Source organism: Camelus ferus, chromosome 26 (genome assembly GCF_009834535.1).
Source record: "Camelus ferus isolate YT-003-E chromosome 26, BCGSAC_Cfer_1.0, whole genome shotgun sequence".
In the NCBI taxonomy this organism is placed as follows: Eukaryota; Metazoa; Chordata; class Mammalia; order Artiodactyla; family Camelidae; genus Camelus; species Camelus ferus.
In genome coordinates, this window is record NC_045721.1 from 5,588,209 (window position 1) to 5,730,213 (window position 142,005).

The window sequence follows — 142,005 nt, forward strand, 5'->3', positions numbered from 1 at the left end:
TTACTGATTCCAGATAAAATGATCCAAGGTGCACAGCAGAGGCTTTGCAGGGGCAGGAAGGTGTGGGGAACATACCAGATGATGAGATGTCCCGAACAGGAAGAGAACCAGAGTGGAGACAGCAGTAAAGAGAAGAGGGTCCAGATGGTACCCAAATAAGCAGGGAAGCAGGGCATTGTGGGATTATCTTGGATGCTCTCCTAGAGGAAAGGGAACACTTATTTCCACCTATAGTCCCAAGAAATTAACTAAATGATGTGGAGTGATTGTTCTCTGCAAACCTAGCTGTTTGTGTAACAGTCTCGACAGAGGCTAGGATTGATGGAGGGAGAGAGGACTGGGAGACTATCTTCCTCTCATACTGTGAGGAATTCCCCAAGTATTAAAAGGAGATTCAGATAATCATCAGAAAGAAGGAGTTATCACTGCCATATACCCTCTTTTGTTGTCTGATACCAAGACAGACCCTGGGCTCCTCTGGTTTCAAGATTTTAATGTTTCAGGAGAATAGTGCTTCCCCTTAAAGACTCAACAATGGTTCCATTAAATCTGATGCTGTAACACACACCTGGCTATCCTGAGCTTTTCCAGCAATCGATTAAACAAAACGAAAGGAGATCTGTGATATTGGAATATTGGTCAAAAACAATGATGTTTATTAATATGCTGCACAAGATGAAATTTTGTGAGATGGTTATTATGTGTGTAAAAATAGAAGGGAATCCTTTCACTTTGACCTCATGGACCCGCACCTGTGCATTCAGGGATAAAGCACTCCATCTGGTTGCTGGTGTACAGTGAATTCCAGTTACACGTACAACATCCCTGTCTTGTTTGGTGTTTTCCCCTGGTTAACACTGTGCCTTAATGAGGCATTCTACTGATTTACAGGGCTAGCTGCTCCTAATTGGTAAGATCAGTGAATCCCATGGGCTTAGAGTCACTGTAAAGTGAATCCACTGGAAAGTGATTTCCTTGGCCAAAAAAAAAAAAAAAGTTCTGTGGACTATCACTCTGTTTTCTAACATTTATTTGGAGTGTTTCAGTTTGACAGTGAGGTGTGTGTGCATATCTAAATTAACATTGATCTAGACTACAGAGACGGTCACATAACATGTAAAGTACACTATTTGGTAACTTACATTTCAGAACATATCAGAAGTGGTTGGTTAGAATCTGAAAACCTTATTGCACGGTCCACACTCCCCAGAGAGGGCTATGGAAAGTGCTTCACAGAGCAGTCTGATTTGGCACCGAAGGGTTTATTAATTAACATAAAAGCAGTATTAAATCATGTCACTGGAGAAATGAATAGTGTCAATATATGTCAGGCAGAAAGATTTGCACAGAAAAGTCTACCCTTGCATGATTAACACTGCCAATCCCAGCAGGCTAATATTTTTTGAGTAGTCCTCTAGGTCTAGAACTCCATGTATTCCTGAGTTCCCTACTTTATAGGGAATTCTTTGCTCGAATCAAACTAGAAACGTTGTTGTTTCTGCCGCCAGAATACTTGTTGTGGCCAGATGAGCCTTTAGTGCAGGGGCTTGTGGAGAGGACAGAGAGGGAAGGATGGAGAGGGGGCACTTGCCCTGATTTCCAAGACCTCAGTATTCGCATGTCTTGGTGCCCACTCACTAGTCAATGATGGTACTTGGGGCAATATTGATGGTACTTGTGACAATACTGATGATACTTGTGGTACTAGCAATATTGGTACTTAGGTATGGTTTTTCCTTTCCTTAAAACAACATCTGGCAACGACATTGCAATCTCTGTCCATAGTTATCTTTTTTATTTATTTTGTGTGGTTGCATAATAATTCAATGTATGGATGCATCATATCTTATTCAATCACTTCCTTATTGGGGAATATTTTGTTTTTTTTTCCCCCCAGGTTTTTATTAATACAAATAATGCAGCAATAAAAACCTTGTGGCTAATATTTTGGGCTTGTGCTAGTAGATTTTCAAAGTAAATTATTATGAGCCAAATTGTTAGTTCAAAGCAGCACGAACGCATCTGTAATTTAGCAAACTTCATAGTACCTCTTGTCTAATGCCTGCTGCCGCCTCCACATTAGCAGTGCAAAACGCAGGGGTGATGCACGGACTCTGAAGTCATACTGGCCTAGGTTTGAATCCTGATTTTGTAACTTACTAATAAACTATGTGACTTTGGAGGTTAATAATACCTACTTCAAAGGGTTGCTAAGATAAAAAGAAATGATGTGTTTAAAGCATCTATTACCTGCCCTTGCATCAGATGTGCGCCCCCAACATGAGTTCCCTTTTCATTCCCTCGGATCAATAAAACCTAAATGACTTTGGCTCTGGGTATTTTCAGAATTCTAGATTCCTTGCTTTTGATTCTGTTGTGACATCGCTTATGAACCTTCACATCGACTTACTTTAGCAATGGAGTATTTAGAGTTTTCTCCAGAAATCTCTAGCCTTTTTCATGTTAGCTCAGGGTGCCTGTTGCTGAACGCATACTTATGAACTGTAGGACACCCTTTCTCTCTGCCTCAGAGGTAGCCCTCGCTTTTCAATAACCTGTTTTGCTGGGTAACCCATGGAATGAAGGGCTCGTCAGTCCACACGGGACATCCTCTGCCTCATCTATTCTTAGCAATCTAGACTTGAAATCTACATGATTGATTTCCACCTGAAAATAGCTCACCATTGAGAATCCTGAAGATTTTCTGAGCTTTAGGCTATCAAATGCCCTCTGTTCTTCTACTGTTAATTGTCAGAACAATTCTCAGGAATCCTGACTGAGCCCAGACTGCCTAGTTCTGGGACTGTAAGATATTTTTTTAAGCGATTGGATCATACCGGCTCAGCAACACTCATGTGTATAGGCATAAGTCTCCATCAAACATTGAATCAAACATTGACTAACTTGCTGAAATACTGTTTCTAATTTGAGAAAGCAATCCCTTTTGGATTATTCCAATGACTTACATGATTCAATACAGTAAGATCCTTGGCTTGTGAAAACCTATTTGATATTGTAGGGCACATGAATTTTGTTTTTTAAATAGTTAATGCTTTAAGCTTTAAATAAAGAACATCTTAATGCAAATTCCCTCTTTTTTTTTTTTTTTCTGGGAAAATGTATGTATTTTAAATGAAGAGTTAGTTGTTTTGGCCATGAATGGGGGGGGGATTCTAACTCTTCTAAGCAATTGTATAATCTTGATTATATGGGGAAATTTAAAAACATTGAACTCACAGAAACAGACTAGAACGATGATTGCCAGGGGTTGAGGAGTTGGAGAAATGGGGAGATATTGGTCAGAGGGTGCAAACTTTCCATTATAAAATAAATGAGACCCAGGGATCTATGGTGCAGCATGGTGACTGTAGTTAACAATACTGTATTGCATATTTGAATGTTGCTATGAGAGTAGAGCTTTAACGATCTCACCACAACACAATAACAACAAGATGGTAACCGTATGAGGCAAAGCTTGTTAATGAACCTTACTGTGGTAAGCATTTAGCAATATATACCTGTATCAAATCACCACAAGGTACCCCTTAAATTTACACAATGTCCTATGTCAATAATATCTCAATAAAGGTAGAAAAAAAGAATTCAGGAAACTCAAGGAAGATGTAAAAATAATTATTAATTTGGTCTATATTCAGGGACACTGCATTATAAAAGCTAAAGACAAAGGGACTCAAAGTCCTGAGTATTATTTCTTTAATAAAGAAGCAATCATTCTATTCAGTCCCCTCTTCACCCTGCAAAACACAAGGATCACCTCCCAGTAGGGGCTGCCCATGTTCTGAGGAACAGAAAATCTATATACCCAGGGTCTGTTGATCCTGCCTGCCTGGTTACTCTACAAATTTGATTAAAATCCAAATGAATTCTGAATCTGGATTAAAGGCACGCTCAGAAAACGTCAGGTTACGGGAAGACTCACAGCTGGCTTCCAGGTTGGCAACTGTTCTGGACTCTGATTTCTTCTGGATTGGGCGACACCCTGAATCAACCCCAAATCCTATTTTATGCAAGAAGCTAAGCGTCTACCGTGGTCTTCCAGGTCCTTTGCTTTGCAGCTAAGAGTCAGGAGACAAATGAGGGGGATTAAATCTATTCAAAGCATAGGGAGAGAAGAGACTCTTTTTCTCCCGGTGCATTTTTTTAAAAAGAGGATGAGACATATTAAGAGAGATTTACATTCTGTCAGATTTAATTGAGAGAGTGATATTCAATATTTCAAACCACTTTTGCTACCATTTTTGAAGAGAAAGAATCGTTCCCCTTTTAACATAGTGAACCAATCTCTTTGGTTTAAAATCTTACGGTGATGCCACAGACATCCAATGGAATCTTAGACTAAATTAAACAAAGGAAGGAACCATTTCTTAAACAGGATTATATACAGTGTTGTGACTGAATATATATTATTTTACTATTTAAACTTTAATTCATGCTTCTTCTATGCCACACAAATTTTCTTCCTACCCATGCAGTCTTGAATTACAACCTGGAACACAGAACAGATCTCCTGGAATCCAGGAGGCTGAATTTGAAGCTATGAATAGTTCTCCTAATTATAAAAGCCTCTTCCTTCCCATTCTCAGCCCCTGGTCTTTGGGGTGCTGAGATAATCCAGTGGAGCATCTGAAAAAGGAATGCTCCATGCATTTCCTTCAAGTTGGACGGGCATCTGGGGGAGCCCCTGAGTCCTCCCAGGGGACCAGGTTCATCCTGCCGGAGTCTCGAGGGAGTGACCTGAAATCCCACAGCCCTATCCATTTTCTCCATGACATTTTATTCACCCGCAAGGGTTACCTCCGGCTTAAGAAGTTTCTTTTTCAGGTTTTCTCATTAAATTTAACATCTCTCATAAGAATTAATTACAGCAACTCAATACAGCAAGTCACTAATGAATGACAAAACTGTTTTCTTGGAAATTATAGAACAGAGATGAAGGGAAAACGAGAGCAATAGATTCTGAGTGGAGGAAGCATGCATCACTGTCTCAGGAGTGCCCTGGTACCAGTGACCCGCACGCTGACAGCATCCGGAGGCAGAGATGAACAAGGCAGAGAGGAGAGATGGAAACTCTCCAAAGACAAATTGGGCAGTTGTTGCCCTCTCTATGGGGCTGTATGCTGCAGTCACCTTATGTATATGCAAAGTGGAGTCCGGTGCACAGTGACTTTTTCCTACCATCCATAAATCAGGGTGAGAAGCCATCAGCCTAGGAGAGGAAAGTGGCCGACACCTCTGGAGCAGAGGAAGAGACAGTCGCAACCCTCGGCCTGCCCTCTGGGCCCATGGTGGCAGCGGCAGCTCTCCTGACCTCTGAACTGCCTCCAGGGTCATGCTTCCCTTTTCTTGAAGGATAATAACATGCTTGCAGGTGCACAGCTCTAATGGCCCATCCTATAGAATCCATCAGTTCTGACAGCGCTCCTTCATTTCATCCCACCTCTGTCTCCTTCAATCCAAGCTAGTATAAAATTATACTAGTATAAAATATACCAGTATAAAATTCTCAAAAAAACACCTTGTTGCCTCCCATGTAATTCACAGGTCCAAACCATCAAAAAAGAGAGCCCTCCAGAGATGCATCCTGGAAAATCCCACCTCTATTCCTGGCTTCTGCTGGGATGGCCAAGTGGATCCACAGTCACATCTCCATAATCTCTTTAGCAAGTGGTGGTCCAGCCAGCCTCCTGGTGTGCTCTCCAGGACACACTTTCTCACTGTCTACAATACCGGTAGTCTGAGAATTTCCCAAATCTCAAGTTCAAGTTCCTTTTAGCTTAAAATGTTCTCTTTCTCTTCTTGCATTAAGCAGCAAAGAGAAAACAGACCTTGCTTTCAACACTTCACTTGGAAGTCTCCTTTTGACTATCCAAGTCTATCACTGATAAATTTCCAATAAACATTCGAATACAATGCACCCAAGTTCTTTGCCACTTTGTAATAAGAATTGCCCTTCCTCCAGTTTCTAATCACTTGAACTCCTCCTTTCTGTCTGAGATGTTACCAGAAGCACATTTAAGGCTTATATTTCCACAAACAGTCTTTTCCAGGCCATCTAGGCTTTTTCTAGCACACGATCCTTCCTCTGAGTGAGTCCGTGTCCTAATCATCTCCTCTTCTCACAAGGACACAAGTCAGATTGAATTAGCGCCCCTCCCCCATAGGACCTCACTTTACCTTCATCGCTTCTTTAAAGGTTCTATTTTCAAACATAGTCATATTCTGCAACACTGGGGGTTAAAACTTAAACATGAACTTGGGGGCCACAATCCAGCCATAGCATCCCTTAAATAATATTTATTAAAATCAATATATTTAGTTCTCCTCATTCTCCAAATTCTCTCCAGAGATAATAAAAATCAAGGACATGTCTTTTGGGACCAAGTTAAATATCAATCAATGAGCAAATATTACTCACTTAATACAAATGTCACATGTAATTTTAATAAATATGTACTACATGCTAGACAATGTACACATATTAACTATTTTTTAAAATTCAAGCCTTTATCAAGGAAATTTTCCACTTAAGGTAGTGTTTCCTAGGAGATACCAAATTTCACTGTTGTGTTTCATAATCACTGACTCTAAGAGCGGAAGCAGATAGAAGACATGACTTTGAATGATCCATTACTCTAGACCCTCATTAGGCTTAACTGTCCAAAATGATGAGTATCGGAGCTTATTTCTACTAATCATGCTGGACCCATGGACCATTCTGTTCTGCCCATAATGCTAGTCTGTGCTTAACAATTACCTAGCATCGCCACCATTGACTCTGACTCTCCAGCACTAAAAATGCCTTATTTCTTCTTCTACCCAGGCAACAACTAAGTGAATTTTTTCACTGTTGTATGTTCCTTTTTTGGCAAGTTAATAGACTCAGATTTGCAATTTTTTAAGAAGATAAGAGTGGGGTTTTTTTCTGTTATTCTTTTATTCTTTGGTACCTGAAATAAACCGAGGTCTATCAGATGCCCAACCCCAAGCTTTTGCATTGAACCTGAACTGCTCTGTGTGCCCTGCTTCCCTGGGCTGTGACCAGTGCACCTGTTTATGAAACACAGATCCCTCAAGAGGCTCTTCGTCTGTTGAAGTAAATAATAGAGAGGAAAATAATCACATGAACAATATTTCAAGAAAACAAAAAATTTAATTACTGAAGAATGGAAGAGACCAAAAGCACCAGGGCCTTTGAGGCAGAAAAAACAGGGTGAAGAAAGAGATTTCGGGTGGGGATGTAGAAAGTATGTAACACTGAGCATGCCGATGGTCCTGTATCACAGGGCAATCAGGCTGAACAGGAAGTCGTGGGGTCAGGTGTGGTTGAAGTCAGTGTAAGGGGTTTGTATTTTACCCTCTACCCTGATACAGCAGGGCAATGTGACCTACTCCTCTCGATAACAGAAGCCAAATAACAGTGGTCCTCAGAAAAGAGTGGGATAGGAGCGGAGGTTAAAAACTGACCACAGATGCACTGCTCTAAGCCATGGGGATCTACTGGGGACTCTGGAACAGGGAGTGACAAGCACTGACAGTAGAGTTTTTAAGAAATTAATAAGAGTGGAAGAGGAACAGTAGGAAGAGCGATGAAAAAATGACTACATACTCCAATCAAACTCACAATTTGTTCTGAGTTGCTCATACCATGTAAAGAATTAGAGGATGGAATTCAGAGGGCTGAAGTTAACTGAAAGAAAGAAGTCCTCTGAAGGAACGTGAGCTCCACGGTGCAGAGCTGGGGCTGTCCTATTCGTAGCTGTGTCCGAAGAGCCTGGGTCAGTGCCTGGCACACCATTAACATACAATCAACATTGTTTTTAAATAAATGAAAGTTAAATGATTGAATTAAAACAATGCTGGGGAACTTCTGGGCTGGGTTTGTCATCTGAGGATTTGGCAAATCCAGGGAAGTTTAAATTATCCTACGCTGGGCTTCCTTTGATGCTGGGGTCACTAGATATTTGAGTGGGAACTAAATTTGAGGAAAGCAGAGTCTGAATTTTTAGTTGTCTCTTACCCTGATTCTGAGGCTTTATTTTAATGTAGTTAGGAAGTGTTTTAACAACTACAGCTAATAGTTTCAGCAAAAGTGAGGTTCATGAGTCATCAGATAAAGTTACTGTGTTTAGATTGAGACTATTCATTCAGAAATAAAAAGCCATTTAACATTCAGGATCTGATCCTCGATCAGATCAGCATGATCCAACCACTGACCTAAAACCTTTTCCTTTCATAATAAGCGCAATTAACTCACTGGTATTCAAATTTGCACCAAAGAATCACCTGGGGAATGCTTCAAAGACCCATGCCTGCAGCCACCCTCAGATATCCAGGTATAAGTTGGTCTGGAAGTGGGGCCTGGACATCAGCATTCTTTGAAAGTTGACTGGTGATTCTAATATGCAGTCAGAGTTGAGGACCATCTCCTTTTATCGTCATCTCCTGACAGCCCACCTTCCTACGTGCACACACTGACTGCACCACATTCATTTTCTTCTGAAGCTACCAAGCCCTTTTTACATTCTTGTGCCATTGCTCAGGCTGTCCTTTGTCACTCTTCCTTCATCCAGTGAATGCATGTTTATTGTCTTTGTGATCCAGATTAAATCCATCTCCTCTGGGACTTCTACTCTCTTCACATGATCAACCCTAGCATAATCCATTCCTCTCTATTTGATGTTTCCACAGCTCCCTGTTGACTTGTTTATCATTGTTCATTTTAATTTCCCCACTGAATTGTGAGCTTGCTGAAGGCAAGAAACATAGTCCATTTCTTGTAGTATCTTGATAGCTTATCACATGGTAAACAATTAATAAAGGTGTATTTGATGGAATCAAAATTATTTGAGAATATAATACAAAGTATTTTTCCAAGTTACATTGAAGTCCCATCAAAGTATTAAAAAATTCTTTATATGTATTTTATATATCAGGATGCAGAATGAAAGCTGAGAGTCCTATTTTCTGGTCTGGCCAGTCCTTTGATTTTCCCGAACTCCAGTTTCCTCATCTTTCAAATGAGACAAATGTCCGAGATGATTTCTACGTTCTCGCCAACTGTGACAGCAATTCAGAGCTCACAGAATATAAAATTGTCAAAGAGGCTAATGGGGTGGTAAGAGAACAGGCAACTTCCTGTTTGTCAACTACTTATATGCTAAATGCATCTTAACCTTCTGAAATCATATCTTCATGGACTGGAACATTCTCTGAAGCACAGAAAATCAAGAAGTTTGCTGATCTGTTAATCCTTTAATAAGCATCAATCAATCACTTAATGGATGCCTACCAAATGCCTGGAGACTCACAGCTGGGATGGTACTGTAGGTGTTTGCTTCATTATTGATCATTACTTATCATTAACCTGCAATAGTGTTAACATAGCTGCATTCGTGCTGACAGTGTTTGTTTGACAAGCAACATTGATCCACCCTTCGTTACTCTACAGAGATGAGCGTTAAGTGAAAACTGAATGAAAGAAGAGGAAATTGGCTCTCTTCTTAATGGAGATGGAAGGGGTCTTGGTCTGTTTTGGGGTATTTAATCACATTTTTCATAAGTAGGTAAAACTACACTGTTTAGAAGTGCAATTCTCCTTGTAAAACACCTCTAACATAAAAAAAAAATCAAAACATGGCTATGATAAATGTCAAGATATTGGTTACTTCTAGAAAAAAGAGAAGAGACTGTGATGGGAAGGGCACATCATTGGCTTCTAAGATGCTGGTAAAATCTCACGGCTTGGCCCAGAAAGTAGCACCTGGGCTGTTCACCTTCCTTAAATAGGATATAAACACTTAATGCTCCTTTCTGTGTGTGTGATGCATCTGAAATTTTTTAAATGTACAAATTTAAAAAATTCCTACCAGAAACAACAGATTTCTAATTAAAAACAAAAAAGTAAACTGACAGTAGTTTTCTCAGCAGTAATAAATAGCAGAAGACAATGAAGTAGTATCTTTATAGTTTGAAGGAAACATGATCGACAACTTCGAATTCTATACCCACCTAAACTATCATTTGAAAAATAAGGGGTAGAATGAAGACATTTTCAAATAGACAAAGATTAAGAAAGTTAACCATTCATACACAAACTCCCTGCAAGATAATTTAAGAGTAATACTTCATAGTTAAGAAAATTGTGTTGTATACTTGAAATTTGCTACGAGGGTCCACCTTAAGTGTCCTCACCACATTCAAGAAAAGATGACTATCTGAGGTGATGGATATGTTGATCAACTTGACTGTGGTGATTATTTCACAATATATGTATATATCCAATTATCAAGTTGTATGTCTTAATTATATACAATTTTTAATTGTCAGCTACACCTCAGTGAAGCTAAGGTGATAACCATAAAAAATAAATTTAAAAAAGTAATACTTCAACATGAAGAAAATGGAATGCTGAGGGAAATGCAAGACTGCAAGAAATGACAATAATAGAGACATTAAAATAGAATCATTAATTTAGTTATCTGGTAAAAAATTACCATTTTTATTAAAAATTAGCAATACAACCTCCAAACAACTAGCAAGACACAGACGGGAGAGGTATTTGATTTAAATGTAAATAAGGTGTGTCCAAGTTTTTGGCTTTTCAGAAGTTGGCTAGAGATACTCAATAAATTTAGACTTTTCTAGGAAAATTATAGTTAATTATGTATTTTAAAGTAATAAATATTCATTATAGAAAAGTTGGAAAAATAATGAAATAGATGAAGATAGAAATGAAAATCTCATATAACCTTGTCACCCAGACTGACGACCAGTATGAATATTTGATATAATTCCTTAACATATAGATGTAATTTCTTTACATATGTATGTAATTCCTTCACATATATACATACATACAAAGGATTTATATATGTGTGTATATATATTAACAGTGTACAACTCTGTGGAGATATATATATATATATATAGATAGATAGATAGATAGATATAGATATAGATATAGATATAGATATTTCTACTGAACACAGGTAGTCCAAATGTTAGCTGCATCCGCCCTATCATCACTCATACATCTGTGAAGCTGTGCCTAGATTCCAGAAGCAGGGCTGACTGTCATTCAAAGTCCTCTGATATTTCTGTGCTTTTCCCAAAGTTTCCTATGTCTCTCTCTTTCTCTCTCTCTCCACTCCTGAGCTCTACCTTTTTTTTTTAACCTCTAATCTTTGTAAAATTTGGCAACTCCTCGCAGGCAAAACCTAGTTCATTACCTGATTTTATTGAGAAACATCTATCAAAATTTGTGAGCTTTTACTGAAGATTGGGGTAAGAGGTGGTGGTCACAAGACAATGTGATAACACAGAACACCAGGCCTTCTCTCTCTCTCTCCCCCCCTCAATGTCACTATCACTCAAATTTCTTTAGGATTGATCTTTTTAATGTTGACAACTTCAAAGTATATTTTTCAAGTAAAAGCACTGACTTTCCTAATATAATATATTCTCACTTCCTTACATTTTTTCGTATCTCTCCCAGCACCCATTTTTTAACCTAATATGCTAGTTAGAATAATAGTTGAAATTATGATTTTTGTTATTGGCCATACAATATTAAGCAAAGATGCCAGTTTGCTCATAGCCCTCAACAGTCTGCATACATCTTACTGGTTCCTTAGGACATATTCATTCTGTCCTTCGAAGAGACATTAAGAATTTCACATTCTCTCACCCAGTGACCTCATTTCTAAGGCTTCTGTCATGTATCCAATATTTTCCTTTTTCAAATAAGGATTCATAAGCATCTAATTTAGCAGTGAGTAAACTCTTAAATATACATCTCCATTTCTTAAAAGCAGTTAGCCCCATGATAAAAATGAGTAGCTCTCTAAAAGTCAGGCCATGCACCTGAGGAATTCATGTAGATGAAGTATTAAAGGATAATTAATAAAATCTCCTATGTCCACTTAAAAAGGTAGTGTTGACTTCAAGGAGGCGTTCTGTTATCATCCCGTAAGTTTTAAAATCCCCCAGTACATCATTGTCAATACACACCTTCGAACTCACCTAAACTTATGTGCTATACTACGTTTATAAGAAATACGGACCTGTCTCTGAGCAGTTTAATATAAAGAATAAATCTGAAGTAGATTTATCCAGAACCTCACAACTAGTGTGTCTACTCCTAGGGGAAAAAAAAATAGGCATAAGTTAGTTTTTATGAGCCTTGTGGCCAAAATTTCATTTTATGTTTCATCCAAAAGGGATGATGAACAATCTTGTCAACAAGTTAGTACTTGTTAGTCCTTCAGGAACTTTACGTAAACTCCCATTACATAATGTTGGCAAAGCTTAAAAAGAAATTATTCATTCCAAGAAGCATTTGGCTTATTACTAATAAGCAGATTGGCTTCCCATACAGAAGACAAACACTAGAGTTGATTAACTGCTGCCTGGGTTTGTTCACTCCTAAACCTTCCCCTCCACGGTCAGATTACCATGGAACTTGCAAGAAAATTTGTGGCTGGTGCTTCGTTCACATTTCAGTATTATTTTATTAGCACTCAAGCCAGTGAATAGAAAACAAATTTACATCATGATAAGAGCCCGGGCAGATGCTATTCATAATGTTAACTACTTGTCATACACGGAGATGGATTTTTCTCTCCCTTGGGAATAGGATTTCTCATTTCTCCTTACTGTATGGCAGTAACATTTATTGTCTCGGCAAAAGCTACAAGGCATTCATTGGATGATGTGTCTTCTCAGAATAGAATTTTTCAGTTTATAGTTTCTCTCACTGACCTCGTCTCTGTCTTTAGACTTTGTGACAGAGATTCTGGCTGGTAAGGAGCATGGGTGGTAAAGAGAGGTTAAACCATGCAGCTCCAGTCTCCTCTAAGAGACTGTAAGAGTAGTACACTTTAGTTGAAAGAATTCTGGATGAAAAAGAGAAATTCTGGATTGAAATCCTGCTGTGTGGACGACAATGAAAATACAACATTCCATAACTTGTGGAATGAAACTAAAGATGTTCTTAGAGTGTAATTCATAGTATATATACATTTTTTTTTAAAAAAGAAAGGCTAGCTATTTTTCAAAATCTATTAAAGTTAATTACTTTGTGAGCCTGGGGAAAAAAAGCCTAAAAATTAATTATCTGAGACTCAAAATCAAGGTGTTAGGAAAAAGACAGTGTGATAAACCTGAAGAAAGTTGAAAAAAATGAGACAAGATAAAAGTAGAAATTAATTAAATTAAAAAATATACAATAGAGAAAAAAATCAACAAACAAAATGTTGTTTCTTTAAAAAGGCTAATAGAATTTCTAAAGTTTTAGCAAAGCAGATCAAGAAAAAAGAAAGAAAGCGCATATTACCAATATCAAGATTAAAAAAAGGGAAATCACTATAAATCCTATAGATATTAAAAAATAATGATGTCTTTTTAAGAATGTAATGCAGACTTTAAAAAAATTTAGATGAAAGGGATAAATAGCTTTAAAAGCACTAAACTTATACCTATCCTTTCAGAGAACAGAAAACAAAGGAAAAACTCATATGAAACTTGAATAATTTTGTTACAAAAATCTTGGTACAAAATTATTGTAACAAGCACACCACAGGAAAAGAAAATTATAAATCAGCAAATCATGAACATGGATGGAAAATCTTAGTTAAAATATCAGCCAGTTGTATCTAACTATATGTAAGTTTTTTTTATAACACAGCCTAATTGGATTTATTTTATGATTGTATGTTTTGTTTAACATGAAAATTCAGTCAATGGAATTCACTACATAAATAGAAGAAAGAAAGAATGTATTCCTTGCAAAGATACAGCAAATGTATTTGATAAAATCGAACAGCCATTCATAATGAGAACTCTTAGCGAATTAATAATAGAAGCAAACATTCTTAATCTGATAAAATCAGAACTTATCAAAAAATAACCTAAAGAAATAAAATACTTAACAGTGTCTTACTAACAAACAAAAAGTAAAAGTGAGGTAAAGATTTATGCTGTTTCAATTTCTATTCTATTCAACATGTAATAAAATCTTAGACAATGCACAAAAGTCAGAAAATAAAAACCTGAAAGGAAGTAAACTGTCATTATTTATACATGGCCTTAGCCATGGAACACAGGAAATACAAATAAATACACAGAAAACTAAAAGAAATGATTTAATGAGGTCACTGGATTCAAGTCAACATATAAAATCAATTGTATTTTCTGTGTATTACTTAAATTTTTTTTGAAATTTATGAACAATACCGTTCCTACTAACATAAATAATATCAACTGTTTAGGAATAAATCTGATGAAATATGGAGAGGAGTTCTGCACTGAAAACTACTTGTTGAGATAAATTTTGAAAGCTCAAATAAATGAAAGGAATTATTATGCCCATGAATCAGAAGGCTTAATATTTCAAGATGTGAATTCTACCACAAATCGGTTATCTAAATTCAAAGCCAGGGGGCTGGGGGGGATAAGACAGGGGTTGAGGAATAAGAGGCACAAACTACTATGCATAAAATAAATACAAGGATGTAATGTATAGCACAGGGAAATATAATAATAATATGATATATTATATTACCTACAACTTTAAATATTTAATATTTATGTATACAATATAATTACTTTAAATGGAGTATATTCTATAAAGTGTTGAATCACTGTGTTATACACCTGAAACTAACAGAATATTGTAAATCAACTAAACTTCAATTAAAATCACCTGTACTTCAAATAAAAACAAATTTATCTCAGTCAAAATCCCAGAAAGATTTTTGTTTTGTTTTTGGAAACTAAGAATTTGATTCTAAAATTTATATAGAAAGTGTAAGGCCCAAGAAAAACCAAGACAAACTTAAAAAAAAAGGTAAAGGAATTTCCCCAACAGATATTAAGACTTACACAATGCTACATAATTAAAATTGTGTGGTTTTAGTGCAAGGAAAGACAAGCAGGCTGATGGAATAAATTAAAAAGTCCCAAAAGAGACCCACAGATACCTACTCATTTGATATATGATGAAATTGCCACTGCAGAGAAATGGGGGAAAGGTGGGGGTTTTTTTCCCTTAATTTTATTTTCAGGAAGTGGTATAAGGTCAATTGTATATTTAGATGGAGAAAGTGCATCTTAGCTCCTACTATACACTGAATCAGTTTTTTAGATGGATTGTAGATCTGAGTGTAAAAGACCAAGTGATTAACCTCTTTGGAGGAAACATAGGAGAATGATTTCATGATCTTAGAGTAGACGAAGTTTTCTTAAATAGCACAAAAAAAGTACTAACCATAAAATAATTGATGTATAAAAGAAAATCTATTAAAATTAAGAACTTTTATTTGTCAAATATATATTTGAAAATAAAAAGGCAAGCCACAGGGTGGAGAGAGATATTTGCAATACATAATTTCATCAAAGGATTCACATCCAGAATATATGAAGATCCTAGACAAACCAATAAGAAAGTTCAATAGAAAAAACTGGCAACAGTCTTGAAGATGGAATTCACAAAAGGTTATCAATATGGCTAATAAATATATCTAAAGGTAGTCAACTTCATTGTCAATGGACATTTAGGCTGTTTCCATGTCTTGGCTATTGTACATAGTGCTGCTATGAACATTGGGGTGCATGCATCTTTTTGAATTGATATATAGAAGCTGTGGGTTATTTATGCAATAGAATACTACTCAGCCATAAAAAAGAATAAAATAATGCCATTTGCAGCAACATGGATAGACATGGAGATCATCATTCTGAGTGAAGTAAGCCAGAAAGAGAAAGAAAAATACCATATGCTAGCACTCACAGGTGGAATCTAAAAAAGAAAAAAGAAGACACTAATGAACTTATCTACAAAACAGAAACAGACTCACAGACATAATAAACAAGCTTATGGTTACCAGAGGGGAAAAGGGGTGGAAAGGGATAAATTGGGAGTTCAAGATTTGAAAATATTAACTACTATATATATGAAATAGATTAAAAATTTTCTTCTGTATAGCACAGAGGACTATATTCAGTATCTTGCAGTAACCTATAATGAAAAAGAATATGAAAATGAATATATGTATGTATATGAATGACTGAAACATTATGTTGTACACCAGAAATCGACATGTTATAACTGACTATACCTCAACAAAAAAATTTTTTAAAAAACCAAAAATCAAAAAACAAATGAAAAGAATTGTTTCTTTAATACCTGGGCAATTGGTGCAATGGCCAAAGCCTGTGGATTCTGTTTACCCTGAGAGTGGGGCTAGCTTCTCTTCCAGTTCCCCAAGAAACAGTGAAATATTCAGAAACTTCTGAGTCTCATTCAGCATTCAGGGTGGGTGAAAAGGAAAGAGGTTTGGGGAGAAAACTTAAACTCTTGAACTCAGTGTTGCTAAATTATCTAAATTATTGTGGCTCATTAGGACTTATCAAAAGCCTTCTTTAGTAGAAACAATTTAACTTCACACAGAACAGAATATAATTAGAAAAATACAATCTGTTATACTCTCACATTGTGAACTGCAGACATGAGAAAACGTCTTTTGATCACAGAGAGTCTTAATGATTTGCCTCAGATTTTGTCACCTCTGTCATGGTTGAGCAGTGACATAGGAAGGCAACTGCTACAGAAAAGAGAAAGGAGATCTTTGCAGATTATATTTAACACCAGCAATGACTGCAAGATCCCTCTTGATAACAATGAAAGTAACAGTAGTAAGATCTTAACATGCATTGAATGCTTACAATGTGTCTAAGTTTTCATGTCTGAAATCACTTTTCTTCACAATATGCCTATATGATGTACTTTAAAAAAGTTTATTGTAGTATAATTGACATACAGCATGCTGCGCATACTTCAAGGGTACAATTTAATAAGTTCTGATATATGTGTACACCCACGAAACCATCACCCATCATGATAAAAAAAGCATATCACCTCCAAAAGTTTTTTCATGTTCTTTTGTAATTCCTCCTCCCTAATTTCCCCACTTCATATCCCTTTCCAATAACTGGTGTTTCTGTCACTGTAGATCAGTTTGAATTTTCTAGAATTTCACATAAATTAAGTCATATAGTTTTGGAGCGGAGAGTCTGGCTGATTTCACGCAGTATAAATATTCTGAGATTCATCCATGTTGTTTTGTGTATCCGATATCCATTCATTTTTATCACTGAGTGCTGTCCCATCGTATGGATACACAACACTATCTACATAAGTCTGATGGATAATCGAGTTGTCCAGTTTTGCTCCACAGAACAGGTCCCAGGCTTGAACTCATTTCAAGAATTCATTACAAATAAGGCTTCTCTGAACATCTGTATGTAAATATTTTTGTAGACATATATTTTAATTTTATTGTGTAAATATCTAATAGTCAAAAATTGGGGTCATGTGGTTTGTCTACCACTTTAAAAAGCTGTCAAACTCTTGCGAAATGGTTGTACAATTTAGGTTATAGGATTTTACCTGGCATCCGTGTACAAGAGTTCCAGTTCCTCTACACACTTGTGAACATTTGTTATTGTCTCTTCTTTGTCTGCTTCAGCTGTTCTAATGTGGGCTGTAGTAGCTCACTGCAGTTTTAATTTGCATTTCCCTAATACGAGCGATGTTGGGTGTCTTTTCATGTGCTTATTTGCCATCTGCTAATCTTTGGTGAACTCTCTGCTCCGATCTTTTGCCCACTTTGTTGTGGGGGGAGTTATTTGTTGTGTATTTGTAGAATGTAAGGTACATAGATGGCTCTGGAAAATAAGCAAACCTTAGTCATGAACACCTAATGCCAGAGATGTCTAGCACTGGCTTCCTTTATTCAGGTTAATGTGGTCTTACTTAACCCCTTTCTTCTCCAAGTGCATTTAACACTGAATAGATTTCATAATACACTTGACATTGGTACTTTGTTGGTCTTTCCTTGAGATGAGTTCAAGCACGGGACCTTTTCTGTGGAACAATGTTGAGTAGAGAGAAAAGCTTCTGTTGTGCAGGACACAGTTTTCAGGTGGCTTCTATTACGTGCCAGTTGCATCAGGGGGCAAATTACTTATGTCTCTGTTTCTATCTGGACAGCTGGGGGTCCACGTGGGGTGATGGTATCCCCTTTACAGAGCTGTCGTGATGATCAGAAGGGGCTAAGGATAGAGAAGCATCCAAGACTGTGCTGAACTAGTGTTGTTTTCAATTTCTTTGTCTTTTTTATTTCCCTTTGTAACTTGAGAGGGGGACAAGCAGAGATGTGTGTAGAGCTTGAGAAAACAAGTCCTTGATATTTTGGGGGGGTACTCTTTTAAACACTCTTTAACTAGATGCCTTTATAATTATACACAGAAGAGTAAAAGTTCTGCCACCTAGAACTGTAGGATGTTAGTGAGCAAAAGGTACCGGGTACCATGTGCCAGACTTTGTATATATCAGCACAGAGAACACGTAAGATGGAGTATCTTCTTTGAAGTATCTGAAGCCTCACTAGGGACCCAGACTATATCCCCGTAAGTCTTCCCTGTTATTATTTCAAGTTATATGAAATGTTTACTAGGAAGCAGAGGGGACCTCCTCTGGCTAATGCTGAGTGATGTTGACATTTTTATGAAAAAAGGAGATGGTATCGTTTGCTACCGTCAGGTGGGGAGTAGGTTGGGAAACTGGGATTTGAGGATCCTCGATAGTGCTAAATATTTTTAACGCATTTAAATCTGATCCAAAGTACCTTGTGGTCGACTGTGTTATTTGTTCACAGGTATTTATTCATTCCTCAGGTTTGGTTTCCCTTGATGAGAATACACTTCTGTAGGCATTCTCTAACACTAAACATGTCATTTTAAGCCTCCAATTCTTCAACACTGACTGCGTGTCCAACAATTCAGTTCAATTCTTATCCTAATTACCCACAGTTAGTGCAGACCCCATGGGCTAAGGGGTCAGTCCCACAAAACTGCCCCCACTTCAGATGTCCCCCACCAATGGGGCCCCTAGGTGATCCACACTTTTGCCCGCTGACCACCAATTCAGGGGTCCCAACAACACCCTAGCTCAAGTTCAGTAATTTGCACAGGACTCAAGAAAGCACTTCACTTATGTTACTGGCTTCTTATGAAGGGTGCAACTCAGGAACAGCAAAATGGAAGAGATGCCGAGGGCGAGGTGGGAGCGGGCAGGCACAGAACTTCCTCGCCCTCTCCAGGCACACCGCCATCCAGCCCATCAATGTTTCCACCAACCACGAAGCTCCCTGAACCCCATCAGAGGAGTTTTATGGCAGTTTCATCACACAGGCACAAATGATTAAATCCGTAGATATTGGTGACTGAATTCAATTGCCAGCCCCTTGTCCCTCCCTGGGGGGCTGGTAGGGCTGACGGTTCTTCTGCTAGATTCACATGGCTGGTTTTTCAGGTGACCAGTCCCCATCCTAAAGCTACCTCGGGCTTCCTTTCCTGTGATTCACCTTATTAGCATACACACACACACACACACACACACACACACACAAACATACACACAAGAACCCAGTAAATTCCAAGAGTTTTAGGAGCTCTGTGCCAGGAACCATGAACAAGGACAAAATTTTTTTTTCATTAGACCACGCCTTCCATGCTCCATTGACTTTGTGTTTGGTTATGTGACTTGCTTGGAACAATGAATTGTGGGCAGCTTTGACACTGTGTTGGCTCGAAGCGAAGGATTTAAGAGGAATTCCATGTTTTTGCTTATCCTCTTGAGCTTCTGCACTCTGTCACCAGAACAGCAGGCCCCAGAGAGTGGCTGTCCCTTGAGTCTGATTCCCAGAATAAGGATTGGTAGAACAGACCTGAACCCAAACTGTAACACTGAGCCAAGTCCATCCAAGCCCAGCTGAGCCCAGCAGAGCCATCCCCAATCCACAGATCCAGGAAGAAGAAAGACATTCTTGTGTTACAAACTGCTGAGATCTTGAGTTTGCTTGCTGCCACAGCAAAAGCTGACGAATATATACATCAACATGTATTATTTCGTGTCTACCCTTTGCTTACCGCTGGATTTTAAACACCGTTGTACGTGTTGGCAATAAATCATGTTTCACGAAGTTCAGAATTGCCATCCATTTAGATTTCTCTTTGCATCCTGGGTTTTAAGCTGAACTTTAAAAGGCTTCATTGTCAATTGCTCCGATGGATTCAGGCCCTTTAAATCCACAAAGGCCTGGAAATTAAAGGAATAAATAAGTAGGATACCTGTGGGGCGAAATCCGATGCGGGCGTTGCAAAATCCAATATGTCTGAAAAATGTGTTCCTTGAGCCGCTCAGTCCAAATGCCACTGGCTTCCTCCATCCCTGGTTGATAGTACATTATGTTCAGGACTTATCAAAAATGCAGCCAGCTTGCAATTCAAAACCGCTCGCACAGAGGCAAGGTTCCCAGTGGGAGATGCTCACAGAACTTAGTTATCTCTTGACCCAGAATGGTGAGTTAAGAATGAAGCTCTAAGAAGGAAAATGGGTTTAGGGGTGAAGTGCATACTGAAGAAATACAGATGAGAAAGCAGCAAGAAGACAAGGGGAAAAAAAATCTTAGAGAAAAAAAAAATAACTGAAGTTTGCCCCTTAGAAATTCAACTTTGTGTTTGTATGTGTGTGTGTGTGTTCAGTAAAATACTTCAAAGTCCAGAGAATCAAAGCAGAGAAGGTGTGAGCCTACAGTGAGAGATGAACACACAACCCGCACCACCTCCTTGTTGGGCAGGTGTTGGCTTGGACTGAGGAAGGAGAGAGAATTAACTAGAGCTGCTTCTGAAAGCCTTCCTTGGCGTCGGCTGTTTACGCTTTTGTGGGTTTTTTCCCCCCTTGTTCTCGGTGTTTTTCCAGCCACCGGGCTACTGCAAACTCAGGGCTTGAAGGCAAAGCTGAATCCAGTCTACAGGAAAATGAGCACAGCCATGTTTATCCTTTTGATTTGTGCTCTCTCTGCCGTGGACCCATTTTTTCCTTTTTTCCCCTACAACCCAAAGACTCATAATGGTTAATGAACAGCCCATCATATCAACAACATGAAATAAATTTCCCTCCTGAATTATCCTTGACTGTGGTTTCTACAAACTCATTTGGGGATGGCTCGGTCCAGACCTTCGAGTTGTGGGAGGAGCTGCTTACCGTCCAAGGCAAGTGTGAAGCTACTGACAAGCTCAGGGGACTTCTGTCTATAAATCACCCGCTTTCAATATTCTCAGCCTGAGTCTTCTCTTTGAAACCCATTTTGTCCTTTAATGCGATGTGACATTTTAGTCTGTCCTACATTTAGTCATCTTTGTGGGTGTTTGGCAAATTTAAATTTCCAACCAGTTGCAACCAGAGCCATCACCATTAATTTTTCCCCCCAATTTTGGAGTTTGAGTCACTGAAATAATTACTGGAGCTTAGTAGGTTTAGATGAATTGATTTCCATGATCTACTACGTATCTACTCCAATGTACCTGATTGTGACTGGATGGAGAGACATACTGTTTTTACTGTCGTTTGCCTTTCTGGACAAGTTTTAAAAACGCTTGAGCAAAGCCAGGAGTACTTATCAATGGTGTTGCACCCATACATTAGCGAAAACTCTTTAATTATTGGGGATAAATTAAAGGAGTTTTCTTCTTAAAGGTGGAGGTGCTCTGTGTAGACAGTTCATCACTGGAATCCTGGGATCCTGCCTACTGTCCTTTAGTTTCAAGAACCTTCCTCTCAGAAGTGAGATTCAGTGGAAGCAGAATCCAGGAGATTGTGAATCCTGCTGAAGACACACTACTCACAAAACATCACCCGTCCACGGACCACCTAGGAGTACCTGCATCCTGCAAAACAAGCTCTCTGCTCACAGGCACGTGCCTCTTCGAGGTTAATTTCACTGACGTTCCTAAACTGAACTCATGCATTGGAGTAAGCAGTGGGGAAGCGTTGGCCTGTCTGCGGAGGAGTAGGATATATAACAGATTTTCACACCGCCTGACATTTCCAAACTTGAGAGAAGGATGATTGTGGAAAAGGGGCACTTGTCAGGCTACCACGCAGCCAAGAGAAAAGCAATGAAAAGAAATTGGAAGCTTTCCCTGGGCGCTACCAAACGCAGCTTCCAGCCCCTTCCTCCTGTCCTCCCGTGGCAAGCACAGATCATTAACATGGGTAATGTCCTCACTAAATCTGCCTGGAGAAAGTGACAAGTCTAATTTGTTACTGACAGACCGACGGCTGGGAGTATGTTTAAAATGCATCGCTCTTGCTCCTGGACCCTCTGAATGGCTGTGCGGTGTCTGTCAGGTAGGCTTGGTGTTTGGTTAAAGACTATCTGTGATTCCATCAATCTCCTCCGAGGCCTCCCAGAGGAGAGGCCTGCTGCTTCCGCTCCCTCCCTCCCTCTTTCTTCTGTCCCAGTAATAGCCTCTGCCAACAAGCCTGGAGATGCTGTGCTTTGAAATACAGAACCTGGGGAGGGATTCCTCAAGCAAGGAATTATCATTAATAATCAATAGTGCTCAGGCTGACAAATATTTGTGACAGATCTGGATAAGATTACATTTGTTCTTGGAGACATATGGATGTGGCAATGACCCCGGTTTTCGTTAACTAGAAGACATGTTTGGGGTCCCATTTTTTTTTTTAAGCTCTGATAAAATTTTCTTTAATTATCTTATCAGGCAAATAGATTCAATTTTCTTGTGCATAAGTGAACCACTCTCTGCTCATTTAAGTCTTCACCATCTTTCTTTTTTTTTTCTGTCTTTTTATTGTGACTGAAGTATAGTTGATTTACAATGTTGTGTTAGTTTCAGGTGGACAGCAAAGTGATTCAGTTATACATATGTACGTATTCTTTTTCTGATTCTTTTCCATTATAGGATATTACAAGATATTGAAATATCCCATTTTAATCAGCTTTGAGAGTGATTTTAAGTTAAACTGGGTAGAGGTTAAAAGCGTGATGCGAATGGGGCCTCCGGGGAATGGAGGCGAGTTAGCCTCATGAAGGAAAAGCTTAAATCATGAACTATGACTGAAATATAATCAAGTGAATTGATCATATGTGATATGAAATATTTAACTATACATTGGGCAGACCTTCTCCCCACGATGCAGATATTTTAGCTTGTGCAAGAAGCCACAGGGGAAAATGGATCAAGAGTAAGCCAGCTATTTACCTCTATACTACGTGCCTCACTTCTGGTTAGAACTAAAGGTGCTGAGTCTTTGAAAGGCATCCGTGGAATGTTGGAGCCGGAAGTGAGCTCCCCCAAATGTCAAGAAGCCACTCTCTTCCATGATACATGTGGGTCACGAGTTAAAGCAAAAATTCACGTTCTTTGATTTTACACTTATTCTCCTTTTAGTTTAATGTCAGTGGTTTCCTGGTTTATTTTAGAAGTGTAGTCTTTTAAAAGCATAGACACCACAAAAACGGAATATAAACCAATCATAATCTAGCCCCTGTTACTATATCAGGCACATTGCTAAGCCCTGTACATGGATCATTCATTTAATTCTCGAAACCTATGAGATACTTACATCTTTGCCTCAATTTTAGATAAAGAAACTGAAGCTCTAAGGATCACACAGATTTGGAATTTCAAGAATTTGGTAATAAAATAACTGGAAGATAGTATAGGAAAATTATAGCCACATAAAAGCAAAGTCCAGTGAAAGACTGTTTCAGACAGCCCTGATCTGGAGATTGATACAGCAGGGTATTCATTATTCAGTCTAAATATCAAGGACACAAAGATAAATAAGAAATAGCCCCCATCATCGAGACTTGAACGTAGTGGGACAGCTGGGGGAGGGCATGTTCCCAAAGGGGAGAACCTCTGAGCTGGGTCAAGGTTGTGGATGGGCACATGCCTCATCAATTCCAGGGGAGAAGCTAGACGTCAATTCCAGGCAAAGGGAGGGGATAGCTCGGCATAGAGGGCCGAGGGCCGAAGAGCCTGATGCTTGTGCAAAGGTGAGAAGTACCATGTGGCCGGAACATAGATGGTGTCGGTTTGGTGAAGGAGTGGTGAGTAAGGCAAGGGAGGGGCCTAAATGGCAGCAAATGATGCTGGGAAGTTAGGTTGGAGCTGGATGCTTAAGGAGGCTGGTATGTTGCTACAAAGCTCCAAATCCCCCTGGAATAGCGTGACTTTAGCAACAGTCTTTACTTTCACCTTTGAGGTGGTCCAACCAGAGTTGTTTCTTTCATCTTTAAGAGTCTGGAAAACTGCTTTTGTCAAGTGCAGAAGCTCACCGGTGGCTCATCTACTTCCCACACTAGAGAAATCATTTCTGGGCTTCAGTATCCTGGTTAGTATCCTTTTTTTTTTTTTTAACAGCTCTTTCTTCTTAGTTTTCTCTTGATGTCCAGAAGTACATACATATTGCCAGTGGGCCCACCATTATCCTATGCTGCAGGTACACTGGGAAAAGCTGGACTTCCGCCCCTCCTCTCCCGCTACTGCTGACAGCCCCACTGATACCTGGTTTGGAAGACAGAGGTGCTTTTGTACAGAGAATCCCCCTTCACCCAGGTAGACGCAGTCACCTGCGGGGCACAAGTCTGCCATACGTGGGTTGCTACTCTCATTCCCCAGCAGGACATCACAGACCTCAAAATGCTGATGCAACCAAACTTTGTAGCCCTGATCACCAATTTCCATACGAACAGCACAATTTGATGAATCACACTGTTTCAGAATATAGCTAGCTTTTGCTACTGCCGGTTCTAGGACAAAGGCTAAATCATCCTCGCCTCTTAGTAGTATTGCGGGTAGGACTTCTGTGATGCGGAGAACGTTGGGATCCTCTCAGATCCTTCTTGATCCAGAAATTCTGCCCCTGCCTTCTGACTGTTACCGGGTAGGTGGCCTGCTACCACTGATTGAAGGCCTGGGAGTATATGAAGCTGGGTGGGAACAGCTCTTGGAGCAGATGGAAAGAACAGATTTCTTAATTGTAATTGGTCCCTTGGATATCCATGCTCATTTTCTGCTTCATTTTTTGGTAGTCAGTGTGTCAGTATTAAAAAAATTTTTTTCCGGTATGAATTATTTTGTAGCCTCAGGTACTGACTTTCAGTCGACCGTCCTCATCTCCCACTTTGTCTCCAAATATCAAACGTGTAGAGGCAGAGAATTCAGAGGTGCCGATGGGGTCTAGGATTTGCCATTAACTAACTGTGCGATCCTAAGTTAGTCACACTGCCTTTTTTTGGACTCAGATTGCACATCTGCAAAATGAAAGTAACTGAGGAAAATGCCCCGAGTTTCCAGGTCCTGTTTCCTACTACATTGTGAGGACAGGCATGAGCCCCGCTCCCCTGCTTGCTAAAGATATCGCCCTACAGGAGACTGGATCACAACACCGCTCGTAAATTCCCCTTTTTCCTCCTTTCCCGCTGAGGAAGCTAGCATGCTGATGCTCTGGCCACTTAGCCCTTATCCCAGTAAGTGACACATCCAGCAGCGAAAAGGAAGCTCTGCCCTAAAAGGTTATTTAAATTGCTATTGCTTTGCTCTGATTTAAAACTAAAACTAAAAATCAGTTACAGCCCTCCGGAGGTTTTAATAGAGACTCATTCAAATCATTTGTTTCTCCAACTATTACACATTAGCTTTCGCACACTGCCCTGCGAAATAACGTGGCAAGATGCTTCCCGTTCAGTGGACTTCACTGCAGAGAACGCCCATCAGTCATGTTGCTACATGCTAAACACTGGCTCCATCACATATGCATCTTTTCTAGCACATCCGGAAGCTCAGTATCCTGCTACAGATGGTACACGTCACTCCCGCTAAGTCAATTGACGTTTATTTTAGGGAGTAAATATAAATGTAGGTGCGCTACGTGGAGAGCGCATTGATATTCATGGGGCACATTTGTGTGACTATGCATATTAATTACAACATTATTCAAGTGCTTCTTGCGGAGATGGGGACGTACGCTGTAGGCAAGTCATTTAAAGTTCATTTGGGTGGGAAATACTTGGATAAACTAAAAGCAGAATCCTAGTAAATGCCATGTTGATTCTTAAATTATTCTAGTATTTACTTTCTGATCTTGGTAGTGTTCTACACGAAAACTGTATTGTAAGTTGCTAAGCGAGAGAAGTTGAACAAAAGACACCTTCGATTTGCATGGACAAGAATCAGCATTAGACGCTCAACTTTGGGTTTTGTAAGTGAGGTAATAAGGGTAAGAGTGGGGCAAGAGGTTGCAAGTCGGTGCCAATACTAGCTTCCTCTTCTCCACAAAGAAGCATGGCGCCTGTATTGGACTAGGAAAGCTTGACCCACTCCAGCGTCTAGACCTGCTGCTTTGAATCTTCTTTCTGATTCTTACTTTTAAATAATCACTGGGTGGCTATATCCCATTAGAAATTTTTCTGCTTTAATTGAGAGTCAAATTATTTGTGGAATACAGGAAGTCTCCTATCTGTAGAGTAACAGGGGGTTGTTTGGGACAAAGAATAGAGCTGAGATTAGAACAGTATGTACCAAACAAGAAGATCAGACTTTAAGATGTGGGATTTGAGGCGAGTCATTGAGCTTTGATTTCCTCACTAGTAGAACCAGTAGAAGATCCTTAGGGAAAAACATATCTAATGTCAGGGCTAGTATGTGCTCTAAGTCCTTCCCAGTGATGTCTTTAAGTTGAATGAGCTTCTGTTGGTGAAGAGAGGCTATACTTCTGGAATTGAAGGCAAGTTTTTTGGTAAGAGTGGGAGAAAGGCTACAACCCCAGAGGGGCTGAGAGGGTGAAGGTTTGCTAGTACTGGAACTCAGTTACTGGACCTTGAGACCAAAAGGGGGCAAAGAGGCTAATTCAGGTTTTTTTTTTTTTTTTCTTAACTCTTAACCTAGAATTCTTTAAATTCTCCCTAATGGGAGGAGGGTATGTCCTAGTGTCTACATGGAGCTGAAGCCTCCAGATGGGGTCAGGGCAAGGACTGAGCTGTCACTCTCCAGCTTTCATCCTAGCAATTTGTGTGGGATCGGTTCCCATGAACTAAATACTTAGAGACATCAATTGGTAAGAATTTTAGGGAGTCAGAAAAATATCCATACAGTTCACAAAGACGTGAAAATGCTATAAGCCCAGAACCGGTGAATATTCTGAATCATACGTTTTACAAATGCCTCAGATTCAATGCCTTTGAAAACTCTCTCTAGTCAAGAGCACTTAAAGTAAGAGTTGTATCCTAGCTTTTCAAACTAGAGAATTAAATCATCTCTAATTGCAATTTAAATATAAAGCAGGCTGGGCCAAGATAATGAGCAATAACAGCACTGAGAATCTTATGTTGCACCCAGGCTTCCCAGATACATAATTAAAAATTTAAAAAATAAGAATACCAAGATGTAAAATAAAAGTAAGAAAGTCCAATAAAATTCTAATATTCCCCCCAAAGATTTCTCATGTCATGCTTTTCTTAGGAAATATCATTATTAAACAAGGCTCTTTCAGACATCTTTTCGGTGCTCCTACTTTGCAGAGTGCGCTAGGCATGCGCGTTCTCTGCCTGGTGGGAAACTCAGAACTGACTGAACACAGCATGGTATGTCCCCAGAGTGACAGCATCTCTCTTGTACTCTGAATTGTGGCGGGGGGTGGGGGGGAATGAAGGCTCAGATTCAACAAACACCTGGGGCAAGAGAATGGGGGTGGAACAGCTAGAGAGGAAGGGGTTAATCAGGGACTGAGTGTTGGTCTCCCGGTATCTCTGAGTAAGAAAGCCATGGAGCGTGTCTCTGGAAATTCTGGGGTGCACAACCACTGAGCAGTGCTTCAGCAGGTAACTGACAGGATCAGCGGTGTTTCTTTCTTCAAAGATGGTGGCAATGGAAGAACAGATGTGTTTCTGCTCAGTGATTAAGTGCGAAGCGTCAGCAGCAAGAATGAAATGAACGAAATTGATAGTATGCTTCTAGCCTTTCATGGGAACAAATACAGAGATCAAATCTGGAAGCCTGGCCTTTTGTTCCCCCTTGTCGTTCTTGGCTGTGGCAGCGGGCTGGCTGGAAAAGCCCGCCCGGCGTCTGCTTCAGGGTGGAGTAGGCATATATCACTTAGACGTCTTATCATCTAACTCCTTTCTTTAGTCTCAAGACCGCAAGTTACAAAGGGTCTGTTGCTGCTGGGATTCTTGGGGGTGAGCGGCCCTGGAAAGAAATGGGGACAAGATTGTGCACGAGGCATAAAAACGGTAGACAGGTCTGAAGAATAGAGACCAGGGTAAAAATATAAATTATGACAATAAAGTAGAAAAACAGATGTCATATACAAGTTGAGTATCTATAAAATATCATGTGTATCTCAAAACACTCGACTGCGGTTTGATGGCTGCATATTGCTGCATCTTTTTCTTCTATTGTCTCGTAACCTTTTGGAGAGAGAGATTTAATGGGATTTGAAATATGCAAGCTGTCTAAATAAGATGCAATCAAATAAAGTACGGTTAAGTTGTGTTTGCAAAAAAAAAAAAAGTTATAGTCTGAATTGTTTCCCCTCCAATTCATATGTTGAAGTCTCAACCCCTAGTAGCTCAGAACATGACTGTGTTTGGAGACAAGGCACTGAAAGTGATGATATAGGTAAAAAGAGGTCACATGGCTGGGCCCTAACCCAGTGTATCTGGTCTCCTTATAAGAATAGAAGACTAGGACACAGACTCACAAAGCAGGAAGGACCATTTGAAGATACAGACACTTGCCATATATAGCCAAGTAGAGAGGCCTCAGAAGAAACCAACCCTGCTGGCATCTTGGTCTCGAACTTCTAGCCTCCAGGACTGAGAGAAAATAGGGTTCTGCTGGTCAAGCCACCCAGACTGTCAGAACCCAAAAATAAATAAAGTAAAATCCTTCAAGGAGAAATACAGAAGAAGAATAGAGATTAGTAGCAGGTAGCTAGAAATCTACAAGAAACTGAGATGGAAATAAATGAATATTAGGATGCAATTGAGAAAGGAAGGAAGAAAAGGGCGGGCGTCAAAGGCTATGGTGGCATTTCTTACTGAATTTCTGGGGAAAGGAGGAAATGAGACCTCCAAGGACTAACAGCGCAGAATAAACAAACACAACAAGAGAAAGTACACATTAGGTTTTACGCGTGCACGATTGAGGTGAAATTGGAATGTTCAGTTGACCTTCCTCACTTTCTGAAACACCGACCTCAGGCAAAGCCTTGTCCCTTCTTTCCAGGAAAACTCAGCTTATTTGGGAAAATCAATAGGTGAGTGATACAATCTTGATTGTATATAAGAATAGTTTCAAATGAAGAATCACAGTGGGGAAAATGCCACAAGATTATTTCTGAAACAGCCTGATCCATAGGTTGAGCAGGTAATTAAGAATTCTGTTAATGACGACTGGTAATCGACTCATTTTCTGTTCCTACGGGCACTCTGCAGAAGCGCTTCTGATGGTTTGCCCAATAATATGTCACAGAGACCACGGGGGAATGTCTGATGCAGAGACGCTTGGAAGTCAAGTGCTGAGAAGGGGAAAAAAATATGTTACAGATTTTTTGCAGCTGTTCTCAGATCAAATTATGGTGTTGAAAAATTGTAGAGTGTGTTCAGCAGAGCATCCAAGATGAAAAGACAGTTCAGTGGCTTTGTAATCTGGATAAAAAAAGAATCAGTGGAGCTGTGCTTCCGTAGGGTGTACTTCTCAAGTTCAGAACTGTCAGTGATGGAGGTAATGGCAAGGAAGCTACAGCATTTGACTTTCGGAATAACTTCCACATAAATTTACATATAAAAACCTGGATAATAGATCTGCCTGCTTCCTGATTTTCTATACCTATTGAGTAAGCACTTCGGTTTTCTATTTTGTCCATATCTATTTATCAACCAGTGCATGTTCTATATACATGAAATGCTTAAAGCATTGGAGAGATGGAAGCAAATATCCTAAGAATTTCAGAGTCTGAAATGGAATCAAGCATCATTTAGTTTATGTCCTTTAATTTGCATTCCCGTAAAACTGAGGTTCTGAGATCTAAGTGATCTGAACAAAGTCAATCTGCTGGAGACGATGGTAGATCAGGACCAGGATACAAACTGTGCAACACTCAGGTTTCTGGACTTTTGAGGTCTTTGGAAAACATGCTGGATGTTCCAACCAACATTTTCCTTATTGTTTTGAAAAGAAAATAAACTCCTTAGTAGACTGTATCCCAGAGAAGAAGTTATATTTATATACAACTCCGGGACATTATAGGATAATGCCAGAAGTGTTACAAACCTATATTTGGGAGCTATCATTCCCTCACTTGTTCAACAAATCCTTACTGAGCATCCACTACGGGCCAGGCACTGACTTAGGAACCAGGGATACAGCTGTGAGCAAAAGTCAAAACCCTCTGCCCTTATGGAATTTATATTTTCATTTGGGGAGACACTAAAAACAAGGAAAATATATGGGAAGTCAGATGTAATAGTGCTGTTGAGAAGAATAAATTGGAAAAGAAAGAGAGAGCACAGGCGTAGGCTAAAATTGTCTGATCAGAGTGGGCCTCCCAGAGGCGGTGACGTTTATGCAAAGGTTTGAAAGAGAAAAGGGATTGGAGCATTTCCGCTAGAAGGAGCAGTTCTGTGGAGCTGTGGAAGTATTCCCAGATTTTTATCGTTCTGGAGGTTACATAATCAAGATCGATTGCCGATATTTATCACATTAGGGAGTTAATAAGGGTTAATGCCACTTGTCCGTTTCACTGTGTAAGGTGAAAATATTCTTAGGGGCCAAATGATCTTTCAGACTATCCTGACGTATAGGATCTGAAGGTGGTGAAGGTGTAGCCGGTGGGAAGCAACCTTTGCCGAATCCAGTCAATGGCTGGCTTCTCTTTCATGTCAGCTTCTGTTTGCAGACACAGTATGATTGGGTTAAGACATCTAAATTGGGATACTATTTTCTGCCAAAAGTATGACGGATTTATTCACTGTGTCACAGCCGGAAGCATAACCCTTCTGAGGAAATGAACAATGGTGAATTTCTAGGTCACAGGAGACTGTGAATTTCACCCTCTGAAGGCAACATTTTTTTAATATACCCAGAAGTAAGACTCACAATGAGACTGATACCAAGAAATGGTTTTCCTTCAGACAAGGCAGTAACCTAGATCCGTAAGCATTTTCTCTGTGTGCTTAAGAAAGAACTTCAGTCTCAGATCCAGAGGTGTCTTGGGTAGAGACAGTACGGAGTAGCAAGCTCTGATCTCAGATACAGGGATTCAGATCGTAAACTCTCGTATTTACGCATGACGTTGACCTCTCTGTCCATTTGTCCTCCTGTGCTTCCCCTGAGGGTTGCTGTAAACTGACACATAAAAGTGCTTCGAACGGTGTTTGGTCCAGTGGAAAGGCTCACATACATTAAGTTATCATTATGTTTCAGTGGTTCCTGGAATTAAAAAATTGGAAATTGGAAATACGGGAACAGACTCTCACTTGTTGCTTAAGATTCACTTTGTAAAGCACAGGCTTTCCAGTGAGACCGGGCTTCTAACCCCACCTCCACCTCTTAGCAGACGGTGTAATGGAGTAAATTCTTCATCTTCTTTCAGCTCCGGTTTCCTCAGCTGTAAAGTCAAGGCGCTGAGGCCGTCCTTACAGGGGTGCGACAAAGTGACGAGAACTAAATGCCAATGCTCAGTAAGGACTGACGTCCCTTATATTTATCTTATGGGTGTTTAATGTCATATCAGGTTTTTATTGTATGTAGTTATGATATCAAGAGCCAAATCATATCTTCTATTGCATATCAGGGTCTATGAAACATTTTTTATTTAACTTTTTAGTTGGAAAGAATTTCAGATGTACAGAAAAATTTCATAAATGAAAACAGCACAAAGGACACCTGTATATCCTTTACCCAGATTCACCCATTGTTAGCATTTTACCCCACTTGCTTTGTGCAGGCCGTGTGTGTGTGTGTGTGTGTGTGTGTGTGTGTGTGTGTGTGTGTGTTATTTTATACCCGACCACCTGAGGGGAGTTACAGACACCGTAACGCTTTACCCCTAAACGCAGCCTGTGTTTCCTAAGAACAGGTGTATTCTCTTATACAACCACAGTATGGCTGTCAACTTCAGGAACTTTAGTGTTAACATAATGCTTTTCTATCATCTACCAAGATCTCTAAAACATTTTTTAAAGCATAAAAATTTTAAAAATACATGAGATTGGTTAGCAGCAAAGACCTTGGAAATAATCTAGTTCCATCTTTTTACTTTATAAGTCAATGAACTCAAACCAAGAAAAGGCACGTGTGTCGTTTCTGAAGTCACGTGGTTAGTTTGTAGCAGATCTAAGACCAGGTGTCTCTGACTAACAGACCAGAGCTGTTACAGGTTTCTCCCACAGCTATACCCCAACGAGGCTTCTAATGCAGAGAAGCTTTACTGCAATTGCCTCTCATTTAATCTAAATGGTGAAGATCCTGTACTTTCAATTGCAAATATTTTCACACTTCGTTTCTTCACCTCCAGTGGCTATAGATTTAAGAACATGAGATTTGCTTTACGACACACATTTATGTTTTCAGGCAAATGCTTTAGGGATACATCTCCACGTGTCCCCTGCTTGGTTAGGGGGAGGGTGTGGTAAGAGAGATGTGAGAAAGGGTATGATAGATTGGGAGCATTTGGAAAATGAAATCTTGAGCAGTGTCCATTTCCCTTTGGCAGAATTGAGGATCAATGTCTCACTTATCACATGGCAAATATCATGAGATTTTAAAAATATCTTAGCATTAACTATAATTATCTCTCAATTTCCAGAGCCAAAATGAGAGAATGGGTTATAAATTGCAGCCTGAGGTATTTGCATTAAATACATAGATCCTGGCGCTGAAATAGTAAAGGGATGGGGTAACGTATTCAGTCCATCAACTGGCTATATAGCATGTTTATTTAAACAATAAGTTTGTATCTGAGACCAATAACTTCTCAATTCAATCAATTCAGTGAAAAAAAAAAAAAGAGAGAGAGACCAGATTTGTTTGTTTGATAATTTCCATCACCCCTCCTCCCTCCGTGGCCTGATTTTATTTTAAAATTTCTCACCCAGTAGACCTTGGTATATTTCAGTTAAAATAATTTTTGAGTGGTAATCAAAATTCCTGGTGTGAATGTTAGTTAATTTATACCCTATGATTTATGAATCTATATATCTCAGAGGTGCACTAAAGAACTGTGTATCTGAACCCATGGATTTTATAAAGCATGGTGAATATTCAAAGTGGTAGTATATTTTCCCCTATTCTTGGTCTAACAGTGCAAAGATGAGCCAAGCATACCACAATCACATGTTACTGAAAAAAATTATCTTAAACCTCCACTTAACAAAAATTTACTAAATGCTTACCAATGTGCCAAGCACCGTGTAATATACTGTTTTAAGTGGCAGGGGTATTCACAAATGTAATTTTTATCAAAAGAGGGAGAAGAGAGAGGAGGAAGTTCATGGAGGCGTTATTCAGCTATTCAATTTTTAAGAAATACGTAAGCAAATATTTACTGTGAATCAGTTTTCTTCAGTCCTGCTTCAAGATAGGGAAGGAAGTTGGGTGACAGGCAGAGAGGAGTTACTCCCAGGGTTCATACTCTGGGTTCATAGTGTAGGTTTTTTTTTTTTTTGCTCCTGACTATTACCTAGCCTAAGGTGAATTAAGTGTCTCTTCAAATGAGTATATAAACTAGATACCAGAAATAAACTTCTCATCAGAGAAATTTGTCAAGCTGTAGAATCATTGTTTGTGGAAAACATTAGAAGCCCCATTTCTGGAGTCCTTTAAAGAGAACAATGGACAGGGTGACGGCGCATTATTGTAAGCAACTCAGGCTCTGACTTGGTCCGGCTCTTCGTTCCATAAAGAGACAAGTGCATTTTGGGGGCTTAATAAATTCTGAATTATAAGTAGCATTCTTACATAGACTCTGGGGATGTGCTCCAAGTCCTAGTAAGACTTTTCCAGCTCTAATTTTCATGATTTGCTGCTGTGTAGGTAACAGTCATGAATTCAACAAGATCTATAAATGCAAAGTACTTTGTAGTCTCAATATGCCAAAGATAAGATTTCCTTGAAAGTAGCATTCTAATGAACACTATTGAGTACCTCTAAAATGTGGATCTAAGGACGATCTATAGAATTCCATATAGGGTGAGCATCACATGATGCTCTAGCCCAGGTTAATTTTAAGGTGAGATTGATTGGGAAATAAGATGAAACAGAAATGAGAAGAAAGATCATTATCCTCCAAAATGAAAGCTGCTGGAAGATTTACGGCGGCACAAAAGCAGAAAGGACCAGAATGAGTGAATTAGGTAAAAGTTCGGTATATATCAAACTGCTCGTTTTGGTACTAATACATTCCTGAAATCATCCTGCTTTAGACAATATATGAAAGAACACAATGTGTATATATGGTGGAGAGATGTGAGGTACCTGCGTGTGTAGGGGGAGTGGTGGTGAGGATTCAGAGAAATTGAAGTAGAGGTGAGGTTCATGCATCTTTGGATTAATGTAGTCATAATGTAACGGATGCAAAGAGAGAGTAGGTCATACATCGCTTCAAGGGAATCGGAGGGCAATAGGGGGCCTGGGAAGACTCTGAATAATAGTTTCAGAGCATCTGCTGTGCAATATGGTGAGAACCTTTTGAAGCCCCATTGTATAACTCACTTGTCACTTGGCTTGAAGAAGAGATGACAGATCTGCCAGAAACACACAGGAACACTCTTTTTTTTTTTTTCAGGGAAAGGAGCAAGCCAGCTGTTCTGGTTGTATTGATATTTTAGCAAATGCATTGATCTTAGCATTCTGAATTTACCTGGGATTTTACTATTTCATATATAATATGTTGAGGGAAAAAACCGCCCAGGCACCTAGGAGGGTGCTTCGAAGAGACAAGATGAAATCTGGCCATTGGATATACTCAGCACGCAGTCACTTTACAGATGAAAAAAAAAAATACCTCATGTTAGTTCCTGTGATATGCTTCATTATCTTTTCTCTGAGCTGCCCTTCACCTCATGACGTTAATTCTGAAATCTGACCTTCTCAAACTGTGTGGAAGAATAAGATCGCTAAGGCACCACTTGTAGGCAAATCCAGGATTTGGAGAAGTAGACTGTGCCTCAGGCACTCCTTCGATATACCCACCTGTCGCACACACAGCCACCTCCCACCCCCGCGACACACTCCACCATCTCCGTGAGTGAGCCATTCATGTTTAAAGTAGCCTGAAGACCCTTGCAGTTGCCTTAGCACTCGCCTGAGTGTCGCTTCTTCTAATTTCTCCATTTTCCAATCAATTGGAGAGATTTTCTAAAAATTACATCTAGTTACGTCATTAATTCCCTTTAAAAAGTTGGTGTCTACTCCATGCCTTTAGTCAGCTGAATATGGGGGGTCACAGTCTGAGTTTTACCGGCCTTTCCACCCCATCACCCTGCACCATCCTCCATGAACTCTGCAGCTGGTTTCATGAGTCCGCTTGCCATCCCTGAACGCGCCATGCTTTTTCCTAACAATTCTTGCCTCAGATTGCTGCCTTTTCTGCCCAGAATTTCCTAAAGTTCCCCTTTCTCTCTTCTCTGTTAGATTAAACCCAACTCCTTTGTTCTTCGTGGCTTAATTCAATTGTCATCTCTTCTGGGAAGTCTCCCTGAAAAGTAGAGTTACTGGTTTCCCTCTATGCAATTACAATTTTTCTTCATTCTGGCTTTTTTGCTTATCAGTTCAGTGCAGTGATTCTCTTGTTGTTTGTGGTGGTTTTTCTCTCAATGTCATGAACTCATTAAAAGAAATATGGGCTTACTCGTTCCTGAGTCCTTGGGACCTAGTATAGTGCTTGCTTATGGAAGATGCTTGTTGAGTAGTTACTGATTGAGCACGGTCCCCCACCAAAGGCTTAGGAGCCTCTGTTTCAGGTTTACCCTTCCTAACATTTATTCCCCCATATCAGCCCCAGATGTACAGTTAAGAAAATCTAGCCTGGTTTCACATCTGTGTGCTCAATTCCAGAACTCCTTAAATCATGCATAACTTGTCTTACATGACTTACAGAGTTTATACTTCAAATGATGTTAAATGATTCTTTTCATGCTGGAACCATATTCCCCACTGTTTGCCTATTTTTAATTTCTTCATTTTCTGTATCTCAAATGCCAACTATCTCGACTCCCTGATAAGACACTTTCTCCTTTGTTCTTTAGAGGCCATTCATTTGTTCTTTAATGGGGGATTCTTCACTGAACGCCAAGCACACTGCTAAGTACTACAGAATGCAACATTTTCTGTCTTCCTTAGCTTTAGGATCTGGATGGATGACAGCAAAGGTAAACAGACAATGGCAATACAAGGGGATAAGTGCTTATATACAGAAAAGAAGGGTGGCCACAGCAGCACGTTGGTAGGAAATCTACCAAGGCTTAGGGAAGTAATAAACACTTCTTGCGGGAAGTAGTGTGTACCCTGAGATTTGAAGACTAAGTCATGGTTAATTAAGCAAAGAACTGGAAGAAGATCATTCCAGCTAAAGGCAGGAGCAACACGTGGAAATGTCATAGAACAAGGAGCAGGTATAATTCACATTTTGATGGGATACTAAGAGAAGAGGCTTTAGAGGTAAGCTAGCGTAATTGTATACTTTGTCTTATTAGCCACGTTAAAATTGTCTGAGTATATCAAAGAAACGTGAGAAACGACTGAAGGATGTTAAAGCAAAGATCTAATTAAATTTCTGTTTTAGAAAGGTCAGTTCGCCTGGAGTATAGGGAATGAGTAGAAGATGCAACTAAATGCTGGAAGACCAGCTAGGAGGTCCCTGCTGCCTTTTTGATGACAGATGAGAACTGAAAGGGGGGAAGAAGAAAAGCAGAAAGATATGAGAAACACTTAGGAATCAACATGGTGCCCCCATAATTAATTAAATATGAAGGAAGAGAAGAGGGAAGGTCAAGCTGAAGATTCTGGAGTCAAGGATGATGTCTAGGGATGAGTCAAGATTTCTGGCTTGGACAACTATGCAGAAGATGGCAGTGATGAGCATGCTAAAAAAAATTTAAGGCTAGGTTACAGGGAAGATGATGAGATAAGACTTTGAACATTTTGAAATTGAGGCGCCCTTGGGAAGTACAAGAGTTGTGAATCTACCACTCAGGATTGGAAGAAACATTTAAGAATTGTTAGCACTTGGATATCAGAGGAGTGAATGAGTTCACTGAAGGACACTGAGACCGGAGAACCAAGGACAGGACTGATAGGGAGGGAGAAAAAAAAGGAATCCTCAGGGAAGATGCATGAGGGCAGAAGGACAACCAGAAGCATTTGAGACCATGGAGTCTAATGGATCAGCATGGTTTCAAGAAGAAGGAAGTGGCCATAGGTGTCAATGCTGCTGAGGCATCAAGTGAGATAAGGACTGAATAATGTTCATTTCACTTAATTACAAGGAAGACTTTGGCTTTAGTGAAGTGATGAGGGTGGAAGTCAGGCAAGACTGGATTAAACTGTGAATGAGAGGGGCAGAAGAGAAGATAGTGGGGAACACAGTGTCTTTTTTACTGAAGTATAATTGATTTACATAGTCTTGTTTTAGTTTCTGGAGTGATTCAGCAAAGCGATTCAGTTATATATATACATGCACACATATTCTTTTTTATATTCTTTTCCGTTATGATTTATTACAGGATATTTAATGTGGTTCCCTGTGCTATACAGTAGAACTTCATTGTTTATCTATTTTATATATAGTAGTTTGTATCCGTTAATCTCCAAATCCCAATTTATCCCTTTCTATCTCCTTTCCTCTTTGGTAACCATAAATTTGTTTTCTCTGTGAGTCTATTTCTGTTTTGCAAATAAGCTCATTTGTGTCATATTTTAGATTCCACATACAAGTGAGATCACATGGCATTTGTCTTTCTCTGCCTGACTTACTTCACTTAGTATGAGAATCTCTACGTTCATCCATGTTTCTGCAAATGGCGTTATTTCATTCTTTTTTACGGTTGAGTGATATTCCACAGGTAACACAGTATTATTGTAAAGAAAAAGACAGTAATTGTTGATTTTCACAAGTTTTCTGGTTCAGGGATCCTTCCAAGCTTTGACCACTTTAATTCTTCCCCCTGAACATCCTTCACATTTTTGTAGCTATTTAAGTCATTGGTTTTCAAAAACCACAAGTTCATCCTGTCTAGGGTGGGACTGAAGGTTTCCACATAAAGCCCCAGAGGCACCATTTCAAATGTGTTCAAGTGTCTTTTTAGTAATACAACTGTTTTCTAAAAAAATCTCATGAATAATTTTAATATATTAAAAATAGATGGACTCTGAGCTGCTCTGATTTAAGTGGGTAAAGAGAGCCTGGAGGCCTACACTCAGTCCCCTTCCCTGGTTTTCCAAGATGGCCCCTTGCAGGCATTTCTCAAGAACCCTACAGATCCAGAGAACTCACATTTAAAATCACTCCTTAATTCATAGGTTACTTGGACTGAAGGAGACTGACTATCAGCCTCCTTGTTCTGAAGTTTTTCCCCACGTATTTCTCTGGGACAGTTACTGAGAAATGCCACTTGCTGTCAGCACATATCTTGGGACAGAACAAAATAATAGATTTTTAAGATAACAGAGACCCTAGTAAAATTTAAATTCAGCCAAACACTGGTTAAATGGCATCCCAGAATCAAAAAACCTCATCTTGAAAAGCAATTCCCTTTCTTCCCATATTTCTCTGCTCTGTTCTGTCTCTCCTGGCTGTTACGCCATAGAACTGTGGGAGATCAGGGCAGGAAATGGGAGACTGATGAAGGTGACGGAGCCGCCCAGCCTTCTGTGGACGGCTTGGTACACTGCCTCCCAGCTCCTCCAAGGATGCCAACGCATGTCAGCAGATGAAATCTGAACGGTGTCCCTGTGCTGACAGAGTATAAGCTATGTGAGGTCTTACAGAAGTGACAGCAGCATAAATAATAAAAAACAATAGATATTTGTGCATCATAGAGTATATGAAAGACCTTCCCAAACTGGCTGGAGCTAAGTATGCAGGACTTCTTTATGTTTGTAACTGCAGGCTGGCAGCAGAGAAAAATCAGTCTACTGGCTGACTGAATGCAGTCATGAATAAATAGAAAGGGAGAGAAACCACCTTGTACTGGAATAATAGCATATATGATGTTCTTAAATAGCTTACACCCTTCCTGACACATGGAAAAGCCCAGAAGGAAAAAGAGGAGAAGATAAATCCGGTTACCCTTCATCAACTCTTCTGTGTAGATATTGCTGTCTTCATCTTATAGAGGAGAAAACTAGGGTTCAAAGAAATTGAGTGTCATATCCTAAGTCACAGAGCTGGTAAGGAGAGAAGCCAGGAGGCTTCCCACATAATTTCCAAAATGTTCTCATTACAAGAGTAGGTTTCAAAATCAACACTCTTCAAAAACGTGACCAAGTATTTACCATGAGGAGAACATACGACTGCCTTTCCTTGTTCTTACTCTCCACAGTAAGCCATACAACTAGCACTTTTCATGGTTCCCTTGTATTTGCTGATCAAAACTTGGGTCAGCTTAAGAGTTACACTTTTATAATAAAATTTCTTGTAATGAGTGGGAAAACCAGGGTGATGGCCACAAGGTAAAATCTGAGATGCTACTAAGAAGAGCGCCCTCAATGTATCCAACTCAAACCTAAGAATCTCAAAGTCACTGCCTCCGTTTCTCACATTAAAAGATTTTAAAAAGCCTAGGCTTTTCAGCTTTTGTCCCTTTTAGAAATACAAAGATCCTTCAGTGAATTCAGTTAATTCATCCTTTGTTTAGACATGAGTTTGCTGTAATCTCTTACTGGGTACCATAGCAGATTTATCCAAGGCCAAGAACTATGCCTCCATTCCTTGTAGTGATGGCTGGAGCAGGCTTGGATGGGAGCTCTCCTATTACTAATTTTTAAAAAAAAAATGAAATTCACATGTGAGCAATCCATTAAAACACCTGACCCTGTTACCATGGTAAATTTAGGGTGGCCTCCCTCCTTTTCCACATTATTTCCTCTAAAAGTGCTCCTTGATGGCTATTCCTCTGAGAGAGCACTCTCAATGACTTCTCTAACTAGGTTTTGTTAGGGTAAAAATGCTGGAAGTGGCTTCACGTGTACTAAATACCCTAGCAATGCCTCCTCAGTCATCTCTTATGGGAAGATTTAGATTACTGCCTCAGCTGCCCACACACCCCCTCCCCCCACTGTCCAAGGTTCTGATCACATTTTTTGGACTGTCATGAACATTAAAGAAAACACCTCAGAAAACTCTGCTTAATGGCTCCTCAGCTGAGGTTAACTGTTTTCGCCTAGATTTCTTTTTTTGCAGTATCTTTCTATTTAGTATTTTCCTTGAGTTATGATCAAGATATGCTATCTCAACAAGGAGGATTTCCCTTCCTTTAAATCAAGTGATTCTCAGCAGAGGTGATTTGGCAATGCATGGAAATATTTTTCGTTGCTAAAAATGGGGGTGGGAAGGGCATTCAGGAGTACTACTGGCATCCAGTAGATGAGGCTAGAATACTGCTAAAAATTCTGAAATGCACAATTCAGACCCCCCCCAACAAATAATTACGCAGCCCAAAATGCTAATTTTATTAAGGTAGAGAAACTTGGCTTTAAACAAATCTTCAGAGAATGCGACATTACTGCTCTTCTTTTTCTACCATGGTAAGGTATCTGGGTTCTGATGTCAGACAAAAAAATAAGTTTCTAAAGAAAAGAGAATTGTGGTTAAAAGTTTAAGCTTTGAGTCAGAAAGACATAGATTTTACTTCCAGATCTGCTACTTAGCTGTGCAATCATAATAAGTTATATAACCTCTCCATAATTCAGTTTTCTCAGGTGTAAAATTAGCAGCGGTATTACTTTATTGGATTACTATAAAGAATCCGCAAATGCACACAAAATGCTTGGCACAGACACTAGTAAACACAAGCATGTGTTGGCTATGATAATATGAACGATTCTTAATTCTCCAGCGAGAGTTTTATCAATGCTCAGTTCAATACACTCAGACCAGACAGAACCAAGTCTCGATATAAATCAGACCCGGAGCACAACCAAAGGACATCCTTCAGTCCATGTTCTAGTATTAACCATTTCTTAGCCCACTGATGCTGCCATAAGCCCTTTCTTTTGCAAGAGGAAAATATGAGGATGAGAGTGCCATGATCAACAAAGCTAGTCACTAACATTTACGCATTCTTTCATCATGTCTGGCTGGGCTGGCGGCAGGTGGGAAGTATGGATGAGTATGTTGCAGGTGAAGGTGAAACAAAGACGACTAAGACTTGATTTCTAATAAGAAGCTCAAAGGACTTATTTAGAGTAGAGGAACTAAGGCACGGACGCTGAGAAGCTTGACACCAGGTGCCAGGGAGATGAGGCAGAAGAGCAGACAGCTTTATGGCAGTTCCAAGGAGACGAGACCACTTCCGGGTGGAGAAAATTCTGAGGAAGTGGTGACATTTGGGCTTGAACGGAAAATATAGGAACGGGTTTGCTGGGTCGGGATTTGGGGGAGGGGGAGTCTATTCAGACAGAAGGGATGACCTGACCAATTAATTACACAGAAGCAATAAATCATGAGGTATTTACAGAGTATGGGATTTAGCATAGATGGTGGGCACGTCAGTTATGTGTGGTGAGGTAAGGCTACAAGCACAGGTGGGTGAGTGGGGACTGGACTGTAGGGGGCCGTAGATGTTACATAGTCACTACTCTTTGGAGTCTCAGGCTTCCACTCAAACAATCATCACGCAAGAGGTTAAGGACTATCATAGAGTTGGGCATAGCAACTCTGAGAGAACAGACATGGCTAGGAACCACATCGCAGTAGAGGTGATCATGCAAGGTGAGATCGGACATATGGCTAAAAGTTTTCGAGGAGGAGAAGGAGCTGGAGATGAGTGGTGGGAAGGTGTTCTATGCAGAAGGAACTGAATAGAGAATGATGTAAGAGGATGAAGAAAGTCCTTTGATATAACTGAGCCAGGAGTAGGTGTGGGGATGTGGAAGAGGCTGAGATTAAAAGGGTGGACTAAAGCAAGACCACAGAAGCTTCTGTTTGCCCCTTTGAAGAATCTGACTGTATCTCTGCAGGGATGGGGACTCACAGAGCAGGTTTAATATGGGGAACAATAAAGGGAGATTTGGGGGTTGTTTTTTTTCAGTAGTATCACTCTGGCGGTCCTGGGAAGAATGGTTTGAGGAAACAAAGACTAGGAAAATAAAAGAATCTAGTTAGGCTGACTAGGAATGGCTAGGAGAGACGCTAGTTAGGCAGATATCAATTGTTAAAAGCCAACTGAGAGGCCGAATCCAGCATTGCTAGTGGGAAAGTGGCAGGAGGAACTGAGTTTTCAGGAGGCAGAATTTTCATGACTTGATGTCGGACAGAAACTAAGGTGGTGGGAGGAATGAGTGGAGAAGACAGAATCGGGGATGACTCAGACACGTACTGAGATCACTGCTAACAGCACAAGCTCTCACATCAGACAGTCTGGGTTTGAATTCTGGTTGTATCACTTACTAGCTCAGGCAGTTTACTTAGCATCAGTTTCCTCATTTTAAAATTGGGGGTGATAAATACTGCACCAAATTTTATGATTGTCGTAGGATCTTCTACAATCCAAGAACAATGAGCATCCTGCTGGGCACATGGTAAGGGTTTCATAAATATCAGAATATTAGCTCCTCTTTCTCTTCTTTCTCCTCCTCCTTTTTGTTCTTCTCTTCTTCCACCTCCTCCTCCTTCTTTTTCTTCCTTTCCTTCCTTCTTTCCTCCCTCCCTTCCTTCCTCCTTTCTTTCTCCTCTTCTTCCTATTCTTTCTTTCATCATCCTCTTCGGTTCATCATCATCATCATCATTATTATTATTTCTAAAAGATTTGGCTCAAATGCTAAGATGGCAAAACTACTCTCTGATTTAACAAGTGCAGTGGGAGGAACAGGAGAGGACCATTATCTAACCTTTCCAATATAATCTAATCATTTATCAAATTGAGGCTCTAATGCAGCCATGAGCGAGTTTCATGCTTGTGCAAGTAGGAATCAAAGATGAACTTACTTCTTAAAAATAACCTTTATTTTTTAGAGCAGCTTTAGGTTCACAGCAAAATTGACAGGAAGGCACAGAGATTTCCTATGCCCCTTGTCCTTACTCACGCACAACCTCTTCCATCATTAACATTCTGCATCAGAGTAGTACATTTGTTGAAAATGATAAACCTACACTGACACATCATTATCACCCAGAGTCCATAGTTTACATTAGGGTTCACCCTTGGCATGGTACATTCTGTAGACTTGGATGACTGTATAATGACATGTATTAATAATTATAGTGCCATCCAGAGTTGTTTCATTGCTCTAGAAATCCTCTGTGCTTCACCTATTCATTCCACCCTTCCCCAAACCACCAAATGCTTTACTGTCTCCATAGATTTGCCTTTTCCAGAATGTCGTATAGTTGGAATCATACAGTAGGTAGCCTTTTCACATTGGCTTCTTTCATGAGGTAATATGCATTTACAGTTTCTCTCTGTCTTTTCATGACTTGATAGTTCATTACTTGTTAGTGCCAAGTAATATCCCACCGTCTAGAAGTCCTACAGTTTCTTTTTCCAGTCACCTACTGAAGGACGTCTTGGTTGCTTCTAGGTGTTGGCAATTATGAATAAAACTTCCATAAACATCTAAGTGCAGATTTTTGTTTGGATTTTTGTTGGATATACTCAATTCTTTTGGGTATAAAAACTGAGGAGTAAAATTGCTAGACCATATGGTGAGAGTTTGTTTAGTTTTATAAGCCACCAGAATGACGTCCAAAGTGGCTGTACCATTTTGCATTTCCACCAGCAACGAATCAGATTTGACTCTGCTCCACATCCTCACCACTATTCGGTGTTGTCAGTGTTTTGGATTTTGGTCATTTCAAAAGGTGTATAGTGGTGTCTTGTTGTCGTTTTAATTTTCATTTCCCTGATGGCATTTGATGTGGAGCATCTTTTCATATGTTTATTTGCCATCTGTATATCTTCTTTGGTGTGGTGTGGGTTAAGGCTTTTGGTTCAGGTTTTAATCGGGTTGTCATATGCACTTTTAACTTTAATGAATTCAATTAAACAGACTTGGCAGAGGAAGATAGAAAGCCGAGGGAAAAAAAGAGGAGAGGAGGAGATACAGAGGAAAACAAGAATTTAAATAGTGGAGCTAAAATAACCCACTCTATAAGCATTTGCCTCAGGGTTAGGGATAGGATGTAAATGTTCAGCCACATCCAGTGGCATCCAATTTTTAGAGGTAAACACTTCTCAGACAACAAATCCCTCAGAAAAGCCAACTCCTTCATCTGTGCCTGAATGAGGAAAGGGCTGACTTGTCCAGTGCTGGTGTGTTGGAGTCATGAGATGGTATAGTTTCCGACCTGCCATTTTCCTGACACTTTAATTACAAGTAATTTTCAACATATGTGATTTTTGTTTTACAAGCTGACATGAGAAACTGACCTGTATATAAAATGTTAGCCTACTCTGTATTCTCTCCTGTTCCACTTGGAGATATTTTTAATTCTGAGTGTTCTGCTTAAGGACGTCTCCCACGAATAATGCTTAATGCATAATCCTCATGCTGAAAACACTCGTGTTCATTGCATTGTTTGATTACCTGAGTGGTATCTGCAGTGAGGTGATGGACGAGATTTTCATTCTGGAATGTGAAACTCCAAAGATATTTCCTGAGCACAAACGGATTGAAAATTTCAGTTTTGGGTAGAAGTCTTGGGCAGGGGGAGAGTGCATTCATTACACCAGTGTCTAAACTTTCTTTTGGGGGACCTCAGAGGAGAGAAATAATGACTATCCACTGATTGTAAGTAACAATCAATTATTATTATATTATATTATTATACTATTATATTATTATATGTATATAATTATATTATATTATATTATTATAAGAGATACAAGAGGTATCTCTTTTTATGTTTATATTTTGGATTAAGACACTATTGACGATGGAGCAGCCCTGCATTATGCACAGCTGGAGCTATGCACAGTGGTCCGGGCTCTAGTTCTCACTTTGATTCAGTTCACTCCAGAGAAATAAAAGCTGCCCCAAATATATGTCATCATTTCCCTAATAAACTTAAAGTTCATCTCCGGGGCCCTTTTCTACCATCTCACAATAAAGGAGAGAGTTTTTCAATCACCTGATTAATCTAGGGTGCAAGCTGGGGGAAAAGATCATTCAGGCTGAAATGTGTAGCTTGGGGTTGGAGCTGTCTGCTTTGGTTACATCCATGGATCAAATACACTGAATAATTACAAAATTCTCTCTTTTACTCCACCCCCACACTCTGGATGTAGCCTATCTCTGTGGAATTACGGTGAACAGCAAGAGGAGGGAGGGCCAGCCCATGCACGCCCTGTAAGTTGCACTCAGCAGATATGAGACACCCACCTCTTTGCAAAGGACTTTGAAACCCCCAGGCTACACTGCCATCCATTTCACCAAAAACAGAAGAATAGTATCAACTTTGTTTACATTTTAAAATAAAGCAAAATCAAAGTAAATGACTCTAAGATGCCGTGGCTGTTCCCCAGATTAAGAGCTTCAGTCGATTTTCTGAATAGCAAACACCATTTATTCCCTGTCGATCCTTCTTTCTTACTGAGTTTAGAGGGATTTTATTAATTCTAAACCAAATGATTAATTAAACTGATTCCTGGAGTCCTCCCCTCTTCCCTTCAGCTTCAGTGGTAATTAATCATGGCCACTCCTGGCTTTTAATAGCATTAGGTTTGTGCTTTCGTATATTATTTTGGTTGTCCCTTAGAAACTCAATTGTGTCAGCATACAACAATGCAGACAACAGGTTCAGAAATGTAAATTAACCTTGATTCACCCCATCCCTGAAAGGGAGCTCCTGAGTCTGTCAGGAGAATGCACCCCATCACTGAATGTGAAGTTATCCATTAGGACCACGGTATCTGGAGAGTTTCACAGTGTTTTCAATAGGAGACCAGATCATCTGGGCCAAAAGAAACAGGCACTCGAGCAATAGTGGACCATTTTCCTATTTAGATAGGATATAAGAGCATCAGACCAAAGGGCAAAAACATCAACTAGGGAACATTACAAAGATCTGGAATTCACTAACATACTTCACGCTGAAAAATATCACACATTTTAAGCCCTCTTTCAAAATAAAAAGTGTTAAGTTTCTTGTTTCAGATGGTGATTTTGTCATTCTTAACTCTCTCGAAATTCTTCTGACAATTTAGAGAGCAGAAAAAGACATAATCACAACGCACACATACAAACACACATGCATGCACACACATCAGACCACCTCCTGAAACACTATGGGATGTGGAAGGTCTGTGGTGACAAAAAAGACATATGGCTCATGACAGAGGCTGATACACACATGAAGGAAAGCACACTTTCTTCCCTGAAGAACTTTAAGGAAGCATCTTTTTCCCCCTCCACTTTTGGGATGAGACCCAAGGTCTGCAACAACAGAAAACTTTCAGGCTTTCCCACTGTTGGCCGAAAAACATGTACAACTCTTTGGTGGACTTTCTGAGAACTTCAAGCCTTGGAGACTCCTCTCAGATAGCTCTGAGGGGCTGGTCCAAAGAGGTGAGGGAGAAGCCAGGCGCTATAGGTGTTTCGTAACAAAGACCAGGTGGTCAGAATATCAAAAGACCACTGTTAATTAAATAAAAGCAGGTATCTCGAGTAAATAAATTTAGTGCTTTTCTATGTATGGGAAGATGCAAGAGTCTGGGTCATTGCCATCAATCCTTTGACAAAATCACCATCACCTCAGCTATCTAAGGCCAGTGTCCTTTTCTTTCCCATCCTGAGTGCCCTAAGGGGCCACAGCTCGGGGCGCGGCTGCAGTGGTGGATGGCTTGATGGCCACAACATCCTCTGTTGACTGATATGACAGGCAACATTCTTCCTCTACATCATGTATCCCAGTATATTTATTAACCAATAGAAAGGCAGGAAGTAGAAGGGGCTGCTGGGAGGGCACTGAGCTTTGGGAGTTACAGTTTCAACAAGCAAACGGTGGGGTGAGTTGGAGATGGGAGGAGCCCCGGTGCAGGCTGGGGACTCTACCTGCTTATGTATTTCATCTCTTCTGCACATTAAAGAAGAAAAGTGAAGATGGAGATGGTGCCCACATCAAGCCTATTGTGCCCATGGAGGGAATATCTTGGGCTCACAAGAGATAAGCCAGGCATTCTAATTCATCCTCCAGCTGTGTGCTGGGAAAGGGAATTCCACTCACATCCAAGGGTACCACTGGCCCGCTGTTCTGTTTAATATGTTTGCCTATGATCTGCAGGACATAAAATCAATTGTAGGCTTTTGGAACTGCTGAGAAAAGCTGACTTTACCCCTTGGTACATAAACAAGGAGTCTTTCTCCCCACGCATAAGTGGATGCCTCATGACCAGGGAAATGGGCTGGCAAACCACGTGAGAGATTAAAAAATCAATAACAATGACCATACAAATCCACCTTTATTCTGATATAAGGCAGGTCTCCTTTATCGATGCTCTAACTCCTCTCCCCTTCTGTGTCTCCCCGTCTCTTGTTCACTGGGGTGTTCTCCAGGCCAACCAAGAGAATACTAGCTTTTCTTGCTTTATTTTCTTCCCTAATTATGTTATTTTTCTCCCTAGTTGAGAAGCTGGCCATCAATAATGAGATTAATATATCCTCAGTTGTAACAGGTACAACAGTAGGGCTGTGTTTACAATAATAGGACAGCGTTCCAGGGTAGTTGTGAGAACTGAATGTGGAAATGCAGGCAAAACACTTACTGCAGTGCCCCGGCTCATAACATAAAAACCTAGAAACCTCTATGACCCAAACATTCTAATTTGGGACCAAGTCACACACACTGCCCTCTGCCAAAAGAGGCCTGACCTGCTTTCAGAGAGAAACAGAGAAATCTGGGCCCAAAGGCAACTTGGTAGCAGGGGCAGAAAACGCATCCGGGAGATCAGGTGTCACCCTGACCACAGCTTGCAGATGTTCCGTCCCATCCCACTGTGTCCTTTGCATTTGGAGATCAACTATGCCATTCCCTCATTGAAGGAAACTGGGCTTGCTTCTTTCCTTCAGAAACCAGAGTAGGAACTAGCCCGCATGGTCCACAAGGATATTAGTAACCTGATTACTAGGACTAGGAATTAATTCCCTAACAACCTGAGCTGGTTAACAGTCTGAAGAGGATCTTTCTGGACCCTCGAATGTCCATCTCACTGGGAGAATTTCTCTCTCCTTGCCTGGGGCAGACTGCTGCTTTGCTAGGTGAATGTATTATCTCTGTCTCATTGTATTACTACAGGGCTGTATCAGGGTGACCTACCTGCGGTTTAACACACAGAAGGTCGCTTCTCACTTGCCACAGGTCCAGATCATGTGTTCCCAATCCGTGGGCGCCTCCGTTCTCAGCAGCTGGTCAGGAACCCAGCCTCCTTCCTTGAGCAGGCGACTTCCACGTGTGTCTACCTCACTCCAGCAGAGAGGGAAGAGCAGGAAGACTTCGAAGGACCAGGCTAAAGAGCAGACATTACTTCCGCTCACATTCCACTTGCCAGAATGCAGTCACATGACCACACCTAGCACGGTGATCTAGTTGTGTGGCCATAAGCGCTGGGACAGTCAGTCTTAAGGCCCCGGATGAACCATTCCACGATGCCTGCTGACAAACACAGAGAGCTCTCCTCAGTCCTGAATGAGCATCTTGGACACACACACACACACACACACTCCTGCAATAAAGCTTACAGAAAATGTTTTGAGTCTGGAAAACTCACAACCATCCTTAAGACTCTGTGAGGTACCCTATCTATGAGAATTATTTAATCCAGAAAATAGAAAAATGAGATTCACAATATCATCCTCCATGAGCTGAAAGGCATGATCTCTTTGAAGCAGGTGTGGAAGCTGCAAGGAGACAGGCTGAGAATGAGGCAAGGTTGTAAGCAGACAGTCCTGTTAAGAGATGATGCCTCATGGAAAATACTGCATCTTGCTATTTCACATAAATATGTATGATAAATATTTTCCTAAGTCATTCAATGCATTTTCACAGCTTTTGATGGCTGATATTATACACCCAAGTATTCATGATTGAGGCTTCTCCTCTGGTGGCTTCATTTTTACCCTCTGAGAACTAATTAGGCTTCTCTATTTATTCTTTTTAATAAGCTTTAGAATTTAACATGTACATGTATATTAGGAAAATTGTTATCTTATGATATTGAACCTTCCCATCCAGAGATATATTACTCAATTTGTTCAGGCTTTCTTTTAGGCTAGGCCAGCCAGCAAAGTTTTATTTTTATATCTGCACATTTACTTTCTAGTAAGGTAAACTTAAGCACATCACTTAACCTTCTAAAGTGTAAGTTTTCTTAATGGGATTAATAATAGTACCTATTTTAAGTAGTGAGTATAAAATGAGGTAAAAATGGCAAAGCTCATATCATAGTGCCTGACATGGTAATAACTGTTCAATAAATGAGAGCAATTATTACAATTATTGCTAGATTTATTAAATATTTACTTGCTCATTGATGTAAACTGTATGAATAGGGTCAATTCCCCATATTTTCTAACTGGCTTTGTAGACATACGAGGAAGTTTTTGTGTGTGTGTGCACTTTTTTTCTAATTTACTAAATTCTGATCATTTCTAACGGGTTTTCAGTTGATTATCTTAATGTCATGTAGGTATTAGAAAATATTATTATAATAATGAAAAATTTGAATCTTTATTTCTGATACCAGAAGTTAATTTTAGTCCTTATATTACATATTGATCTGTAACTTTTTTCTTGTACTTACCTTGTCTTTTTCTCCCCTCCAATCCATGACAAGACCAAGACCATGTTTTATTCATCTCCAAGTGGCCCCAGCAGAGCAGAATGCCTGATGTCTGGTTGGCATTCATTTATTGAGCACCTGTTGATTGTAGACAGACTAGGTGAGTGCTAGATCATAAATAAAATAACTACCTGGAGTAGAAACTATCATTAACTACACTGTACAGAGGAGGTAGGTAGCACATCCAAGGTCGCAGTGATGGAGCCAGTCATTCCATCTCCAGGGTATCTGTGTGGCAACAGCATACATGAGGCACATGATCTGAAAGATCACAGGGAACTTGACTCATAATGAAGCCACAGAATCTGGAGGGTACAACATCTGGTTACTTTGGCTGTGGATTTTAGGATTTCTGTCATTCTTTTCTCATGGCTGGTTGCAAGTGTTTATTTCTGAGCCTGACACATCTCTGTGCTGTTTTATCTTTTTGATGGAAATGATGTACTATCCAGATTTACAAGACTGTTCTGGAAAATAGGCATCCTATATTGATGCTCAATTGGGTCACCTGGTATTTTAAGCTAGTCAACATTGCGGATTCAAGATGATCAAGGGACCAGGGAACAATTAGTCAGGAGGCCTCGACAGCCAGAGAGTAAATTACATTTATGAGCACACTCTGGAGCCATCACAAAAAGCTGTTTAATGAGAACATGGGCTATTTGTTCTCGCCCATTAAACAATGCCTATACTGATGTTGGTTGTTGGTTTGGACAACCCCCAGCTTTTGTTTTTTACAGGTCAGAGTGGAGATTCTGCACACAAATTGTTGTCTGGACCACTTGCAAAAGTGACTGAAATGTATCAACATTTCACGGACTTGGAATCCACACTTCTCTTTGGAAGGCACGTTGGCACTTTTTTATTAGATATTTGGCCGTATGGTATAATGGAAAGTATGTTAAACTTGAATTTAGGAGTTTTGATCTTTCTCACTGGGCAAGTTTATTATCTGGGCAAGTCATTTTACCTCTCTACTGTAAAAAATAGGGGACAGTAAATTGGATAAAGTTTCTTCCCACTTAAAAATTCTAATCATATGCTGGCCACACGTTGATGTAAGGATGCAAAGATTTATAGGTTATTTTAAAAATCTGCTATAATTTAGAGATAGTGTTTTTTTTAATAGTTTCTTAAGCTTCAAGAAGAGATATTAAAATAAAATTTGTGAAACAATCTCTTGGTTTTATATTTAGGAGAGGAAATGGATTTGATGTTATTGGTCAAAACCAAGCTCAAAACCATTTAATGGAATTAAGGTAAATTCAGGCACTTCTGTTCCTTAGATTATGCTGTCAAACTAGGAACAAATACGAACGGTATCTCTGGATATGGAGAAATAGAGAGCAGAGTGTTTCCTTAACTGCCCTAAAGTATTCAGTCCACAGAGTGTTATCATTAGAATGTGTTCAATTAAAAGTAAAAGAAAATTCAACTTAAACTGTTGTAAAAACAGAGGGATTCATTTAAAATATTGTATTCTTTCTTCCTATTTTTTTAAATGCACGTCTACATATGTATAAGTAAGCATGTATATGTATGTATACTTATAACATATCTGTATAATATATCATACAAATATACGATGTATACATTTTGTGTCATTTAACACATGTAGCATAATATATAAATTACTTTAACCTTGTATTCTCAATATTTAATACTTAATATATTTTGGAGTATAACATTAGGAAATAAGAAACTACATCAGTCATTTTAAAGCATTGTACAGTAGTCCATTTTAAACCAGTCTCTGTACATATGAGCATTTAAATTGTTTACAGGAATTTGCTTAAAGACAACCTGTCTGGTGAATTAGTCGCCCACCAGGGCAAAGAGGCTTCCTGGTCCAGGCCACTCTGGGGCAGGATTCCTCCTGTTGGTTCTGCCTGGCCAGGTTTTTAAGTGAATATGTCTTCTTTTCTCTGTAGGAAGTACCTAGAAGTAGTGAGTCTTAGGATACTTGCATGTTTAGAATTTTTAAGAAACTGCTAAACTGGTTTCCAGAGTGATTATATTATTTTACATATAGTAGTGTGTGAGGGATTCAGCTGCTATGAATCTTACCAGTATTTGGTATTGTCAATATTTTTTATTTCAGCCATTCTTGTAAGTGTGTAGTGTTACCTCGCTGTGGTTTCAATTTTTATTACTTTGCATTTACATTTAATATTATTTTAATTTACACTTGTTTACATGGTTAATGACGTTGAACATCTTTTCATGTGCTTACCTGCCATCTGTGTACCTTCTTCAGTGAAATATCTCTCATGGCTTTTGTCCATCTTCTGATTAGACTGGTTGTTCTTTGTCAGAATCACAGTTTGCAAATATTTTCTCCCAATCTATAATTTTTTTTCTATAAAAATTTTAGAATAAGCTTAGACAATAAAACTGATTATTTGTTTCATTTATTGCTTTTATTCCTAAGCAAAAGGAGTAAAGAAATTAGGAATTATTTAAGAACAAAGGAATTAAGAATTTAGGAATTTTCTAATAACTTGTATTTGAACTAATAAGTTGTCTTAATTTTACTGCATTTCCCTGGCATGCTACTGCTTGTCCTTTTATATTTTTCGGATGTTAGGAGTTACCTTCTTTGAGATATGTTTGTTGTATACAGCATATAGTTAGACATTGTTTTGCCATCAAATCTGCCAGTTTTAAGCTTTTAATTGCATGACCCATTTGTTAATGTTACTAGAATACAGATTTGGCCTTAGTTGTATCATATTTTATTTTATACCGCCTTTAATGTATTTTTTAAACAATATGGTTCAGATTTGATTGAGGGGTGTGTGTGTGTTCCCTAAGGTAATTTGGAAAGTTAACTTTTTGTTGTTTTAGTTCTCTTAATGTAAACATTCAGGATATCCGGCTACTCTTTTTACAACATTGGTACACCACCGTAAGTGAATATGAAATCCGAAGAATTCCACCTGTATCACTCTTTCCTTTCCATCTTTCACCACCTGATTTAAGCTCTTATGCTACTTTTCTCAGTTTTATTAATGATTAAATTTGTGTCTTTAAATGCAACTTTATATCTATTACTTGATTTATCAACTTTAACTTATGTATTTTGTTTGTTGTATTTAAAATCTCTTTCATTTCTTACCACTTACTTTCCAAGTTCTGTTCATTATTTTATATTTCCCACATATTTACTGCATAACTTTTGCATTCTGTTCTTTAGTTGTTGTTCCCATGGCTATTTTGGCTACACCTGTTCAGCACTCATCACCAATCCTTTCACCAAAATCTCTGCATCTTTTCATTGACTGATGTCAATGTCCTCAAAAAATTTCTCAGTAAGGGTGCATTTAGAGGTCCCTCATCCTTGCTTATTAAAATATGTTTTTTGTCTTTGGCTGGGCATACATTTCTCAGTTAAAATTTTATTTCTTCCAGGAGCTGGCAGGTGTTGCTTCATTTGATGGCTTTGTGTTTAGGTCCGTACAATTGTGTTTCCTCTTCTAGGTAACTTAAATCTTTTTGCCTGCTTATTCAATATATACTTTATTTGGCTTTGAAATCAGTAACTTTATTAGCGCATGTCTTGATGTGACTCATCCTGTATCTTCTTCTCTTTAACACAATAAGCCCTCTTTTGAGCATCTTTGGTCCAGTCTCCTTTATGAAGGTAAGCTTGGTGGTGGGTGGGATGCCATCTGTCTTCGACCCCGTCGTGTCCTTTGTGTATAGAACTTCCTGCTGTACAGAAGGTGCTCAATACATTATTGTTGTACTATCTGGAATTTTTTCTACAATTATAACTTTGAATCTTTTTTTCTGATCCACTATACGTTTGTGTTCTTTCAGGACACCGATTTTCTTGTATGCTATATAGCCTTCATCTTGCCTATTTTTTCTCTCTGATCCTTTTCAGTACTTCTCATTTCAGTTTGCTCACATGGCTCAATTCTGTCCAAATGGAAATGTTCTTTGCATTTTCACACGTCTCCTCTCCAGCTTCCAAAGAGACCTTCATTTCCATGACAGTTTTATCTTGTTTCCCACTTCTTTCCTTAGATCCCCCAGCTCACTTTTCTTCTCCCAATGTCCGTTAACCTAAAATTTCTCTAAACATTGGCATTTCTGCTTTCAGCAGGTGTTTTTAAAAGATCATTTTTTCATCACTTTTTTAATTTAATGGTTGTTAGTTTTAATGATTTTCTTCTACTCCACGGAAACTCTTCTGAGTTTTTTGTCATCTGATATTTATCTTTTTCCTATTTTTGACCCTTTAAAAAATTTAGTTTCTACTCCATCATGTTTTAGATTTTTAATTTATTTTTGTTTCTTTTAAAACAGCATTTCACTAAATGATACTGCTTGGATTAATTGTGTGTTGGAATAAATTTCTTACTTATTTTATGTTCGAATGAGCTGTGTTCTTCCTAGCTTCATTATTTCAGATTTAGAGGAATTTGGCCTCTATTCTGGAACAGCAGCAATTGTCCTTTAGTTCAAGAGAAGTCCTTGATGGCAGCGTTTTCTCTGTGAAATGTTTACCTTTCTTCTCCCATCCAACAGAGACTCACAGCTGCATGCAGTATTGCTCCAAATTCATATTTTATTGTCTCCACTCTGGCTTACCAGCAAACAGCCTGCTGTAAACCTGGCTTGTTTTGTGTAGTCCACCTTCCTCACTAGCCCCGGTGGGGAAATGAAATAAAAATGAAAGACTGAAGCTCCTACTTTTAAGCTTATTATTTTTTTCCCAAAATGGGATCGTTGAGTTTGCTTGTTAATATATGCCACTTACTTTGGAAATCTGAGCTCTGCAAGCCTTTTCTGACTTCTGCAGTCACCGGTGCCTAGACCTCTTTCCATATGTCCATGGGATGCTTCCTGACATTCTTAATACGTGGGGATCAATTCATGTATAGCAAAATACGGAGTTTCTATTCTTATCCTTTTGGCTTGGGGACCAGCCCTGAGAAGAGAGGGCAAAAACATCTTACTCTCCACCTTCTTTATGCCAGAAATCCATTATCACTATCACATCCTCTAAATAATGGCTGGTATTGAAGGGTTTTACTGGGGAAAGACCTTGGGGCCAGGGAGATTTGAGAGCCTCTATCTTGAGTACCTGATCAAGAAATTCACATCAAAAATGTCTTTGTTGGGATTTAAGGTACACGATAATGGGAGCCAAACAGGATCCCCTCAGTTGGGACTTTACTGTTCTAGATTGGGAGGAGCTGCCCATCCACTTCGGGCAATCAATCCTATAGGAAATTACAAACATATGCCAAACTTTGAGTATTAATTTCCTGAGGCTGCTATGACAAATCACCACAAACTTAGTAGCTTAAAATAACAGCGTGGATAAAGAAGTTGTGGTATATTTATACAATGGAATACTAATCCGTCATAAAAAAGAATAAAATAATGCCATTTGCAGCAACATGGATGGACCTGGAGATTGTCATTCTAAGTGAAATAAGCTGGAAAGAGAAAGAAAAATACCATATGATGTCACTTATATGTGGAATCTTAAAAAAAAAAAAAAAAAAAGACAAATGAACTTACTTACAAAAGAGAAATAGACTCACAGACATAGAAAACAAACTTACTGTTACCAGTAGGGGAAGGGGATGGGATGGGATAAATTGGGAGTTCAAAATTTGCAGATACTAATTACTAAACAACAAGTTCATACTGAATAGCACAGGGAACTATATTCAATATCTTGCAGTAACTTATGGTGGAAAAGAATACGAAAACAAATATATGTGTGTTCATGTATGATGAAGCATTATGCTGTACATCAGAAATTGATACAACATTGTAAACTGACTAACTTTCATAAAACTATGTGAAAAAAACCCCAGAGACTTATTGTCTCACAGTTCTGGAGACCAGAAATCATCATTTCTGGACCAGAATCAGGGTGTTGGCAGGGCTGAGGACCCTTTGAAGAGTTGAGGAGAATCTACTCTATACCTTGTCTAGTTTCTGGTAGCTGCCAGCATTTCTTTTTCTTTTTCTTCTTCTTTTTCTTTTTCTTTTTCTTTTTCTTTTTCCTTTTCCTTTTCTTTCTTTTCTTTCTTTCTTTCTTTCTTTCTTTCTTTCTTTCTTTCTTTCTTTCTTTCTTTCTTTAATTGAAGAATAGTTGACTTACAATGTTGTGTTAATCTCTGGTGTACAGCATAGTGATTCAGTTATATATATATATATATGTATATGTGTGTATGTGTATATATACACACACACACATATATATTCTTTTTCATATTCTTTCTCATTTTAGGCCATTACAAGGTATTGAATTTGGTTGTACTTGCATCACTCCAATCTCTGTCTCCAACTTCACAACCCCATCTCTTCTGTGTGTCTAATCTTCCTCTGTCTCTTTCTTATAGGGACACTTGTAACTGCATTTAGGGTCCACACAGCTAATCCAGGGTGATCACCCAATTTCAAGATTCTTAATTTAGTTACAGCTGCAAAGACTCTTCCTTCCAATAAGGTAACATTTATGGGTTTCAGGAATTAGAACCCAGTAACTTTGGGGGCCATTCTCAGCCTGCCATACTTTGAAAAACCCATTTATAAAATCCCAGCAGTTGACACATCACCACATCATTCCACACACTCTTCCAACCGGCACCCATTTGTCTACATCTATAAATGGATCTCACGAAGGTTTTCAACTAAAAGCATTGCTGGTTTTAATAGAGACATATAACATTACATGAGCTAAATAGGAAAAGAAACTTTAGAAACAACAAACAATCTTTTTCCTGTGACCTTTATCCATTAAGATTTAGTTCTTATCTGAGCTGGTCTATAGGAGAGTAGAAACACACACAAATGAGCTGATCCATCAAGACGCATGTGTGTGGGAAACTTGTTGAAAGTCATCTAGAGCCAATGCCCTGAGTCTAGGAGACAGACTGCTATAACCAGCAGAAGCCATTAGGTAGTTGAAAGGATCATTACTTAAAACAAGACAGTTCCCTCTGTCTTTAAATCTTATCAAAGTTGAAATTAAGAACAGCAGAAAGAAAAGAATGCAACTGGTCCAACGCCTCAAATGAATGAGATGAATATATTTTATATTGAAAATTATATTTGAACCCCCCAAATTAAGTCATTGAACATGAACAAAATGTAACTGAAAGTAAGCTCTCCCTTCCCAAGGAGCCAACCCAGAGCACAGAGCAGGGGAAGATGGGCTGAAATGAGAGGTAGTGGACATGAGTTCCCATTCACTAAATAGGTGTGTGACATCATTTCTTTGAGAAATCCTTTCCTTTATCTAATGTGACGTGGGTTTTGGGGAGAGGGCTATGATGAGACAGCTGAATATATGACTTCCTGCAATACTTCAAGTTGTAATAGTGATGTTACTGTGATATCATGCCTTGAATGTTTCTTGCTCAAGAGCATGAACTATTGGGTTTTAGAAGGTCAATATGAATAGAATATTGCAATTGGGAATAACCAGAGAGAGGACAATTGGATTAATTGCACCTTTTATTTCTGCAGTTGGTTAAATCTGGTGCTAATTGAGGTCAACGATGTGGGTTCAGTTCCTCTAAGGGCCAGATGGCTTTGCCTACTTTGGGGGCAAGAGGATGCTACACTGAGCTCCCATCAGCCTCCTCACTAATGTGTATCATTGGTCTCAGAAGAGAAGAAAATGAAATCAGAGTCCATGCCATATGTGAATAAACAGGTCAACATCATTATAGAATCCAGCATCTACAGAATCTCAGGGTGGAATGGGATAGTGTGACCTTCACGAATAGAAATGAGCATCACTTTTACTATGATATTTAAAAACACAGTACTTTCCATTATTAATTTTTGGATTTCATTTCTCTGAATGGGAAATGTCTTAGGTTGGGATGATACATCAATTAGGGTTTAATGAGAAAAACAGAATCACTATGACTGATACAGAGAAGGGGACTGATTGTAAGAGTCTGACCTTGTGCAGTTGTGGGAGCTGGTTAAAGAGTCCATGAAAGGCCAGTTATTTTTATATCTGCAGCTGGGCCTGAAGTCCGCAGGGCTGAGAGTTGGGAAGGAGAGATCATGGGAAATGCGGAGAGCAGGATGAACAGGAACTCATAAGGTGAGCAGCAGCCTATGAGGACAAAGTGGAACCTGCCTCCCAGCCCCCAACTTCCCTGATGTAAGTGAACTTCTGCAGAAGGAGCTGATGTCCTTCTCCGCAGAGCTGCACACAAACCTGGCCAGGAGTTGGAAAAATTGGAGGAGGAGGCCTGGCAGGCGCTGGTGTAGCTGAGGGCTCAGCTGCTGCCTCCCAGAAACAAGGCGAGCCTGCGGATCAGGACCATCATGCCTGGACTGCACTGGCGCCTGGGATCCTGCCCCAGCCTGGAGAGTGTGGAAAGGTGGTTGCTTCTCCAAGCCTGCCTCTTCCAAATCTCATGCAGAATGTCACTTGTGACCCACACTAACCCAGAAATATACAAAGATGAGGATTCTGAGAAACACAGTTCTGGTTTAGCTAAATTGAAAGCACAAATCCATCATAGATGAAAAGATTATAATATAAAAAGTTTTGAGAATAAAGTTTTATCAGTTACATATATGTATATATGCTTATGTGTATAAATGTGCACATATTTGAATACATATATATATATATGCACACACTTAAACATACACACATACACATGCAAAGAGTCTCTTGTTTCAAAAGGAATAAATTTATTATTTTCTCCCGAGTGTCTGGATGGTGACTCTCTCTCACCTGGGGCAGGTAGGTAACTGGTGTCTTACTTTCATTAGTACAGAACAGAGATAAGCAAACTATGGACTGTGGGTCAAATCTGGACCACTGCTTATTTTTGTAAAAAAGAGTGTTTTTGGAACACAGTGACTTCCATTTATTGTGTGCTGTCTACGACTTTCCTGCTACAAGGGCAGAGTTGGGTAGTCACAACAGAGCATGGACAGCCTGAAAAGCCTAAAATATTTACTTTCTGTTTATTTACAGTCAACGTTTGCTTCCCCCTGTATAAGCTCTACCTGAGGCTGTCCTCTTGATGGTACGATTCTAAGCCATCCTCAGGCGGCTCCCAACACCGCATCCCGCTTGTCAGAGGTGGGCAACAAAACAACACTCTCTTACACCAAATATCTCCCTCATTAGGCTGATTCTTTTGCCACAGTTCCGAAAACCCCATGTTGAGATTAAGGTAAGTTTCCAGAAAGCATGTAATTAAAGTGCCAATATGCTACCAGGGTTTACATATTCGCATTAAAAGCAATTACGGTGATTCCATTCGACCAATTAATTAAGTTCACTTAGTGAACATAGGCCTGGAGAAACAGGATGCAAAAGAGGAAGCTGGTGTTGGACATTCAGGATGTGAGCCAATCAGTTCAAATCTCAGTTCAGTCTGGGTTGGACAGGCTTACCTGGGCCTTTAAAAAAAGAGTGATGGATATCCGTGCCCGGTGGCCAACATATGAGAGAAGAGGACAGACATGCAATTTCAACTTCCCCATGTCATAATTTGCTAAGGACCAGCCTTGTTAAGAAGACAGAATGCTTTCTCTCCCAGGGCATGCCAGCTATAAAAATCAGTCGGGGAAGTCTCCGAATTAAAAAACAAAACAAAACAAAACAAAAAAACCCAAACACTTCTAGCTGAAGTCAGAGCAGTTAAGTCCGGACGTCTGCATCCAGTTGATAGCTGTGCGCCCCCGTGCCTGACAGGTGACTATTGACTCCATCAAGTCTGTGTTGTAATTGAGGCTCCCAACTCTCTGGTGGATCCGGCTAGTTCAGCCCAGAAGTCAATGGCCACTCATTTTTTGCTTTTCTAATAAATCTCTGCCACTGGCATCTCCCTGTCCTTCTTCTTTTCATCTCTGACTGTGGATGCAACATGGTTTCTCATTTAGATGCCTGATTTTCTTTCTTTCCATTTCTTTCAGTAAATGGAAAACTTTATTAATAAGACACAGCTGAAAGCTTGGGAGTGCGTCCTCCTGGGAGGTGACTTTCAGCTTAGTGTGAAGCTAAAAACATGGTAAATAAAGGTTATTTTCCAAGGTCTGGAAAGTAGGCTAAAACGAGAGCAAAAGAAAGGTCTTGAGTTAACTATTGCAGGGGCTGTTTAGTTCGGTCGTTCTGCTCATTAAATCCTCAAAGTCACTTTAAGAGCAAGAGCAACTGTCCATGCTGTCTGGTCTGCGGGGCTCAGCAAGTGTATTCTGAGGTTGCAATAATGACGCTACTTGCCCAAGTTTCCCCAATCAGCCAGAACTCTTCGACCTTAATCCTTGTGTTACTGAGTCCAAACTCATTCTGTTCACCACACAACAGGCCAATAAATCAGGAGATGAGGTGTTGGGGCAAGAAATAATGACTTTATTCAGAAAGCCAGCAGATGGAGAAGATAGTGACTAATGTCCTGGAGAACCATCTTACTCAAGTCAGAATTCAGGTTCCTTTTATACTAAAAAAAGGGGGGGGGAGTGTGGTTGGTTGTTGCAAGTTTCTTGGTGTTGGAATCCTCTTGTTCTTGGAGCTGTCCACGTGGGTCAGGTCATGATGTTCCTGTAAACCTCCAGCAACACAAATGTGACTCTGTTCTACAAGTTTTTCTCTATATATGAATGGAAAAGTGTTACACCCTTAAAGGTCAAAGCCTTGAGAATGGGCTCTTCTGTATATTTCAGGCAATAGGCAACACTCTTTTACAAAAGGTGCAGAACCAGCATGACTGAGCCCGGAAAACAGAACAGAGGGTTTGAGCTAAAGAAGCAGATCTAATATGGAGTCAGATTTGTTCTTCCCTATTACACTTGCTCTTAATTCTTATTGTCATCCTATTTTCAAATGCTGTGATTCTCAGTCTTAGAAAAATGTAGAAAAAATGCCCAAGGCATACGGGAGAACACAGAGCTTGTAACGGTGGAAGCTCATGGTTTCCAAGGTAATGAAATGCCAGGAAGTCACTAAGCTTTCAAGAAGGCAACACTTAATCCAAATAATCCAAAAGCAATCTACTTGGCAATCTAATTATATTTCCTTAGGAGAAAACTGCAAGAGTGTTTGTTTGCATTTAATTGCCTCCCCTTAATATGTTTGTGTTGTACTCATTTCTGACTCTGTTCCCAATCTAAAGGTCCCTTGTAATATTTGACTTAGCTTTCCAGACTAACCCAGGGGATTGCACTTGGATTCATACGTAATAGGACAGGCAAGCTCTTATTTTGTGTTTGTCAGAGCTGATGTCAGTTTCCAGAAACAATCACTTTCCTTAGACAGGTAGAAAGGAAAACTACGTATTTAAATTGACTCGTCTGTTTTGTTCTACTTATGTATCGAAGCACTGGCGACGCAGAGAGAGAAAATTCTATGCGCCTCTCTCTCTCTCATTATGTGCTTAATGGTGAGGATGGAGGATAAGAAGAAAATGACCCGTCTTCAGTTATATGCAGCAGAGCAATACCTGTTTAATGGATAGATTCTGACGGGCGTCCCATTCCTGGAGAGCCATGACAGCACTCTTTATACTTAATTGGAAATGCCACATTTGCATATTGTTCCTGAATTTTTTCAGAGGTCTCAGAGAAGCTGGGTGAAGGTTGAGGCCAAAAATTACTTCTGACTATCTGGAAAATCGTGCCACACTCTTGAATTCAAATAGTCTTGCCGGTATGTAGAAATAAAGACACTGCTTTCAGTCCCACAAGGGTTTCTCTTCTTCTATCGTGGGCTCTAGCGTCGCAATGGAATCTCGGTTATCTTTTCGTGTTCTCTCTTTCTCTTTCCCCCAGGACTGCTGTCTTTCTCTCTCCTTCTCCAGCACAGAGATGCTGCTACCTCCAGACTCACAGACGGAAGGCAAACTTCCCTTATTGGCAAAACCTACGTGAAAAAATCTTGCTCAAATATCACCCTCCCTCTGAAGTTGATCCCAATATCACTCCTGACCCTGGAACCATGACATTCTGACATCAGCTGGTTTTTAATATATATGCTGCACTACAATAGCCCTTCTTACACTGTGAGCTCTTCCTAAGTAGGGACATATTTCTCCTTGTGTCTCCCTCTTCTAAACACAAGGCTGAGCACCTTGCAAATGCTCCATAATATTTGTTGAATAAGTGAGTGAATATCAATATTCTTCTGTGCAGTGGAGAACTATATTCTGCCACATTCAGGAAAGAACGTCTCTCAAAGTTTGTTCATTTCCTGTTTGGATCCCATGGCCCTGAGAAGCAAAAAGATATCTAACAAGTTTTTTCTTAGGATTTCCACCTCTCTGCTACATTGCCAGTCTGTTCTTGGTTTTTTCCCTCCCCCTGCCAGAAGCATGTGTGGATTTTTCTCTGATATTTACCACGAGCATCTGATCAAGATCCTGGAGGTCAATCTCATAACGTTGTTAGAGTCCTCCCTATTACTGGATCCCCCTGGAGTTTTTCATTCTCAAAGTGGTCTACACTGAGCCTCCAGCAGTTCATCAGTTAAAACTCAGGTTTTCCTACCCTGGCGCTGGTTCCTGTGTTGGTTTCTGCTAGGGACTCCCTTCTGGTAAGTCAGGACACCCTGTATTTGCCCGTCTAGCTCTCCAATCTTGGGGGCAGTGGTTTGCCCTGTGTTTTCCTCTCTCTGTGGATCCAGGAAGAGTTGCTGATTTTTTTAAATCTGTTCAGCTTTTTACTTTTAGAAGGGACTGGTGACTTCCAACCTCCTATTATTTCTTCTTAAAGCGTCATTTTCTTATTAATGTGAAGAAACACTTTTTCTACTGTGAGTTGAGTTTCTCTGCTCTGCTCTACATGGAACGTGCAGCCACTCAGCAGGGAGGTTGCAGGCATCAGAAACCAAGAACAACTAGGTCAGTGCTCTGGGTCACTTGCTCCATGACTGCAATTTTGTGCTGCCGAGACCCTCTGAAGAGTGGGAGCCTACGGGACTGCTCAGAGGATCAGAACTAGTAAATGAGAACACAGGCACTGAGAACACAAAGGGTCTTTTGATTTTTCCATCCTAACTCTTGGATCTGCCAACTGAAATCATTCTCATTGAAGGTTGTCAAATAAACTTCTAGATGACCATTTTCTCTGTTAAATGTTGGAGTCTATTCGTTCTGGAAATCTACCTCACTTGTGGGGGTCTCTTCTTATTTTGTCTGAATATTTGTGGAGAAGTTTTAGTATTAGGAAGTCTTGAACCCTTGAGGAGACTTCAAATTGTCAGAGTCATGGGAAGTTCCAGAGAGCTTATCTGGAGTCGTTTGAGAGATGTAGTGTTAAGAGAATTATGTGAAGGCAGTAGGACTGGGGACTGTTCAAACCTCTGGCATTATCTTCATGCCTTTTCAAAGAGCTCGTGAACTCTCCTAGCATTTGTTCGGCTGATCCACGTTGTCCAAAAAACACCATCTTCACATAGAGACAAAAGGCGTCTCCCTTTTTAGCTTTTCCTGACAATTTTCTGCCAGGCTTTTGCAAAGCTAGTCAGACACACAGACAGGAGCCTTTGACAGAACAAGGGTGACATTTCAAGGAAAGAAGGATGACAGGATGCCTAACAGCACACTCTAGAAATCAGCACCTTTGAAAGGTACAGTGGAAATTTCAGCACATCAGCCTGGTATTTTACTGTGTAGGGCTGGCCACCGGGTCCTTTCATGCAGCTCAACAGGAGTTAAATTATGTAGATGTTGCAAATGCCAAATCGCAGGAAGGTGGATTCAAAATTCTTATTTTACAGCTCCAAATGAGTGTGGACACTTCCCATCAAGAAGGACATTTGTTACCCTTGAGTTCTTGGCACAAATATTGCTCCTTTATGAACAAATTGCAGTTGGAAAAATGATGTTCCCCACAGGTAGAAGGAAGGGACAGCTTTTACCTTCTCAATAACTAAATGAATATGTATTTTTGATAGCTGCTTTGGAAATGCCTTCCTTGCAGGGTGTTAGAAACTATAGTTACCAGTATTTGAAACTAAGTCTTAAGTACCAAGAAATAGCTTGCTGTTTCCATAATACAGAATTGCCCGGGAAAGTAAGATGCTGTTAGTGGCTAGATTGCCAGTTTGAGAGGTACGTGATAGTGTGACTGAGCTGGATGAGGGCAGAGCCAACCCCTTCCAGCTGTTTTCTTCTCACCAGAGTGTAATTCTCGTTGATGAGCTCCCACATGGTGTCGCCATATGCATCAGTCTGATGGGTCTTGGTTGCGGAAGCATTGTTAGACCTACTTCCTGCCTGACTGAAACTCACACACACAATGAACACATCTCACCTTGTTCACTTCTTCTCAATGAGGGCCAGCTTTGCTTTTTTGGGTTTTTTTTGCTTTTTAATTTTAGCCCTGGGTTGAACCAAACACATAATCTTTGTGTATTTCTTAACTTCTCTGAGACTCATTTCCTTAACCAGCAAGATGAGGAAAAGTGAATTAATCCACACGTCCCATCATGTAATTCCCCTGCTCCCATGTCTGCCCCTCTCAGAGTTAGAGTTGAAGGTCTGGAAACTGACCACAAGCCCTGCAAGATGGGGTTCCATGTTGCTTCTGTTACATGTGTCTCCACCTGCATTATCCTTCACTTCCTCTGCTCCAAACACTGCTTTGTTTCAAATATGCCTGGCAAGTTCTCCCCATCAGGATTTTGCTCTTGTTGCTCCCTTTTCCTAGTGGACTCTTGTCCCAACCATCCTCTCTTGGAGAGCCCTGCCTTTTGATCTGCTTTTAGACGGCAGCTCCTGTCCCTCCCTCCACCCTGCACTCTCCCTCTGCATTCTTGGCTTTATTTTTCTCCGCTGCACTTACACATCTGACATACTATAGACTACATTCTGCTTATTTATCTCCACAAAGACATACACACAGATATGAAAAAAATACATAAGCATAGGATTTTTGACTTTATTATTAACTGTTGTATCTCTGGGACAAGACTAGTGCTAGGTGCTCCATAAATATTTTTGAATGAACATACAGCCAACATTTTTATGGGGTTTAGAGGTTTCTTATTTAATTCTTACTCTCCAAGGGAAAAATTATTTTAATCCCTATTTTATAGGTGATGAAAATAAGGTTTAAAAGCATTCATATGTTTAGGGCTTAAGACCCTACACCTGGTGTGTAGTCAGCTAGGATAAACCCTTGACCTCTTTTGAATCCAGATATGTTTTCTTTGTGTTACACTATTCTGTCTCTTTCTAGGGTAAAGGGCCAGATGCTGAGCACCTGGAGTTATAAATCAAATAGCACACCTTACCATTAAAGAACAGAACAGATTTGGAGATAAAGCTCTAAGTCTGCAGAGACTTACCTTCTAGGGTGAGAAGTGTTCTAAGAGAGGACCACCAAAGTAAGAGCCATCTCCCCTATTCCAGCGCCTGTGTATATGAAGGCTGCCTGTTTCTAGCCCATGCCAACTTTGGACCAAGAACTTGCCACCTCTTTCATTTTCCCCATAGAAATTCACTCAAACAACTGAGTAAGATATGCTGACTTCCTTGGGGATTTCATAGAGCAAGTGGATGACAGGTTTACCCTCGACACCAATCAGCAGACAATGTGAACGCCCACCACAGACAGTACTGTCTTCTACTGTCTCTTTCTGGCCCTACCACCACTGGTAGGGTTGCGGGGAGGTTCCCTCTCCTGTAGACCCAACTCCCGTGCCTGGACAACTCCAAGTCTAGATGCTCAAGAATATTTAGTAAATAAATACATTATGATTTTTTATTGTGGTAAAATATTCATAACATAAAACTCACTGTCTTAACCATTTTTAGGCATACAGTTTAGTGGCATGAAGTACATTCACATTGTTGTGCAACCATCACCACCATCCATCTCCAGAACTCCTTTTGTCGTGCAAAACTGAACTCGGTACCCGTTAAACCATAACTCCTGGTAACTGCCCCTCTTCCCAGTCCCTACGAGCAACCGTTCTACTTTTCTCCTTTTTTTAAAAAAATCTTTCCTTTTTTTGCTACACCCCAGCCTCTGATAATCACTATTCTACTCTCCATCACTGTGACTTTGGCTTTTTAAAATTCAGCATATAAGTGAGATCATGCGATATTTGTCTCTCTGTGTCTGGCTTATTTCACTAAGCGTAATGCCCTCCAGGTTGATCCATGTTGTCACAAATGGCAGAACTGCCTTCCTTTTAAAGGCTGAAAAATATTCATTGTGAGATACATTTACCCATTAATTTAACAATGGATACTTAGGTTCTTTCCATATATTGGCTATCGTGAATAATACTGAAGAGAACATCGGGGTGCAGACATCTCTTCAAAATAGTGATTTTATTTTCTTTGGATAAATACCCAGAAGTGGGATTGCTGAAACATACAGTAGTTCTATATTTAATTTTCTGAGGCAACTACACACTGTTTTCCATAGTGGCTGTACCAATTTACAGCAAAATGATTCAATGAGTAAATGAATGAATGAATAAGTGATTAAAATATGAAAGTAATGTTTTAAGCAAATACATCTTTTTGAATTCCTTAAACTTTATGATTTGTTGGGAAGACTTCTATATGTAAAATCTGAGACCTTAAAAACCTGTAAATAAAGAATTTTTAAATGACTGAAGGAAGAAAATTGAAAAACTAAGAATACTGTTGTTTAAAAAAAATCAATAAATAATTAACACAGTCGGGGTACCTTAATCAGCTTTTGTAAATTTGGATTTTCATGTATTGGGTTTCCTCAAAGTTAAATTAATATGCATATGATTCAAGATCCCGTATCTTTTTGTTGTTGTTGTTGTTGTTAATTTGGAAGTTCAAGTTTACAAAGAAAGACCATATTTCCCTATAAACATCCAGGAAGTGCAAGCTGAAATATTCAGGGGGGAAAACAGCCAAAATGCCACATGGGTGAGGAATAACTTTCCGTGTCCTATCAAAGGACCTCTTCAAGTTATGTATTGATCCCAACCCAAGGAAAATATGCCTAGAAAATTAATTTGACATTTGCAATCAATAGCACTCAGATGTCACTGGAACGGAGGCTGGGAAAAAAAGGATGACTTTAAAATTACAGTCATGAATTTATAATTACAGTAATGAACAGAAGTAATTTATTGAATGAATGTTTCTGGAATCTAAAGAAAATCAACCTGCCACCACACATTGCTGAAGGAATGGAGAGGCAGGAGCTTGGTTTTTCTAGACTAATCTTCATTAACTCATCTGTGCCTTCTTCCATATCCTACTGTCTGGGCTTTGTGCTTCACTTTCTGAAATGTGTTCTTTCTTCCCCCCCCCCCCCCCCAACACACTAACTACTGTACACTAAGCTAGCACAAAGATTGAGCCATTGAAAGATTCAACTGTGGTAAGAATGAATATTTGCCTGTGTTCATTATCTCATCTTGGTCCAATGGTCTTAGAGAACATGCACTTTGTGCTTTGGTGGAGGAATAAAAAGCACTGCACACAGTAGGTGCTTAAGAATCTGTACTGAGTGAATGAATCAGCCAGGAGTGACTGGCATTAGGATCATCTACCAGGAATGACAAACACGTTCTTAAAACAGAAAGACTGGTTGCACAGTTAATACTGTGATCATAAAAACTCTGGGGGCTTCTTTCTCAGTTTGATGAGTTCTTTTCTCCCCGACATACTTCTTGCTTTTTTCTACACCGTTCCTTTGATGACTTATCTGGTCTCAGAGCTTTAAATGCCATCCTCTTACTGATGTGCAAAGTTACGTCTCTGGCCATGAACTCTACTTCCAATTCTAAATGCTTCTTTCCTCCTGGCTACCTAACACGTATACTTTGATGTTTAATAGGCACCTTACCCTTGACATGCCTCCAGTCAAAGTCTGTGATTTCCCTTTCTCCAGAGACGCTCCTCTCTTAGTCGTTTTTATCTCAGCTAATGGCAGCTTCATCCTTAAGGCAGAACCATCCTTGACTCCTCTCCTTTATCATAACTTACATGCAACATACAGCAAATCCTTGTCATCACATACATACGGAATCTGTCTAATGCTTACCATGTCCTCCCCAGTTCCCTACCAGAAACCATCGTCTTCCACTTGTATTAGGCCATCTTCCAATGGCTTTCTTATGGGTCCTCCTGCTTCTGCCCTTCCCAATACCCAATCCTCCCCCACAGTCTATTCTCAATAGAGAGTTGTCTTTTCAAAACTCAGGCAGGACCACGTCCTTTCCTTATTCTAAGCTCTGTGATGTCCCCCCATCTCACTCAGAGTAAAAGCCAAACTTGTCCAATGACCTTAGGGACTCATGTGAGCTGCCTCACTTGCAAACTTACTCGTCTCATCTCCTTCAACTCTCCTCCCTCATCATTATACTTTGGCCACACTAATCTCCTTGATGTTTCTTGAACAACCAAGCATAGTCTCGCCTTCGGATGGTTGACTGCACTGTTTCCACTGCCAGGCATTCTCTCCTTACAGTTAATACGGTTGACCCTTGAATAACATGAGTTTGAACTGCATGGATTCACTTACGTGCAGATTGCTTTTCGATAGTAAATACACAGTACTACACGACCTGGGGTTGGCTGAATCCACAGATGCAGAACCGCAGATACAGAGGGCCAACTGTGAAATTATATTCGGATTTTTGAGTGCATGGACATTGGTTCCCCCAACCCTCGTATTTTTCAACTGTTAATTTGGCTTCATTGCTCAGTTCCTCCAAATTTCAGTTTATCTGCCATGGAATCAGTGATGCCATGAAATGGCAGTTACCACCCACCCCTGCCCCTGTATCCTTATCTTTATTCTTTGCTTTCTATTTCTCCATAGTTTTGATCCCCATCTGATCTACCCTTTATTGGTCGGTTTCATTTACTGCTGATATCTCTGCACTGGAATGTAAGTTTCATGAGGGCAGAGACATTTCTGCTGCTTTTGTTTTTGTTTTTGTCTGTAGCTGTATTCCAGGTGTGTAAGACAACACTTTAGTAAATGTTTTGGGTGAGTTAAACGAATTACATTAATCATCCATTCCAAACCATTAAAAAGCAAGACTGTGTCTGCCATTTGCAGGAGTCCAAACCTCTGGAGTATTCAGCACTGTCTTGCTCATTATTTCAATACCACAGGGTGATTACGCTCTGGGTTCCACCTTTGGGTTTTCATTAATTAATACATTATTAAAGAATTAAACGTATTTTCTTCATAGTTGCTCTAAGACTTGCTATTGAAAGATGATTGTATGAGATAACGTGTTCAGACATGGGTGATTTGGCTGTCATTTAAATTCTCAGGGGTCTCTTTTAGCTATATTGGCTTAAGTTTGGTTGAACAACATGGCAGAACTTAGCTACTTCAGCAAATACATCCTCATTTTAAAAAATGTTTTTCAGGCAGGCCTGCTGACACTGTTGGTAAAGTACCAGTAGTAACTGGTACCTTTAGTTGGTACCTGCATCCAAGAAAGCAGTAAAGCAGAAATCTGTGAGATCCTCATGAGCTCAGTACCGTACCCAGAATGATGCCAACAATTTTATTGACAGGTTCAAATGAGGGGACATCTGTCCCTTCTGGTCACAAGCCTCTTTGTTTCTGCTCCTTCCAGGATGCTAAAGGGACTGTGGACAATATTATATATCAGGTCTTCTCTAACGACAAATTAAAGCACACACAGATATATACATATACATATCTATAAGGGGGACACATGTTCATGTGCATGGAATTGATTTCAGGGCAGATTTTGAGTCCTCAATCCCACTAAGGAGTCATTTCAACATAGAGATAGTTTCAGTTCCAAAATAAATATTTGTTAGTTCAGACCAAAGGAATATTCTCTGGAAAGAATCAGGACAGAATGTGAATCAGATTCTTTTGAAAAGAATACAATTCAGAATCAGAGAGTCTTGTCCGTTACTTGGGTGGCTCTACAGTTGGATTTCTCTTTCTATGTTTATCTCAATCAAAAAACCTCAATAGTCTCTGCTCGAGCTACAACAGACCAGGAAGATCTAAAAATGTTCTGTATCTTCCTTTCTGATGTCACTGAAATTTTTCCATCACTTTTAAATATAAGTCAAATAGCACCTTTTCCCATAAAGCTTTCTCTATTACCTTTAAATGAAAATTAAATTAATCTTTTGTTCCTTTGGACTCCCATATCCCCCATAATACACTGTATTATATATATGTGTGTGTGTGTGTGTGTGTGTGTGTGTGTGTGTATGATTTATATCTGAATTTGCAAGACTGTGGTCATTAGGAACCAATCATTCTTTCAACTTCTCACTCTGTGGATAAGACCATTCCCTGGTTCCCTGAAAGGTGATTGTCAGTTTCTACTCTAATCACTTCTATCACAGTGATGGTACTATCTCCCAAGGCGGCCTGCTTTTTCAGTGTAGACTTGGCTTTCTGCTGACAACAGCTTTGACCAGGTAGAATGTAGCTTCTCCAGTATCTAAGCTGAAGCAGGGCTTTTGTTTTGGTTGATTTGTTAAAAAATAAAAAGAAAGAAAAAAAGAAAAAATCCTGGTCGAACAGTAGGACAGGAATGGCCTACAGAAGGATTTTTTCATTGACAATTGAGGGTGAAAATGTACCATAATTACCAGGAGCTCCAGGAAGAATTAGATGGTTGAGATGATGTTTTAAGTGATTAAGGGATTTTTTTTTTTAAATCATCTTTTCTTTTTCAGGATTTGGAACAGCTTAACTGCAACAAACAGGTTTTCTGGAGGAGTTTCTTCGGAAATGGCTACTTGGGCTTAAATCCCAAATGCTGCTTATTTTGTGGATGCCTCTGCTCTGTGTTCCCACTGACCTGGGACATACTTTCTCCCAACATTTACCATGCTTTGCTGTAATTAGTTGTTCATTGTGTATCTCCAATGCCAGACTGTAAAACAAGAGAGGTCTAATCACCAAGTCTGTCTTGTCAGTCACTCTATTCCCAGGGCCAGCAATTATTTGCAAACTGGATAAACGGCCGTATGTGGTAACTGTATGCAGTGGGTGAGCTGATACTCTGGGAGTTGCTCTGTCCTTTTAAAAATGGCTGCTCATCAAGACACATGGTCCCAGGGTAAAATTTTAGCAGAATTAGTCTCCCTTCTTCTCTATAAGGTAAACATTTAAAAGGGTACAATTTAAACCCTTCTATGACTTTCATGGGTGTAGTTAATGGACAAGATAGTTTCTGTGAAATGATGTCCAGGACTAAATCATAGAGAAGGGAGGCTGGAAAATAGAATGCAGTAAGCAGTGTAGACGGGGTTAATTATTTACTTACTTTTTATTAACACTCCTAGAAATTATAAAGGGATACAACTATATATTTATTTATAATGCTGAGGTAAGTCATGTGCTTGGAAAGCTCAATAATGCAACATGATAATATAGTAAATTACTGATTGATAGATTGTATTGCTTGGAATAACAGCAAATAGGTAGATGCTGATGAGGTAAATACCTGGAATTATTGCTTGCTATGGTGTGAACTGATTAAACAAATATTGACTGAGTGCTTACTAGGATAACTATAATAATAAATGATTTACATCTATTAATTGATTTGATCTTCTCAGACATCCAATTAAGTATTTTTATTTTCACTTTATAGATGAAGAAATTAAAGGTCAATTACACTGGGTAATTTGTTACTAATAATATAACCTGTAATTGGCAGAGCTGGAGTTTGAATTCAGTTATGATTTACCCAACACCTATATATTTTTACCATATCATAATGAATAGGTAAAAGAAAAGAGCCAGAGCATGTATAAAGGCCAAGAGGAATAGAAAGATATTTAGTGCAGTAAGTAATGATGGAAGAGGGCAATGATAGTTACTGAAGTAGGAAAAGAGATTTGGAGCCGTATCTTAAAATATCTATAGGAGATGCATTGGCTTATAGCTAAGGAAGCAATGTTCTTTGACTTGCTCTGTAGACAGGTGACTGCCTGCAGGGTGGATACCATGAGACTAGTGAACAAATAAAGAGAGCTTGCTGGATAAGCCCATCAAAGCCACCTTATCCACATGACAAGACACAGAATATACTACTGACTTTAAGAATTCCCCTGGAAGAATCATGGGTTTTGATAAACTATGTGTGTTTTTAATGTTCCTCAATTTAAAGATTGTGACTTTGAGGAAGAGAGTAAGAATAAGCAGAACTGAAAAATTCTGGATATAAATCAGTTTGAAATAGCAGGTAATTGTTTTTCAAACCATAAGAAATATACTGATGGACATAAGAATGCTTTAAAAATCACCTAATTAATATAAGAACACAGTTTTTGTTGCACAAATATACAGGAGAAATTAAAATCTCCCTTCCAGGACTGCAATGTGCCTTCAATATTCAGTCCTTCTTAATGGCCCCTCCCAAGTATCTGCTGACCTCAAGTAAAGACGTTTTCTGTTCAACCGTTCATCTCACTCCCCCATGCTTCATTCTTTGCAGCCTTGTTTACTATTCCCTGTACAACGAAATTCCTTTCTGCCTGATCTTTAAGATGCTAGCAGATGTCAAGATCTGAGAGTTCTCTCTTTTGCAATTGTCCTTCTCCTCTCACTGTAATACTTCTTAAGCAAAGACTCTCCTTACTTAAGCCTTGGTTTGTTTTTTATTTGATCCAGGAAAAAAAATAATGAATAAAAAGAGTCAATGGAAAATAGGAAATTGTATGATGAAACAAAATTCCACCATAAAAATAATTAAAGTAATTCTAAATGGACTATACATATCAATTAAAAGGCAAAGACTAAGATTTAGTTGAAAATAAAACAAGATATCTGCTGACCGGAGACATACTTAAAGTAAGAGGGGAATGGTTATAAATAAAGGGATATGCAGTGATATCTCAAACAAAAATGAACCAAGGAAAATTTAGGGTTGTTTTATAGGATCTGATTAAATTAGTATTTAAAGCAAAGGCAGCACACTGTTCAAAGAAGGACGTTATGTTCTTATACAAAGTATCACAAAACAGTTGGACACATACACATATTCACCTAACAAACAATGTAGATGCCACATATATCAAGCACGAACTGGAAGGAATGTTAAGAGATAGAGGTAACCATTACTGAGAATGTTTACACCTCTTTTAGAAATTAGGAGATTAAGCAGGAAGTAAAATCAGAGATTTTGAAAATTCTGAAAAAATTCTAAAAAAATATTAATAAATAATCCACACTCAAAGACAAGAGAGCATTTTTAAGCACACATGAACACTGACCAAAAAAAAAAAAAAAAAAAAGAAAGAAAATGGCCCCATAATAAGATACAAAGGAAGTCTCAATGAATTTCAAAGAATCAATATAATACAGAAGTATTATTTTTGTAAAATCCAATGTGTTTGGAAACTAATTAGTAAGTAACTCAGGTTAAAAAAGGAAATGTTAAAGAAAACTAAGAAGTATTTAAAATAAATGCTAATTAATGTGTTAAAAAACAAATTGTGAAACACAGAGACAACAGTGCTTAAAGGGAAACGTAGAGTTATGCCTACATTTATCAAGAAAGAAGAAAGGTGGAAGGTAAATAATTTAGCCCTCCATTCAGGAAGTTAGAGAGAAAAAAAAAATCAAACCTGAAGACACTAGAAGTAAAAAAGAAGAAAGGAACAAGAAAATAATAGCAGATTCAATGAAATTCAGACAATATATAAACACTATAGAAGATTAACAATGAAAGGCTGATTCTTCCAAAAGATTGTTAAAACAAACTTCTGCCAGGACTAGCCAAACAAACAAACAAAAACCAACCAACCAAACAAAAACCACAAAGAGAGAGAGGTGCAAATAAACAAAATGGAGAATGAAAAGGTGGTGTAGCTACAGAATAGAAATTTAAAAGGAGGATGTAACTATACAGACTTTTAATGTATTTAATGGATTATCATAGGTAATAAATTTGAAATCCAGATGAAACTGATAAATTCCTATAAAATATATGTAAAATTAAAACAAAATGAGGGAAGAGAAAAATTAGGGGGCATGCCTAGAATAATGTGAGCAAATGAATGAGCCTTTGTATTTTCCTAGCATCTGGCTTCTAGTTGGTCTGTTGAATAAGATGCTAAGTGGATGGGTGAATAAATGACACTCAGATGCCTCCTGTGATGCTGAAGTAAAGCACAATGATCAGCGCAGGGTTCTGTTTTGATGCTGAGATAGATGTGCAGGATGGGAGCTGAGATGGGCGAGAGATGGGGACTGGGACATTCTAGGCAGGAGGAGGCATGGTGCAGGGAGCCGGGAAGACAAACAGCTCCAAGATTTAAGATCTTAAAAAAAAAAAAAGAAAAGAAAAAAAGGCTTTGAAAAGAGGAAAGCATTCATGCAAATAAAAAAAAAATTTCCTTTTTATGAACTACTTTAATTTTCGGCTAATCACAGTAAGCTTTTCCTTTTTGCCTTTTCACTGGCTGCCTCCTAAAGCCAATTTCCATGATACTTAAAGAACAGAATGACTGAGAGCAAGGCAGCTTCTTTTGGGTAACACTGAAAAGCCTGAGGGAACTCTGAATAAATAAGAAGCCGGGAGATAAGGAAGGTGATTTTTTTTCCTTCCTGTTGCTAAATGACAATTGAGTCTACGTGCAAGGAAGCCTGGAAAAAGCAAGACACTGTGGTGGCAGTAGATTTCAGGAAATTGTTTAATAGGTTTGAATATAATAAATTTCAGCTCAAATTAAGGGAAAACAGCTTAGTGGCATGGTAATGGTGTTAATAAGGACATTCTCAGTCGGTGCCATTTCGAGGAGCTTAACTCAAGTTGGGAGACGTGGCATAGCCACCAGGCACACGTCCCTGTGTCTGTGCCAGCTCCCAGGGTGCACAGCTGGCCTAGATCCCCTAGAAGCTGCACATGTGCCAAAGAGCATGATTTCAGAAGAAAAATATAGATTCTCCTCGTCCCAGGTGTTTGGCTTTTGAAGATTTTCCTTTGGCTGTTAACATACTTATTCAAGCCACCGGGGAAGGCGAGTTCTAAACTGGTCTGTGGTCGGGTCGACTCCCTGCACCTACCTGCTGTCTCGATTGCTAACGTTGTCTCCAGAGCTGTCTCTCTTTTCTCTCCCACAATCAAAATGCTCTTCGGGGAGATCTTCTTAATTTCCCCAGCTTCACAGAAGTCTTAGAATTCAATTCTGCTCTCTTTAGCATCTGCCCTTTTCCCCCCGGCTTTGCTCCAGATATTAGATAAAAAGTCTTTCAAAATTTCCTTAATATTATGGCTTCAGAGGAGAGATGTGTGAGGTTAAAGGCTACAGGTTGGAAAAGAATGTATCTAAGATATCAAAGATGGTCTAATCCTTAGCTCAGAAAAGATAAATTACGACTGCTTTATGCTCTGTGCCTGGTCTCTCAGCCATGACCGACCTTGTTTTTGGAGGAAAATTAGCACACCCTGTCTGGGAAGCTCGCTTTACTGAATGCGACTTCCTCTTGATCCTGTGAAATCCTGAATCCTTTAGGTTCCACTGGAACTCTATTCAGGCAAATCCTTAGTTCAGTTTGCTTGGGCCAAACTTTAGCTCATTCTACTCCCCAGAGGAAGGTACTTTTCCGCTTTAACTTAGATTAGATTTGCCTTTACCTTCAGAGCGTCTACTGTTACTGACATTAGGTCAAATGTTCTTCTAAAATCTACAGTCATGATACATACTTGAAACAAATATAATAGATAAATAGTTGTATGCTTAATTCAGAAAAAAACTTCACACAAATAGATTGAGACAATCACTAAGAACAAAAGGAGAAAATATACTGTACAAATGTACAAAATACAAAAGGGATACTGCAAATAGCTGAAATATTTATGGCTTTAGTAATCACAGAAATACAAATGGAAATATTGAGATTAATCTTTTTTTGCCTCTAAACGAACAGACTAAAATAAATGTTAATGTTGGAGGGTGTTATGAAATGGTTACTTTTAGAGACTATGGGAATATAAATTACACACTTACCTTAGGAAGTTATTTAGGAATAAGTCTTGGTAACATTTAATATATTTATACTTCTAAGCAGTTTTCTCCCTTCCAAGAGTTCTTACTAAGGAAATAATCAGACATGTTGAAAAAGACTAATGCACAAGTGTGTTTACTTGTAACAGAAAAAAATTAAAGTAAATGTTGAACAATAGAACAGTTAAATGAATTATGGTCTCTCTGTAGAGAATGGAATATTGTTCAACAATTAAATATTATGTTTACGAAGAATTTTAATGATGTGAGAAAGTACTTATGCCATGGAGTCAAAAAGCATGCTAAATTGATATACAGAGTAAAATCTCAAATACACCGTGTCTCTATGGCGTCCGTCTATCTTGTGTTTCCTCTGTGGATCTTGTTTATTCTATCTGCTTAAATAGAGATGATTTGTTCTTCTATCAAAGGAACAGTTTTATTTTTATCCCACTTGCTAATTTCTCAAGGATGAACCCAAGGCCTCAGTAGTATCGGTTTTTTAATAGTAAGGCTTCGATATCAATCAGTCATCATTCCGTTAGTCAACAAATGTCTACTGATCACAAGCCATATGTGTCCCATATATTAATTAGGTGCCAGCAATTCAGCAGTGAGGAAGAGACGGACAGAGAGGGAGAGAGATCCTGCTTTAAGGAACCTGGGCTGGTATCTGTGCTACATGTGTGATGGTGGGGAGGGGGGTTAGGGGGACAATATAAATAAAAGAATGTTGAGAATCAAGAAATGCATATGCAGAAGACAGAACTGGGGAAACAGCCCCAATTCCAAGTGCTTTCTCATTGAACTGGTCTATAATTGGTGCAACTGGTTTTGACCAGTTAATAGCTCTGATTCTGTTGACTTCTTTTTTCCATGCCAGTGCTACCACTCTGCTCCAAGCCCCTTTTCATCAGGATTACAGCAATTACTTCCTAAACGGTCTCTCTGTATCTTGCCTTGGTCTCTCCAAGCTAAGCTCCTTAGTGGAGCTGGAAAGAGCTTTCAAAAAACACAATTTTATAATATCACTTTCCTACTGAAAACCTGACTGACTTCCCCTCGCCCTTAGGATTAAATCAACTGCACAATGAAGTTTGAGAGGCTCTCCGTGATCTCACCACTGCTTACTTCTACAGTTGTCCTTCTTTCCTCTCTATCCTGTACAATATACATTTTACCTGTACTAGACTTGTTTCAGTTATTCAGAAGATACGTGATCTCTAGCATCTTGGCTGTTTCACAAGATGTTAACTGTGCCTGCAACGTGCAACCTGCCCTTCTCTCCTTCTCCCATCTGTTAAGATATTTTCAGTTTTCAGTAACTGCAAATCCAGCTAACAATGGTGACAGCAAGCAATGAGATATGGAAAACATCCTAGTAAGAATTCCTGACCTAGATGTTTCCATGATTCAAAGAACCAGTCTCTTTCTGTCTCTCCGTTCTGCCCTTTTGGAGTATTGCCTGTTACCATTAAGCTTATCAACTAAGGGTCCAAGACAGCGGATGTGGATTGTGATGAATACTCTGATAAACCACCCAAATCCCCTTCCATGAAAGCACCTGCTGACCCAGTGTTTGAGAGAGCTGTTAGCAGACTGCCTTTAGCTGTCATCTTCTTTAGGGATTGGCTCAGTGGCTGAGAACCAAACTGCACAAGTTACAGACCTTCCTGGGGTAGCCTGTATACAACATGGTGTATTGCATGTAATGTGCAAAGGCCTAGCCACCTTGTCTCAGTGGGAATAATACTGACAAACTTTCCTAGTTCCTGAGCTCCTGGGTGGCTCAGGCATTATATTGGACTTCTTAGTCTATCAAATCCAGGTTCTGCTTTCTTTCTTTTACAGGTGTGATTCCTAAACATCCTGCATGCTAAACTCTACCTAAGAATACACTTCTAAATGGCAGTAGTTGGTGTCTGGCTGATCAGGAACAGCAACCAATAAGGTCACATTTTTGAGCTGGATCACCTGTTGCCAGGCTACCAATCCCATTAGTGGTGGTCAGTGGATCACAGATAGTCCCTACAAAAACTGGTGATCCAAATGCTTCACCTTTCACCAGTGGGTTGATATATCAATGGAAGAGAATGCACTCGCTGGTGTAATTTATCAGGTCTTTGAGAAATATACAATAGTAACTATAAGAACAATAGAACTTGGTGGTTAAATTGAGCCCTGGAAAAAGGTAATAATAATCTGAGGGCAATTAATAAGCAATTAAAAACTAGGGGTGAAAACCAGAGGGCCTTGTTTGAAACAGACAAAGAGTATCTTATCTCCTTCAAAGGCAGCAAAGAGAAAGCTGTGACCAGTCCCAGACTTAATCTTCAGAGTAACAGGGCTCCAAAAAGCTTAAACATACAACTAAAGCCCAGCTCTGAGATGTCTCAAATTGATAGGACTCGACTTTAAACTCTGTATCTCCTGTGTTAGGCAGGAGCTGGAACCTCTTGCTTATGTTTTACAGCTGAAAATCTTTTGCTTTCTTCTGGGCATCTGTAATCTTCCCAGGACACATGCAGTTCAGGGGTCACTGGAGTTTTTGAGGAGATTTTATAAGCAGAATTGGGGCAACATCTCTGTAGCTCACAAGATTACATGAAGGATTTTCCCTCTTTGATTTCCAGCCACCTCTGAGGCTGAGTTTTTCTGCTTAACTTCTATTTGTCCAGCCCCATGTGCTCCCAGGGTACAATCTGTAAAATCATAGACCTCACCCAGTGAGATTTTCTTCTTTCAGGAGTGAATCTTCTCAAGTTTCTTCCTACCTTTGGCTTCTCTTTAGTGACTTACATAGATGGTTTTTACATTTTTTTCCCTAAGCTTGCAACTGTTTTCTGCAGAAAGGTTTGCTTCATATAAGCTACTCCAGAATTACTAAAATGACAACTCTTAACATAAGGTTTTTGAATAAGGCAGTAGAGGATGACAACCACAACATCCACCCATCATCGAATAATATCATGTCGCTTTGCTAACTCCTTCTAAATTTGTAGATTTTAGCTTAAACATCTCCATCTACAGGTGGTCTGTCTTCCTTAATGTGCTAGAGGACATTAGGTCTACACATCTCTCACTGTGTGTTTCTATAGCGCCCTATATCTTCACTATCATAACACCCATCACAGTTTATCAAAATGACATGTTTAATATCCTTTTCTCTAAACAGGCTATCAGTTCTCTGAGAACAGCAATCATGCATCTGATGTTAATTGTCGTATTCCAGTTTTTTTTCACATGGTAGACAGATGAGAAAAATAAATGAATGAAAGAGTGAACAAATTCAGATAGATAGGAAAATAGCATAGTTTAGGACTGAAAAAAAAAAAAACAAAAAGAGAAAAAGTTCTGAGAACCCTGAACTCTGATTAATGTTGCCCCAGTCAACTGAATACAACTCAGTGGCCAATTCTCGAACCTCTGTGTCATCTTCTTACCCATGAGATTCTCATAGGATCCCATGACCAAGCCCATGTTGGTTGAGACCAGGACTAAGACAACACAGGGGCAGGTGCCACTGAGAATAGTTCTTGTGTTTTTTCTGAGGTATTTAGACCTTCGGTTTTGCAAGACAGAAGCCAGACATCACTTGAGAAGAGAGAGTCCAAATGCCTGAAATGCCAGGTTGCTCTGATTAATTATCTTCCTTTCCTGGCTGACAAGTCAACCCAATCAGCCTGTCATAACCTAAAGACTCTAAACAGATATTAGGTTTTTCATGCTTTGAGTACTCTGACACATGCATTTTGTTAATAGAGGTGGAGGTTGGTAAATATATATTTTTTGCACTACATATTAAAACATTGAAAGATGAATATTGAGAAATAAAAAACACTTCAGTCAGCAACTGTAATCTACTAAGGCAATTAATCAAGCACATACTTTGTCAACTTTCTCTTGTTCTGTTATGTTTTATGACTCTATTATTATTTCATCAACACGATAAAAAGGAATTAATCTTCATTGCATGGAAAATGTTTGAGAGACAGAGAAAGGGGACTTAGCTGCCAGTCTCTATCGTGTGGTTCAAATCAATCATCAGGACAGACTGAATTATTTTTAACTGTGATGCATTCATTAAGCTTCACTGGAAACATTTTAATGCATTATAGGATTTCCTACACCATCAGAGTACAGCTTATCCCTTGGAAGGAACTCATTCTATGACTCAGTTGCCCTTGCTGATAATGCAATAATAATCTGCCCTTGCAGACAGTTCTCTAATAGGATATGAAAACTTTCAGAAATCAGTGAGAGAATAGCAGATCCATCTTTACACACAAGCTAGTAAGAGCCTTGAGATTGAAAGGCACAAATGTAAACCCAGAAGAATTTTTTACATCTAGAAACAATTAATTAATGTTAGAGGATATGCAAGGTTTCTCAGGAGGACCCTTACATATGATGGAGTTCGTCTGTTTCTAGAACTGATGGTTCCTCAGACACGTGAGTGGTTTTTCTACAGCCAGTGTAATTCAGGATGGGAGGCAGAGTAGTCATAAATAGTCCTGCAAATAAGCACTCATCAATGGATGGACATGTACTGGCTGAGCATCCAGTATGGCATGAACAATAAAATAGGAACCATGGAGCTAGAAAGAATTAAAACATATCGTCCCTACTGACAGTGTTTACTCTGGTTGGGGAGATTCTTATGGAAATAAACTGTAAGCTGTTTGTCAGTATGAGAAAAAGTCCAGCAGACTGATATCGACATACATGTCATTAATCAAGTGCAAGAGGGGACCAGCTGGAATGCAGTGTGGGCTGAGGGGTCCTGCAGATCCAGGAGGCACGCTAATTGTCACACATGCCCCGGAGTCAAGAGGAAAACCACTGCAGTCTTAATGAGAATCTTGCAGAAATGTTTATAAGTGGCTTCACACATTTTCTTCTCTGGTATGATTAAGTGTCAAACTTGAAAACTCTACCAGGGTGCACCTATGTGAAACTCTCAGTTTCAAAACACAGGACATTTCCTTTAAATTGCCTCTCCAACAGGACTTTATTCTGTCCTGCAAAAAAACCATGGGACGACCCATCAGTTCCCTGTGTGACCTCGGACCGATTATTTTACTTCTTCGAGCCTCAGTTTTCTCATCTGAATAAGAAAGCACAGAGCTGGACTGTCTTTACGATCCCTTGTTGTTCATGTGCAGTCTTATGAAGAGCTCTGCCTTTTCTTTGGGTGGAACACAGGGATCAGACAAGCCAGCTGACCTCCTTGCTCTGATTTGTTGATCCATCTCTGCCTTTCCCGTCAGTGCCTTTGCCCCATTTTGCTTGGCTTGGGCAATCCCCCCCGACGCTGCCAAGGGAGAGTGAAAAGGTGAAGGGAAGTGGCTTGTTCCTTTCTGGTTATTCAATTCTAAATAATTAATGTCACTCCTGGACTCCATCACCTTGAAGTTGTTGGATGCCAAGGGGTATTAATAAAGGATAGTTTCATGAGGTCAACAGAAAAGACTCCAAAACACTTCTTATGGTCAGCCAAGCAGAAGGCTGGGAGAAACAGGGTTAGGAGAAATGAAGGAGGGACAGGAAATACATGTGTCATCTTGAAATTCTCCAGGACGTAAAGAAGGAGAAATATTATAATTGAGAATGCTCCACACAGAATTAAGCCTGTGATAAATTAATATCTTTGAGAAAAAATCAATAACAGCAAGGTTTGCACTGAGCTGCAAAATCTCATTATTAAATAGAAATGTTTGAGCTCGTGTGTTTTATTTCCCTTAAAATTAACCCTCTGCAGAAAAGAGTCATTTGAAAGTGGCAGGAAGCACAAATCATCTCTCATGAAGAGCTGCTTCTGCAAATTACCTCTAAAAAGACCAGGACCTGGCTCTGTGATCCAAAATATGAAAATGCACTGATATCCCAAAATAGAGAGATTTTCAAAATTAAAAGCATGCTGTGTCTCCCCCAAGAATGCAGCCAGTGAAGGGCTGGCTACCACAGCTGACTCTAGCTATTTGATAAGTGTTCTAGACCAGGAGAGAATGACACATGGTCGGGACAACAGAGACTGCCACTGTGTCTACAAGATGCCAAACAAACATATTTTTAAAAGTCATCTTTAGAATGCAAATTATTTATTTAATATATTTAAAAATGAAACAGTGCCCACTATGCTGAATTTCACCCAGCTGTCTGCTTCTTTGAGTGTGGTGTGTACACAGAGTAGCCTCAGCAAACATCTTTGAAACTCCAGAAATGTAATGCTCTCTAGCTATAAAAGTTGTTAATGATATCTGTAGATCCATAAAGACAAAAATGCAACATTAATCAAACCCTAATTATGTTTCAGACATTGTGTTATATGCTTTACATACATTATTATGATAAATCCTAACAACTCGATGATACAGTAACCATTGCTTACCTCCATTTCAGAATGACAAATCTAAGCTTCAGAAAGCCTGAGTTACCTTGCTCAAAGTCATACACTCAATAAAAGAGCAGAATCCATCTCTGCCTGACTACAGGACCTGACCTCTTAAACATCATCATGTTTCAGATATGTTCACCACACTGTGAATATCAATACCCATCATGCAGTTATTATGCAAATCAAGACTACAATGAGGTACCATGCCACACCAGTCAGAATGGCCACCATTAACAAGTTCACAAACAATAAATGCTGCAGAGGGTGTGGAGAAGAGGAAACCCTCCTACACGCTGGTGGGAATGTAGTTTGGTGCAGCCATGATGGAAAACAGTATGGAAGTTCCTTAAAAAACTCCCTTAAAGTTCCTTAAAAAAATTCCTTAAAAATGGACATACTGTATGATCCAGCAATCCTATCCTGGGCATATATCCAGAGGAAACTCTAATTTGAAAAGATACATGCACCCCAATGTTCATAGCAGCACTATTTACAATAGCCAAGACATGGAAGCAATCTAAATGTCCATCCACAGAAGACTGGATAAAGAAGATGTGGTGTATATATATATACCACACATACACATACACATACATACACATACACAAACACATACACAGAATGGAATACTACTCAGCCATTAAAAATAATAAAATAATGGTATCTGCAGCAACATGGATGGATCTGGAGATTGTCTTTACTATCTGTATGGCTTTCTTTCTTAGAAACCTCCTGTGATCATGCATTGAAAGCGTCAGCATAGTAAAGATGTCAGTTCTCCTCAGATTAATATACAAGTTTACCACAACTCCTATCAAAATGGAAGCAAGATAACATAGTAGATTTATATGAGATTATTCTAAAATTCACATGGATAGTCAAAGGAACTAGAACAGATAAAACTATTTGAAAAAGATTAAAGAGGGAGGATTCAGTCTTCAGTGTATGTAGATACACTAATCAGGACTATGGATGTTAGTGAAAGGAGAGAAATATAGAATAGTGAAATGAAATAGAGCACCCAGGAGCAGTCTGAGAAAAAAATGCCTGGATTATTTTTGGCAAAGGTGTAAAAGCAATTCAATGGAGGAAAGGTCGCCTTTTCAACAAATGGTGCTGGAGAAAGTTGGCACCCCTGGACCACAAAACAAAAACAAAAACAAAAACACAAAAAACCCAAAACACCTCACCTAAGTCTTATACCATAGGCAAAAATGAACCCAAAATAGATTATGGCCTTGAGTGGAAAATATAAAACTCTAAAATTTGGAGGGAAGATATGGCAGAATCTTCAGGATTTAAGGCTAAGCAAAGAATTGTTAGATTTGACCCAGAAAGAACAATCTATTAAAAAAATGATTATTGGGCTTCATCAAAATTTAAAGCTTTTTCTCTGTAAAAGGGCCTGTTGAGAGGATGAAAATACAAGCTACAGTCTAGGGTTAACATATTTGCCCACCTTATATCCAGCAATGGATTGGAATCTAGAATATGTAAAGAACTCCTCAAAACAACAGAAAAACAAACAAATGATTATATTAGAACATGGGCAACACATGAGCAGACATTTCAACAAAGAGGATATATTCATGGCAAATAAGCATAAGAAAAGATGCTAAATATTATTAGCCATGAGCAAAATTCAATTAAAAAACACAAGATATCATTGTACTTTTATTGGAATGGCTAAACCAAGAATAGTGGCAATACTAAATGCTGGTGAATATGCAAAAAAACTAAATCACTCATACTTTGCAGGTCAGAATGTGCAATGGTACAGTTGCTTTGGGAAGGTCTGGCAGTTTCTTAAAAACCTAAACATGCAACAATCACAATGACTCAGCAATTGCACTGCTGGGCATGCATCCCAGAGAAATGAAAAACTTTATGTTCACATGAAAACCCATACAGAAATGATTATGACAGCTTTGTTCTTATTATCCCCCAAGTGAAGTAACCCAAACATCCTTCAACAAGTGAGTAGTTAAACTGTGATACACCTATACAATGAAATACTATTCAGCAATAAAAAGGAAAAAAACTATTGGCGTACACAACCACCTGGATGAATCTGCAGAGAATTATGCTGAATGAAAAATAAAAAGCCCATCCCAAAAGTTTATATTCCATTTATCAATCATTCTTGAAATGACACCGTTATAAAAGTGGATAACAGAATAGTGGCTGCCAAAGGGCTAAGAAAAGGGTGAGGGAGAAGGGACGTGTATGTGGCTAAAAAGGGCAAAATGAAGGATCCCTTTGTTGATGGAAATATTCTGTATCTTGACTGTGCGAGTATCAATATCCTGGTACTGCACTATGACTGTGGAAGCTGTTCACATTGGAAGAATCTAGGCAAAGGGTCTATGAGATTATTTGTATGATTTTTTCAATTGCCTGTGAGTCTCTGATTATCTCAAAAATAAAAAAGTTTAAATAAAAAAGAGACTTCCCCAGTAATCTCATGTCCCTCCTGATAGGATGCACTAAGAAGGCCACAACTTCATTGCTGTAATATTTCTGTTCCCTAAAACGCATGTCCTGAATTTAATCCTGAGGAAATCTCAAGGAAAACCAAATGGGAGAGACATTTCACAAATTATCACAAATATTCAGATGTTGCTTTTCAAAACCATCAGAGTATCCAAGGTAAAATTAGAAAAAACAATAAATGAGGATTGTTCCAGATTAAGTAGACTAAGGACAATGACATACAATGCGGGATTCTGGATTTGATCCTGGACTGAAAACAAAGGGCATTAATGAAAACCTGGTGAAATCTTCAAGGTTGTAGATTAGATAATACTACTATTTCAATGTTATTTCCTGATTTTTGATAATCGCACTGTGATTTGGGGAAATATGAATGAAAGTTATACAAACACTTTTATACAATGTCTTCGATTTTTTTGTAAGTTTAAAGTTACTTAAAATAAATAAAAGCATAAACAATTTTAAATATGTTTAAATTATAAGTTAGTGTTGGATCAATAGATGAGAAAAATAAAGACTAGTCATTTTTTTTTATTGCTTAGTGAAATTGAATGCCTGAAATCTTAACCATTCCCCTCCAATATGGTGGCCAAATATCTCTCACCAGCACAGATGGAGTGTCACCCTGGAGGGTCCAACTGCTGTAGTGCAAAACAGGGAATGGCAGATTTGTGCATGTGTGTGTGCATGACAAAGAATCATATGCTTCAGGAGAACTGAGTAATGCAGGCTCAGAAAATAGATGTTTAAGGCTGAGAATAATTCTAATTTGTATCCTCTCAAACCTATTTGCGTTCTTTTCTTTTCTTTCAAACGAAAACTTCCCGTTCTGAGTGGGTTGCTGTCGTGACATGAGCAGGCAGTGGCTGTTTAATACATCTTGGGCTGACAGTAGGAGAATCGGATCCCCTCAACCTGTCATCTCCATCCTCGGGTTTCATCTATTTTTCCACTCTGCCTCTGTGTTCTGGGGTAATAGCAGCAAAGGCAAGGTAGTCTCCAGCAGCGGCCAAAGTGGCATAAATATTAGTGATAATTGTATGGTACAGTAATTGCAAATAGCGGTGATTAATTCTTACAATAATAGCTGTCCTAAGAACAACTGACTTCCCTTCCAGTCATGCTCAAGTTTCCCATGAGAAAGCTTTAAAATGCTTATTATTATTAGTTTAAGCTTTGGGGAGAGAAGGGACGTTGAAAAGAATGGTGATTACTGTGGATCTGTCAGCACTGATTCTCCATTAGCGTGCAGAGCAAAGACATCCACGGTACTGCAGGTGGAAGCACTGTCCTACCTCGCAAGAATATCAACCTGACATCCGAAGGTGGGGGCTTGGGGGAACATGACTCTGAATGTGGACCACACAGTCACAGCCAAGAATTTTCCTTAAAATCGTGATGACGCAGCACAGGAAATGAAAAGACCAATTCTTACTCAGGTAATAACTCTCTCTTGCATAAGTCTTATCCAACACTGTGCGATTTATTTTTGAAATCTTCCTGATAGAGCTATCTAAGCATTATTATCTCCACTTAATGTGTACTAATAAATAGAAATATGAGGCAGTAAATTGCTTCTTTCAGACCATTGAAAAAGTCAGTGATGGACTTAGAATTTAAGATTCTAAAAATAACTCCCATTTTTATGACCAAATTAAGACGCTATGCCAAAATTTCAGAGCCAGTTTCCCTTGGAGAATAACCCCCAACCCATCTTCTTCTTGGTTAAGCCCACATGTAAATTAACACCAGACAAAATTTATCACCTTGTGTTTACTGTTCAATTAAAACCAATCATTCCATAGTATATTAATATTCAAATTTCTCTTAGTGATTAACATCACAGTTTTATTTCAGCTACTCTCCAAGCTGGGGGGAAATTATTTCTAAATTTATTAACTAGGGTCTAATTTTCCTGTGATGCAAGTGAATCATTTGATTTGGGGTTGGTATATACTCGTGTGCATAAATTAAATAGTAGCAATAAAAGCTATAAGTGTTCAGGGTATATTTGACATTTAATGCCCCTTACACTTTCACATACTCATCCTTCTAAATAGGCAAATGTTCAGAAATTGATTAGAAATTTTCCTGTTTTTCCCAGATGTTTCTAGATTCTAAACTTCATGAAGCAAGTGTTCATCTCTATATCCTTAACTCATTCCAACATCCTCAGTACCTGGACAGAGTGTTACACAGTACCTGGCATCCTGTAGGTGATCAATAAGTGTTAAATGAACAGATCGACAGATTATGCCCTTATTATCTCCATCTTTTTCCTGGTTCCTGGTACTGACATTCCCCCAGCAAGCAGGGATTTTAGCTGTATCAGTCAGCTATTGCTGCCTAACAAATTACCCCCCCCAAAACTTTACACTTTAAAACAACAGATATTTGTTACCTCATACCATTTCTGAGGGTTAGGAGTCTGCATCGTCAAGGTTCAGAGTTTCCCAATAAATTTCAGTTAAGCCCTTGGCCAAGACTATAGGCTTACCTGGAGCTGGAGAATCCACTTCCATGCTCACTCATTTGCTTGTAGTTGACCAGACACTTCAGCCCCTTGCCAGGTGGGCCTCTTCCTAGGGTTGTTTACAACTTAGCTCACAACATGGCTTCCCCCTGAGTAGGTAATCTGAAAAAGAAAGGGAGACCATGTAAGCAATGGGACACACAAAATGGAAATAGTAGTCTTGTAACACCTAATCTTAGGAAGACAAATCATCATTTGCTGGCTGAAAACCCCAATCCTGGTACAATGAGGAGAGAACACACAAGGGTGTAAATATCAGGAAGCAGCGATGACTGAGAGCCAGCCTGGAGTCTGGCTACCACGTGGCTTTGCAAGGTTTTACATATACACATTTCTCTCAAGCATATGTGATACATTGCAGTTAACAAATTGGTTTAGAAGAGGACAGTCATTTTTTAAACAGAAGAAGCCAGAATAATCTTGGACTGGAGAACCACTGTAGTGGGAATTATGTTAAGTTCATCTCACAAGAGTCTGACACTCATCGTAAATGCAAAAGCATTGGACATAAAGTCGGAGGTGGGAGACCAGAAAGGAGCAGCCAGCGACTAAATGAGGGAGGGGCAAATGTCAGTTTGCAGACTTCTTGCATAGGCAGTAATGCGTACTCTTCAATTTCCCAAATTTTAACCTCTCATGAGCATAGAAATCCTGTATTTCTACCAGAAGTTGAAAAGGCTAGCTTAGCAGTATGAAACAGGGTGTGGGGATGGTTGATAAATTAGTAGGATGACTGTATAATTTATTGTCCAAACCAAGACACTATTTAGAGCAAAAAGAAGTGCCATTAATAATGGTGCCAAGGCAACAGGCATAAATTGAGACTGTCCAGGACAATCGTGGACACATGTTCACCCTGTAAATTAGAGCCATTTATTTTGGGCCATTTTTACTGTGCGGAGCCTGGAATAGTGAGTTTGGTAAACAGTCCCTTTAAACTTACATTTTCTGTTTTCCACAAGAATATCTCACCCAGAAAAAAAGAATTAAGAAGGAAGTAGGCAGCACCATGTACAATTTCTTGACAAAAAACAGCCTCCTGGGAAGGGTTGATTTGTAAGGATGTCTAAGAATTCATGTCCCTCTCAAGGAAATTACCGGTCATTAGGGACTGGAGTAAATCTTTCACTGCAGTTTGCCTTATAACAGTGGCAAATACAGAGTCTGTTTAATTTTGCAAAATTTCTATTCATATGCATCTAATTAAAGTATCTGTTGAGTCCATCATGTTGTATTTAAGTTAATTGAATAGAAAAAAAAAATTTTTAATGGTCCCTTATTAGATTTTCCTGGTTAATATCACAGGCATCTATTGATTTTTTTTTAATTAGAGATTTTTGTTAATGGGTTTGCACAAATTAAAATCTGTCTAATAACCAGTGCTCCTCTGGCAGTCCTCAGGACACTTGCTGGGATTTGGGGGAGTCTGTGTTTTCAAGGACAGATTCTATAGAATTCTAAAATGAGATTAGAATTCCTGCTGATAACCTTCATTATGCCATGGATTTTTTCTTCCTCCTCTTAAAAATAAGATTTTTAGAGAGGATTTTTAGGGAGACGAGTGTATAAATAGTAACATTCGTTTGCACCCAAACACAGATTTTCATGCCCAACGCTCTAGAGGCAGGTGCAATTGTCAGAATTCTAGGTAGACAGTTATGCTCTTAGTTTTTAGACTCTGAATAATGGTAGGAGAGTCACTGAAGATCTAGCACAAATTTTAGCACAGCTATAAATAATAGAAACAATGGTATCCAAGGTGATCACATTATAACCCACTCCCTAATTGCCTATTTTTTTTCATCCATAAAATACCAATATAAGAAGCCACAACAATTGTCCAGCAGCCTTGGATCAAGCTTAGAAAGGATATTTACTCATTTTTTTTCCCCAGGAGTAATGTTCAGTCCTAGACTTGATGCAACCATGATGTTCCTAACGGTTTTAGAGTGTTTAAGGTCAGAAAGGGGTTGCACAATGTTCTTCCTGTAACTTGCTTCCTCCTTGAAAATCACTAAAATTCATTCTGGACTTGAGTCTGCTGTAAGACAGAGAGAAGCTTGAGGGAGGCTGAAGGTCAGAATAGAATGTCTTTGGGGTCGGCATCTGGTCCTGGAGAAAGGTAAGGATGAGGCAACAGAGCCAGGGAAAAATAAAACTTCCCCTTCACAGACTGGTGGGCTTTGGAGCTGCTCAGAGCACAGCAGTCCCCTCCTGTTAATCTTTTTAAAAATGGAAGAGGAAAAAAATCCTCTAAAAAAAACCTCATCAGCACAGAATCAGATTACAGGAAACACTCAGACCACTGGCCAGGTAGCCAATCAGTTGCCACATACTCTAGTCTTTATAGACAACTAAATCTCCCTGCCTTGCAAGCAGAAACGATTAATCCGTTCCCTTTTATCCCTTTGAACCATTTCCAAGGAATGAATTCACCAAAGACAATAAAAAGCCCACTTGGTCTCACATATTGCCTATAAAGATAAAAATCCTTCCATTGCTATCTTTCAAGCTCTGCACTCCCCGTCTCTTCACCCAAATCCCACCCATCCTTTCATTTCCTGCAGCTCCATAAAAACTCCCCTGCATACTGCCACTAAATTCATCTCCTCTCTCCTTTAGCTGAATGCTGGCAGTGCATCCAATATGCAGAATAAAATTTAGTGCTTAATTCTGTGTTGCCTCATATTAGCCTTTAACTGTTCCTATAAGTATAAAGGAGATGATATTTTGAAAATAGATTTATGCAATTATCTCCTACATTTAATAATATTGAGACTTCCCTCCAATTTCCTGTCCTCCCAACACACTCACCCCCCCCCCCGTTTTCCCAGAAATACCCAATAGGATTGTTCCAAGAGAAATTCACATAATAGTCAACATTTTTTGTATGGCTGACTAGGTACCAGGCACTGTTCTAAGCACTTCACATAAGCAAACTCACAGAATCTGCATAACAACCCTGTGACGGAGGTAATATTGTTTTGTTTCGTTTTGTTCTACTGACGATGAAACTGAGGCACAGAGAGGTTACAAAACATACCCGTGGTTACAAATCTACTAAGGGATAGAATGAAGATGCAAATTCAGGGGTGTTGCTTCAGAGCATGTCCTCTTAACCACTCCATTATACAAAGAGAAAGAGTTTACACTCAACTTCTGATCTCAAGATTGGATTTTGCAGCAAGCTAAAGGTCTGACATTCAGTTTCTGATCACAGATGAGCCCCCATTTATCAAACCATGAACCAAACTTAAAGGACAGAGCCACAAAGCGCTTTTGACAGTACAGAGGGGACAAACCCTTGGGGTGGCCATAAGGCTTACTTCCCTGAGGAGAAGATGCAGAGAAAGCTGGAATTCTGAGTCTTTCCCTCTCACCAGACAGGTGACAGAGAGAAACAAACGGAAGGCACCAATGACCTCGTCCCTGTCTAAACTCAATCACTAGCAAGAGAAACTTTAGCAGCATCTACCAAGTATGGGGAAGACGAATCTGACTCATGTCCTTGGCCATATCGTGGGGTTTTCCATGGTCCTAGGAAAATACGTGCCTTTAGCTCAGAGCCATGAGCTATATAATGTGGGAACAGAAGTATGGAGGTAGTAGAGGTTGGGTACTAGCTGGCATTGAAACTGAATCCGGGGCTCCCCGCGGGCTGGGCATGGCAAACAGATGATGCAGAAAGCCCTGTGTGATCTAAGAGGAGACGCAGAGAGGCTGGGAGGGACGGTGGATTGAAAAAGACTTGGTTCAGGAAAAGAGACAACACTGGGCTAAGACTTCAGGACAGAGGCCAGTGGTGATGTCCACAGCTCACTCTGAAGTCCTGATGAAACCACTCACCCTTCACTGGGACTAGACCAGAAAGTAGGACAACCTGACCACTCCATCCGGGGATCTGGGGATGATCCAGAGGAAGCCGAGCAGATCTGAGGACTCCCACTCTTAACCAACTTTCCATAAAAATGCTCTAAGCCCCGCCTCTTACATCCAAATACCACTTGGCAGCAGTGGAGGGGGGAGTGAAAGATAAAAGACTGACCAATTGCCCGAAGAGACGGAGCCATCCACAGCCAGCATTATAGCTATGCTGAGGAGGAGGACTTCCTATAGAACAAAAGTATAAACTGGAGGGGGACTCTTGAGATCAGAAAAGATTGCAGTATTATTATCTGGTATATTTAAGTTGCTCCCACTTACCCACCCAGCTAATCAGATGAATTAAAAAATATCAAGATCATTTTCTCTGTACATCCAAGGTGTTCTTTGAGCAGATCTGAAACTTTGATGGATGGCTATGTGATTTGACATTTTCTCCTCTGTAAGCTCAGCCCCTGAAAATTAAGAAGCAGCATATCCTTCTTTTGTATTTGCCGCCGGCTCAGCTCAAAAGTGGGCACAGCAGGTGCCCAGCACTTGTTGACACACTGCCCCCGTCCTAGTGAAGAGAATGCATCTCTCGGACCTTTTCCCAGCCAATTAAAAAAAAGAAATAATACACTTACGCGGGTTTTTTTTTTTTTTTTTTTGGAACAATTTTCTTTCCTCACATCTAAGTGTTGGTTTAGGAATCTAATCTGGCCTCTTCTGCCTGTATTATAACCAAGGGAGCTGCTCCAAAAAACAGACAGGCCAATTAGTAGCGCATCTAATTTTTGTAATTTCCAAAACCCTCCAACACAATGAGGCTATTACAGGAAAATTAACCTCTAGCAGTTGAAATGACTCACTGTGGCATTGAGCCAGGGGCAGGAAACAAAGCTGACTTACAGAGAAAAGAGAGCACGGGGCTTTTCCTTTCAAATGACTTATCCGAAAAGTCAGCCAAAATGTGGAAACCTCATGATTCCACTGACTTTTACATTCCTTTGGCAACCAGACAGTTGAAGGCAGGCTTAAGTGAGGGAGGAAACAGAGTGGAATCAGTTTGGAAGGACTAGTTTTCACCCAGTGGCCTTGGACAGAAAATAGAACAGAATCCGAGGGAGGGAGGAAGAAACAGCTTCTGAAATGATGTCTGGTTCCTAGGGCAGCATAACTGAAGGCTCTAATAAGCGAATGAAGATTTGAAGTGGGTGTGTGTCAGGTAACATAAGAGGTATATTCTTAAGGGCTGAGGATGAATTGATTCTCTTTTGTATAAATCAAATCTCATGTTCAATGCTGTTAGTGAAATATACCAGGAGTTGTTATTGTGATGTTTTAATAAGGGAAGAAATAGCTTTTGATAAATCTGTTTTGCAAATCTGTGACTTCGTCCATTCTTTTTTCTTTTTTCTTTTTTAAAAAGTGACCTGATTTCTTCTTAGGAAGCAGAGTCCAGTGAGGAGCTTCACACACTTCACACACCAGACCAATTCAGTAAAACCCCTCAGACGATGCCTTCCTTGAGACAGATGAACCAGAAGCTTCCACTTCCCTGGCTAGCAGCCTGCACCGCATCTCGGTTAGAGGTTGGGGAAGCTGCCTTGTCTGCGAACACAATCCACGGTTCTGACCTGTACTCCTTCTGCAAGCAAACCTGGTTAGAATAAGAGAATTCCATAGGAAGCTGCATTTATTCACCGGCTTGATGAAACAAAACTTCCATCTACTTGGTACTAAAGGCTCTGATAGGATGCTGAAGTTCTCATTGGCGCTGTCAAACCCTCTCTCCAGAAGGTAAACTTACTACCACTTATGCAAGTCTGGTCAATGAGACCTCGCAGCTAATCGCTGCTTCTCTGGCAGTAACCAATGATTAACTAGACTCCTTATAAAAGCAAGAACAGAAAGACGTCTGGGAGGGTGAACACCTAGCTCCCCAGCCCATAGTCCCCTGTGGACAGAGCAGCTGAGCAAACTCAGAGAATTCAGAGTTTTGATCTAGAACTCATCAGGCAGAACATTACAAAGAAAGGTGCTTCTCACCCTTCAATGTGAATCACTTGGGGATTGTATTCAAACTGCAGATTCTGATTGGGAAGGTCTGGGGTGGGGCCAGGACTCTGCACACATCTTGAAAAGCCGGCATCTTGAAAAGCCTGGCACTGACTAACATGACGCTGATATGGAATCCAAGCATAAAATGTGTAGAGAGCTCAAGCTCTTTCTTTTTTGTCCCCTTTACTTTCCTTATTGCTCTTTGTATAAGCAGAATACACGTCAGCTAAAAAAAGCACTCACGCTGCAAAGACTCATGGTTTAGGGAGGGATGGGAGTAAGAATGGAGCTGCTTTTTTTTTTTTTTTTTTTTTTTGCCATCAAGTAAACATTACCCTTTACATGGGACCAAATGATGCAGAATTCTATGCTCCTACTTTTGGGGTTACATTGTGAGGTCTGGATGTTCAGGGAAGTAATTTAACCTTTACAAAGCCGCTGCGAAAATGCTGCTCAGATGGGCATTAATCAGAAGTCGGCAGGAGGGTAATCCTAAGTGACTTTCCTTAAAAAACAATAACAAATAATCAGCATTATTTTTGGCCTCGATGTAAAGGCTCTCAAACCGCTTTGCATATTTGATGCCCTGAATTCTCAAAGGACTAAATAATAAAATGGAGACAAAGACTTCAGCGTTGTCAAGCCACAGGCATAGCCCACATCTATGCTCTGAAGCTCGCAGAGAAATGTGCAAAAGGACCAGCCCTCCCGGGAAGGCCAGCAGCCAAGCTATGGATGAATGACCGAGGTCTGACTGTCACAGCGTCAGCCTTCGAGGTCCTTTTCTGAAGCCATTATAGTATGAAAAATTCTCATGAAAACAGCAATCCCTGGTGATGGGTAAACTGGGGAGTAGATTAAGATAGGTCTTGTACTTAATGAATTGTCCTTTCCACAGAGAAGACAGAACTAGGAAACGCCCCCAGAAGGACAGACGCTGTGAGTTAGTTTGTTATTTGCTCTTTCTGCCAATAAAATAAAAGGCAGAGCAATCTAAGCAAAAGCAGACTGAACTCAGAACCATCCAGAAATAATCTCCATTCCACATGACAAACCAGAGAGGCAACAAGGAAACCACTCCAGGACTGCATATATGTTTTCTAGTTTAGTGATTAGGAAATTAGAAAAAAAAAAAATCAAAATGGAATCATTAAAAAAATCTACAATATAAAAAAATGGAAAACAAAACACTCAAAGTATCAAAGTATATCGAATATCAAAATATATCACATATGAAAGTAAATCAAAGTATAGATAAATAATATATATACATATATTTTTTAAGACACCACAGGAAATAAATTTAAAGATATATCACTTTGTAGTGAAAAATTTCAAAGACATATGGGGCAAACTTGAAAATATTTCAGAATTAACTGGAGAAGAAAAGAGATAAAAAAGAGCTCCTGATGAAATACATGGATGAGAAAGAAAGATGCTCTAACATAGACATAATTGATGTTTCCGAGGAAGACGACAAATCAAACAGAAGCAATAATTTAAAAACAAAATAGACAGATCTTTCCTGGATTGAATAAAGTCATAATCCTGCAGATTAAAAACACCCATAAGTGCTTGTGGTAATACCAGTAGAAGACTAACTTCCAAATTTAACTTGGTGAAATTTTTAACTTTGAAGCATAAAGCTCTCTCCTCGTTGTTTTGTTTGGAGGAAAAAACTACTTCAAACCCTAAAACAATAGCTACTTTGTTATGCTCACAGATTCTGTGGGTCATGTATTTGGGAGGGGCTCAGTGAGAACAGTGTGAAAGACGAAAGGCACCTGACAGTTAAAGACACGATTTCATTCCAACTTTGGTAACAGAGAGAATGTTCATTAGTGAGAACAATCACAGGGAAAAGAAAGGGGGATCTTGGGTTTTATAGAGACAGGTAAACATCCATGAGTTATCTGGGAGTAAAGAGGAAGGATGGAGAGGGTCTTATCTTGGAAAATGCGAGGGCAGAGTGGCCCTCTGCGGTTAGTTGTCTCCTGGCGTAACAAGGGTGGGAGGCTTTCTTAACCATCACTGCTTTCTGGGAACACAGGGCTCTGATAAAGTTCAGCCCTGTCAATGGCTTATCTCTGCCTCATGGCATCTGTGAATTAGGCAGGGAATATTTGATGACTTCAGATGCCTCTGGCTGGAATCATCTGAAATCTGCTTTTCTCACATGTCTAGTGCCTTGCCTGGAGTATCTTAATAGCTAGGATGGCAAACTGAAATCTGACCTACCAGGGGACCTTGTCTTCCCCTCAATCGGGTGACCTCAGGATGGCCTGACTTCTTTCACAGCAGTCCAGGGCTCCAAGTGCATTTTCCAAGCAAACTAGACAGACACTGCATTTCCTTGTGTGACCCAGTCTTGGCAGTCAGACAGCATATTCCCACCGTATTCTAGCGGTCCAAGATTCCTGGTGAGAAGAAAGAGATGCCCCACTCTCAACCAAAAGAGTGTCGAAGAATTTGTGGCCTTTAAAAAAGTAGCCAAAACCAACACATTGACTATAAATTATTTACATACTGCCGCATGAAAATATGCTTAGTCCCTCTCCCAAGATTCCCAAAGTCTCATCTAATTGCAGCAGCAACTCAAAGTCCAGGATCTGATCATCCACACCGGGTCCAGGTGCAGGTGAAACGCCTCAGGTGCGGGTCTTCAAATATGGTTCCTCCCCTTCTGGAGATTAGTGAGCATCAGTGACCGCTGACGCCTGACATGTCCAACGAACAATAGTGGGACAGGCGTTAGATCATAGATCATAAAAAGATAATGGATGTGATAGACATTCCCATTCAAAAACACATAAATGGGGTCTCACAGCCCTCACCGCTCCACAACAAATCTGAAACTGAGCTGTTATGAGCTGCTGGTTCTCTGATTAGGGCTCCGTCTTAGTCCTTGGGAATTCTTTATTTTAGTTGGTGTTCTCAAGAGAAACAGAGCCAATAGCATGGGTGTTTGTGTGTGTGTAGATCTATGTATGTACACACACATATATATAGATGTATGTATGGAGAGAGATATATGCACATGCATATGTCTGTCTGTCTGTCTGTCTATCTATCGAGAAAGATATATTTTAAGGCATTGGTTCATGCAACTGTAAAGGCTATCAAATCCAAAATCTGCAGGATGGGTCAGCATGCTGGAGACCCAGAGAAGAACTGATACTGCAACGCAAGCCCAAAGGCAGTCTGGAGGCAGATCCCATATATTATGTGTATATATATATATTTTTTTTAAACTCACTCTTTTCTCCTAAGATCTTCAATTGATGGGATGAGGTCCAACCGCATTATGGAGGATAATCTACTTTATTCAAAGTCTATTAATTTGTATGTTAATCGCATCTTTTTTAAAAAAAAAAAAATACCTTCACAGCAACTTCTAGACTGGTGTTTGACCAGAGACTCGACACCATGGCCTAGACAAACTGGCACATGAAATGAACTATCATATTGTTCTTCCTGGTTCTTGGTGTCACCCCCTGAGTCATTCTTCCTTTTCCAAAGAAAGTTGAGTTTGCAAATGAATAGCATTCTCAGGCTGGGAGTCCAGAGGTCTCTGGATATTTTATGTTTTGTACTGTTTGTACTGACCCTGTATCTTTTGGGTAAAGTTTTTGCCTCCTCTCCTTCCTCCTCCTTATCATGTAGGAGCTAACTCTTAAAGATACGTTCTGTGCAACTGTAGGTATGCAAGTGAAGTAACGCATTTAATCTGCACAACAGCCCTACGAGATAGGTATCCTTTATTTCTTCTGTTCAGGGCAGAAAATAAACGGAGAGTAAACTTGCACAAAATCACAGCCTCACTCAGCAGAGCTGGGCTTCTACCCAAGGATTCTGGCCACACACCTGCAGCTGTTAAATAACACGTGTCACATGTAAGTAAATGCTTCCTGGACTCCCTGGACTGGGCTAACTCACCCTCTGTCAATCAACAGTGACAGTGCACTGATATTTTCAAATAACTTGTTAAAATTAATGAACATGTTGGAGGCAATCGTCTTGGTTATGAAAAACAGACATCTGTCAACTTTAGTTAGGTCTTTTGGAAATGTCAGGAAAGAGCAAGCCTGCTGAACTAAGAGATTAGCTTTATAGGGTGAAGCCAGGGGGAGGAATGGAGCAGGGAGCTTGGCCCCTGATGGTCTGATGACTAATTGGGTAGAATCCGCTCGAGGAAGAGAGCAGGACCTTCCCCTGTTACTAGGTCTCTCTGATCTTTGGAGAGAGAAAAAAAGATGTGTTAGTCGGCTGTAATGGCGGTCAGATGTTGTTTAATTACCGTGCTTCTCACATCCAAATAATTGGCCATTCTCCTGAATTTTCAATAAGTTGCAAAATAAGTCATATTTCAGAGCAGGAAGAAGAAAGTAGTGGGACACAATTTAAACAGGATTTATTATTTTTGGATCTTGTTTTTTTCTCCTTCCCCCGTTTCCTTTAATTCTTCTCTCTCGTTTTTTTTTTTTTTTCTATTCTCTTTACCTCTCTTGAAAAGAAAAATAAAGAAAAAATAACTCTGTATATATGTTTTCATCCCCTTTTTTTCCTCAACAAGTTGACTTTTGAAAATCAGTAATTCAAAAAAGGATGGGGAGTAAAGACACGCATAAGATGTTTGAGGGGGTGACTACTCTGCAGTGGAAAGGATGGAAAGGCTCCCCAAAGTGTCCCAGATTCTAGAGGGCATTCTCTCTGGCCACCCCCTGCTCTGCCTAGAATCAGAGCAGATGCCTCTGCTGGCCAGCCATCTGTTTGGACACATGCAAGGGCATCCTATGGTTTTGTGTGAGATCTAATTGCCTGCTTCAACAGTGTGGCAGATTGGGTAGAGGAAAACCTAGTGTTCAACAGAGATCTGCCATCACCCACTGCTCTCTGGCATCCTCCCCTTCCTTCTCCCGGAGTCTGGTTTTAAATAGAGTGTGCACACTGCAGCTAATTGCCTCACAACTAAAATGCAGCCTCTGGAATTGGGGGTGGGAGAAGACGGAGAACAAGAAAGATACCTTAGATCAAAGATACCAGGAAGACAGCATGACATTTAACAAGGTGCAAGTCTGGACCAGGGACCGACAAAGCAATAACACCTCTCGGGCGGCGCTGGGAATAGTCTCCAAACCTTCCCTTTTCCTCAGCGTTGTCCCTTTCCACTCCTTTTACTTAAACTAGACATGGAGCCAGAACATATCTGGTAACGTTCACCTTGGACCTCTCCGGAGGTCCCTCATTTCAAAACATTTGGAATGCGCTATCTGGAAACACTTGGTAAAGAGCAATTAAATGCTACCCTGCACGCTGGTGCTTAATTATCTTGTTAGGGACACACTGTAGCTCACTGCATCTAAATGCAAATTTGTGTATTTGAGATTTGTATTGGATTTAATAAGCCAAATGATTGCTACGTTATATGGAAAGGGGTTGGGGCTGATTAACTGTAGGGGCCCTTGTGAGCCACAATGAGATAAAAATTTCCTTGATTCATTTAAAATAGACCTCCCTCCCCCTGTGGTGTCTCCTATTCTGAAATCTGATTTTCTTCTTTTGTGCTGCTGGGCTCATTTTGATGATAAGGAAGATGAAGATAAATGGAGCTTTGAAGAGTAGACTGCAATAAGGCAAGAACACAGCTGGACCAGGGAACCTGTCCAGATCTGGGTCTGGGTCTGGGTGCTGATCATTGTATCAGTGACTTTCAAACTCTGGACCATATCTTACAGCATCGCACACACGCACACACATTATATATATGTATGTTGAGTATACATAAAGTTTTATGAACCTATATTTTCCCTTATTATTGTACTTCATTTTCGATTCTATTCTGTTCTATTCTATTTTAAAAAGGTTGAAATGTTGGTTAGGACCCAGTTGAAAGATTTTACAACCCACTCAGAAATTTTGAGTCTCAATTGAAAAGGAAAAAAGGAAGAAAGAAAAAAATTGCATTAGATGTTGTTCCTGCTTATGGTATTTCTAAGCTTTATAAAATCCCCAAATGAATGTTGGAAACAGTGTTCCTAAACAATACCACCAGCCCAAAGTGCTAATTATAAAGGATCAGCCTAAAATCAGATAAAGCAGGAGGGCTGAGGACGGCAGCGCACATGCGCGGTGGAGTTTGCTGAAGACAACGGGCCTGGCAGCCAGATGTATCCCCTGGCGTGTTGGCATTATGTTTAAAACGATGCCAGTTTCCAACGGCACTTTACGTTCACAAATGTAAGTGCTGGCTGTGCATGAATGGTTCTTGGGCACTTCCCCTTCTTTCCATCACCCCTGCTCAGGCTGTCAACCTCAGGGGGCTTGCGAGGGGAGATGACCCCACATTCAATGCCCACCATGGCTATCATTTTTCTCACTGCCTTCCCCACTGAATTAGGGGTCAATTACCTATCACGGCATCCTTTTATGGTAGACAGGTCTATTTTACAGATTCTGGGCAGATCTTGGCTTGCCAAACAAATGCATCCTTTGTCGACAGTAGCCTTCAGTTAATCTGGAGCCCAGAACAATAATGCCGAACATTCTATCTTAGCTAAAACAGAAGACAGGGAAATTATAAACGTCCAAAGAGAAAGGAAGGGACAGGAGTTGGAGGGAGGAAAGGTGAAAAAAATATTGATTGAATGTTTTCTCTTTTACAGGCAATGTCAGACATATTATTTATTTAATATTAATAAGCCCCATTAAAAACATGGTAATTAATCCTACTCATTTGAAAATAACCTTCAGGAAGGCTGAGCTAGAATTTCCAATGCCATGCAGCTAGTGGATGGTATGGATTACAATGTAGGTCTGCCCATTACTCAAAATAGCTAAGATACAAAGATAACCTAAGGGTCCATCAATGGATGAATACATAAAGAAGATGTGAGATACAGAATTAAACACAAATGATTCTAATATTATTCAGCCATGAGAATGAAGGAAGTCTTGCCATTTGCAACAATGTGGGTGGAACGTGAAAGGATTATACTTAGTGAAGTAAGTCAGATGGAGAAGGACAGATACTGTGTGATATCATTTATGCACAGAATCGAAAGAGAACAAACTCAGAGTAACAGAGTAGAGGGGTGATCACCAGGGATTTGGGGCTAGGGGAAATGAGGAGACATTGGCCAAAGGGTAGACTCCCAGTTTTCAGGTGAATAAGTCCAGGGATCTAATGTACAGCATGGAAATTATGGCTAATAATACTGACCGTACACATCAATGCGACCAAAACAGAAGATCTTATATGTTCTCAGCACACACACATATACACACACAGAGGTTACTATGTGATGGGATGGAAGTGGTAGCCAATGCTAAGGTGGAAATGATTTCACATCTTACAGATGTATCAAATCAACATGCCGTACACCTCAAACTAACACACAATGTTATGTCTCTATTATACTCCATAAAGCTGGGGAAAAAATAAGAAAATAAAAATGTCCATCCCCACCCAAAAAAACATACAATTATGCTTGGGTTCTCAGAGCATATTTTTCCTAAAATGCACAGGGACCTTATGTGTGCATCTTGAACCACAGGGAACATCAACTGGAACTTCAACAAAGAAAATCCACTCTTGATATTATAATCCCATGTTCAACATCCAGAAACTCTAAGGAGACACTTGAGACGGGATGAAAGCTGAGTTCCTGGAACGCTTGATGGATTGGGCAAGGTCTTCCCTTTGAACTTGAGTGGAGGAGGCAGAAAGAGGAGCGGAGGGAAGGCAAGTAGGGAGTGGGGTTGGAGAGAAGAGAGATTTGATTAGATACTCCACTCCTACATGAGACAGGTGCTTTCAGACAAGAGTTATCATGGAGAAGGTCTGACTCAAAACCAACAGCGAGCTCCCCTTTCCATCTCTGTGACCACAAGTCACTGTGCCCATGTGGACTTGGTTCCTGATGGCTTCAGACATGACCACGTTTCAGAGGTCTAATCTTCGAAAGCTTTCCATCAAATCAAGTAGATGTTTTTATGACTGTTACTTAATGCTTTCATGTAAGGAAGTTACCGATTTATAATTGAAAACAAGGAGAAACAGTTTTATTGTGGTTGGGGAAATGCTCCCTAGAAGAGGGGCCCTCTGCCAGGTGCTAATTACATTCCTCTTGTCTTTTGGCTTCATGCTTCCCATACGAGGGAGAGGGAGACTTGGGGGTGGGGCGAGGGTGGGAGATAATTGAACAAGGTGAAAATGAATGCTCATTATATTCCGGAATGCAGGAGGACTCATTTCATGTGATAGGGCTGTAAATATGACTTTTAATGAAGTTATGACATGGTTGCCAATAAAAGTCATTTACTCTGCAGTATTACAGTTAATTATACACAGCTGGAGCCATTTATGGCCTGTCCCTTGTTACCTTCGCTTTCACTGCTTGTTAACCCTTTCAGCACAGATCAACCAGGAAACTGGCCATTTTAAACCTAGAGAAACCGTTAAATAACTGTCCCAAATGACTCAGGGTAATTCTCACTCGCCGTGGGAGAACACATCCGCCAGCCCCTCCCCTCAGCCTCTCCCTTCCAAGAGCACATTGAGGAGGAGTGCAGATAGAAAAAAGAGAAAAAGAGAGAATTGTGGTTTTCCATTTTTGAAACAAAAATACAATCTACTTAATTTGTGGGAAAATTTATAGGCATAACTATATTATTATCAGATTTAGGAGCATTTTGAATACATTTTACTGATAGCAGTGTAACAAAAATACTAGAAGAAAACGATCATGAAAAGAGTGAAACTGACATACTGTCTCTTCAGCAACCTAACGCTGTTGACAAAGAGCCAGTCCCACAGCATGGCTGGAAGAGAGTTCCATTTCTGAAAATCCTGCATCCTGAGCCAGGTGGAAGGAACCCGCAGGACAATAGCAGTTACTAAGTTACTAAGCAGTTACTAAGGTCTCCCAGTTGGTTATATCGAAGCCAGAACGCAGCACATCTAAAAGCATGTCCTGTTTCCTGTTTATGCCACGAACAACAGGAAGATCTTATTTTTTATTTTTTAAAAGGATTTCAACAATAGATGCAGCTATCCTTCTTTATTCTGGGTGTCTGGGGGTTCTGAAAGCAGAGGTACTGCCTTGTGTTATTCTTTATTATTGGGTAGGAGTAGGGGGATCTCACTCAGGAACCGAAACTGCCATAGGGTTTTAGCTTTGGTGGATGTTAACAGTTTTCTCTCCATGAAGGTCCAGCTATTGGAGTCACTGAAACTCGGTACTCTCAGTACAGGTACTTCACAAGCAGCTTCCTGGAGCCCACTCTTCGTGGCTCCGAGGATGAGTTGCCATGTACAGTAATGGCAGAAGCTTGCTGAGTCTGTTTCTGGATTGTTTCTGGTTCACAGCTATGTGGTTGTCTGGTTTATCTCTGGTTCATGACTGATCTAAATTATTTCTGTCATTAATTAATGGCCATCTGGTTTCTTTCCACCAGTGCTAAGTGCTAAGAGATTGATTCTGGTTGTGTATCTGCAGGATTTCACGAAATTTCCACGGACTCAAGCCTTCCCCCGTTTCTCACGGGAGGGTCAAGGGAGCAGCTCTTTTATGAAACCACAAGCCAGTCTCAACTTGGTGGTTGAAAAATTGTCCCATGCCAAATTATACTTCATTGATCTTTTTCTTTGGGAGGACACCATAGGGTGGGACATCATAGAAAGAGTCCTCAGGTTGCTTGTCTCCATTTGTCTTTCCTGAAAGGGTTGCTAGCACACAAGCCCCATTATATTAATTTTGCATTATTTTGCACAATGACTGAATTTTCTGATGCTGTCAGTTTTCTGTGTGTGTATCTGTAAGTGAGAAAGCCTCCTGACAGGGGAAGAGAATGACAATGAATGATCTGTTTATAATTATAGACCCTTTCCATCTGCAGTCAGGTTCTTTTAAGGGGCATCCTTGGACCTTTGCTGATCATGGGAATCTGTCCAAATTCCACACTATATGAGTATCCAAGACAAACACACATATCTACCATCAAAGGGCAGGAAGCATATGCAAATATTTAAAGAAACTGGAACAGTCTGGCATGGGTTGGAGAACAGAGGGGGGCGTGGCTTTTATTTCAGTTGAGTAGCTGAGCCCAAAAGAGTGATGGAATGGGGACAAGGATGGAACTGGCAGGGCCTGTTGGGAGCCTGCAGACCTCTCGTTAACGAGCACCAAACCTGCTGTGAAGTCGAAGGGCTTCTGTATAATCTGGCCTTTTCTTGCTTTTCCCTCTAAAAGTATTAGGAGTAATACCTTCTGAGGATAAACTCTGAAATCCCAACCTTCGTAACTCGGTCTCCAGACAAGCATCTCTACTGGGGCTCAAACCCAACAAAAGGACTTGCTCCTCGCAGAGAGAGGACACACTAAAAAATTCTCAGCTTTTGTCTAACTTTGATAAAATTCTTTGGATGTGTCATTTGAAATATTTTCTAAGCACAGCTCTGATATTCCTTTGTCTAACTCTGGAGGAGATTAACAAAATAGAGTATCTTGAATTTAAAAGAGAGAGGGGAGAAATCAAACTTTTAATGCTTTAAATGCGTTGCCTTTTAAGAAAAACCTCTCTACCAGCTCAGGAAAAGTCAAGCTGTGCTGGCAATGGCAGATTGCTAGATAAGAAACAAAGAAATGCAAATGACATCGGCTAGTGACAAATAATCATAAAAATGCACGAATAAAAGATTCTGATACACATCTGATACATGGTAAATAAAAGCAGATTTATTATAAGGTACTAGTTTATGTAATATGCATGTTAATGAAGGTAAATCCCTTGATGGATAAGACGGGTTTGATCATTTTGGTTTAAATTTTAGTAATGTGTCTTCTCAAATGTTGTCACAGTGAGGCAGAAACTATAAATTTAATATTTATATAAGATTTGATTACAAATATTAAATTTACATTTTATAGAAAGCCATTTTATCCTGCACATCTTAAATTTCCAAGGGGTTAGATAGCTCTTCATTGTCTCCATACACTATTTAAGGTTATGAGAATGGTTTATATTTAACTAAGTTAATTTATAATAATTAATGTCTCTTTAAAGACGGCTTTCTGTGAACTTTGATCATGCTGCAAATCGTCTGGGATTGCTTCCTCTGGTTGCGTGGAGTGAAAATGTAAATGTCATCTCTCTGATGAAATATCCGTATCTACATACAACAAACTTGCCCTTTGTCAAGCTCCAGTTAAGATGGTGAGTTCAATGTGGTAGGGCAATTCTCTGATCAGGTTAATACAGATTGAAGCTGAAGTTAAAGGCTTTAAATTTGTCACCTCAATATATATTTGTCTAAAGGCATATTGAAGTTATTACACAAAGAAAGTTTATAAATGATCAACCAACTGAAAATTAATCTCGGTATCGCCAGCCTGATATTAACACTAGGTGGTAAAAGTTCTCATCTACATTCTGTGTTATCTGTCGAGAGGAACCTCCTCCCAGTAGATCCTATATTATGCGTGTGTCTTTTTGATGAATTTTATCAGGTTTGAGATGTTTAAAATCAATTTTATTGAAGTACAATTGTATTTTAAAAATGGGCCCATTTGAAGTATATGTTTGATGAGCTTCGATCAATGTGTACACTTGTATAACCACCACAATCAAAAGGGGGAACATTTCTATCTTCCCCTAAGGTTCCTTGTGCCCCTCTGCAGTAATTCTCCCTACCATGTTGGCTTTTGGTAACTAATTGGCTCTACCACTATAGGTTTGCTTGGTCTCTTTAGAAATGCATACCTTGGATTTATATAGTAAGTAGTGCTTTGTGTCTGACTTCTGTTGCCCAGCAGAATGGTTTTGGGATTCATTTGCCTTCTTGAGTGTATCAGTACATATTTTGTTATGTTGCTGAGTAGTGTTCCATTATGGAAATACAGCAATGAATCCACACCCCTGTTGATGGGCACTTAGACTGTTGACGGTGTGGGGCTATTTTAAATAAAGCGGCTGTGGATAATCATATGCAAATATTCTGGTGGACATATATTCTCATTTCTCTAGGAATGGGATTTTGTGTCATAAAGTATCATTTAAGTTGATAAGAAACTGCTAAACTCATTACCAAAATGGTTTGTGAATCATTTTAAAAATAAAAGTTTCTCATTTCCAAAAAAGCTATAGTTCCTTATAGTTGATGGGGTAATTTCTTCTAGATTTACAAAATATTATCTCTCTGAGTAATAAATTAAACACACAGTGATCATTTAGCTCTAGATAAGAATTTCTTATCTGTAGGAATTGATAACATACGACCATTTCTTGAAGTAACAATCATCTTCTACTAAAAACTCTTCTTTTAATATATTGTTTTCTCCCAGTTTAGGTCCAAAATGAATAATAAAACCATTCAAGTACCTTTTGCATCTAAACTATCACTTCCTCGAAGACCGCTGGGAGACCCATGTTTTGCTCCCTCATGTCATCAGAGAATGGATGCTCGAAGTAATTAGGCTTGTTTGTAATCATTATATTTTTAATTAGTTCAATGCTATATTGAGAGTTGCCCTATTTTTATCAAGATCAAAATAGGGGAAGAGCTAGAGCTATCTAGTCAAAAAAAAAAAGAAAAAAAAGAAGCAGCAGCTCAGGCTTACCTCGGTGAATTCTACACAGGTTTAATGTCTATGCAGGTGTTTAGTGCCTGGGCGTATATGTTCGCAGAGAGCAGCCTTTATCAACGACCCTGTAACTCTTCCGGCTCCCCTAGGACCTGATCAGGACAACGCTGAGCTGTGACCTCCTCTGCCCCTGAGGCGCCCCTGCAGGGTTCAGCCATGCTCTAAGTGGGACTTGGGTTGGCATTTCTCCCTTGCTTCGCCTCCTCCTCTTCCTGGTCCCTTTCTCCATCCCCCTGTCCATTTTTCCTAAGAACATTCATAATAGGTCTCTGTCATGCTGCTCCTTGCCTCAGGTCTACTTGTGGATAACCCATCCTAAGACAACTGTGCTCTCTCCCAGCCTTACCTCTGTCTCCTCGGTGTTCATGGCACCTCCTTTCAAAGCTTCGTTTGCCAAATTCCAGGGTCCAATGTCCGCTTCTCTCTACACAAGGAAGAGGCTCGGCTTCTCTGTGCTCTCCTGTATCTTCAAAGTCGGGCATCGCAGGCTTCGTTGAGCTGGGTGCTCCTGGAAGGGCTCGTCTGCCCCGGTTTTGCCAGTTTCGATGCTACAGAACAGGCTCTGGAATGAGCTGTGGGCGAGGAGGATCCGTGCCTGCGGTTGGAGCAGATCGAGAAAAAAAATCACCCGAGGCTCCTGAAAGGCGAGCACAGCTCAGCACAGCCTTCTTTCTCTTCTTCTTCTCCCACTTCTCTCCCTCCGCCCCCCCTTCTCCCCTCCGCCCCTCCTCCCCCTCTTTCTTCTTCTTCTTCCTCTTTTAAAAAAATTTTTGTTAACCAAGAAAGCACAGTCTAGTTTTATATGAGAAAAAGATTCCTTTTTTTTTTTTTAACATGCATTTAATCTTGCTCCTAGGAAGAAACAACCAAAAACATGGCATTATGGACCTAAGAATCCCATAACTTTGACCAAAGTTGGGCTCATACGACATGAATCACCAATTTATTGCGATGGCTCTATCTTACCAACGGTGCCCCTGACTGTGACATTCCTTCTGATGCCCAGACCTTCCTGCAAGAGGAGATCTGGGCAAGTGTGCAACCAACGCCAAGTACCCTGAGTGTAAGAAGGAGACATGGACCACACGATCCAGTATGAGCGTGACTGGTAGGTACGTTGAGTTTCCTCATGGTTAAAAAGGAGGCGTCCTCTCTGTGACACCATATTGAAAACATGGAAAACTTTAGTGTATGAATTACTTAACAGTATATTGAAAGGAATACAAAGACACATGTTAGATAGTACAGCATCCTAAGAAGAGCTTAAAGGTTTATTTTTGTTGATTTTTAATATATTTTTCATATTTAAAATTTTATTTATTTTATCAAATATAGTTACAATGTTGTGTTAGTTTCAGGTACACAGAAAAGTGATTCAGATATGTGTGTATATATATATATATATATAATACTATTTTCCATTATAATTTATTATAAGAAATTGGATATAGCTCCCTATGCTATACACTAGGTTCTTGTTGTTTATCTGTTATATATACTAGTTTGTATCTCTTAATCCCAAACTCCTAATACATCCCTCCCCTCCTTTGGTAACCATTAGTTTGTTTTCTATGTTTGCAACTCTATTTCTGGTTGTTTTTTGTTTTGTTTTGTTTTGTTTTTGAGGATAGAAAAGAACAGCTTTACTGCTTTGCCAGGCAAAGGAAACCACAGCAAGCTAATGCCTTAAAGACTGTGAGCCCCTATTTCTGTTGTGTAAGTTCATTTGTGTCATTTTTTTAGATTCCCAATATAAGTGATATTTGTCTTTCTCTGTCTGACTTACTTCACTTAGCATGATCATCTCTAGGTCCATTAAAATTTTACTTTTGATTCTGAAATATTCAGTCCTCTAAGCAAAAGGGTGGAGGACCATCAGTCTGAATACCAATTCTCATGGCATAAAAGCCATGATGTGGGTCCACCAGCACGAGAGATTGGGTTGGAGCAGTATTGGCCCTAAGATTTAATCTGTAAATTATAAAGTTTGCTTGTTTAGTCCCATCCTTGAATATGATTTTATTTTACTATCACAAGCCTCTTACCCACTCCCAATATTGTTCATAATAGTTCATATTAAGACAGTCTGGTTAAGATTTTACTGTATTTTCAGAATTAGAATATACCATCTGCCCTTGAAGCCAGTAAGACAGGGACTGTTAGCTCGAAAACTGATTTCCCCTAGATCTTCAACTCCACATCCATAATTTGGGAGAGAGAGTCATTACTGAGCCCAATTTTTAAAAATTAATTTCTCAGCCTCCACAGACTTGGCCAAAGGGCACAATTCTGGCTCAACGGATGTAAGCAGAAAGCATTAGATACAACCTCCAAGAAAGCTTGAAGGGGCAGCCCCAGCTGACAGCTGATCCTCACCCTTCCTCTCTTCATGCCTGGAAGCCGACACAAGTTTGGAGCACCCATCACGCAGCCATAAAGTGACCACAAGGAAAAAGGTCAGTAAGATTTGATGGACCTCAGACCTATTATGATTTGTTAATCTAGTACTTGCCAGCAAACACTTCCCACTTTGATTTCATGGGAAAAATGAAACCCTTAGTTTGTTTAAGCCGATTTTGGTTTGTGTTTGATTCTTGTTATTCACCATTGAACATATGTCTCTTGTCAGTAACAGCCAGTGGGTATTTGTCTAAGCTTTGACCTGGGAACCCAGCTTTGTTTTAACTGGGTTATTATGGGAAGGAAGGAAAGGAACGTAAAGATGAAGCCGTAGAGAGGCAAGAATGTGTTAATAGACCTTTCATCCTACTACACATTGGCCTTCCATCCAGCATTTTCCTTCATCTCTAATTTCCCCCCAAGTGGCTGACGCCAAGCACCCATTCACGAGGTCCATCCATTTTACCTCTCCTGCTCACTTCTGCGTACGTCCGTGGACTTTGCTCCTTAAGGTGCAGTCTGGTGTCTAGCAGTTGGGCCGATACCTGTGCCCCCAAGCATCAGACAAGGACACATCTTTCCAACAGTTGTTGATAATGGGCCCAATGGAAAGGCTACTGGGTTCAAGTTCTGTGCGGGTTCATCCTGGGGCAGAGCTGGAGTAAATCATCGCAGGACTACAGGACTCTGCGGGAGAGCCCCGTTCCTCCACGCGGGGAGGTGGATCTGCCGTCTGCTCTGAGGAGCTTGGGTTAGTCCATCTGTTTCTGGTTTTCAGAAACCTGAGGTGAAGAAAATAAATAACAGGAAAAACAAAAATGAAAAATGCCCCTGGTTCCTGAATTGCAGGAAGCCTGCCTGGGCTCCTAAATCACGTATTCCATCCAGATGCACCAAACCCGGCTGGATTTCCTGGGCAGAAAGAGGAAAGAAGTATCCAGATTGTGCTTTTGAGGAGTTTTCAATCTTTAGAAATATAGCCCATTATTACAGAAAAAAAGTTGACATTTCTCATTATTTTGGCAAAGAAATAAAAGCACTCAAAATATGAAACCATACTCTCCCCATCATTGGCTTTTCAAAGGTGATTTCATGAGTTTTAACTGAAGCCTATGTGAGCCTTCATGTCTCATAAGCAAGAAGATACAGACAAGGAATCAGAGATGTTTACCTAGAAATGACATCATCACAGCCGTGGTCTGAGCTCCAGAGAGCAAAATTCAGACCAACAGGAAGAAGTTACAGGGAAGGAGAATCCAGAGCTTTGAGAACATTATGGTCAATGATCTGTTAAGTTTTAATAGAATGACCTTGGATGGCAGTGGGGATCTATACATGTTGGAGATCAAATCAGAAACAGAGGACAATAACCAGGAGTTGACGCATAGAGGATGCTTGAGACTGAAAAAAGGAAACTGCTTTGTCCATTTGCTCTACAATTCACTGCAATTTTTAAATTCTCAGATCTCTCTGAAACTCGTACTGGTCTGTGGTCACGGCTTATCCAGAGGATGCTATCTGTTTTTATAGTTATTTTCTACCAAAAGCCAAGGCTAAGGCAATTTTTTTTTTTTTTTGGCTTCTCCCTTTCCTAGTGGGAAGTTTTTTGTTTGTTTTTTATGCCTGCCCTTTCACCAAAGTCCTTAACCTTAATCACATCTGTACAGGCCGTTTTTCCATGGAGGGTACCATATTTTCACAGTCCTCAGATCAGGATGCAGACATCTGAGGCGGGGTGGGTACAATATTCCGCCAACCACAGATTCTCAAATCACACCGTCACTTAGTCCAAAAGCTGATGTTGGTTGTTTTGGAAATTAGGCTGTCCACTCCCATAGACAAACCAACCATTCAACCCATCCTGAGATAGGACTTCTGTCCTCCTCCCCCACCTAGGACCAGGAAAGGGAGGTAAGGACAGAACATTCCCTCTTCCTCACTCACCTCCTCTCACACCCAGCAGAGGTGGAAAGCCTTTTAGACGTTCTTGGCAGCAATAAGGCTTCATTGACTGCAAAGACTCACGTCAAGTTCTCTGAAAGATTTGGATCAAAGGCCTTCTCTAGTGAATGAAGGGGAGGGGAGGGACCTTCCGAACACTGGAGATGGGAGCAAAGTGGGTAATAATTAACCACCGCCTGTCTCCAAATACCCTCTTCCCCACACCTCTCGCCTGCTGACCCTTCCTATACTTGCACATTGGTAGACTTTCCATCACTGAGCTGTCCTCTGCCATCCACAGTTTTCTAGTTCCACAGTGCGCTCTGTCTCACAGTTCACTCTGACACCTGACAGTTTCACCTAAGAATCTCAAATGAAACATCCATGTAGAAAATCAGAGAAGTCTGTAGAGAAGGAAGCAATGGTACTAGGAGATACCGGTCTCAGGAAATTCCAGGTCACTCAAGTATAATAAGGCTCTGAATCCTTTGATGACTATCTCTTGATCAAAATGAATGGTTTCGCTTGTCTGAAGTTCCATTCCTTCTCCCTTCGTTAACTGCTATCTGCTTATGCATCTAAATTGAATTTTCACTTGTGTTTTTACTGCTCCAACCATGTCTGTTTTATCCAAGAAAACGTTTTCTTTGAGAACAGACAGAAGTCCCAAAGCCCCCGTTACCGGGAAGGACAGAGGACCCCTGGGTGCCGGAGGCACCGAGTTTGCCTGTTCAGGACAGCCTCGAGGACTGGTCCTGTTTCCCCGGAGCCTGCTGACACGGGGACATTTACAGCGGCAGTAAAGAGCCTGAACCCACCACAGAGTCCCCTAGCACTTCTCCTAATTAATTTTTAACCTGCTGCCCATGGTTTCTTTTTTTTTTTTCCTCCTTTAATTGCTAATGACGTCCAGAATCTCCTTTTTCCTTTCTCTAGTCTGGAATCTCTAGTCTCCCTAATAACGACAGCTTTCTAGTCATTAATTATGAGCCCTGTGTTTTCCTTCCTCGTGCGGACTTTATAAGGAGCACCACAGTGGGAACTCAGCTTTTTTTTTTGCCTCTTTAAGTTGAACTCTTAATTTCGTTTCAGATTTCTTCTTCATGTCTGTGCAGGATCAACAGAAACACAGGATAAACGACCACGAGATGGTAAAACGGGTAAGTGAATTTGGGCTTGTGGGGAAAACTGAAGGAGAAGTTTGAGGATGTAATAACGTCTCATTTTCCAGAGAAATATTAGCCTTTCTCTCCCTTATTGAGTGAATAATTTTGGTCTGCACCAGGAGAAGAGAAAGTCCAATGAAATGAAAGAATCAGAATAATAATGTGTTCAAATTAGCAGAGGACAGGTAGTAGTTATTTGAATTAATCACTTATGTATTCACATGTTCATCTATTCGACCAGCATTAATTAGCCACCTTTTGTATGCCAGGAACTTTTCTAGACATTAGAGATGAAGAAATGGGCAAGCCCTCCTGGGAGACAGCATCTCAGTGAAGATCTCAAGCTCTCTGCCTGAAGGATCACACAGGGTTTCAAAGGTCGCTGGCTGAGTGCCCGGCCCAGGTGACCAGCCTGAGAACCGTTATCTTAGGAAAAGGTGAAGGAAAACTGCTCACCACTGTCTATGTCACAAGGCGTTTCTTGCTTTAAAAACATGTTACTGCCATATTTCTCTACTTGAGGGTAGAGGGTAGAAGGCAGAGGGTATCTGATAAGGGGCAAATTGATAAACAACAGGATGAATTTATTTCCCAAGTTTATAAGTTATATCTTAATTAAAAAAATAAACTCCTGCAACAAATACAAATTCAAGTGACCATTTAATAGCTTAGCATTCAATTCAGAGATCCTGTAATACTAGCTGTGCATAAGAATTGCCCAAGAAAGTTAAACAATTAGAGAAGTTTAGGGAGGCCCTAAGTGTGATGATTCTGATGCTGTAAATATGAGGTGAGGCTTAAGTAATGAGGGGTTTTATTGCCAAGTCCCATAAATCATCCTGATGTGCTATCAGAGGCAAGAGCTACACGGAAATTCTTCATTGATGACCCAACAAAATGCTCTCCTATGAGGTAATATGTCACTACCAGGAGGAAGCAGAAAAATGGTTGTTTAGATTTTTGGTCATAAATGAAGTGAGTTCCACGCAGAAGAAAGTATTGTCACTTAAGCGGTCTAGTTTCTATCTCCATGACTTTCTGTTGGAGATGAAAGTCCTTCCTGACATTGCCAGGTTTTGACAGCCAGAGAACTCACACGCCAACCACACCGAGGACTCCTTTCTCTCAAATGCCTGTCACGTTTTCCTTAATATTCTGAGGCATGAAAACAGACGTGCCCTGAGAAAAGACTCTAAGAATAGCTTGTCATCTTTCTGCTCTCTTTGGCATTTTTCTGATCGACACATTCTGCCTCTGATGTCCTTCGAGGCATCCAGAAAAAACTTAGGTAAACACGCGCGCGCATGCACACATGTGCACACACGCACAGCCCCCGGCCTTTCCAGTTAAAATGATTGACCCACTTCCTTTTTTTTCCAATTCACTTTTGATTGCTATGGTTCTTCTATATATTTAGACCCTGGCTTTGTTCTGGGATTCAGAGAACTTTGTATTTGCGGATTGCATTTCCAACCAAGATGAATCCTCCATCTCTTCCTTTAATGAGGCCAAATGTTCTTTATTTCAGTTTTGCTGGTGAGAGAAGCAAGCAGGCCGGCGACATGACATCTCTCTTTATGAAGAAGACAGACAAATGATTCACAAATGTGTCCATTTTTTAAAAGGAAAAGAAAAAAAGAAATCTATCCAACAAGATCACCAGAGGTAATTTTAGCCACAATACTTACAAATTCAAGAATTTACCCAGTTTGTCCTCACTTTCCTATGAACAGGGTTCAGTACGCCAAGTGGTTTTTTAAAGTCAAAGCAGGATTTCCAAAAACTTAAAAATATGACTCTCATGGTAAATAAAATATGGACTTGTTTCAAGGATTTTATCTGACTTATTAAGTAACAAGGAAACCAGTAACAAGGTGAAGGCTGATTCAAAAAGCATTTTGAGGTTTGGAATTTTTACAGGCATTTTGAAGGAATGAGAGAATAAGAATGGGGTTAAATGCAAGCCTGACTGATGCCCCACGAGCAACCATGCATAGGAGTTATCCTTCCTAACTGTTGGAAACTATTTGCATTACTAATGGACCAAAATCTGTAAGTTAGCGTGTATTTTATTAAATTTTTTTATTCAGTAATAAACAGTGAGTCAAGCCAAGTATATTCCCCTAGGAAAAAATCATCATTGGGTGAGTCTTTTAAATGGTACCTCAGTGGAGGCACTACAGGTGATGGTCACAAGTCCACATGTCTTCCTCCCCAGAGTCCCTCCTGTATACATGCAGACATGTGTACATGTGTGTGCCCGAGACATGGCAAGTCTGGAATTGGCTACGCAACATAAAAAACTTTAAAAAATCTCTTCTGAAGAAATGAATTTGCTTCTCAGAAAACTTAAACTACCCTGGTCCTTCAAACCAGCCTTATTGTCTTTATCTACTATTGTCTTCGTCTCAGTCCTCTGTGTATTTTTCCTGAAGCAGGAGCAACATTCTAATCTGCTCAGAATTGCTCTCTGGAACCGTCCATGGGCTGCATCCCACTGGCCTTCACAAGGGACTTTTACACAGATGCTTAGGGGTCTAGAAAATAAAGGATGACTTTTCCCAGGTGAATCTCAAGGGTAGAGGCTTTCCTCAAGACTGTTGCAGGTTGTTTAAATATAACTTTTTCAAAATATAAATTTAGATTTAAGTTCCTTTCATTGAGGCCAGGTAAGTTCCTTGAGAAGCCTTCCGGAACACAAGAGTCAGCCTAGCTTTCATATTTTTCATCATCTTTAGGACAGAAATCACAATTACGTCTTCCATTTCCATTTTGTTTCCTTGCTTTCATCTTCAAAGTTTCCTGATCATCAGAGAGGTTCCTTAAGAATTCTCCTCTTATGCTGAGAGGATCACAGTGACACCAGGATCACCTCGACTAAATGCACATATTAATAAGCTTTGGAAACATTTTGAAGAGAGCTCACAGGCTCAAAATCTATTTTCCACTACAGAATATTCAGAATGGAGAGCCAAGCCCTTTAAGAACTGGGTCAGACCTGATCCTTAACACTGTTAGCCCGCGGGCACATTATAACATCTTAGGGGGGCATTATAGTTTTCTCCAATTTGCTAACGAAGACTAATTATCCAAATAATTCAGCCTGACTATCTGCTCTTGACCACTGCAAATCCCCCTGCTGTTCCTTAAAGCTCTGTTTGTTCCCCACTTTTTCTCTTGTTTTAAACCCCTCACTGTTCTGAGTGCTTTTTATTTAAAGAGAAATTGGATACCTACTGCGTAAATTTCGGCAGGGAGTCCTTTAATGTAGACTGTAGCAATTTTCTCCAGGAATATGCTAATAATTACAACAGCTAGGGACCTCAATTTTGTTATCTATGGAGAAGGAATCATGTGGAAAAAGGAGAAAAAAAAAAAAACTCAACTCTCTATGCTCCTGAAAAGAAACAAAAAAGGAACAAAATAATAAAAGTGAAAGGAAAACAAAGTTATTTGTTAAAATGTGGGCTGGAAATAGACAGGTGCTTAAAAGTCGTGACTGAGGCCATTGGTCTTCATGCAGGCTCTTAGGAAAAGCCACGCATGAAGGGAGAATGGTGAACTTTGGTCCCAAGGGAAGCAGGCTGAGTGCTAGCCTCTGTAGTCATGGCAACAGAACATCCCCTTGTGCTCCTCAGGACTCAGAATGGGACCTACTAGAGTCCTCTCTGTCTCCTCTGCTCGAGGTATGGGTGTCTGAACGGCAATTCACCATCCTGAATTGCTGGTTAAAATTAGTTTAAGGGAGTTTTGAAATTTTTGTTTCTTGCTTTTGTTTAAAAGACAACTTTTTGAAATAAATTGCAGAGTTGTGTGCTTCAGAGAAAAGTTTCTGGGAAGTAAATACGGTTATCTTAGAACCCGATTCGTGTGGAAGTGATGTTGCATTCACACGAATTTGATCAACAGCACAGGTTATTTGCGAAGTGGATTATTTAAGGTGACCTGGGGTCTTCCACTTTTATTACCAAGCAGCTTTTGGTCGTCACAGACTGACTCCATCTGACCCTTTATCACAAAGTTCTGAACACACAGTCACTCTGTAAGCTTATTTCAACCAAAATGAAGGGAAAGAAGAGACTCCTTTTTAGAATTCCTATCGGAAAAATGAGGCAAAAAAAATCATTTCCACACTCTAGTGTGAAAATTAAACCGCTGGAAAGGAGAAAGAATTTGCTGATGATAGAACCAAAATCACATTCCAATAGGACGCAAGATCCTTACATTTTTTGCTTGTTTTTGTACGTTCGGCTTCTGAAACTCTGATTTTGATGATTGCTTTAAGAGTTCTTCTTGGACAAAGGTGTTGAGAAAGTTTGAAAACTAAAAAGGATCATAAATTCATTTTAATTAAAATAAGGATAAAACCAATATCCAAAAATAGGTTTTGGAGTTTCATAGGAGGGAAATTCTTTTTTTTTTTTTTCTTTTAAAAGTTTTTGAGGATTTCTCTTTTAGGGGGGAGGTAATTAGATTTATTCATTTATTTATTAATGGAGGTAGTAGGGATTGAACCCAGGACCTCGTGCATGCTAAGCAGTCACTGTACCACTGAGCTGTACCCATATATATTTTTTCTTTAAAAAAAATTTTTTTTTGATAGACGGGATTTCAAAATTGTAGAATAGATAAACAAGATTATACTGTATAGCACAGGGAAATATACACAAGATATTATGGTAGCTCACAGAGAAAAAAATGTGACAATGAATATATATATGTGCATATATAACTGAAAAATTGTGCTGTATACTGGAATTTGATGCAACATTGTAAAATGATTATAAATCTATAAAAAAAAGTTAAAAATATTTTTTTGTTGTTCTAAGAGGGGAAATTCTCAAAAGCAACCAAATAATTTAATGATGGTAATATTATTAATAATAATCTAAGTAACATTTATTGAATGATGTTTAGAGGTGCCCAACATTTTATATAAATTATCTCATTTATTTATTTATTTCTACTTGACTGAAGAAACACAGAGAATTTAAGGATCTTCCCACATAGCTAGTCATTGGTAAAGTCAAAATTTAAACCTGGGCCATCTGACACCAGGGACTGAGTTTCTAATCACCCCATGACACTCTGCTGTGCTTCTAGGCTATAATTTAAAACAGATACAAGATTTATATACTATAGAATAATGAAATGGTTATATCATTGAAGAATCTACTAATCATATCATGATATAGGCAGAAGAACAACCAACCATCATTCCTGTGAGCTCCCACTGAGCGTCAGGGGTTCCACTGGGCACAATGAGTATATTGTTTCCACTTCTTACCACGAACCTGCAATGAAAGAAACAGTATCCTCATATTTTACATGAAGAAATAAAGCCTGGGGGTATCTTAATCAGCTGCCCAGGATTATATTTAAGCCACAGGCTGAGCTGGGGCACGAGCCCAAGTGTGCATGACCACAGAGCATCTGCTTTGTCCATGTTTGTTTCCAAGTGATCCTTGAGATGAAGCTTTAGTTTTACCAAAAGGACAAGGCATCCAGATCTCTCTTCCTAGTGCCTGACCTTATGTTCCTACTAAAGTTGTTGATGAGATAAGTGTATTGAGGTATTGTCTCCAGAAAACCTGAATAAGCTACCCTATATCTGAGGGGAAGATGATGGTTTATCTTTCTAAAATGAAGTGACCATCATTAGTTGACTAACTTGATCTTCATCCTTAAATACTTGAACAAATGATAAAAATGAATGAATGAATGAATGAATGAATGAATGGGTAAGCAAAGAAGACAACTGCTGACTAAAAATTGTCACTCGCCACTGGTTCTACAAGAATGAAGCCATTCACCACCACAGTCGCTGACCTTCAACACACCCTGCGAGGAGTTCGGGGTGGAAATCGGGAATGATTCACTCTGTGCTCTGGGAAAAACAGGCAGAACAGGCCCTCAGATAGTTATTACAAAGAGTGCTGACAAGAACATGTGATACACACCCCCTAGAGTCTATCTGAGAGTGTCACAAAGTCCTGAGCTTGACATATTTTTGGTCTGTGAGATAATACCATACCGTTTTCCCAAAATGATGGAGCAGTTTCTACTACATCTTTTTCTGAATAATATTGCACAATTATTCAGCCTCCCCTACATCCTCACCAACATATGACATTGTTACCCTTTACTAATATGTTCGGTTTGAAACGGTATCTTATTGTGGCTTACATCTGATTTTCTCTCTTTATGGATAAAATTGAGCATTCCTTTTATGTATTTTATTGGCATTGCCTCTTCTGTGAAATATCTAGACGTTTTTATTTTTGCTCACTTTTTCTACTGGGTCATTTGCCTTTTTTATCAGTTTGTAGATCTTTTATATATTATGGACATTAAATGTTATAAATTTAACCTATTGCAAATAACTTCTTCCAGCTTACACACTGATTTCACTTATTTATGTGGACTTCTGATGAACAGAACTTCTTGATTTTAATACATTCATATTTGTCAGTATTTACCTTTCTTCTGTGTATACAAAGGCAATTGTCCTTAATTCAAAGTAATGAAAACATTTTGCTCAAAGTTTTACAGTTTTGCCTTTTGCATATATGTATTTAATCCAGCTAGAGTTGATATTCGCTATGGTGTTATAAACCTAGTTTCCCCATATGTGTGGGTGTGTTTCTGAGCTCTCTCTTCTGCTTTTCCAATTTGTCCATCTTTGTGAATTTTGTAATTTTTATAGTTTATGGTAATAGTTGTATCTGATAAGGCAAATCCAATTACTTTGTTCCTCTTAAGTGATGTCTTCTTGTACCTTTGATCTTCCCCATAAATTTTAAAATAAGTTTGTTAAATTCCCCCAAAACCTGTTGGTATTTTGATGAGAGTTGAATCACATCCTTAGAGCAATTTGGTGAGAATTTATATACTTAAGATACTGTCTTTTCATTATTAATTTACAGGCTGTGCCTGTGGTATGGTTTCTATTTATTTCTTTGAAAATATTTTCTTCAATATAATTTTCTCCATACTAATTTAGTACATTTATTGCTTGATTAATTCCTTGGGACTTTACTTTCTTTTTATTTCAAGCCAATATAAAAGCTATCTTTTAATAATTACCTTTTATAAATGTATTTGAGCATGTATCAAATTGAAATTGATTTTTTTATCCTTTTTAAAATAAGCTTTATTTTTTAGAAGAGTTTTAGATTTAAAGAAAAAATTTGGAAGACAGGACAGAGAGTTCACATAAATTCTACCCCAGTTTCCTGTATTATTAATGCATTTGTTGTAATTAATGAACCAATATTGACACACTGCTATTTAACTGAAGTACGTACTTCATTCAAATTTCCTTTGTTTTTACATAATATCCTTTGTCTATTCCAGAATTTCCACAGGACACTTAGTTACCATGTCTCCTTAGGCTCCAATTCACTTTGACAGTTTTTAAGAATTTCCTTGGCTTGCTGACCTGGACAATTTTGAAGAGAACTGGTCAGGTATCTTCTGTAACCCTCTATTGGAATGTGTCTGACATTTTTTTCATGGTCATAGGTTTTGGGGAAGAAGACCACAGAAGTGATGGGTTATTTTTGCTCCATTTTATCAAGGGTACATAGTGTGAGTGCATATGTATAAGAATATTGAATCACTATGTTGTACATCTGGAACTAACATACTGTTTTAAGTCAACTATACTTCAATGAAACAAGAAAAGAATACATAGTGTGGAAGTTGACCTTGGCGATCTGGCTGAGGTGGTGTCTGTCAGGTTTCACCACTGCAGGGATATTCTCTCACACCCCCTTGCCATACTATAATTTTTAGAAGGAAGTCACTGTGCCCAGCCCATGCCTAAGGAGTGGGGAGTCGTGGTCCACATTTTTGAGGGCCAAATACCTATACAAGGTAATTGGAATTCTTCTGCACCTGAAACTGTCTCTTCTTCCCCATTTATCTATTCAGTAGTTTATTTATATCAGCATGGACTCATGAGTAATTTAGAGTTTTGCTCTAATCTGATGCTACTTTATTTATATTGTTGCTAAACTGGTTCCACCCTTGGCCAAACTGGAGCACTTTCAATTGGCTACTGGGTTTCCTCTGTGGATACACCCTTACTGTGGACTTTTTTTTTCTCCTGAGCCCTGCCTTTACAATCGTTTTTTTATATATTGACCTTTCAGCAATTCAAATCATTTCCTTTTTCCACAACCATGTTATCTGCAAATAATGACAGGTTTTCTTCCTTTCAATTTATTACAATTCTTATACCATTTACTTCTTTCTTTTGCCTTGCCGCACTCAGCGAGGACCTTCAGAGTAGTGCCGAGCTGAAGGCGTAACAGCAGGTGCGTCTGCCTTGTTTTGGATGCTACGTGAGTAAGTTCAGCATTTCACTACTGAGCTGAATGTCAGCTGTGATATTTGTTTTCCTGTTTGCATTTCTGTTTTCTTTTCAGGATTTCTCTGTTGTTGTTCTTTTCTTTTTTGTTTTATCAAGTTGAAGAAGTTTCCTTCCAGCCCTACCTTGCTGTCTTAGTTAATTTGCCCCAGAAGGAGACTGAAAAAAGATGATTTAAATGCAATAATTTATTTGAGAGGTAATCTCCGGAAACACCATAAAGAAAATGTTTAGTGAATTAGGGAAGCGAAGGAGACCATTGAAAGGTGCTTTATAAAGCCAGTTGTTTCCAGGAGTCAGTATAAAAGCACTCCTTAGAGTTATTCAAAGGGAGAGATGGGAGAGCTGGGAGTCCTTGGTTGAGGGCTGCCAGGGAGGGAGCAGGGGGCTAATTCTCTGGCACCTCTGGCCTGCCTTATGGACCGCAAACCAGGAAAATCTCTTAGGCAGACACTGGCAGGTAGAAGTCTGGCTGAGTGTGCTGGGGTGAGTGCAAGGGCGCGTGGGCAGCATCTGTTACATTTGCAAGGATGCTGTGTTTCATTGTCTTCTTACAAACAGATGTTGGATTTATCCGATATGCTGAAGATCATGTGATTCTTCTGCCCTAATCTGATGCTAACAATAATAAATTATTATTTTATATTACATTATTATTAATTGGCTTTTGAATGTGAAATGACCTTGCATTCTTGGGATAAATACAACTTGCCAAGTTTTTTCTTTTTCAGGATTTTTGCATCTCTATTCATGGAATGAGACTGGCCTGTAATTTTCCTTAATACCGCCTTCATCAGGTTTTTGGTTTCAGGACTATAGCAAATCTCATCATTTGAGATTCGATTTATTCTAAGCTCACACTTTTCTCTCCACATTGGTGTTTTTCTTATACCCTGAAGACAGTGGGATGTAGAATTACAATGGGCTAACATAGTTTGGGGATATTGGCAATGGAAAACTCTGGGTAGAACTGGGATCAACATAGCTGTGTCACTCCAACGGCACTGATGATTAGAAATAAGAGAACAGATATGGGTGTTAATTTAAAAGTCTATTAAATACTAGTTTTTTTTCTTAAACAATTTGTTCCTTCTCTTTTTTGTTAATTTTATTTTTTATTGAAGTGTAGTTAATCTATAATGTTAGTTTCAGGTGTACAGCAAAGTGATTCAGTTATACATATACATACATATATATTTTTTCTTTTCAGATTCCTTTCCATTATATGTATTACAAGAAATTGAGTATAGTTCCCTGTGCTATAAGTAGGCCCTTGTTGTTTATCTATCTTATATATAGTAATGTGTATGTGTTAAATAATTTGGTTTTGCTTTAGAGTCCCCTCCCACCAAAATACCTAAACTATGTTAAGCATCACCTTTCAAATCTTTTGGAGACACGTTTACTTCTTTCCTTCCTCCAGTCTCAAATCAATAACATCACTCATCCTCTCTAATTACTACAGTATTTGTAAGGTTGCCCAGAGTAGGAAGAACTGTGAACAAGCCACATGGAGCCATACCAGAAACTCTTAGAAGGCAGTACGTGTCATCCTGGAGTTTTGCATCACATTATTTCTCAGTATCTCTATATTAAGCAACATCATATAGAATGCTAAAAAATTATATATATATATATATATTTCTATATATATTCTATGAAAAAATCATAGGCATTATACAAGGATAATATGGTAAGTCAAGATATGTGGCACACATATTCTGTTGTGCAACTTTGTAGTCATAATTGTTTTGCTCAATTTAATGGTTTTTTTTTAATTGAAGTGTAGTCAGTTTACAATGTGTCAGTTTCTGGTGTACAGCATAATGTGTGAAGTAAGCTAGAAAGAGAAAAATACCATACAATATCATTCATATGTGGAATCTAAAAAAAGAAAAAAGAGGACACTAATGGACTTATCCACAAAACAGAAACAGACTCATAGACATAGTGAACAATCTCTTGGTTACCGGGGGTGAAAGCAGGTGGGAAGCAATTTAATAGTTTCTTAAATTAAAAATTTTAAATGGGCTTTGTTTTAGATCCCATGTTTACCTAAACCAAACTAAAATATGACCTTCACAAAAAAATGATCGCTTTTTTTTTTTAGTTTCTTTTTGGGTGGGGAGTTAATTTTGTTTATTTCTGTTTAAAGGAGGTACTGGGGATTGAACCCAGGACCTCGTGCATGCTAAGCACACACTCTACCACTTGAACTATACCCTCCCCTCAATGATTGCTTTTTGAAATCAAATATAGAAACCTTTTTGTCATATATTTCTCTCCTTAAGTGTGTTGTGGACCTGACTCTCTGAGATCAGAGCCCCAGCCCCTAATCTCCACATTCAGCTGAACCGTTGACACTCGCTCCTTACTGAGGAGTCTTGCAGGGCCAGGGGTCCATCTGACTGCTCAGTAGTGCTTCTCTTAATCATCTCTCTCAGACCCTTTCCTCTCATCTAATTTTCTCAAGTCATCTGGATCTATGCCCCATATCCAGGGTAGCCCTGGACAGATCTGTGAAAACATCAAAGCTTGAATTTACTCTCCCTTTTATTTGTTCTGTTTCTCCAGCCTCTTACTTCTTATCTCTTCCCTTTCCTGATATCCCTTTGAAGAGCCTTCAGATTGAGATACCTACTCCCCCCCACCCAACATCTAACGTTGAGTCTTAACATATTTTTCATAAATGATTAGCTACTTCATTCCCACACCACTCTTTTCCTGCATTTGAAATTTCAGAAAAATCAAAGCTTTAAACAGAAGTTATGTAGGTATGCATGTATTCCATCTTGTGACTTAAGGTTCTTTGAAGTGTATATCTTATGGTCCTTTGAGGATGCAGCTTAAATTGCTACCTGTTTGGCTCCTCAGCCCAAGCCTGTTTGTGCAGAGATCCTTACAACCTGAAACACCAGTGACAGACTCAATCCAGAACCCCACACTTTACCAAACATAGTTTGCAGTTCAATGGAGAAACATCCTGTTATCAGACAAATGTTTTGTATTTTGGGCAATTGAAAGCAAATTTCCTTTGATGAGATTTCTAACTTAAAAACCAAGATCCAAACCAAAGAGGGAAAAAAATGTATCACGTGGTCCAAGGGCTCAGGAACTCATAGAATCAAGGGGACTGTTTTTCCCCAGCAGCCTTGTTAAGACTCTCAGCTACATAGAAAAGTTTCTCAAAACTTAGTGTACATAAGAATTAACTGAAGAGCTTGTTTAAAATGATAATTTCTGCTCATTTTTCTGTTCCCCCATTAATATTCAGCAATTCATGGTTGGCTCTCCGGAATCTGTGTTTCAACAAGGGTCCCCTAGGTGATTGTGATGCAGGAGGATCGCCCAGCAGGCCTGGAGAAATCCTGGCTTGTTGGAGAAAAAAAAAGGAGCAGGAGAGAGGCTCTCCAAGAATTGTCTGATGATTTATGGGCAGCGTGTTTTATAGCAAGCAGGACTTCATCCTGATTTCATTCAGCTTCTAGCTGTTCTGGACTATGTAGCACAGAAAGAGTGGACATGGCCCCCTGGGCATCGTTCCCCTAAAAACGCCATGGCAACAGCTCTGTCCTTGGCTGCAGAGATGAGAGGGAGCTTGAGGAGGAAGTTGGGCAGATCTCACTGCATCACTGTTCCCTTGTTCTGCAGCCACTCGCACTTCTGACCAATTGGATACAAACTCAAGAGTTCTTACAACCATGGTGCCAATGGACTTAGGGGTAAGGCGGGAGACAAAGAGGCTGCCCAGGGATGGAATGAGCAACCTAAGCCTAGTTCAGTGCTTTTCTTTCCTCCTAAGCTGAGGCTTGTGTCCTATGAATTTTTAGAATAAAACGAACGATATCAATGCAAAGAACCATTATCATAATTACTTTTGGCAGAGAAATATTTTTAGCTAATGTTATTTTAATAAGAGCTGCTGTCAAGGGGGGAAAAGGCACATCATTGAAGGCAAGTTTGTTCTGATGTTCCCTGGTTTCATGTTCCCCCGCCCATTCTGCTGGGCATTTCAAAGTCTCTTAAGCAGTCTATTGAGGGAGTGAGCCTATTATTCAGTCCCAGGAATAATATGGGGCAACTCTCTCATCCAGGCACTGTGCTTAACGTTGGGGGAACCTGGGAAGATGCGACAGGAGCTTACAGTTTAGGGGTCTGGAGATTCAGAGCCTCTCTCCTCCACTCCTCTAGCTTCATTGATCTCGTCATCATTTCTCACCGAATTTGCTGTCTGTAGTCTCCCCTCTCTCCATCGAGTTTTCCCTTGCTGCTCATTAAATCATTCTCACACCCTCCAAAAGAACCTTAATTAAAATATAATCATGCAAACTCTTCTCCTTAACATTTCTGTTAGTTCCCTATCACCGACAGGATTAGGTGCAAATCGTTTACTTTAGAATTCAAGGGTTTTTCCAAACTCACTCAGCAGCCTTTTCTCCTTTGACAGTTTCCTCCACTTGCCCAGGGATCCCAGGAGTCTCGCTGAACTTCTCGCGAGACCCTGAACTTACAGGTTCTTTCATGCCCTTGAAAAGGCTGCACTTTCTATAAAGTCACTCCTTCCACATCCTTCTCAGCTGTTCTTTCTTTGCCTAATAGCGTCTGTATTAGTTTGCTAGGGCTTCCATTTTTAAAAAAGAAAGAAAAGGGGAAAAAACACTACAGACGAGGCTTACATAAACAACAGAAATGTATTTTCCTACAGTCCTGGAGGCTGGGGGCCCGAGATCAGAGTCCCAGAAGCACTGCTTTCTAAGGTGTCTCTCCTTGATCTGCAGATGGCTGCCTTCCTGCTGTCTTTGCTTCTTTTCCTCTGCGCATGTGCACTTATGGTGTCTCTTCCTCTTCTTGTAAGGACACCAGTCCTAATGGTCCCGCTCTCACGCCCGCTGGAGAGCAGCGTGGAGGAAGACAATTCAGTTCACGGCAGCCTCCCCTTATCACTCAGGGTCCAATTTTTTGAACTATTCTCTGAATCTTTTCCTGAAGCCTCTTAGCACGGTTCCACCCTGCCTCGTAGGCTCACAGAACATTTTCCAAAACAGGAAGAACAGTAAACCTACAACAGCAAAGGACAGTGGACCTGCCTGGACCTCAGGAGCTGTGAGCCCTTTGGGGACAGGAACCATATTTCCTTCCAATTTGAAGCCACAGAATCTAGAATGCTGGTCTTAGAAAATTACTCAATAAAAGTGAAAGTAATAGATTAAAAAAAATACATTCAAGATCCTAGAGTATTCATTTGATCTACTGTGGGGTTGTTTACAGTTTAAAGTAGCATTCACCTTAAGGCAAATCCACGCCATCAACATACGCTACCTTCTGTGAAAGTGAATAGAATTTACTCTCCATGTATGCGCACCTACCAGATCTCTGGTTCCCATGGTAACTGGACAAACTTCACATTCGGTCTGTAGGCACTGTTCTAAAGTGGGTGGTGGCGGCGAGCAGAAGTCAGTCCTGTGATCCTCATGCATAATGCATGGAGATTCTGAAGGACTACCCCCTCAGGATGAGGGAACTACAGGTGCACTTACAATGGTTGCCCTTTAGGATGTATTTGTAGCCTTCCAAAGTAGCCTTTCTTCTCGCGTATGTCCTTCCTCCATGCTGTGTTGGTAGGACTGCAGATCAAGGTGAAGGAAATTTGAGAGTCACTAGCTGTTTATTTCTTCAAGAGACTCTATGAAGATGCAATTTAGCTCTTGAAGTGGTCAGCGTTTGGGGAAGTGAGTTCCGTTAGAAGAGATGCTTTTACGTGGAGTGAAGTGGGGGAGGCTACCTGTAACTAACGAAGATCCTCCTCACTGTTCACTTAAGACAAATACAAAATCAAAGGAAGTCTATAATTGCCTGTTTTATTTTTTAATTTTATTTTTTTTAAAATCTGTCTTGGAGAGAGGTAATTAGATTTTATTCATTTATTTTAACGGAGGTACTGAGGATTGAACCCAGGACCTCATGCATGCTAAGCATGTGCTTTACCACTGAGCTATTCCCACCCCCAATCACCTGTTTTAAAATAGAAGGTTTTATTATTTTTTATTATTATTATTATTATTATTATTATTATTATTATTATTATTATTATTATTATTATTATTCAGGTATGGTGAGGCCAACTGACCAGCTGATGATTGCCACTGTAAAGGTAAATTCTTATTGAGAGTTCCCAAGAGGAAGGGACATGGGACATAGGGGGCCGTGCAGGGAAGAAGCAGGTTCCTTCAGGAGGTAGAGGGAGTGGGGAAACCGTGGCCAAGAGCCTTTATCAGCATTTCTGTGGGAAGAAATAGGTGTGGTGGGGTAGGCAGACTTAGGTCTGGCTGGTTTGAGTAATTCTGGCAGGCTCTGGGACATAGGGGCCATCCCGGGGTGTCTGGTACCTGGCCCTGGGGTGATGAAAGCAGGTGGACGGTGGCCCTGAGTGGGAGAGCCTGACAGAGCAGATTGTGAGGGCTGTGAACTCTGGCTGGGTTGGTTTGCATATGAAAGCTGGGTTCACAGGCAAGTCATTTACTTTGTCTAGAAACTGGCTAGCCCAGCCGTGGGAGGCACAGTCCCTCCAGGGTCAGCGAGGCCCCGGATGTCACAGCATCAGAATGAAAAGACGTGCTTCATACACAACCCACGAAATTCAAACGCACATTCACTTGGGAAGTTTTCAGTCTTTGTCAGCAAGCAGATGAAAGAGTAAGGAAATCTGCAGAAAGAGGTAAAGTCGGGTAGACAATAAATGAAAAATCCCTCCGAAAAAAGTTGTGCATCTTCAAAAAAGGGGCAGTAGAACACGGCCAGGTGGGGGAACACCTCAGTGGATATCAGCAACAGTGCCTCATGCGTTAACTGACCGATGGCTGTCAGCTAAAGCATCATCTGCCATGAGTCATCTCCTTTTACTTTGTTTAAAAAAAGAAGTTGCTACAATACCTTACAGCTTTTGTTGTCTCTGATCATGAAGATTAGGAAAGCCCTGAATTAGTTATTTTTTTTAAATAAGCGGAAACACTAAAACTTAGCAGATAAAGGGCACCTTGAACCATCAATTGACTCAGTGAGGGGGATTTTCGTGTTTCCACTGCACGCAGCCTTTTCTGGGCTGGTGCACGCAGGACATTCTCTGCTGGATATCCCTTTGGCGCCCTGTGAAGCAGCTGCTTATCTGATTCCTCCTGCTGCCGAGAAAATACATCGCCTATCCTGCTTTGCATGTGCTGCCGTGAATTATCTTTCCGTTTTACCACTTGCTGGAAAAAAACGGCATCTCAGCAGTGTCCCAACTCCCCTGGGAAAGACATCCATCAACACAGGCCTGTTTTTCCCCTTAGGTTCCTGTCCATTTTGGTGCCTCTTATTAAGCCTCATAGGTTCCTATTCATCAAAATCATGCCAAGGAAGCCTTGAATTCTTCCTGAGCTGCACGCTCAGCAGAATGCCAAGGAAGAGCAAAGACACACTGAGAAAGCTTGGAAAGAATTTGCAAATTGGCCTACCTATTCAAAAGACCCCAAAATGCAAAGGCATGCATTGGAGTTTTAAATAAAACCCATTCTTGACTTATTAGCAGCTCCTTGCCTACCGTCCTCTGTCCTTAACTGTCCAAGGAAGCAGAGAAGTTAGTGACCAAGATAAAAGATTAGGAATGTCCTGAGGGTTGTGGTTCAGCAGGGAAGGATGCTTGGATTTTCCCTTTACCTACCTATCTACCTGTCTCCAGGGAATGCCAAACATATATGAAATAAATGTGAATGAAAAATGTCACTTGTCATGTTAAACAATTACTGTGATATTAACTACTATGTATAAAATAGCTAAACAACCAGGTCCTACTGTAGAGCACAGGGAACTATATTCAATACCTTGTCATAGCCTATAATGAAAAAGATTATGAAAAGAAATATGTACATACACACACGTATAACTGAATCACTATGCTGTACACCAGAAATTAACACAACATTGTAAACCGACTATACCTCAATTAAAAAAAAAAATGAAAAGGATGCTGAGATGGGAACCGCGACCTAAATCTACCTCAGAAATCACTATGAATTTGAGTATATGTCCAGTGTAATAGATTACCCAGGAATTGAACTGTAATTAGGATGGGAAGATGTTAATGATTATACTATTTTTGGAAGAAATAATTACCTGGTGATGGGGACATGTAACTGCAACTTCACTGTGGCTGGAGGAGGCTGTGGTCATTGATGGGAGACAAGATGCTTCCCCTGAGAGGAAAAGTAATAAACATCCTTGGCTGGTTAAAGAACAAGAGCACGGAAGCACAGGGTCGCCTTCCAGGAGCTGTGGGTGTGCATGTGTGTGTTTAATCTCTTTGCAGAGTGTGCTGGTCCTGATTCGGAGACTCAGTTGTGTGAAGGAGGCCGAGTTGTGTCCCAGGACGGGTAAGCCTAATTCAGACGCACATCACGTGCAAAGTCCAAACGTCACATGGCTTGGCGGTGGGCATAAAGAGGGTTTTGTCTTTAACGTGGAAGAGTGGTGTCAGACTCCTGGCCAGAAGGACTGCGGTCCTCTAGGGAATGAAGGAACCGAGAGAGGAGGAGAGTTCCAAGCGGAGAGAAATATGCGTATCATCTCGACTCTCCCTTTGGGCAAAGGTTGAAGGTGGCTTCCCTCGCTAATACCCTTGCTGTCCATAGAACGAATGAGCTGAGAAGCACTGGCAGTGGTGCCCAGGCTTTCCTTTGAGTAACCAAGGAAAAGAAGCCTGGAGATTGTGCCTGGAGACCATGCTGCTGGTCACTAGTTCTCCAGGGAGATCAGCTGCACAGAAGAGAAGCAAATCTATCAGAATATTTTTTTTTCCTACCTCGATGTAGCAGGTTTTCCTAGAATTTCTTTTCTGCTTGTATGGTTTTGAGATGATACTCCCTCCATCATGTTCTTATAAATAGCATTGGATGCTGCAGCCCAGGGAGCTAGTTCTGACAACAGGAAGATCATGGTAGGTGGCCTCTGTCTCAATCCACCTGATTTTTCTCAGTTCAGTCATGGGCTATGCTCTCTGGAAATGTATATGCTGTAATGATTGAGGTTACTCAGAAGCAAATATAGTATTTGCCAATAAAGGGGCTCTGAGATGAAATGTGAGATTCTGAAATGGAGTCAAACAGGAAAGGATTGAAAGAGGTCGTTTGGATGACTACATTCAGTTGGGTTTAAAGGATTACTTTTAAAATGTGTATCTGTATCCTCCCTACCCAGGACACAGTCTGTGCTCCAAGAGTATTTTTCCCAGTTGTAAAGATGTTTGTGGATTTAAAATTCCAAAATTTACATCATATTGCACTAGATAAGGTAGGTGAGGAAAATGGGGGAAAAAAAACCACAGTGATTTATGCTGGTGGGACGTTACCTAAGAGTGGCACCCGAGGGAACCTTGGCTTGGATGCGTGTCAGAGAATCTTTGTTCAATTCAGGTGCGCTCTCAAATTTCCCCCTCACCTGTCGTCTCCCTGGGATCATGGAATAATAGTCAACAGACATCTTATAATTAGTGCTTTTCAAAATAAGGTAAACGGGCATAAGTGTGGCACTCCCTTTGGTCCAAGTTTGCAGATTGCTTTTTATAACATAATACACACACACACACACACACACACACACACACATATATATGTTATATATATATATATATATATATAAATTTATATATATATACACACACACCAAAAAAAAAGATAAATAGCCTGAATCTAATTTGAGGAAATACCAGACAAACTCAAATTAAAGGACATGTCATTAAATAACTAACTTGTTACCTTCAAATATATCATGGTTTTAAAAGTCCAGACATGATTGAGGAGTCATTCCAGATCAAAGGAGATTAAAGAGGAATGACAACCAGACACAGGGGGGAAAAAAAGTTTGCTGTCTGGGAAATGGAGGTCATTCTGCTTTCTGGAATCTTCCCAACTTCCATCAAATGGCCTTCCATCCTGAACCTCTTGTTCCACATCAGTGATGTGAGTGACTCGGAAGTCAGGAAGCTAGAACTAACCAGCTGCGGGACCTCCTTCTCAGAGCTTTCTCATCTCTTCAGTACCGAGGTTCATCCCTTAGGTTTTGAATTATTCCCGAGCTTCCCATCAGCTCGAAAACGACAATCCCGCGTTTCTGGGAAATCTGATTGCAGAAGTTTTTCATGTTAGATGTTCTCTCCAAGAAGACGTGCCAGAAATTAAAAAGCAATAATAGAACACTTATTTTATAGATGGAGTCATTTCCATAAAGGAGACTATAATAGAGATTTGCCATTTCAGTCCACAAACTTTTCATATGAGTGACTGAGCAAGGATTGCTTGCTCCCAGTCCTAACAACTACGTCTTTTTGGAGGAAAACAGCGTCTTCGGCAAGAAGGTGGTTGCTCAAAGTATGTCCACAGAAACTTATTTTGAGACGACCCTTTTGAGACTATAGATCACTGGAAGATGTGAAGTTTGCTCATTCTATGTGAATGTGTTGTTCTGGTGAATGTGTGTCTACACGTATGTGTCTGTATACGTGTGTGTGTTTAATCCGCTTGCACATGGAGTCATTTAACATACTGCGGCTTACCTAAGTGGTAATCTTTCTTTGTGGGATTTGCCAGGCTTGGAGACTAAGGACTGGCTTTTCAAAGAGGTGTTTTATCAAAAGGTTGATACAGCCATAGACACAACAAAGGTGTGATGCAAACCCCGCCAGTTGCCTTCCAGCAAGCTCCCGTGCACGTCCATTTACACGCATGCCGACCCCAGAGGAAACCCGCTCCCGGTGGCTAGGATTAATTCCGAGAATGCTGATTTTTAATTTGTCATTCAGTCTGCAGCCCAGCTACGGAGTGAATATCTGGGCAGGAGAGACGCACCACCTTCCCAGCCCCTGCTGGTTGGCAACATACTCAAAGCAATGAGAAAAAAGAATCCAAAAGAAAGAGAAGAAACAGCAGGGGTCCTGGGTTTCCAAATCCGCTCAGTTTCCAAGATCCTGTGTTTTGATACAGAGCCTCAGGAGACTGACAGATGCTGTATTTCCAGTCTGATTTGTGAGATTTTTTTCTGTTTGCTTGCCTTTGCTTTTTGTTTCATGTTTTGAATTTGCATTGAAGGTATTTTTGCTCTTGTTGGAGAAAATTAAGGCAGAAAACTTTTAGGAACTTGACATTGAGGCTTGAGAACAAGTGAAAGGGCAGAAATTAGCAGGCGACCCACGGGTCTGAAAACATGGTTTTAACTGAGAAAAGATATAAGGTAGGGAAACATTTCTGAAAGAGAAAATACTCTGTTTTCTCCTGAGCTACCGGATACCAACTTTCAAATTACACGCCTCTCATTTGAAAATGAATTTTTTATATAAATCAGTGTTTGTTTATATCAAATCATATGTACACGCAGGTCAAGGATCCAAATTAGTTCTTCCTACAAGGCTTGTTACAAAAAACAGCGTTCTGACTTCCCCTTTTTTATATCCCTAAAAGCAACAACTTTCAACTCTTCTACAGATGCTCTGTGAATTTATGTACGTATCTCTAAAGAACGTGCAACTATTTCTGCTTGATTTTTCGATTATAGATATTATCAATTAATTCCCCACTATGAAAGATTAGCTCTTTTTTTTACCACCTCCTGGTCCCAAGTACGTACATCCACTATAGGCTTCCTGTTCACACATTTTCCAATACACTTGCATTATAATTTTGGTTATGGTATTCAGTGTACCCACTGGGTAAACACTCTCTGCAGCTGAACCATGATTACTTTTATTTTCCTTCGCACCATGTTTTCCTTCCCTGGAGTTAATAATTATCTTGCCTTTTTTCCCCCTTTTGCTTAGCTTCCTTTTTAAAAAAAAAAAATTAAAAAATGATCCTTGAGACTCTTAGCCAATGGTAGAGCTCTATAAAACAGGTTCAATATGCTAGGTGTTTTATCAATTATATTTCTTTTTATTATTATCCTGGTTGTTTCCTCTGCTCCTCTTTGTGTTGGACTTCCCATTTTCCTGGACCCCATGTGTTCTTCCTTTTGGATTATTTGCTTAATTTGCTTAATGGGATATATTTTCCAGTAGCTTCTGGGGGAAGAGTGCATTGGAGGTAAATTCTAGAGACAATTTTTATGCATGCCTAAAAAAGGCTTTTTTCAACCCTCTCATTTAGTTGCTGACTTAGCTCACTATAGAATTTTAGATTGGGAATCATTTGGTAGTGTGGGAATTCATTTTTCTAAAAAGCAGAACAATACCTGGATGTAATAGTCAGCTTGTGCTAAGGTATGCTGCAGTAACAAATAACCCTTCAAAATCCCATTCGTTTACAATGGTGGTAGTTTATTTCTCACTCACGTTTTACGCTGTCAGCTATGAGTCATCTCTAATTTGGCTCCATGGGCCGTCTCACTTCAAGATCTAGGAGGAGGTAGCAGTTTCTGTCTGAGCCGCTCCTTTCCTGGCAACGGAAAGAGTAGAAGGATTGATGGTATCACATGACTTGTAAAGTTTTTGCCTAAACGTCATTAGCTAAAGAACGTCCATGTCAAGACTGAAGATGGAATGGGGCATTATATTTCTAATGCATGAAGATATTACAAGTTATGTGACAACTGGAGGGGATCTATTAGCCTCTTACAGAAAGGGAAATAAACAATTTAAAAATATATTACAACCAAAAAGATCACGTTAATGTTAGGGTAACATCTATATTTGTCTTCCCAGAGGATTTTTTATAGCCTGTTTTTCTGAGCTTAAATAGTCAAAACATGGGTAGGTAATACCTCTATTCAACGTCTTCCATTTATTCACCTGTATTTCACTCTCACTGCCATGAGTATGGTTAAGACATGTCGATGTTTGCTCCCACTTAGTCCTAGAAGTATGTTTTCAATGTTAAAATGGACTGTAGAAGCCATTTGGTATAAACCACCAATTAGGTACAAATTTCTAGATTGTAAACCTTGGCTCTCTCACTTAAAATCCCTCAATTACATGTTGGAGTTTACATCACTCATACATAAAACAGGGATATTGAAAGTTGACTCAACAGGCTGTTTTGAGAATTAAATTAAAGGCCATAGTTTATTCAAAGAAACATAGCCAAGTGTGTGACTTATATCAAGTACTCTCTTCATATTCATTAAATGTGAATTTCTGCAGGTTATGAATCAAAAGAAGCTTGACATCAGAAACAGAGTAAGAACTAAGAATACATTAGCCCCCAAACTCTCTTATTAGAGATGCTATTTACTGTCATTGTCAGTAGGCTGAGATAATGCATTTTTAGTTATAGTCAATATTCTCATTGATAACCTAAACTCAGATTCCCAGAAAAGCTGAATCAAAAGTAGACTTAAAAGAAAGCCAAGTTCGTTTGTGTCTTTTTTTTAGATTCCACATATAATTGATATCGTGATATCACCTTCTCTGTCTGACACAAATGAACTTATTTACAAACCAGAAACAGACTCACAGACATAGAAAACAAACTTATGATTACCAAAGGGAAAAGGGAGAGGGAGGGATAAATCAGGAGTTTGGGATTAGTGGATATAAACTCTTTTATATAAAATAGATAAACAACAAGGTCCTACTATATAGCACAGGGAACTATATTCAATATCTTGTTATAACCTATAATGAAAAAGAATATGAAAAAGAATATATACATGTATAACTGAATCACTGTTCTGTACACCAGAAACTAACACAACACTTCTATAAAAAATAAAAGAAAGCCAATGAATGCTACATTATTTTCAACCTGCTTCAGATTTCTTTTCAGGAACATTGCTCCACAGCTATGGTTTATAAACATGTACAGGAACCCATGCATGTATTTGTGGCTGTCTTATCATCGACAGTAGATTGTGAAAATTCTCACTATCTCACGACAGCCCATCCTGGCTTCCAGCCTGCTGTGTGTTTGGTCCCAGGGAGCAGTTTGAGAATTCTCCCAGGGCTACAGAGGCAAAGTTTACTGAAATCAATCTGAGATGCAAGGTGATAATTTCCAAACTGGTCTCATTATCAAATGTAAAGTTCGATTTTATTCTTGGACTCTGCAGAAGTCAGAGGATGAACTTTTACTACCTTTGTGAAACTTTTCCCTCCAACAACTTTGATTTTAGAAAACTCAAGTTTTGACCTCCGAGTGTACTCTGAGTTTATTGTAAAAGAAGCCCCTAGCTCAGTGTGTATTGCCATCTTGGCAATATCAAAGGTAAATCATATCTGATAGCACACTAATGGCTATTGCTGCCCCTCAGTACTTTCCCCAGGAGAACTGTATTTCCTGGGTGGGAATGATGAAGTTGTTATTTACAGCACAGAATCTCCATAAGGCGCCCACAACGGATCTAAACTCTGTTCCTTGATACATGGGTACCATTTTCTTCCTCTCTCGTTCTCTCTTTCTCTGTGTCACTTTTTTTCTTCTCAAGGCATTCATATTGGCCTCTATCTTCTCTTCTGACATTTGCGTCTATGTTTGAAATAACAGTAAATAACACAGAACTTAATGGCTGTGTAAACATCATAGTCAAGTCAGGATCAAAAATCCCTTGCCCTCAACATTTTTCTTTCTAATAGAAACTCAGACTTATAGTTCTTAGGGGGGAAATTATGTTAGTGAAATCTAAAAATACATTAGCACTTGATAAATGACTCTCGAAAGCCTAGGATGTGATTGTTACGTAATCTACAACGCTGAAGATGAATATTTGTTTCTCAGGGTGGGTGTGAATGGAAGGGCATTAAATTGGCCCTCAAGGACTCGGACTCCGGATTTTAGTTTTTGTTTCAGTTTCCCAGGACTGCCATAACAAATGACACAAAGGTGAGCAGCTTAAGAGAAGATGAATTTATTCTTTCACAGTCCTGGAGGCCAGAAGTCTGAAGTCAAGGTGTTGACAGGGCTGTGCTCCCAGAGGCTGTAGGACAGCATCCTTTCCTGCCTCTTCCAGCTTCTGGGGGCTGGTGGTGTTCCCTGGCTTCTGGCCACATCTCTCCTTCTCCACATTGCCTTCTCCTCTGTCTCTCTCAAAATCCCCTCTGCCTCTCTCGTATAAAGATATGTGCGATGGCAGGTAGGATTCAGCCGAATAATCCAGATAGCTCATCCTCTCCAGATCTGTAACTTAATCACATCGTTTGCCGCAAACGATACCGTTACACATTCCTGGGATTTGACGTGGATATCTTCTCAAGGACCACTCCTCTACAGTTCTTATCCTAACTGCCCACAGTTATAAAATCAAGTGTGATTTTTCCTTTGGGGGACTAAACCTCCAGAGAACTCTTCCCAATGGGTTTCTGACATCCTTGGTTGGGAGATTCCCTTCATTCAAGTTCAGTCTGAGGTCACTGGTCTTCACTCTCCCTCTGGCCACCCCTGGCGCCTTCTCACTTGTTTTCTAATGTGGACACCCAGGGATTTTCCTGATGCACTGTCTCCTTTTTTCACCTTCAATGATCTATTAATGAGCTTTATTCTAAAAAACAAAAAACAAAACAAAACAAAACAAAAAAACAAAAACAAAAACAAAAAAAACCCAGATTTGAGGCCATTCCAGATCTAAGGCTTGGAGGTGGGACAGTTTGACATGTCTTGTGGATGACTGTCCCCCCTGGGCTCTCCCACGGAAGATTCTCTTCTGTACTTGGTTCTTGAAGGCTTCACTGGCTTTCCTTGGGGCTTAGAGGCTTTTTAGCTCAGGGAGCTCACTGGAATCGGATTCCAGCTTTTGCCATCTGGTCTCCATCTTTCAGGGGTGAGCAAGGGGAATGCCATTAATAGGTATGAGAGGAGACAGCGAAGAGGAGGGTAACTCTTGCCCTTGGAACAAACCATTAGAACAATTGGGATGTATGTCCGCACACTCCCTCCATCTCTGTACCTACAGTAACTGCCCTGAACATCAAGTCCAGAACTAGACTGAGTCTTCTGAGTTCTTCCCTGCCCTGGACTTGATTTGTGGCTGTCAGTTATTTTCCTGGGAATTAGCACATCTCTAGTTTACTCCTCAGTTCTGAACAGTTTCCTACGTCTTTGTCCTCTGCTCCCTCCTGCCAGACTCAGTCTCTCTTTACTCCAGAGCACAATGAATTGTTTCTGTCCTGACCCACTGCTAGGAATAAGCTTGACAGGGATTGAACACGAAATGACTAAAACAAAGGTGTGAGATAAACAATAAGGGCTTATGGTATAGCAGAGGAAACTATATTCAATTTTGTAATAACCTATAACGAAAAAGAACATGAAAAAGGATATATACATGTATAACTGAATCACAACACTGTACCAGAAACTAACACAACATTGTAAATCCACTACACTTCAATTTAAAAAAAGCTCAATCCTTTTTATTGGTTAGTTTATTCCATGATATGTATGTGCTGAAATCGGTTTAACCAGACACTTGTTAGAGGACATAATTCCAATTTTTAGCTGTTACAAATAAAACATTTGTGTAAAAAAATAAAAATAAAACAGAGGTATGGTTTCTGGCTGATTTACTCTGAAATGGATCAGGATGAAAATGAAGTACTGAGCACAGTTTAATACGTGGCCACCTCCCGTCCCCTCTACTTTCCACGCCTTGTCACAAGGGAGCTTGTGGATGGATGGATTATCATGTACCCTGGAAAAGTGATTCGAATTTCGTGCCTTATATACACTCACTCACTAGCATCTCTTACCAGCAACAAGCCTCCCTGTCTGTTTCACCAGGCAAAGAAAACCTTGGGTGGCTTGATACAGGGTCTACCTATCAAAGCTGGTGGCTTTTATAAAATTAGGAGAAAAATTAGAAGAAAGACAAAGTACTCCAAATGAGGGTATTGGTTTCCTAGGGCTGAAGTAATAAATGACCACAAACTGGGTGGTTTTAAGACAACAGAAATTTAGTCTTACATTTCTGGAGGCTAAAATTCTGAAAACACGGTGTCGGCAGGGCTTCTCTTTCTCTCTTGATGTTCTGGGGGGGAACCCTTGGTTGCCTCTTCCAGCTTCTGGAGGCTGCTGGTGTTTCTTGGCTGGGGCAGCATATTTCCAATCTCTGTTCATCTCAACATGGCTTCCTTCTCTGTGTTTGTGTTTTCTTTCCTTTTATTCTCCCGTAAGGTTACTGGATTGAGGACATACTCCAAACCAACATGACCTCATCTCAAGATCCTTAAATTAACTGCACCTGCAAAGATCCTTTTTCTAAGAAATTCATTCACAGGTTCCAGACAGACCCATCTTTTTGCTTTGGGGTGGGGTGGGGTTGGGAGGCACTACAACTCACTACAATGAGTATATGATTGGCTCTGATTTCTCATGGGCCACAATTGTCTTTTCTATACTCTTACTTTGGGCTCTTAAACGCCAGGCGCTAAGCTGCATAAGGAATGACCTGAAAAACTGATCACCTAATGAGGAAGTGCTTTTCTGCCTCACGATGCATGGTTATGAGTCGGATTCCATCACGGTGGATGACTGTGAAAGACAGAATCAGGAGACATGCTAACATGAAAACGGGATTCCCTGCTTGGCCTTTGGATTTTAATGCTGACGTTTCAGCGTTTTCTATTTCTCCAGTCATATAACCCATCCCTGCCCTGTGTGCATTTTCCTCTGATGTCAAAGAAAGGGGTAATATTTTCTTGTCAAAGGTGGTAGTTCTTCTGTGAATTGTGATTTTCTTAACATGAACACAGTTTGGTGAGAACAATATTGCCACAAAGAATACATTGCTAGACTTAACAGGTGATGTCTCACCAAATGCCTTATAACCTCCAAATTGCTTGGAAATATTGTTTCTAGCACTACAAATAAATCTTTTGGCTAGTTTGAACTTTAGATAATATCTAAATTCCCTTAAGCACCCTCTAGCCAACCCACTGAGTGACCACAGGTTTACTTTGTAGAATCTGTTTTTACGTTTTATTCCTTTACAGAAACAGTCACACTTTGATAGGATTTCTGTGAAAGAGTGTGGGTGTGGGATTTGTACTCTTCGTGGTTGTGTAAATAAATTTCCCCTAGGAAAATGCCAGCTGCTCTTCTAAGAAAGGAATAATTTATCTGACCATCAGCTTTGGGATTAATTAAAAAATACGATGGTATCTTATTCAAAACACAAAATGATCATTCTCCCTTAAACCTTGGCAGGCCTAATAGATCCTTTCCCATCTTATATTTCAGGGGTTCAGTCTGTCTTCACACAGGACATTTGGACAGTGCTTCTCAAATTTTAATGTGCATACAAATCAACGGGGGATTTTGTTAAAATGCAGATTCTGATTAAGGGAGCCTGACATGAGGTCTGAGTTTCTGAGCCTCTAACAAGCTCCCAGGTGATGCCCCCATGCTGCTGGTCTGCGGACCACACTTTGAATAGCAAGACTATAGGATGCATCACATGGGAAAAGCAATAAAAAGATGGTATTTAGGGGAAAAAAAATGCTTGGTTTGGAAAATAATTGATTATCTTCAGTTCTAGAATCTTGGAAAATGAGTGTAGGGTTCATGGTCTACTTGTGGAATTTGAACTCTGAAGATGACTTCTGCCATGTAATCTCTTGAGTTTGCCTACTCAACACTCAAATTTCCTTTAAGGAATTACTCCTGCTCCAGCTCATGAATTCCTACAGAGAATGACAAGTACGGGGCTGACTTCCTACCCAACCACCATCACCACTTTTTACTATCGCAGGGGCAGTGCACACCCCAGGATGAACATACATGCCTCTCTGGATGAATATATGGAATTTCCAAAGGGAAATCCCTTTTCTGCTGAGAATGATAAGCTGGAGGGATGTGACTCTGGGACTCTTTGTAAAAAGGAAGCCAGCAGATAAAAGCAAACAAAACCAGCAAGATTTTTATAACTGGATTACGCATGATTGATGTCCATTGTTCTTATTGTGTAAGGTTATACATTTCCCAAGATATTTTCAGTTGTGCTATTTCCCACTTGTAACTGAAAGCATTTTGATGAATACATTTGCAGAGATTTAAATCAACTGGTCCACTGAATAACTGTATCTTCACTTAGCTTCCCCAGGAAGCAAGGGCTGAGGCCAAAGTTTTCGTGCTTCAACTTTACGAGGAAACTCGATTGAGGGAAGGAGGAGTGAGGATTTAGGAAAATCGGGTAGGGAAGGAGAATCGGTGGGAAGGTGTGTCACTGAGCTGACCACTGCTTTGTATCAAGATCATCTGGTTGCTGATTTCTGTAGGATCCTTTGCTGAGGGTCTGTAGGATCTCTATGTCTCAGGGAAGTCTGCTTGGTTGGAAGGAAGGCAGAAGAATGTATCAGCCCTGCTTTCTCCCTTTGGGCAAAAAGTTGTTTTAATTCACCTCTACCTCCAGGTTGTATTTGTGTGGACATGCAGTCCCTTGGCATTCCAAGCTCAGCAACAATAGAGCCTCAGGGCAGGAATTAACAAGGGAGACCCTTTGGGATGTTCCTTACATGAAGTTGGCTGGTCACTGCAATGCCATCTGTCCTAGAACATGTGGCAAGGTTCCTGGAGGCAGGTGAGGATGGAAAAACCTGAGCTAGTGCATTCTGATGTTGTCTTCTAAGTCTGTGCGCTCTCTTCTGCACCCTGGTGACTAAAATCACCGGCCCAACACGCCCCTCTAGACAGTATTTTATGCAGTGCAGTCTTCTCTTGAAGCTCTTCAACTGAGAGTCCTCCGGAGACACCATGTGTATAGTTCCCTAGAGCTGCTGTCACAAAGCACCACAAAATGTGGCTTAAAATCTCAGAAATTCATTTTCCTATTTCTGGAGGCTGGAAGCCTGAAATCAAGGTGTCAGCAGGGCTGCGCTGCTTCCAAAGCTGCCAGGCGGAATCCTTCCTCACCTCTTCCAGCTTCTGCTGGTTCCTCACTCTGTTTGGCTTGTAGCAGCGTACTCCAGTTTCTCCCTCCATCCTCACGTGGCCTTCTTCTATGGCTCTGCCTCCTCTCCTTTTCTTATAAGGACGCAAGCCATTGGATTTGGCATCCACCCTACGTCTACAATGATGTCATCTTGAGATTCTTAACTAATGAAATCTGCAAAGACCCTATTTCCAAATAAAGTCACATTCTGGTTCCAGGTGCACATGAATTTTGGGGAGACACCATGGTAAAGTTTTGAGAGTAGGGAGCAGCTTAGTTTATTGCATTGTGTGTGATCTCATTGACCTCATGATGCACGCAAGTGTGACAGGTTTGTGCAGCTCAAAATAACACGTTTCTGTGTATAATTCTTCTTGAGGATTTTATGGTATGGCTCAAGTTCCTCACCCCATTTCAATATAATTTTGATCCCTTCCAAATTACTTGCTCATCTATTAAAATAGCAGCTTGTATCCCAGAACAAGCAGTGGGGAGGCATTAGTATTATGCAAATACATATGCAAATATATGCAAAATATTTAAAATAGACACCAATATATTTTAATGTGTCCTAAGGGTGCTCATTCAGTCATTTTATCTTTTTTCCCCCTGGTTCTGCTATGAGATATAAAGTCCAATGCCCCAAACCAAAGAATATTTGAAAATCCCAGCTGAACTCATCGGGCCGCCACCCACAGAATCCAAGAGCTGGAGGTACCACTGAGGATCCCACCTGTTTTCACTAAAATCTGCATCACCCGTTCACTAAACATACGGTAAACATCAAAATTACATTGGTTATATAAAGCAAACATGGACAACAGAAAAATCCAAACTCTGAGAATGTCCTAATCAAAAAAGGACATGGAATACAAAAAAACACAAAAATTTTAAAAGGACAATTCTTGAGATGCAGATCAAACTGCTAAGGCAAATTTTGAAACATTCATTGCAGACCTTTTCCTGGGACTCGTGTCGCAGTAATACGATTTGCTCTGTATTAAGAGTCTAGGTATCATTTTTTAAAATTCCTAATGAGTGAGTGAATAAATGAGTGTGTATCTTTTTTAGGCCCCTTTATTTCCTCCTTCAATTCTGCTTCATTACGTCTGAAGTTCCCCTTTACTGGAGTCTTAGCCACTCTTTCTTCATTTAGGGAATCAGGCTGAAAATTCGTGGGGAAATTGCCACAATAGTTTAATTCACACTAAGTCTTTTCTGAAAGTACCTGTTAATTGTGGGCTGAAGTAGACCCCTATGAGGGATCTTGAGAGAGGACAGAAAGCAGAGGTTACCTTATGCATACATATTCACATGACAGAATTTCCATTTAAGGCCCAACTTCAAAGCTCTCATCCTTCAAGGATGGAGCTGTGCTTAACTCTCTACCCCCCTAGCCTTGTGACCTAACAGCCCTTGAGTAAGTGGAAGAGGCAGAACTCTTGGGACTAACTCAAAGCGCAGGGATGGAATACGAAAAATGTAAGAGAACCGTGTTCATCTACCTTTCAGCCCACCTATAACTTACAAATCACAATATTACAATAGAGTTTAAACTTTTCTGGAGTGAACTCTGTCGCCTTAACTCTGTTGATTGTTTCTTTGCTTCAAAATGAAAGTATATAATTTGGAGAAAGAGTAGTAACCGAAAAGTGGCGTACTACTTGGATTTCTTTTGGAAACAACAGAGAACAATCGCTAGGGGAAAAAGATTTGGTAGGTAAGGGAGAGGAAGGAGATGTGAATGGAGGCGAGAGGGATGATGACAATCTGTGGGGCCCGTGAAGTGGCGACAGATTTTAGTATTTTGGGAGTAAACCCGGTGTTGCCTGCTGCTGAGGTGAGATACTAACGTGGGGCGTGGCCAAGTGGGGAAAGAATATTTTAAGGATCAGTGGTCTATGAACAAGACCCTCCTTTAGTGCTTTCAGAAAGATTTCATTATAGATTTAATTTGCTTTTCAATTAATTCCTACAACTCCAAGCTGTCGGGATCCGACCATGTGCAGAAGTTGCTTTAAAACAAGAGGGGGTGAGCCCGGCTGATGGGGGTGACAATTCAATGAGAGAGAGAGGAGGCATTAACCCTAGTGAGGCTCAGAAATTGTGCACAAGCTGTGGACGGTTTTATCTGTGCAGCAGCCCACGGGTCCAGTACCCCATGGGCACGCATCATGCCAACAGTCATGTTCAGCTGGTGTGCGGTGGCTGCTCGGAGGTCCAGAGCCTCTCTTGAAGGGCAGTGAGGGAGGAGAGGAGGTGGGGAAATCCAACTGCTCCCCGTTGCCAGGTCTGCTCCCCATCGCCGCTTTGTCCCCACCTTCCCATGGACGTAGTAAGGCAAGGTCCTTCCAGGGGAGCCTGTATCCCCTCTAATTCC

The 142,005-nt window shown here is 39.8% G+C and overlaps 1 long non-coding RNA gene across 2 annotated transcripts; it reads right to left on the minus strand.

Moving 5' to 3' along the window:
• Nucleotides 1-49,929: 49,929 nt before the first annotated feature.
• LOC116659999 lies at nt 49,930-108,878 on the minus strand. Of its 2 annotated transcripts, XR_004315355.1 has the most exons (4): nt 108,733-108,878; nt 106,213-106,461; nt 87,265-87,402; nt 49,930-50,030 (listed from the first exon to the last, which is right to left on the minus strand). It is a non-coding gene; the product is annotated as an uncharacterized LOC116659999 (long non-coding RNA). The 2 variants fall into 2 exon arrangements; XR_004315354.1 differs by lacking the exon at nt 108,733-108,878 and having other exon boundaries at nt 106,213-106,570.
• Nucleotides 108,879-142,005: the final 33,127 nt, after the last annotated feature.